The sequence below is a fragment of the Xiphophorus maculatus genome, chromosome 16, assembly GCF_002775205.1.
Source record: "Xiphophorus maculatus strain JP 163 A chromosome 16, X_maculatus-5.0-male, whole genome shotgun sequence".
Classification (NCBI taxonomy): Eukaryota; Metazoa; Chordata; class Actinopteri; order Cyprinodontiformes; family Poeciliidae; genus Xiphophorus; species Xiphophorus maculatus.
The window spans coordinates 16,801,188-16,923,648 of NC_036458.1; the positions used below are offsets into that span (position 1 = coordinate 16,801,188).

At 37.3% G+C, this 122,461-nt stretch overlaps 2 protein-coding genes across 2 annotated transcripts; one reads left to right on the forward strand and one right to left on the reverse strand.

Moving 5' to 3' along the window:
• Nucleotides 1–10,097: 10,097 nt before the first annotated feature.
• LOC102226673 (alpha-1,6-mannosylglycoprotein 6-beta-N-acetylglucosaminyltransferase B-like) lies at nucleotides 10,098–80,203 on the reverse strand. The gene is made up of 18 exons (XM_005807043.3): nucleotides 80,136–80,203; nucleotides 77,297–77,409; nucleotides 61,768–61,912; nucleotides 58,966–59,075; nucleotides 54,262–54,335; nucleotides 51,994–52,161; nucleotides 50,556–50,720; nucleotides 44,804–44,973; nucleotides 31,240–31,371; nucleotides 28,573–28,706; nucleotides 27,674–27,804; nucleotides 26,112–26,117; nucleotides 23,911–24,066; nucleotides 23,602–23,748; nucleotides 19,891–20,007; nucleotides 17,370–17,444; nucleotides 11,335–11,597; nucleotides 10,098–10,792 (listed from the first exon to the last, which is right to left on the reverse strand). Exons 1-18 carry the CDS (start codon nucleotides 80,201–80,203, stop codon nucleotides 10,594–10,596), a joined length of 2,373 nt encoding a protein of 790 aa, XP_005807100.2. The 3' UTR covers nucleotides 10,098–10,593.
• Nucleotides 80,204–90,660: 10,457 nt separating this feature from the next.
• Nucleotides 90,661–94,063, forward strand: LOC111611575. Its single transcript, XM_023348529.1, has 4 exons — nucleotides 90,661–90,820; nucleotides 90,908–90,995; nucleotides 92,535–92,861; nucleotides 92,932–94,063. Exons 1-4 carry the CDS (start codon nucleotides 90,806–90,808, stop codon nucleotides 93,261–93,263), a joined length of 762 nt encoding a protein of 253 aa, XP_023204297.1. The 5' UTR covers nucleotides 90,661–90,805; the 3' UTR covers nucleotides 93,264–94,063.
• The last annotated feature ends 28,398 nt before the right edge of the window (nucleotides 94,064–122,461 follow it).

Below are 122,461 nucleotides of genomic sequence, written 5' to 3' on the forward strand. Positions count from 1 at the left end.
CTGCCTTGTCCCTCCTGTTTTTCTTTCATTTTTTATGTTTTTCAGTTTCTGACATGAAAATGGAGAAAACTAAATAATGGTTTGTGAAAATGGTGATGTATGTATGTATTTTAATATTTACTTGTTTTGTTTAGACCAGTTGTGTCATCTACTGTGTTGTCTGTTTACATTTCATACAAGAGTAACAAAATGGGATCATGATACTGCTTGATGAATGAAGCAAGGCTTATTTTTATTGAATAATGCTCTAGAGGAAACCATAGGGCTGCGCTTTGTGGGTTTAGGCAATAAAATAGAGCTCACAAGGTAAACAACAATAAAACATAGTTGAGATTCCCTCATATTAATATGGGGCTTTGCTGCCTTTTCTGCTGAAAGTAATAATAAAATTACAAAGATTATAAAATTGGATTTGCAACTTTCTTATTTCATCAAGTCTCAGAAAGCTATTGTGTCAGTCTAGAGATCACAGAGAAATTGTTCAACACTGGACAGAAACAGATTGAGAACCTACATCACTGTGGAAAGGTTTAAATCCTCTCAAATTGATTTTAGTATTCCTTTCATATTTTGCTTCCACATATCCAGTTGTTATTGTATTGATGATGGTCTTCATCAACAATCCTACAGAACCTGCAGAAGTTCTTCTAAAGATTTTTTTTTCCTGTCCTTGACTACATCAGTCACAACAAAATTTGCACCAAAATCAGAAACATGCACACGTGGAAGACAAACAAAGTAATTTCAGACTACAAGTAATATTATATTTGTGTATTATTTGCAAAATAAAGGGGGAATAAGCTATGTTTTTCCTTTTAAGTTTTCCTTCTGGGGCCAGACAAGAGCTGGTCCTTTTTTGTTTGTGTCTTTTTCCTACTCTTCCCCAAAAGTTCAAAGCAGATGGTTATTTATACTGAGACTGGCTCTTCTGTTAGTGTCTTGCTGTTAAACAGAAGATGTTTTTTTATGCTGCCACATGTTTGCTCAGCTTAAGGGATTGCTGCAAAGTCAAAATTCAGTGCAAATGACTGACTTACTTAAGTAGACAATTTTTACTAATTGACATTGTGTGATTAAATTTGATCCTTGTGGATGTAGACAAGGAGTAAGACAGTTTTCACTAGTGGCACCAGACTCTGTGTTTTGATTATTTCTGCTAATATAATTTCAGAAATCTGTTTTTTTCCTTTTACTTGGAGTAATTTATTTCACCCTAGCTATTTCACTTTTACTGCAAAGCACATATTTCTTAAAAAGAGACAACTCTAATGTTGGAAAATCTATCCTTATTGAACAAAAAAGAGAAAACTATAACAACATGAAGAATTATGGTTTGAAAGACACTGTTAGCTGCTACTTTCTATTAGTGGTAATCTATGTTGATGTAACCCAAAGTACATGTTGAATTACAACTGGATTAAAGTGATTATAATTGGATATTGAGCCTATTACAATATATTGTAATGGACAGATAACAAATATTGTGTATGTACTATATGAATACAGTTGATTTCACTATCAAACATGACTTAAGTTGTGTTAAGAAGTAGAACCATGCCAGGCTAAAACCTGAACAGAACCTGAAAGATTCCTCATCCATTGGCTCATCATCAACTGAATGCCAAGTTGTCAACCAAAAGCTTTTTTGGTGTCACATTGTTGGAACTAAAATACCATATAAGTTTGTCAAAAGGTGTTATGTTAAGTATTTTGGGTTTCGTTCTTCTCTTTTTAAAGGCTGCTGTACTTAATAAATAGTCTAAAATCAGTTGATTATTGACTGGATTGCTGGTGTTTTATGTTTGACTGTTATATAGGTCAGAGTTTGTTAATTCAGTTACTGAATTTACTGTACCTATATGGCTATATATTTACTTAAAAAACAAAATCAATTCAAAAGTTGTTTGGTGTTAGACTAATGGAGTGAAAATAGCAGCAACTCTGAAAGAAAAGCTTCAAAGACACTTGAAATCCTAATAGCTATCAATTAAGACAACTTTAAGTCATTAAAGGAACGTCACTTTGAAGTAAAAATATAAAGAAATAAGTAATGACTCAAGACTTTTGAACAGTATTGGGACTGGAAATACACCAGCGCTCATTGTTACAGAGAGACAACTTTTTACTGTGCTAAGAGTTCTTATAAGGTAATATTAAACTACAAGATAAAATGTTTACAATACCCCAAACATTTTACTATGACTGAAGTCAATACTGACAGAAAGTGCTGCATTTGTTTTTTTACATTTAACAACACATATATTATACACTGTACAAACTGTTCTATTTATTGCAAGTGGCCGTTTTTAATAATGTGTGGGTTAAATATCAAGCAATGTTTGAGTTTGTAGAGCTTTGACAGCATGCAGTGATGTATAGTATATATATTTTTTAAATATGTGTCACTTTGATCGCCATCACACTGGAAATCCCACAAAATATCCTGGTATTATTTCAATCAATTATGCATTCTCTTTTTTTTCCCCTTTATCGTTGAATCATATTTGTAAGACATATTCTTTGACACATTTACAAAAGATAACACTAAGACCCGAACAGCCTACCTTAACTTCATGATGCATTCTAATTAAACTGCAGATTAGCATAACTCCAACATAAAAAAGCGAATTTGTTTTATTATTCCGTTCTTCCTAAATAGCATCGTGGGTCGGCGCAGCATGTGCATTGATGACTAATTTTCAAACATGTTTCAGCATTCCCTGCATTTAATCTCTATAATATGCAGACCTGGCAGTATGTTGTGACCAATGTGTAATGATGACAGAAAATTTGGCTAATTAGTGCATTCCTAATGTACAGAACTTTTTAAGTAAAGATGAGTGACTCAGGACTCTGAGACACTGAGAAAAAGTCTATTCATCTGTTCAGGATCAATCATCCTGATATGCGTCTGCAGTGGCCTTTCGTATTCAAATGAAGAAAACAGTGCCGCTGTACCGTCTAGACAGAAATTATTCAGACTATTAAAGGAGGATGTTTCATTTTAAAATAGCGGCATTGTCCTTTCCCTTTCGATACTTTACAATACATTTTACAAAATAAATAAGGATTAACTTAAGGCAGTAAAATTTATGAACACATCTGGTCCCTGAAGTCAAATGTCCATTCATTTAGTCCTGCCTATTTAGAATAGCTGTATGTTCATCTGTGGCAAAAATATTTCGGGTGATTTTCTTAATTTTGATGGCTGAGTGGAAATAAAAAAAACAAAAAACAAAACAGAACTTGTATATATTATCAAATTAATGTCAATAATACACTGAAAAGGCATGAAGATATGCTTGGACAAGTTTAAAAGCTTAACTCCAACCCTTGTGCTGCACGTTTCCCATCCATCTTCATTTAGTTCCCCAGCTGCCGCCCACAGTCACAAGTACCCACAAAGGGTTAACTGCCTCTTTAATATTTATACACCTCCATATTCAGCTATCACCGAGCAGGTTATTGCATAAGACACGGACATGCATACAGTATCATCATTTATCATTCATCTTCTGTACCAACACCTAGCAAGCGGATTGTGCTGGAAAAAGATTTACTGCTGTGTTAATTTTAGCTACAGAGCATTCACTTCATCAGCTGTCAGAGGTGATATTAAAACCTACTTCCCCTCCTTTCTGTCGAGCTGCCTGCCACGTGTTGCAAGGCCTAACTCCGAGTCATAAAGTGACGTGTAATTAAACCGTAATAAATCAGCCGACAGATGTGTCCATCAGTGCACGGGGTGGGAGCTGTACCCACCTAAAACGGTATCGATTTGGACCAAAGGAAGAGATTGTAGCAGCAGGACATGACAGTAACATGACATCCTGATTAATACATCCAAGCATCCAGTACCTCATCCAAACACCCTGCTGTGTTTCGATGTCACTCTTGTTTCACAAGAAATAACAGAAATTACTAAGTCATTGCAAAGATCTAAGTTGTTTGTTTTTAATTATTCTGTGAACCTATGAGATGAAACTTTGTAAATCAACTGACAGCAAATAACAGTATAATGGTGACCAAACAGTGGCATTTTTGCTCTTTCTTAATATTGCACCATTTTGGAAGAGCATGTCCGTTCTCACTGAGCACATCTTCAATGTAATAGCATGAAAGTCTTCACAAAAGGCAAAACTGGATTGAAATAGTTAGTTTATCATTAGCTCAACTAAACCTGCAATCATTCTTTGTTAGAATATTGAACAATTTTTTGCTAGTCAAAGTAAGCACACTGATTGGCTTCACTAAAATAGCCATAAAATGAATCCCCAAAGAAGTTTGGACTGTTGTTTACAATGCTGAGTCTGTGGATTTTGTGTGCTTTTAATGCCTTACATGGGGTTAGATTAAATACACAACAGGGATAAACATTTACCAATAATTTTCAAAACAACAAAGTCCATCTCAATCGATTAAAATTCACATACAGTTTACGATTTGGACCAATTGTGTGGGAAAGTTTAACGGATCATAAAATATGTTGGTCCTTTAGAATCAGTTTGCAAACATAAAGAGGATTTTCTTTAGAAAAAAAATAAAGTCTAATAACTTGCGAGATTCTTGCTGTAGCTTTGTTTCCCTGATTTGGAAAGATAAAAGGAAAATAAGGGAGAAAATTCTAAAGCTTCAGTGTTGCACATGAATTAATGCCAGCAGAACTAAAATCATCCAGCACACAGTTCTTAGTCACAGAGAAAATCCCAGAAACAGCCATTGCACCAGGGGAATTGATTAAGCAAGTGTTAAATCATTTATCCAACACCATCATATCATTATACTTAGATTCACATCTGAAGGCTCTCATGCAGAAAGAACATCTTTAATCAAGGATAAACATCTTAATGATTTACCACACAGGATGTGCTCTTTGGCACCGATTCTGTTGATGCTCAGAGGCCATCTTCAGTGACAGGATTTCTAAGAAGGAAGTTGTACAAAGCTGATTTAAAAATCCATTTGAACTTTACAGTAGCTGTCCATCCATGGATTAACATCCTATGCTGTTTACTCTAAGCTAAATGATTCTACAGGACTACGGTTGAAATGAGCTAATCTGTTCAAAAGCTTGTGGCAAACACACAAATAAAAACTTAGCACTAGTTACAGTAGATGGTTTACGATCTATACTGAGAAGTGAGGGGTTATTTTTGTTGTTATTCCAGTATCAAACCATTTCATACACATTCCAGAGAAAACTTTTTTATTGAAAACTTGGTGACCATTGTTTCTGGTACACCCATAAATCTGAAGCACAACTTTCAGAAAAGATCAGTGGTTCCTGAAACAGTTGAAAATTGAAAGGGTATAAGATAGCACCAATTTGATGGTTTGAAGCATCACAAAAAATATTTGGAGAGCTACCAGCTTGTATAAGGTTCTCCTCCTATCATAGGACCAGCCCAACTCCGTCTCACCTTTTCAATCACTTCCTATTTCAGCTTGACAGACCAATCGGACAGCAGTGTCACCAGGAGCATACCGTCTAAAAGCAATGTGGACATCTGTTTTAAACCTTTTCCTCTTTCCTCCTCTCAGCCTGTTTTAACTGAAGGAACGCACGACTCGAGGTAAGCAGTAAGAAATAATTTCAAATCTGTCCCCTCTGAAAGACAGTCTGGTTGCTTCTTTTCCAGCACAGTCTGTGGCACGATGATTCATGTATGTCCAGTAAGCCTACAGCACATTTCTATGGATACAGAAACAAAATTGCCTTCGGTATTGTATGCTGTCTTCTGCCTTGACGTCCAGGGCTACAGCAACCCACTGGCATTTTATACCAAACAAGAGTTTGAAATGGCAGCTAAAAATGACATTAGAGAACCCTCTTGACTTGACATTGTAGTCTGAATTGTCACTGCAGACATGAATAGCTGAAGAAATAACGAGAAATTTGTCAAATGGAAAATGTTTCAATTTACTGCGGTGGGGGTCGAGGTTCCCTGCTGAATGTGTCGGTCTGAATAGAAATGGAAATGCAAAAATCTGTGAGTATGTAAGTTTCTGTGAATACGTAGAAGAACTTGGGCTCAGGCTGGGATTTTGAATATTGGCAAACTTATTAGGATATTTTCAATTGCTGAAATAATCCATTTCAACTTCATGTGTGAGTTTAAAAAATGAAATACTTGCTAATCGTAATAATTACAAAAAGGTAAAGTTACTTAGTTGTTAAATTGTTCTCTTTGTTAATCATGTTAGCAGGTAGTTTATGATCTTGTGGATAAATCAAAACAGCAGCTCTACAAACTAAACTCTGTGAGTTAGCAGAAACAGGAGAGGTTGTCTAATCTTTCAAATATGGTTAAAAAAAACACACACACATTCAAGTAGAAACGTAGCCATAGCTTCGTATATTCCTAGCATGGCAATGTAACAATCTTTTCAGATACTGATAATAACTTCATAGAGCCTCTTTAAAAAAATTGAGAACATCTTGTAGGCAATGAAGCAAAGTTTTTTTAAAAAACACATTCTACAGATCTGCAGCTTACTGATCCAATGTCTCCGTTTCAACTATTCATCAGTCTGTCTATTGTCTGCACCTGCTTACCCATGCAGGGTTGCTTGAGGGCAGCTGGTTCCTATTTGCCACAGTCAGAGAGAAAGAGGTGGGCTATAGAGTCTGGACAGGTTGCCAGTCTACCACAATGCAGGTTACAACTACACTAAGAGAAAAAAATTATTTATTTTAATTTTTGATTTTTCTTGGGGTTTTAAAAAGAACACCAAACACTTAAAGATCCTGAAGATTAGCATAGCTAGTTTTCATCCACAGTATGTGAGGTTTAGCATTTCTTGGGAAAGATTGTGTAGTACTTCTAGGTACTTTTATTATTGGCCGCGGGTATAGAGCGAAAGTAAGTGCTTCAAATATTTTGTGTGGCAGGATCTTGGTTACAGGCAGACCGTAAAATACAATGGCATATTTCTGTGTGCCATTCTGGATATCATACAAAACAGAATGATGTCTGTTCTTATAGCAGTGCAGAAACAGGTTGTCTTAACACTTAACAACTTATGTGTTAACAATTTCGCTTAACAATCAATTTAACTTAACTAACTTTAAGTTAAATTAGACTTACCTAACCTAAAGAAAAAAAAGTAAAAGTAAAATAACCATTAAAACATTTATTCAGCGGAAGATTTTAAAATTATAGATGGTTCCACTTAAAAGCATCCTTTTTTGAGTGAAAGGTGCACAAAATGTGAAAAGGAAGTTTGAAAACTATGAAAGAGAGTATCAAGTAAGCCTTAATTATATGATGGATCTGAGTCAAGTCACTCTTTATCCAAGTTGTCCATGTGTATCCATGTTCTCTAAATTATTTCATTTTGTATGTAAACAAACCATATCCAACCCTTGAACTTTTTCCCGAGTTGTTGAGATGTACTTTTACAGAAAGCCAAAATTCTTTGGAGTCTCAAAACCAGATTTTCTTTCAGAGACTGTGAGAAAATTACAGAAAAATACTTGAAGTCATCAGTTGCCAAAGTGTACAGGAAACCTCACATTAGCTCCTAAATAAAATCTGGTACCAAAAAAAAACAAAAACAGCAAAAGTATGGCACTGGGGAGAAATCAGAAGAAACCAACACAGTGCTTGTTTTGATTGAAATCTAAAGCAGTTCTGAGGAGCCAATCAAAAAAAGTTGGACAAACAAAACTGAAAAATAAACACCATAAAAAGTGCAGTGTTGTGTGATTGCATTGAACTTCAGGTGATTTGTCTGTGTTAAACCGGACACACACTCTTATTGCACAGTTACAGGCCGTTTTATGACAGGCCGATTATACTCAGTCGCACGCTGACAACTGCAGCCCCTCCCTGTGAATGTCTGAGGCTCCCATTACAGGTGCTGCCATTATAGGTGCTGCAGAGAGAGAATAGTGCTCCAGTAGTCAAAAGTGCCCATCTATCATCTTCAGGTATTTCACATAACTGCACAACCAATGAAATAGGTGGAAAAGAACAGAAAGATCCAAAACGTTGAGGAGATCCACATGAAACCACATATGATTTTTTTAAACCATGTTAGGCATTTTCTGTGAAAAAAAACAACAAAACTCCTTTGATAAAAAAAAAAAGTTAAAATGAAGCATAATAGACAAATTATCAGAGTAATTTTGAACAGTTTGTGAATTTTCCTAATTAAAATAAGTCCTGGGCATGTGCAGCTCTTTGCTTTAAACAAATAATGTCCACAGAGGACTGAGTTCAAAACTAGTTTTACAAAACAAACATCAATCTATCAGTCATTCATGCTGTATCTACCAGCCTACTAGTCTTTCTCTCTTCACTGCATTTTTTCCCTCAAAACTGAGATAAACTTTACAGGTGGAATACGGTATTGTGGTTATTCCTATTTAAAATTTTAAGACCCAGACCTTTATGTATGTATGTATATATATATATATATCCTCCCCCATATCCTCACCTTTAAATATTCAAAGCCTCTCTACTGACTGCTGCCACACACATGCGTTTTTCTGCAATTGGTTTCTGAGGATCAAGAGAAAATTTAATATTAGCTTAGAGATTATAAACTAGCGAGGAGAAATGGGCATATTGTGAAATGGCCCTTACCATCAGTCAAAGAGACACTTGCACTGTCATTAAAGAGAAAATAACTGACAAATTCCAGCTCTGTCTTCGAGTGTGTCTCATTAAAATCCTCTTATCTTACTGAATGGTTTCAGCGTTAGTGGAGCAGCAGCGTACATGATAATGACTTCTGTGACACTGCAGCCATTCTTGGCATATTATATTGCCTATTTGAAAAGTGATTTAAATAGTTTTAAGAATTAAACTTTTAATAGTTTCATGAGCCCCACATGGATGAGGCAAAAACGAATAGCTGGAACACAAAGTGACAGGCAAGACAATTAACCTTGGTGCACATTGTTTAACTAAAAGGTAAAACTTTTTAAGTTGCCCTTAAATCACCTATCACTCTACAAAAACACACTTAATCTTAGCGTCCTCTTCACCAGACTGTCATTCAACAAGAGAGTCTTTAAAGGCTTCTTCAGAGCCGCTGGAATACTGACTGCTACAGAAGATCCTTTCTGCTCAGAGCCATCAGCATCTACAACTCCTCTGTGAAGAAAATTGTGTAATATCAATTACAACATTTCATTTCCAACTTGGATTAATAAACTATTTTTGAGTTTAGGTTGAATTAAACCAAGAATATTTTAAAAATCAGCATCTACTGGATGACTTGAGGTGATTCAGAAAATAAGTGAAAATCAGTATTCTTTCTGTACCGGCAAATAGTTTTGAAATCTTGACATCTCTCCGACAACTAGCATGTCAAGAAAACATTGTGAATTTTCAATTAGAGAAATATAATTTTAAACCTTACAGTAAATGTGCCTTGTGAAGAAACACACCTTATAATTTTAGGCAGATTATTATTACTGTATCTCCAAAACTGACCAATAAGAAAATGATATTTAACAAATAAATGCTGTGATACAGTTATACTACCTAATCATGGGTAGCAGGGCTGATTTGCCTCACTCCACCAGGATGGTAAGCCACAAAAAGTCATTGCTAAAGAAGGTGGCTGTTGAAACTGCTGTCTGCAAGCATATTAACAGAAAATTGAGTGGAAGGAAAAATGTGTTGTAGCTGGAGCAACAACACTGATGAAAACATTGTGGTTGGCAGGCTCTGACGGAGCCCTTCATTGTTTGTGTTGTCGCCACTTTTGATTTATGATTTTCAAAATGTCTAGCATAGATGCACAGGTGAAAACTAAGGTGACATTAAATGATGCAAGTACTTCCTCTTGAGCCAGCTCCCACTGTCCGGAAACCTACGCAAAATCTTTGAAGCGCTCTAAGTTATGTTGGGAGTTCCCCATCATCATGGCTGTTAGGCATCAAATTGTTAGTTAAAGCTTCTGCTGCTGATGTCGATCAGACTGCAGCTCCTCACCATCAACAACTTAGACATTCAGATTTTGAAGGCAGCCAATGACGGCCTTCTTATATGTGCTTGTTGGGTAGCAGGAGCACTCAGTGTTAATGATTTATTATAATGCAGTGTTTTTAAAAACATATAAAATTAGCAACAAATTTGCCTCTTTTGTTTTATTAAACAACACTTACTGTATATTTACAAATATATTTCCACATTACATGTAAAATAGTACATCTCTAAGTGATAAATGTCTTTGGGTGCATCTTTACACATATCCATTCCCCACAACGACACAGCGAGGTTTCACATAAATGCACATTTACGACATTTCTTCAAAACAAAAGAAAAGTAGACATTGATTGCTGATGATTTCTCTACGAAGTCATTTATGCAATTACAGATAATGTTTGTTTAATGGTGGCTGAGGTCGTACTTTAACGAGGTGAAACTTCAAAACTTCAGCGTTATATTCAAAAATACAATCATGCAATTCCCTGAGAGGTTGATAAAACTCTTAGCAGCAAATCCAAGGACAGCGGCAAGTGAGTAAGTTGCTATATATGCAGCACAGCTCCTTCACCTCAAAATTTCCTTGTTTAAGGGTTTCTTCTTGGATACAAAAAAACAAAAGAACTCCCTACGACGGGCCATTCTTTGGTCATAAGCAGTCCCTGCACAATGCCACCTGTCCTTTCCGATAGTCCCTGCAGGGGCAAAGGCGTTGGTATTTGGGACTAGAGCCAGCACAGCTGAACAACAGTGGATCCTGCTGCAGGCTGCATTCAGCGTGCTCTGCAGAGAAGGCAGGGAAGAGGTGGTTCATCTCGGATTCCACTCCTTCACACTGGCGATCCAACCTGGGCACCGAAGTTAAAAAATGAATGGAAATCCTTTAATATGTTTGACATCATTGCTGGCACAAACGCCTTAAGAGATCCATGATTATTTGACATGCATATTTATTATTCATGCTACAGTGCTGCCTTTAGACGCTCGTAGGGAGAAAGGAAAACCTAACCAGTCAAACTGAGCCGAGAGGTTTTTCCCTTTTTTTTTTTTGCTTGATTTTAAAACTAGGCATCCAAATGAGGCACGAAACCCTTTGAGGAGGATTGTAGTCAGTAAAATGTATTGTTTTCAGATCTAGATCTGTGGCACGCAGTTTTGAAATGGGTCCAATAACACATTTAAGCTTGCAGTAATGGGGCAGATCATGCTTTAAACATTAAGTGAACTTTTCCATTTCTGTATCAGCTGCCTCGTTATTGCATGCTGCATCTGGGTGAAGTTATATGTTCACAGCATGTCCTTGGATGCCCAGTGCTGTAAAAAGTAACTTAATTTAATAAAGTCTTTTTCACTAACTATCCAAATGAAAAAGAAAAGAAAAAACTCTTACGCGCTAAATGCTTCTTTGATGTTAATAAAACGATGCAAGGCAGGTTCACAGATGAGTCCTTCACTCTGGCATGCTTCCACACACGACTGGCCTTGCAGCGATGTCAAAAGTCGAAGTGCAGTAAGAGGAGGCCATGATGGAAAGGAGCTGGTGTTGGCGGCCCAAGTTAGCATTCTGGAGTTTGGCAAAGGCAGAAAGGGACCTGACAGCGAAGCCCAAGATGTGTTCACAGGAGGAAATGGAATCTCAGGCGAGCAAAAGTCCTGCAAAGGTAAAAAAATGACAAACTAGATACTGAAGATTTGAGTGGCTCTCTGTCGAACACATTATATATTGTAGATTGTTCATATCACTACGTATTGTTTTTCCATGTTTTGTCGCAGTGCAATGACAAACTTTAAAATATCTTCTTGAAATTTTATGAAAAGAACCAACTGTTCTGAAAGAATGGTTTTCAAAGTGTTTTTCTAAAAAAATCAAAATACTGTCCCGTAAACTGACATTCAGGCCTATTTACTCTGATAGCCACAAATAAAATTGCTGACAACTAATTGCCTTTATCCCTCCTCAGTCAATACTTTTTTTGAAAAATCTTTCCTTACATTACTGAAGTACTTTGGGACATGTCTCTTCAAAGTTTGCACAGAGAGACGCTGAGATTTTTGGTTGTTCCTGTTTGGAAAATAGCTTAAGCTCTTTTAGATTTGATGTAGAACTTGTCTGAACATCAGTTGTTTCCAGGCACATAGTGCCATTATATAGCACAAACAAGTAACTATGGTTCCTGTATCTGAGGCCTTAGAATTGGCTTCTGACTCTTTAATAACCACCTACTCTTTTTAACACCCCTTTCAGGAAGTCATCATAACAATGCTTCTTCATCCCGCCCACTGGTGGCGTTTACTACTCAGTGAAGGCCTTTTTTAAATCCAAATAATGTATGTTTGATGAGAGAATGATATAACATGACAAAAAAGTCAAAAAAGTAGAATTTATCTTAGACTTTCCATAGATTTTCAAATGGATTTAGGTCAGGACTTTGACAGAACCATTCTAATATGATGCTACTATACAGTATACAAGCTAAGCTAAGCTGTTCTATTGCAGATATTATATATGTGCTTGAGCCCACAGCCTGATGCTGCCACTATGGCAAGGACTGTTTATGTGCTCTGCTAGCTTTACACCATACATGGTGTAATAAGTTGGCCTACTGTTTGGCGAGTGGTGGTTTTTCTGATTAAAGTGGCCATGTCTCGCTAGGTTTGAAGTTGTGTCACACTCTCTTCATTTTTAGGATGAACATTTGTAAGATGTTAAATCAAGATGTTCATGTCGTTTTCTAACCTGATGCAGATGGGTAAAAATGAGCTTCTCATACAACTTTTTTCATTCAACCCTGCACCAAAATAATAATTAAATTCTGTATGATTTCCTAATAGTTGTGTTTTATTTGTAATTACAGTTAATGCCCTGCTTTAAATGGTATCAAAGCAAAAAGTACTAATTGTATCCGACACGTTCCCGTAAACCTCAGCCAATTTGCATGGATGCAAAAATGTCTCCAAAAAACAAATAAGATGTTGAGGCAGAACTCGGTTGCGGTGAGTCATCAGATTACATTTCCCCCTCCAGCTGGGCCTATTAATAAAACCAAGGTAATAACATTTCTCTGACATGTCCCTCTGGCCTCTGGACCCGTTTATTAAACAAGCTCCCCATGCCCACAGGCAATAACCAAGCTTCCAATCTCCCAATCTCTGCTGCACCTTCTCTCCTAAACACAGGCGACATCTTTGATCCCTCTTCTCTCATACACACATGAAAAAGTAAAAGGTTGGGAAAGGGTACCAACCTCAAAATGTCATTTCTACATGCAAGATATGTATGTGCTTTCAATTATGCTTTCATTTTTTTTATACTTCTAGATATAAAGCTTTGATTGTTTTCACAAGCTTTGAAGTCTTAAAGTAATAATTTTCCGTTTTCAAGGTTACTCTTCTGAAAGATAAGTACAAAGACTTAAATCGGGAAACATTAACCACTTGTTAGTTATGTATTCAGACATTAGTACTGGGATACCACAAAGCTTTGTCCACAGTTCCAAACTATTTCTATGCAAATGAGAGAAATATGGATTCAAAGAGTTTCACTTCCTTCCAAGGATCACGGCCTTCTTTTCTGGTTTAAATATTTAACATATGTTGATTCTATCATCACCTACTGGAAGTGAAGGGTATAACAGTGGTTCTGATTGCAACCACAGAGTCAAAGCCAGACAAAAGAAACCAGTTAACACTTCAGCTGCAGTGGTAAAATATTACCAAACAGCGAAACCATGTAGCTCAATTTATAGAAAACCTTTAAATGTATAAGATATCATTAACACACTAGATACATTCATCACTGAATGAATGAACTTTATGGATAAATGGATCTAATAATAATGCTTCTGGAGTTGTACAAATTCACTATTGTCTTCATTATTAAATTCACTGTGCCTGATTTTATGTAACTTTATTCAATTTATAAAGTGACATTTAATTAATCAGAGCAACACAAAAGACAATCAGGCACAAAACAAGCACAATGTCCCCTCTCAGTCCTGCCCGAGTTAATTTATTATTATTCAGACAATTGGAAAATAGTGCATTACCTTAAATGTCAGATTTAGCATAAAAAAGCTCCAATGTCTTTAAGATGTCCCTGTTTCAATGTAGGCATGACTGAGATGCCATAGGAACATGCAGTACGATGGTAACAGTGGGTCTGCAACTCTGCCAGCTGAGAGCGAGTTAACAAGGATGACAGGTTCAGGGAAGGTAAAAGATGTCTGGATTATGATAAGTTGAGCCTAAAAACAGGAAAAATCCAAACATGGAAAAGATAAAGTTAAAGAAGTTAAACGAACACGGATGAGAGTCTGATTGGTAGTCTGCACCAGGGGGGGTCATGCTTTCAGTCGGTCATGGTCAGTAAGCAGGCGTATTTTTGACACAGGGGGATGTGACAATGCCTGACAAAGGCTAAGATATATTTTTTAACCAGGCACAGCAAAACACTTTCTAAACAACAACAGCTTGATATGGCTGGAAGAGATCAATGTCTACAATGCAAGATGTGTGTAGATGTTAGGGGTTTTATAATGAATACCAATAGACAAAAGAAGCAGAACACAGAGATACACCTTGTTCTAATAGCTGATTTTTGAATGAAAATGAAAAAAAAAGTAAATGTTCAGGCAGTGTTTTTTTTCTCTGTCATAATAAAGTTTTAAGAGAACATTGTGGGAACTGACAATGCATATATTACTTAAAGCAAAAAAACTTAAAAGAAAGCAACAGGCGACACAGGAAGAGAGAAGGAAAAGTGAGAACCTCTTCATTACAAAGAAATATAGATTAGCAAACCAGTGGACATATGCCTGCATAAAAAGAGAAAGAACTGTGCAGATGTAAAAATACACAATTAATGACTTATTCTTCAAAATATTTCTCAGAGCACATGCTGTAATAAAATAACTCCTCACACAAACAGACTAAACATTACCCACTATCAACGACACGTTTTTCAGCACAATGGGATGCATCAAACAAAGGAAGGATCTAAATATTCTGACCCCCCAGCATCTATTCAAGGTTGATCCAAAAATAATAAAGGATGAAGATGACCTTGGAGGTATTAGAGATAAGAAAGTTAAATGGCAAAGGGACCGAATTGTAGAATGCAACTTGAAGTTTCTACAGAGCAGTTTAGACTACAACAAAGCAAGTCATTTTTCATCTTACAAACAAAACCAAGAAAATATCAATAAAGATCCACTGAGAACATAAGAACATACACTCATTTTGTGTGTCCCTAGCTCTTTGTTGAATAGGAAGACATCACTAATTTGCATATCAAATGTTAAAATTTGAGTCATTGCATAGTGGACCACTGCAGTTCATGAACAGAATCAATAATGTCAACTATAATGGTTTATCAACATCAATAATTTGAGTTTTCATGTTTTTTATATTTTATTCTTTCTTCTAACATTATTTACAACAATTTCCTCCAAATGACTGTGTTTTAGAGGAGGACCTCATCTGCAGACAGCAGGGGTACAGGTGAAAACCTGTGAATGCAGGAACACAGCACAACCCAGATGAGATTATCCAATAAGTCACAGCCGAATGAACCAGGCTCTGAACATTTTTTGAAAGGTCAAAGCGGTGGAAAGTAAGGAAGTACAGCAAGTTGGGCAACAGAGCAGCAGCTAAGACGATTCGAATGTTTTGTTAGAAACCACAGCAGTAACAGTATTGTACATGTCCTGGTAAAAAGACAGATACTGGAAATGGGAAGGTTTATCTGATCACTGAGATATAATAAATCCTCTGACTACTATGTTTTTTTTTCCTTGTTTAACATTTAGACTCATCTTGAAATGATTATTACAGTGTGTTGCTGTGTAATTGGCAGAATGTAAGCAGAAGACCAAATCAATTTCACTTTACCTGTTTTAATCAGATTTAATTGGGCAGATGATGTGATTATCAAAATGAATCAGATGTAAACACCACAGGCTCATAAATAATACATTGTTAAAAAATGCTAGTCATTTTAAAGTAACAGTTCCTAAATTTAATGTTAAATGTAGGTTGCAACAGGAATAAATTCTACACAGATAACTAAACAGAGGCATTTACTTCCAGTTTAGTCTCATCATATTCGACATTCTAAATATTCACATGTTTTTATCAACAAACAACATGAACAAATAAACAATAACAACTCAATTTTATCCATTTTTTTCTTACTGAAGGTGTCACTTTATAACCATCTTTTATACTTTAAAGTGAAAACCTAGGTTTACGTTTGTGGTTTGCAATAAAGAGAAACATTTATTGCAGACAAACAGCTATCAGTTGCAAAATTTGTTATTAGATTGATTGAAAAATGTTAAGAATTACCCTTAGTGGCAGTCTCAATGGAAATTAAACTAGCTTGACAAGTGTTGTTAAACTTAGTGCCCAGAAAAGTCCACAATTTTTTTTTGTTATATTGTAAATCTGATCATTTTTTTCTTGTAGAATATTATTTATGAAGAAAGGAAAAAGAAGATTTTTTTCTATTCAACCCTGAAAGGCAAGCGAGAGAGAGAGAAAGAGAGAGAGAGGATGAGAGAGAGAAAAAAACATTTTACAAGCATGTTGGTGCTGTGCACTTGCAACTACATTTTAATTATTTAATTGCATTTATTGTTTTTAGCTATTTTAAAACATCTTTTCATCTTAGGAACAAGAGGAAGTGGTATCTGGATTCTAGCCTTTGATTTTCCTTTTCATCTTTCAAGGCTAATGGTTTGTCTTCAATGCGTTATGAGGTGGAAAGAAGTATAACAAAACCAACCAAACAGAAACACGTACCTTTCAAAAACTGTCTCTATTTTTTTAATTTAATTACAAGTCTGGTGAAACAGTTGGTAAATGTTAAATTTCCTTAGATACAGAAGGAAAGAAGCTATTTTAAAAGTGTACCTAATACATATTTCTTGGATTATGTGCACAATAACTAATATTAAAACTGACTCAAAGCCTTTCATGTTTTTGGCTTTCAACTTTAGTCTGGTAGTGTAATTTCCATGTATCTATTGGTCTTTTTAAGGCCATCAGAGCAGCTCCCTCTGCCAGGACGTAATATATATGGCAATATATCAGTTTTCATATAAAAGCACGGGAAAGAGTGGCCATCTTCAACCTCTGCCAAAGCTTAATATCACAAAGAGAGTATTGACAGAACATGAATCTGAATCAATGTCAAGTTTATAGGGGGTTTCCTGCATTCTCTACCTTCTTTCAAAGCACCGTTAAATCTGTTCTGGCAAGATTGCAAAACTTTACGGGTAAACAGGGATGCAAACAGACAAGCCTGTGACAGTAAAAAGCGAAAACGTTCATCTTGCTATCGACTTGTTGGTGCAATCACGACACCCCCCCCCCCCCCCCCCCCCGCCAAAACAGCAGGCTGTTGATGCGAGTTCAAATACCCACCTGATTCTGAATGTAGGCATGAACCCTTTCAAGCATTCCCTCGCAAGTGTACTCGTAGGGCAGGAATGGCTCCACCTGCAGACAAAGAAGAAACAGAGGAAGTCAGTGTCTGAATGTGTAGAGCCGAGCCGCTGTAATTACAGGAACCGAGCATCTGATAGTTAATCCTAGCTGACATATTCATTAGCGTAATTGTAGAAGACTTATATCATGCCACAAGCTTCACATAAAAATCAATGACCTAATACATCAAAGGTGGCAGCCTTGAAAATTTATTTAATTATTATTTTTGGCAATGACTACGTCAATATATCATACAATGGACTGAGCTGACAGCAGACCAAAAGGTCATGGAGCAGCACAGATGGGGTTTTAGTGTAATCTGGGTCCTGCTGGAGCGGCTATCATGGGGCACTTTGGAAACCTGTCACTTGCCTTCTGTGGTTTCATGACAGAAAATGGTTTGAAATTCCCTGAGAAGAGCTGATCAATAGCACTTAATCCTATTTTCTAGTATTTGATGCAAATGGAGACCACAGGAAGAAAAGACGCACTTGAGTTACCACCTTTTGAAGCTGATAAACTCTAGGATAAACTCTATTTTGAAAGGAGCTCTTGTGGTGGTTCCTCTCTTTGATGTCGTACTCACTGTTTACCATCAGACCACCAATGTATTTCTCCATTTAAATTGGTTCATTCTAGTACTCTGTTGCTCTTAGCCACGTCTTATTACATTATTTTATCCGAGTTAAATGAAATGGAGCAGGCACTTCATCAGCTGTTGTGCAATGCAATTTGCCTTTTGGGCATCTTGTTATAATGGAATGAGAGAAAAACAAATCATGCAGGGTGATTTGAATTTCTGCGGCGAGAACGCACAGAGACATGTACAGTAGAGGAAATGTTAATCTGACCTACTTTTGATGTGGCAGGTTTACTCTGTGTGCAACTTTTGTAGCAGTTTATTTTTTATGAAGAGATGTAGAAAATTCATAAATCTAGAAAAAAAATGCTTTCCCCCCCAAAAAAGGCCATTTTCAGTGACAGTGTGTTGATCTACTACAAGATGTGGAGGAAAATACCAACACAACCGTCAGACCTCACAGAAAAGATGGTGCTTTAATTGCATGTTTGCTGTTTTTTCTCCAATTTTATTGCTGATCATTATAACCAAACACCTGAATATCAGTTCCTTCAGACCAAAGGACAGGTCTCAAAAAGTTACAGCTTTCTATCTGAATGCACTTGCTGTTACAGTGTGTTGTTTTTATGTCAGTTATGGAGTAACATCTTCAACAACTCCGAGTGGCCTTTCAGTACATGCTAGTGCAGGAATTGTTCCTTTGTAGACAAAACTTTCTTTGCAGCTTGAACCGTGTCCTTCGCTTTTATTGTGGAGTTGATACCAAATTTTTGAGTCTAGCAAATGAGCGTGAACGGTTAGATGTTCAACACTGAAAATACAGTTTAATATTGAATTAAATGTTTGTATTTAATGTTTGGATGTTAAATTACATTTGCAAAGTAAACCTAGCCTTGCATCCTGCAAGCAGGTAACACAAACCACCCGTCATCACATCAATTACCACGTCCGCACAAATGAAAAATGTCACCAAGTAGACCAGTTGCTTGGCAACAGAGGCTGTGGGAACTTCTCCCGTTGCGGCTAGTCAATAAACAGTCCAACACAAGGCCCCTAGAGAAATATGAAAGTTTGGCTTTTGCTGGACAGATAACAAGATGTGATGTGTTGATGAGCCAGCTTTAAAAGTCAGATTTTGTGGTTGAGCCAGGAAACGTTTTTCTTGGATTGTTGATTTAAGATGAAACTGACCAGCTGCTTGCAAACATTCATACTGAGCAAATAAAAAAAAAAATCAAATCGGATTTTTCTTTGATTTTGTGTGAATTAATCACTCCAAGCTCGATCCCTTTCTGCTCTGCCATTAGTCATCTTGCATGTTGAACGTCGCATTTTCTTCCCCTTGGATCAGCACTTCAAGTTTCTAACAGGGCAACGACTTGTACTTTGTTTTGCCTCTATCAGCAGGAAACACCTGGTTGGTAGAAGTGCAGATGCATCTCTGCACCACGAGAGGTTTGGCAGTGACTCTGGGTTGTTCTGGTGACAGATTGAGAACAGCGTGATTGATTCATTCGATGCAATGCAAACAACGCTTGCTGCCTGTGGGGCTGGCCTCCAGAATGCTGCTGTGTAAAACCAGGTGTGGGCACAGTTTACCAGCAGAGCCACTCAATATCTCAGGCAATTAGAGGCAAAGTGAGCTGAGAGGAAGCCAGCTAAGCAATTCTGCTGTAATGTCAGATGCCAAGATTAAGAGCTTTATTAACGGCTGCAGGGTTTAAAAAGTGGGTCAACGCAAGCTGAAGGAGCTCATTATAACCTCACCTATGTGTAATATGCAGCCGTGTGCACCTTTGCTTAACGGTGATAGTACAAAAAGCTTTATTTTGATGGATAAGTCAAGGTTTGGGTAGAAAACAGAAGCAATTAACATACATTGATCTTCATGATCTCACGGATTGTGGTGTCAAACACTTCAGAGTGGTTGAAGTCGATGGTGATGACATGTGGCCTGCCGATATACTCCTCTGCGTAGGGATGCTGCGAGGACACCTAGGAGAGAAATAAATGGGGATTTATTTTTGTTTTAAGTCACAACTGCAGTTTAATTAAAGCTAAAACAAAACGTTCTCTGTGGATTTTTATATTTACATTTTGTCTTAATAGATCCCCAGATTTCAGTGTGTTTTATTGGGATTTTGTGTGATATCCCAAAACAACAAAGTGCAAGAAAAAGTATACATGATAATATATATAGCAAATAAATTATCATTTTGTGTTCCTTTCCCATATGTCAATTTGTTCAGTCCTACAATTACAGCAAACATGTTTTAAGGGTATGTTTCTGCCACTTTTTCACATCTAGAGGACAGATTTTCTTTTCTGTTTACTTTTTGCAAAATAGCTTAATTTCAGTCGAGCTTTACGGCTAGCGTTTATAAACCTCAATTTCAAAGTCTTGCTAAAGATTTTCCAGTATGAGACCGGACTTTGGCTTGCCAAATCTAACACATAAGTATTCTTTGAAGTCTTTGTCTACTGTCTGTACCTTTTATTGTCCTGTTTTTACAAGTTGTACGTCATCTAACAGGTTTCTTTCCAGGATTGCAATGCATTTAGCTTCATATATCTTCCCATCAACTCTGAACAGTACTCCTGCCTCTGCAGTCTCTCCACAGTATGATAGTCACCACCATATATTAAGGGAATTGTGTCCTGGCGCTGATGATCAGTTAGTTTTCTGTCACACATATATGTTCTTTGTGTACCCCATATGGTAAAAAGGACTTCTGACAAAACAAAATTCAACAATATTTTGTTTTCTTGCCACTTTTGTATGAAAGACAGATTTGTGGAAATGCATGATTAGTAGTTGTACTGTCTATGTTATTAATTAGGTGAGTTTTCAAGCAATTAGAAACTGTCTAAAGGAGATGAAATACAAAAACAAATCTCTCAGAATGGTATACAGAAAAATGTTCAGACCTGTTCTTTCCCTTTCCAATTGCCTTCTACTTTCACATAAATCCCCAGCTGAGTAAATTGAGTTATGATGTTGTAACCTCGTGAAATGTGAAGTAGACCAAGAGGTATGAATATTTTTGCATATGTAAATAAACAGGTATGGTAAGTAAGTGCACCATTTTTCTGTTATCATGCTTCTCATGCATCTCATGTATCAGGATTTCCCTTTTGGCAGTTTGCTACTCTGGAGCACGACTGTGGGACTTAACACGATGCCAAGGAAAATAAACAGTAATTATTGTAGAAAAAGAAAAAACTCCTGCTGCCCATTAACCTGGAAAAGTGATTTGTAAGACTTTTTTAAAAATTAATCTGGAGTTCAGTGAGTGGAAAAAAACACTCAAGTTAGCTGCAAATGGTCCTCACACTGAATATCCCAACAAATTCCCCTCCAAGGTCAGACTTTGTGAAGCTGAACAATAATGTCCGTGGGTGAGACCAGGATTTTTTTTTTTTTTTTTTAACAGAGATACGTGTGGGAGTTTCGATCAAATGTGCCCCTGTAAAATCTGACAAGGGATTACCATTTAACTCAGCCTTTTGAATGTATTGCACTTTTCCCCCCTGTTTTTATTTACAAATTCAAACAACGGCTAGCGATATAAACATAAGCAGCAGCAAGACCTAAATTGTACATGGTAGATGCATATTGTTGTAGGATAGTGTATATGCATTCATTGCTCTACACACAATTATTGCACATGGAGTTTGATACTGAAATTCATCTGTCGTTTAATGATAAGTTAGAATATGTGAACAAGCTCACCAGTTTACAGGAAATAAAGCTCATAGATTATAAGTGAGTCTAAATGTGGGAGAGTTTAAATTATGGATACCTTCCCTCGCAAAATATGCTAATTTTCTGATATAAAAGTATATTTTTAAAAAAAAAGTTGTTTTCTGTAGAGGGGACATCACATTTGAAAGTCCAAATCCAAATTCAGCACAGTGCATTCCAAGAGGACTATGTGACCTAGCTGCATACAAATTGTGATGCAGATTGTACAGGCTACAAAGGCTACTACAGTTCATAAGGTTGTCTTTTGGTGCAGCTGAAGAAGAGGCGTAGATAGTTGGAGGATGGGGAGACAGGAGGAGCTGGAAGAACTGTCAAGGAAACGCAAGAGGAGAAAGAAGAAATGATATCCCTGACATGTGAATAAAGTGGCCCACAGTTGCACGCATCACTTTGCACTTAGGCTTTGTGCTGGAAGAGCATTGCTTTTTAAACATAAAAAAAGTTATTAGCTAAAGTGCAAACTGCAGATATATATTTCTGATAAAAGATTATAACCCACAGAGGCGTTTCTTCTTATTTACTTTACATTGAATAGTAAGCCATTGTTAAGGCGAAGATGAGTTAGTAAAGAAGGTCAATGTGACATTTTATATCGCACAATTCTTGCAGCAGGCTGTGTCTTTATGATGAAAAACGATGTGATTTACGTGATGGGGGGGCTTGTGCCCCAGAAGGGCTCTATTTCTAGCAATGCTCCCACCCTAGAGCGACATCTCAGAGTCTACAGGCCCCAGTTAGCATGATAAATGTTAAAGTTCAAAAGTCTGAGAAATTATAGAACATGATTCTCAAAAAGTGTTTCCTGATATTTCCAGATGATGGATTTGAGAGAGCGGGTGTATAACAGTATCCTCAACTCCAGCTTTAGCACGCATTACCCCAGCAGCTAATGACAGGTGAATGAATGGGCTCCTTAAGGTGCTTTAACAAGGCAGGAGGTCTTCAAAAGCACCGGTACATTTTTTTCTAGTTGGAGATCTGCTGTAGGATTCTACATAATCTGTAAAGTGTTTACTTCCACTGGAGCTGAAGTGCATTCAATTGACTGCTGGAGACAGATGAGAGAGGTAGGCAACAGGCACAGGCATTTCATGACTGAAGACAACATCGAGTGGTACAAAAATACACGACTGAGATTGAGGATAAAATAATTGAGGTGTGACAGTTGTGGCTCAAGGGATGGCGAGGAGCTAGGCGAGGTGCATGAGAAGAACTTTTTCCTGAACTGAACCCAATAGAAAAAATATATTCAGTTTAGTCCCGGCTTCCACTGATCAAATCCTCTTTTTCTTCCTCCTTGAGCACACATCTGTAATAAGGCTCTGCTCCTCTTGTTTGTTTTTGCATATCCCCACAGACTTTCTTTAGCTTCCTGTGATCATCTCCTCATGGACTTTTAAATTTTTTTCCCCCACTGAAAAATGGGTTTAAACACAGATCAAATAAAGACCAAACTCTGACCTCCCTTGCTTAGAGCAGGTCATGCAGAGGGGCCGAATGTGTCCCTGACATTTACAAAACAGATTCAATATTTTAGTTACTGCTGCCAACATAAAATGGACAGAGATGTGGCTCCAACCTTTGAACATGAAATGAAGAAATTTAACTTTCTGTCACCTTGCTTTTTTTTCCTGTTACTCAGGGTATTGTTCATTTTTTTGTGAAACTTACTAACTGAAATGAGAAGTGTGAATAAAGCTAACATCAAAACCAGGAAATAGTTGTTTTTTAAATTATGTTTTGCTGTGTAAAACTCTGGAATTGAAAGAGACCGAATTTACTTTTTATTGTTGCAGTAGAAAGAATATACAACATGCACCTACCTTTCTGGAGGTAGGCTTGCCTCTGAAGAACTCGTGATTGAGAGAGCTGTGAGGTGGATTAAACTTAGGTTGCAGAAAAATGCAGCCATTGGCTATGGCTTCCAGAGGAGCGGGCCCTTCATATGGGAAGCCGAACCCGATGAATAGCTTCCAAGGAAAGCGACAAACAAAAGATTTCCTGTGAATACATCAGGCTGCTCACATCCAGGCAATTTGATAAGGCAAGTCCACACATTCACAACTACAAGCAAGGCAAGCCATTTTAAGGAATAAACTGAGCTGATACAACTATCAGTAGTTCACCCTCACCTTTGCTTTTCTAAGGAGCTGCTGTAGCTCCTGCTGAGGCAGCAGGCCATGATTCTTGACAAAGGCAGGAACCTCTGGGGGGCGCTGCGTCTCATAGTACACTGTGCCATGGATCTCCATGTAGCGATGCAGGATTGTCAGGAAATTTTCCTTACCCTCAAAGGTAGAGAATAAAGAGATCGACTCTGTCAGTTACTGCTAGGATGCGTGAGTGAATTTGAAAGTCTTATAAGTCTTATAGCATAATTAGCTACATTCTCAGTATTGCTTTAGCTTTAAAAAGCCCAAAGACAGATTTGTCTTAATTTAGGAGGAGATTTTTTTTTTCTTTCCCACAAAATTTTGCCGACTGGTGAAACTTTGAATTTGTAGGGAACCTTGTTGCAACGCAATGCATCTAATACCAAACTTTACATTACATAGCTTTATGTTGGTCCCACTTGGCAGTAAAAAAATGTCAAAACAATAATGGATGTTTGAATTTTTCCTTTCTGTAAAAAAAACAACAAAAAAACAGAAACTGCAAATATTAATTCCTTTGTACAGTATTTAGTAGTGGGTAAATAATTTCATTTGCAGCAGTGTTTTATTTAAGGTTCCCGTCAAAGACATTGAACTTATCTGAAATCCATAAAACCTTTAATAAACCAAATGTTTAATTAACATAAGACTTCAATGAAGACATAGGTACAATCTCATAACGTCAGCCATATTGATTAACTTCAAAGGGTATTGTGTTTCTTTGAGCTGGTTGCTCTAGCTCAAGTCTTTTTTTAAAGCAGATTTAAGAATGTGCCTTTTGCTATGGCGACTTATGAACAGTAAATTAGTTCTTTTGCAGCAATGTCTGCACTGTGACTATGAATGAGCTGGATGAATACTAGAACCACAAGCAGTCACTTGAAAAGGGCAATGGAGGAAAAACCCTGAAGTTGTTGATGAACTAAATGAGGACCAGAAGCAGATCTAATCATCTGTTCAAACACTGTGGTGTTGGTGACTAACTCAGTGTTTGTGGAGTTTGTCAAAAAGATTCTTTAGCAATATTTAGCATTGTATTATTATGTGGGTGAGCTTAGTTGAACCATTTTACTGGAAAAAAAATGTTTTTGTTGAAAGGCTGCAAATTATTTAATAAGCTTTGTCTCAGAGGCTTGAATCATTTATGCAGGCCACTGAAGTATTTCCACATTTTTATGCATAAGAAGAGCATAAAAACAAAAATACAGTTTATTTTCTTGCTCTATTTCCTCATCCTAAGAAGCATGCAGCAGTCACCATGGGCACGGATGTCACATTTATTATGGAGTTTTATTGATGCATTTGAATTGTTCTTTTCCCAGTGAGTGATAATCATGCAGCTAACAACTGCAATTATTCAAAAAACAATAATTGGCTACACAAGTATGAATTTGTGATAGATGTTCAATAAGAAGAAGAATTCAGCCGCTCTGCTTTAAAGCCTCCCATTTAATCTCAAGTCAACAGACAATTGAGACACAATTGAGTGTTTCAGTGTGATAATGATCCCAAACACACATCACAACTGGTTCTGGAATGGACTAAGCAGTTTAACATCGAGCTTTTGGAATGGCCACAACATACCCTATTAAAAATAAGTGAATTAAGCTTAAAGGCAGGATCCATGGCAACCTGATTAAAGAGATTTAATGTTCTTGGAAAGAAGAAGTGGATAAAAAAAAGCCCTGATTATACCAAACTCTTAACCATTTCCTCAAAATCTGAAAACTCTCCGCTTCATGAGGTGGGACATTTATCCAGATACATGTATTTGTATGGATACATAATCATTGAGTGATTTTTCCCCCCATTGTGAAATAATAATAATAATAATAATAATAATAATAATAATAATAATAATAATAATAATAATAATAATAGTAATAATAAAAAATCATAATATATGCTCAATGAAATATGTCCAATTCTTGCTTTTTTGCAGTAACTGAATATATGGTAATATCACCATAAAGAAGAACAAGTACATAGTTAAAAGCCTAAAATGAATATGACATTTATTCCCACCATCAATAAATGACCAGAACTAAAATCTTGTTTACAAACTTTGACTTACATTCATGGTTTTGCCCATTTAAGTTTTTTCCTGTCGTATCTGTAAGTTACACTCTGGGTTTGACTTTCAGCATTTGGAGGATCAATAACCAAGCTGCAGTACTTACTTGAAGCTACGCAGGTCCATCAATGATGCATCCAGCGTGGCACAGGAAGAGAAGTACAAATTGAAAACAGGAAAAAAAGAGAAGTGAACAAAAAAAAGAGAAATTAGGAGAAAAAAATGAAATATTCAGCATTCATCCCTGTGTAGTCATCAACAAACCTTAGATATCTAACGTGGCTCTAAAAACTGAGGTGGAGCAAGGTAATCTCAGAGAGAAGTGTTTAACACTGCACACCCTCATATTCACCAATATTACACTGCTGCTCAAACTGCTCTGAGGTAGAAGGAAGTCTTTGGCAGTGTAGGAACAAAGCTGCAGCTGGTTTCAAGCAAAAAAAAAAAAGAAAAAGAAAAAAAACAAACCCTGAGGGAGGCAGCAGAGCACTTCGAAGTTACAGCAAGAGTGAGAAACCCTAAGTTTGGAGCGAGGGTTTACTCTAAACAAGTGCAAGTGTTCTGCTAGCATCACACTTCAGATGATTCTTGGAGGAGGAACATGCTTGCAGGGGATGCAGGGAAGGCAAAGTCTTGTGGGTGTTTCACAGGTACATGAATCAAATCCTGCAAACACTGTTTATCACAAACAACACACCTATTAGAACTGTGCTACAATGACTTCACCATGGGAAACGCACAGTCTCTTGCAAAATTTGTTTCCTTTTTCATATAATCACATTTTACAACCATTAACCTTTTATCTGATGGACCAACACAAAGTAGAACATGACTGTGAAGCAAGGAAAATAATACGTAGTTGTAAATATTTTTAAAACTCTGTGCATTTGTATTTAACACTCTATAAGTCAATACTTTTACTACGATTATAGCAGCCGGTCGTTTGGTTTTACCTCTAGCTTTGCATATCCCTGTTCCCATTTTCTTTGCATAACAGCTCAAGCTCATATGAAAACATACATTTTCAAGTCTTGCTATATATTTTCAAATGTCTTTAGATCTGGGCTTTGCCTGGGCAATTTCAGCACATGAGTGTGCTTTGATCTAAACGCTTCCTGAACTTTTATTTCAGTCTCAATTGAAGCATTTAGCAGGTTTTCTTCCAAAATTGCAGTGTAGGTAGCACTTTCCTTTCTCCTATCAACTCCACCCTTGCCGCTAAGCAAAAAATCACACCCACAATATGCTTCCACCATTCCGTTTTCCATCACTCTGATTTATTTATTTATAGATGCTGAAAATATTCATTTAGGCCTCATCTGACCAGAGCACCTTCTCATATGTGCTTCCTGGTCTGTGAGTTTCCCCTGGAAGCAATTGCATAGGAGTTTATTTTGGGTATTCAGATTTAAGAGGTCTGAATACAAATGCACACCACACTTTTCAGATTTTCACCACTAAGCCAATCTGAGAACCTTGTATTACTTTCATTCCACTTCATAATTGTGCGCAACTTTTTGTTGCTAAAAGTGGAGCAACAAAAGTGCGGTTTTAACCTGACAAAAGGTCGACAAGGTCAAACTTGTTGACCTTTTGTCTCACTGTAAGTACTGCGTGTTAAAATTCATAAAAATTGCTAACGTTTCCAAAAGTTGGCGTCATGCTTACCTTCCACATGCTAGCGTCTTTGCCGTACACAACGGCCATGTTGTTGACTTTGTTCCTCTGAATAAGCATCCTCTCGGTCTCATTCAGCTCTTCTGCCACAAACCCCATAAAAGAGTTGTCTGGCGTGTGGGCTGCCAAGGACAAACACAGTAATTGCTAATACATGGCTCCAAACACATTTTATGTCCAAGTAAATACAGATGTTCTCATGATTTAGCATGAAATAAAAGACACAGCACCAAGGTTTCATAGAGCAGAAGGTCATTATATCTTTTGATTAGTTTTATTGAATAATACGAAAGCGGAGGAGCACAACGATTGTTTACTTGCAGGCTTCCAGGAGCCGTTTTATGTCTCCATGTTCTGAAATTCAGCAGATCGAGGCTTCAATCTGTCACAGATTGTAGGCTTCAGACAAGTAAACAACCCTAAATTATAGCAAACGGCAAAGAAGTCAAAATGAAATTTCTCAGACAATCTCGCCGATAACTATAATTTGGAAAGGGGGTTGCAGCTTGTGGTCCCTGGATTAATTGGAGACCACCTGAAGTTTTATATCCCAGAAGTTTCACTGGATCTATCAGGGGTGTGCATGTGTTTGGTGTTGTTCCTGTGTGATTGCGGCCAGAAGAAGTATGCTAGGCATCTGTGCAGGCCCAGCTGTTCTGACTGAACTCTCTGCCTGGTGGTCCAAAGCTTGAACTGTGACGGCCTGAGGCGGTTTACACTCACACAATCTGCTCTACACACAGCAACACAAACATCTGTTCACTTCTACTCATCTGAACAACTTTTTTTGATTTCTGATCTTCAGTAAAAGAAATTAAAGCAGATATTTACTGACAACCTATATGAAGCTTCTGCAGCGGCCGCGAGAGATGAAATTAGCTTGAACATACGGAACATGGTCATGTACTGCTGCCCGTGGAGGTTCCAGTAGCCCCAGTTGGTCCTGTAGCCGTGAAGAGTGGCATACTCCTCATGGTTGTAAGCAGGCTCTGTGCCGAAGGTGTCAATCACTCGGATGTGGCATCTGAGATTTAAGAAAGAAAGAAAGTTCTGTCGTTTACTGAAATTGGTTCCACAAATGAGCCACTGAAAGGTAATTTTTTGAAGGCATTTTTTCCCCCAAATACAATAATGATCCACGTTTCCTCAGAAGAGGTCAAATTCATTAGAAATCTGTGTGTAGTATAAGACCAAAGGAAGGATTGTTCCTTTCAACACAGCAGCACAAAAGGTGGTTATTTTTCAAAAGACAGAACTTTGGATAATCCGTTAGGTTTCTGTAGACCTGTTAACTCTCTATCCGTGAAAATCATTTGATGAAGAAGGTTTAAATCAACAGGTGACCTAATCTGTGAAGATTTATCACAGCTCCGTTCATGGACAGCTAAGCTAGGCTGGTTTACCACCTAACCTCAGGTTGGAGTTTACTACAAGCAGTGGAGAATTTAGTAGCTGTAGTTAATGTAAAATTTAAGTACTTGCTAGTTACTTTAATGGCAGCAGCATCATTTTATGCAGGCAGTGGGGAATGGAGGACACACTTTTTCACACACTCAATTTTCTCTATTATTGTTCCTGAAATTATTTGACCATTTTTGTGTATTTTATCTTAGTTTTCTTTTCAGAAATAGCTTCACAAGCAAAAATTGAAGTCCATAGTAGAAGTAAAACACTTGCATGTCGTTTCAACATTTCAAAAGAATAAAAAACTGTTGCAAATGTTATTCTTGAAACAACATTTCAGTGATTGAAATGTTGTTTCTCCTTGAAAATGAAGGAAAACAAATATCTTTGACGAGAAGAATTGGCTAACGTTTACATGTGTGGATCCGCAGCCTCTGTTCTACTGAACAGCTTTTAGAGGCTTGATGCTCAAAGACTGACCGTGTGAACGTAATCTTTTTAAAATGTGGCATAAGCAACCAACCTAAATCAAGGTTCTGCACGCTACGGTTCTGGAACCAGATTTAGCTCCTCTACTGTATTTCTATATAGCGTAAGCCACTTTAAGAAACTCTAATATGGTTTATATTCAAGTTCATGCATTATGTATGTAGAATATTCACAGCAGAATAATATGAGTGAAAGACACACATGTAACTTTACAGAGGACAACATATAACTAAGTTAATTTAAGCATTTATTTCGGATGGAAGTCACCCTACCACCAAATCTGAACCAAAAATCTATATTTTCAGCATGTTGTATTGGAATTAGCAGTTCATCTTTGTAACCACAAAAACTAATAGATCACACAAATTTTTTTTTGCAGCCCTAATTTATTGCTTGCAGGAGATACAGTGCAAATAATCTGTGGAATAAATAGCTTGTACACAAATGCAACAAGAGGGAATACAGCAGATGTAAAAAGGAAGGAGAAAAAAGGCTGGGTTACAAATCCAAGACAATGATGTATTTGCTGAATGGCTTCAATTTAGCACAAGAAGTAGGAAAATGTTTGTGTGGCCCATTATTTCTCTGCTGCTCGACAGTAAGTCTTAAACCTTTTGAAAGTCTTTTTATTTCCCCCGCTCTTAAAATGGGCATTACATTTGCAAGAAAAAATTCTGGATTGTCTATGAATAACTTGCCATTGGCATCTCTAAGGATAGAGCTTGCTCCCTAAGAGTGACTGCAGGGGGTTTCTACAGGTTGCAGAACCTCTTCATGTTTCCAACAACAAGCCATTTTTCTTTTCAGGAAAAGAAGGTGCTGCGTAATACTGCGAGAAAAGCTGCTCGGCATTGGTTGAGAGCATTCGGTAAGTTTTTTGATCCACAAATGCATTTTCCTTACAAAGGTGGCACAATTCAAAGGGGAATACTATGTATGAGATTCAAAACTGTTTTTACAATGAAGCACTTCAGGCAACTTAAAGAGAACTAGCAAACTTATTTCAATATATTTAGGTAGTTAGCTATGAAGATACATTGATTTTAACCTGGCTAAACTGTAGTTACAAGTTCTTGTTAAACATGACCCGGCACAACAATTCCCTCAGTTATGGTTTAGTGTCTCTGTGGTCAGAATGGTGTTACAAAGCTTTCTCAGGTCAGCACAAATGTAACTGCAATGTAACAGATTGGTGTTGTGCTGATACTCTCTTGAGCTAAATTATTTTATTACTGGATAAATAAGCAAACGAGCTTCCATCTGTTTTTCCTTCATTTTTGCAGTGAGTTATGCTTAAGAGTATTCTAATAAGTAATGAATCTGACTGCTACTTTGGCATACAAATAGTAGACATCGATAAATGTGATTAACTTACTGCATATAGCGTATGTGCTGTGGTAAGTAAAATAGGTATAATTTGTCTGTACCACATTCTCCAACCCAGTTACAGCTTGGGTCATTGTGTTCTCTCATTGATCCAAATATTAGCACGTTGTCTGGTTTTAACAGTCCCCTGAATATAGATGGTTCCTTAGTTTTGATACTTTTACCTAAAAATACATCACTCAAGCAATTGGAGACCAAAATGAAGTTGATTGACAAGCAAGTGAGACAGTTTCTTTAAAGAGCGCGCAGAAAAGCAGAGGGAAAAAAAGTGGACTGACTTGTGCTTCCTGAGAGAAAGACCCATGTGCTGCTTCATCTGCTGCAGTCCGTGGTAGTCTGTGTAGATGAGGTCAAAGGGTAAAGGTCCCGTGAGGGGGCAGCTTCCTCTTCCAGGTGGGACCCCCAGAAACCTGTACAGAGGTCAGATGTGGTGTAAGTGTCACGAAGTTAAACAGTGCATGGCCTTTTGGAGAATATCTGCTTTTTACGCCCGGATCTTCAATCTACCGAAAATGTTTTTTAGCTTGTATCTTCAGCAAAAAGAAAGTGTTGAAAAATATGCTTATTAAAATAATCTCTTCCAAGCTTCAAATGGTAAAGCTAAGGGACTATCAGGCAGTAATGAGGGATTAGCAGAGTATCTAATAGGCGGACAGGAATACCCACGATGGATGAAATCAAACCAAGCAGAGCCCGTCAAACGATTCAAAATACCGGGGAACAATTTCTTTCAAAGAGGGGTCTCCTGGTTTTTTATGCAACGTTTCACATTTGCACACAAAATGCATGGATTAAGTAAACCTCGTGCTCATGTTTTCTGAGTGAAGTTTGCACAATCAAAGGAAAAACAGTTTTCCAGAATAGTTTTTGCAGAATCTGCTAAATGCTGGCTTTAGATGTGGTAAGATTGCTCTTCTTCTGGTCTATGCTAATTAGTCTTTATATGCAAATGTATGTACATATTTGCATACGTCTGCTATATCACACTGCTTAGCACATTCTGTTCCTGTTTTCTAAAAGAAACCTCAAACAGTCCAACAAAAGGCTTTGATTTTTCTTTCTTTTAAACAGCAACACCAGTGAACAGAAATTTGCTTGTATTGCAACAGAGAGTATTTGGGAGAGCAGAAAACCAGAGGTAAGACTGATAAGAACATGCAGTCAAAAGGACACCTCATAAAATATTCAGTTATTTCTCTGGAAGAGAAAGCTAATTGATTGTAGCTAAGCAATAATTAATCTCGTCTTGATCATTCAGGAAACAAAAAGAGAACAATGAACAAGACTAATTTTTTCTAGAAAAGTTAGGACACCATACAGTCTGGTAGTTAGTCATGCTCATTTTATTTGAATTAACTTCATTGAGAGTTTATTTGTATCCTCTACTCTCTGATATCAGTCAATGTAAAATCAAATGGAAATTTTTATATTGTTTTGAATTTAATTTGATTTTTTTTTTTTTTTTAAACTTGGTGTATATGACATCATTTCACTACACATAAAACCGTTTTTATTTCTGGCTTGCTGACTGGATGGTTGTTTGATTGGACACATTTCAACTACAAATATAGCTCCAAACATTTTGATTCAGTAACAAAGTAGAAAAGACAGCATCAAGTCCAAGAAAAAGAATATAAACCCACACTAAACAATGCATTAAGCCTTAATTCATAAAAATGCTGAGTTAAAATAAATAGAAGTCATCAGCAGAAATTAACACTATACTATGATATATATATATTAGCAAAATAGTTATGCACAGCTTCATAGCTTTCCCATTCACATGACGGGTAACTTGTGCTTTGTACGCCATCTATTGAGATACTGACAAATGATTTGCTTCGAGTTGTAATTTTCCCCAGAAGGGTCTAGTTCTCAGAAAACTGCTTCATTACAGCAAACAAAAGCACTAAGGGAATTTTAGAATGTTCCAAAGAAAAAATATATACATATATTTATTTATATGAATGAATTCAAGACACACAGCTCCGTGTGGGTCCTGATCCTCATTCAGAATGTGGATGTTTGGTTTCACTGCTTTATGCCGAAGATAAAAAACTGAACACAAACCCTTACTCTGTCTTCCAAAATCAAATTATATCAGTCTTATCTTCATTTGGTTGAAGGAGGCATAACACAATTGTTTACCTTTTGAGATTATGTTTGTTAAGCAACAGATGGGAATGAATCCGAGTGTCTGAGCTGCACAGTTCTGATAAGAAAACCTGGAGTGCCAGTTCAGACAGACATGTTTTATAAAAAAAAATAACTAAAAATTGTTCCGTCTGCTTTACTTACTGTGAAAAAAAAAATATTAATGAATGTGTTTTACAACACATTTAATATGAATGTGTTGGCAAACGACATGTCAAAATTTACCAAAAATGCTTTAAAGAGTGACCCAAACCTAAAATGTCTTCATATGATTTACATGTTTTTTTTCCCCCCTGGGAACAAAATGGTTTTCCAAATTATTAGTGATCCAAATCTGTTTCTATTGAATTATAAGGCAGCGATTCAGGTGAAACATGCATTTCTATTAGAAATACTTCTGTGCATATTGGCAAGGCTTTGAAGGACTTAAAAATGGAAAAACTCCGCAGGGAGACAAGAGAAGACCCTAAAACGCATTAATGTGTGCCATCACAGTTTTTCAGAAATTTAATAACCGATACTGACAGCATATCCTCTCCCTATCAAGTGCCATCTGATTTGCATAATGACTGTTCCTCAGAGCTCCAAGCATTGCAGTCCAACAACGCACAGACTGCTAGACTTCCCGTCGTTATCCAGTTCAATATCATGTATTGAACTGAATGTAAAACTCAACAAATTGATTTTGCAGATCTGTCAGTGGCGAACACTGAGGAGGATGAGGGGAGTGAACACTGCACACCAACACACATGCATGGCGAGGCCGGCTGTTTGTAACAGAAACACAGTGAGGGAGTCTTTAAATAGGACACTCAGTGCTAGTCAGAAGGCTACATGCACTCATCATCAGCATGAATGTTGTCCATTTGGAGGTTTTATTTATTTAAACTGTTCTTTTGCCAAGACAACACACCTCTGCTAGGATTCAAAAAATAATAATAAAGAACTGAATTGAGGGCATACGTTTAAATTTGTTGCGGATTTTTTTGTTTCTGGATTTGTTGTGGTAATTTTAAGAATGTTTACTCGAACAGAGACAACTTCTAAGGACTTCCATTAGGGTTGATGTTGTTGAGTAACTTAAAGTTATCCTCCTTCTGTGAAGTGCAAGAGCAGTTTCTCTGTGTGCTTAGGATCATTTCTTTCTTTGGAACATCCACATGGGTTTGGGTTTCAGTCATCTCACCCAGATGAAAAAAAAGTGGTTATAATAAACAATCCAGAAACTACTGTGACTTAAGTCCATCATAAAACCTAAAATGGGAGATAGATTGTCACCGTTCACAGCGAAACAAATTTAAGAGCACCTTCAAAACAGATTTTCAAGCAAAGAAAAGCTTTACTTGATACCAGTCAGTTGAAAACCTCTAAATAAACCACAGTCAGACCAAAGAGTGCATGATGTGCAATAATCAGTAAGTGTAAAAGAAACCCAGAATACATTTTAAGCACCTAATGGCCTCTCTGTATAGTCTAATAAATATTCATGACACTGAACATCAATGTTGCAGAGATCAGAACTGCAAGGAGAAAGCCTCCGCTCTACCAGAAGGGATATATATATATATATATATATATATATATATATATATATATATATATATATATATATATATATATATATATAAAGCAAAAGTCACAACAGTGCAATGAAATGCGTTTTCTGCTTAAGTTAATGTAAATTCCATCTAATTTTTATAGCTTTATTTATTCTGATATAAAATCTGTGGATTTTTTTTCTGTTAATGATTATAGTTCTTTGTAACTGGAACAGATTATAGGTGAAATAAAAGTTTAAGTATGTCTTTGTTATTTATTAATGCCTTTAAAATCTTCAAAACTAGAGAATTTAGCTTGATTTAACTTCAAAAAGTGAGAAATAAAAGTGTGTTTGTCTTTTTATTCACTGTACATAAACATTCGACTGTATGTAAATATTTTAATAATCACACAATGTAACCCAAGAAATTAAATATGGTGTCATTTTTCTTGTTTTTAAAAATGGCCTAAGTTTAACTTTGAAAATGAGTGTTACATTCTGATATATGAAACATCCGTATGTTATAATCTAACAGATTAATTTGGGATTAATCAACCCAATCATTTCTTTTGTATCCAAAAATGTTACTTTCATAATTAAACTCACAAAAAAGTTAAAGAAAACATTGAAAGTATCCAGATGAAAGTGATGGGGAAGTGAAGTAGTCCATCAATACTGTAGAAGACCTATTCTGCACATTGATTCGATGTTTAGAAAGTTTTTGTCCAACTCCCTTTGTTTGCATTTTTGTAGTTCTGAGACAGATTTATGACCTTTAACTCTTCAGAAATCTGGCTCAAAAACAATCCAATACAATGATATAAACACCTGCAAACCAAGAGGCTATTGATCCGTCCTTGGACGGTAAACACATCTAGTCAGCACTGTGGCCTTCTGGAAACTGACACATCAGTCAGTTCTCTTACAGTAGGTGGGATAATGAGCAAATCATAAGCCAACCGCAGCTTAACTGTTGGAGGATATGCACCCGAGGTAAATCAGTGCTTACACAAACAGAAAAACTTTTAGACCGAGTCGTGTGTTTGCCCTTTTTTGACAGAATCTGTGACTGAATAAGCCTTTAAACTAAACAAGTTCACAAGGACATAAACTTCTATGCTTCGCACAAAAGTTAAAAACATTTAGTGTATGGCATTTGGTTGAAAGATGGAAATGCTTAGTTTTTTTTGGAGTGTGGCGTTGTGAATAGTCACCACCTGGTAATTAAAGCTCAATAGGTTTTACTAAAGGAATAATAGAAAATGGAGGCAGTCGCGTTTATCTCATGATCAGATTGTGTCCAAAAGTGAAGAATACGAGACCAATGCACAAAAGTGTGATAATTGTGTGATAGTTTTAGGTTGCATGAATAAAATGTTTGGGAGATATTATGTTATGAAGGTGTGTTGGGCTGACAGTGATAGTGCAATTTTGAATGCCGTCATTAAAAACTCTTTGAAAACTGATGTTGGTTATGAAAACAAACAGTATCTTTAAAGCTCCTTAATTAAGGACTTAGTTCACACAACTGTAGGTACGAATTCAAGACACTCCTGTATAATTCACTTCCTGTCGCTTAGTGGGCAATAATCATGCGCAACACACCAGAGTTGCTGGAGTTTTGAATCAAGCCGTGTGCCTGCTTTAATAGTTTCACGCTGACGTGAATTTGTGTGTGAGCACATGTATTACAGTGACTCAGAGAAGAACTTGCCCCTGCACTTCACAGATCCACTGAAGCCGTCGCCGTTCTAGGGTTAATTGGATATATGCAAATTTGGAGAAACTTTGAGAGAAGAGAGCGGTGGGATTAAAACGAATTAAGGATACAGGAGTCCGCTCATGCACACGTACAGTACAGAGGCAACAACAACAAAATCTCTTTATCCCTCAGAAATATTCACCGGGCAAAACACATCAGATTAAAGGATAAGAATGGACTTATTTTTTATCTTTTTATCATTGCCAACAAATCCTGTAAAAAGACCAAAATCGCTAATGGATTTATCACTAAGTACTGAAATGTAAAGTTTGATGGAGATAGCTTTCCATGCGGCTTATACCAACAAAAGCACCAGTAATCATGAAACAGATTTAATCATCAATATGTCAATAAAAGTATTTAGAAATATTGCATATATCTACAGCTATATCAACTTTACATATGTAAAACTTACATGAATAAAATCAAGAAACATTAACTAGTACAATGAATTATCTGTTTCTGTTTACTTCTTAGTGTGAAACTGGAGATGAGTTTTCAGGCAGAAAAAGAAAGGAATTTCTAGAAAAAAATAGTAATTTTGCCAAATTCAGCTCATTTCTCTAGCATAAGCTGCTAAATCCCAGATAGAAATGTAATTAAAACAAAAGGCAGCTGTTTGAAAAATAAAAATAGATTATAATACACAAGTGGCTTGTTAGCAAAGTTTGTGCAGACTTAAGTTAATCAAATTGACTAGTTTCTTCTGTGGCTTCTATTTCTGTGCTTAATAGTGAAAATAAGAAAAAAAAATAGTATAAGGTGTTTTACAAAATTTCAGGATCTGCATATTTCGCACATGTAAAACTTCAGGTCTACCTAAAACTTATCAAGGTTTTACCAAGAGAGAGGGAAATGATCTCTGAAAGCAGAAGTGACAGCGCGCGTAGCGCGTAGCTTTAGCTCACTCGTCAACCACCGCTGGGCACAATTTCACAGCTGGCCTAACCCTACCCAACTACAGAGAATCGGTGTGATGAAAGAGACGGAGAGAGAGAGCCGCAGAAACAAACGAGGAAATGCGCTGCACGGTGGCACGTGATGACTTCTTAATGGAGGGGCATGCATGTCCAACAGGGAAGGGAATTGACTGGCACATCAGTGGGACAGGAGCATAGAGAGGGTTGTGGGGCAGCTGGAAGGAGGGCCCTCACTGTGAGAGGGATGACACAGGCCACAAGGAGGGCTGTCAGGGAGTGTGAGCCGGGCCTGGCACTCAAAAGAGAGAGCTGGAGTCAGGAAGATTATAGGCGGAGGGAAAAACTCAGATGTTCTTGCTACCGTTATCGCAAATATGAACTTTTTTTCTTGAAAATTATATTAAGACGTGAAAAAGCTGTGTGTGCAATTACATCTTTACAAGCAACATATAGTGGTTTTTAAAACTCATTAGAAATAAAATGCTCGTCTTATCCTCTTGTTATACAGTTTAGATGAGTTTTTTGTTTAAAAAAAGCTTCTTCTTGCTTAAGCTATTGTATGAAAATGGTGTTTTGCATTTTTGCCTTAATGGGAATTTTGGCATCCACTCCTTTTGCAGCCAATAACATTTTTTTGTTTTCACAAACAGATGACATGCAATTTGGAGTGCTGCTGTTGCTCGACAATTCAGTTGTTCCCGCATAATAAAACAGCTCTCATGCCCAGTAAAAGGTTTTAACATTTTGCCACCATTTTCCAGGCAGATAATCCTGGAAAATACGTAATTTTGGTCTCTACTTTTAGACTCTGATTTGTACATCACCTAGGCTATTCTAAAATATAAATACATATTTTGTTTTCAATCTAAAGCATTCCATTTTAGCAACTTTTCCTGCTGGAAGTTGAACCTCTGCCACAAACCTTAAAGTATCTCACAACTTCTAAAAAGGTTTTCTTCCTGTGTTTTTGCTTCGTTCAGCTTACCAACTCAGACCAGCTTCCCTACACAGGTCTGCAGTTTTATCATGCATTTTCCATTTTCAGGTGGCAGATTAAACGGTGTTCCATTAGATTTTAAAAGCCAGGGATAATATGTCACAACTTAACACTGCTTTAATTGTATCCTGTTATCTCCCTAGTTGTTTGAGATGGTTTTCACCAAAAAAGCTGGTTTTATACATCAAACACAAGTGGATTATTTATTATTTAGGTGACATTTGAAGGGGCTAGCCACATTTTTTTTTTATTATGGTATTAAATAAGAGGGGGGCTCAATACCAATGTCCCACTATTCATACATTTGTGGATGTATAGTGGCAAAATCTGAAAACGTTCAAAGGAAATAAATACCTTTGTGAGGTATTGTAACATCAGAACAATATTGGATGTGTAATGCCTAATATTAGTCAGGGAAGGTTTGTATTTTAAAAATAAATACTAGATAACAACAAAGATATAAATAGTGCAGTTATATTTCAGAATAGAAGAACTCCACAGTAACCAAATGTAACTAAGAAACATCATAAATTCAAAAAGGAATCCAAAATTCTCTTCGCTGCTCACTGTGACAATCGAACCAAATATTTTTAACAAGGCCGCCGTTCTACTTTTCATCTCGAACCATAGAAACATCAATCAAAAGGCTGCGGGTTACAAGTGCATCAGCTCTTATAGGGAAGCACAACCTGAGACTAGAAGTGTAAAAGGGATCGTTGAAAGGGCCCAAAGGGAAAAACGGTTGTACAAATCACAATGGCTTTGCATGCCTGCCATTGCCTTCAGTGTTCAAGGCGAGGCGACAGAAAATTTCAGCTACACTCGATCCTCGATCTGACTAGTTTCAAATAATTTCCTCTGGACTGTGATGGCAAGATTGAGGCCCATCTTACCTGCCGGTTGAGTTGCGGCGCACCGTGGAGACCCCCACGAGACGCAAATCTGACAGAAGTCTGCAAACGGCTCACGTAAGTCAGATTCCCACTCTGCATGCAAAACCCAGAGCACATGAGAGGAGGGTGATGCGAAGCAACAACAACATGTCAAAATAAATTTCAGGCTCAGGAAAAAAAAAAAAAAAAGAAAGAAAAAAAAAGGGGAATCTGAGTGGAGTGTGGAGTCATACTGCGAGAGAAGTGGCAGCAACTTTCGCTGCAGTGGAGGACAGCGAGTGTGTGTGGAAAAGAATGGAAATGTTTTTTTCTTCAGATTATTTATGGATGACAGCACTATTGCGTGAATCTGTGTGCTTACAACACTTCTCCGGTTTCCCCCATAGAAATCCACGAAGCTATGCAGCAGCTGTCTCCCTGCTCTTTTTCATTTCCCTCCTCCAGTTATTCACTCTTGAGGCGCCGTCTTGCCACGCTCTGTTGCAGGCTAATTACCTGCGCCGCTCAGAAAAGAAGATGAGGAGCAGATTCCCGAGCGGAAGTGACAGGTGTCTTTGTCCCTCTGTAAACAGCCGTTACCCCCCCGGCCGCCCTCCACTCCGGACTCCTGAGTGTGCCACGAGTGTCGGCGTAAATGACGAATCTTTTCAAGGCCACTTCATTCTTGACATCAATTCCAATAAATCCAGAATGGGAACCAAAAGTGTACTTACTGTCTTTGTCTGCTGCCACCGCTTTACTCGTAAATTGCCATTCTCCTCATGACTCAACGTCTTGCAAGAGAGGCCTGAGTATGAAACGGCTACATTTTTTAAACAGACACCGAAGCTTTGTTTCTAAATTTAACGCTACAACCTGCAACTAGGGAACACCTACAGTGCCTTGCGAAAGTATTTGGCCCCCTTGAACTTTTCAACCTTTTGCCACTTTGCAACGTTAATACAGGAACATTCTGGAAGAACACTTGTTGGGGTCTGCAAAAGACCCGAGAATTGGAGGGAGATTTATCTTCCAACAAGACAATGATCCCAAACATAAAAGCAAAATCTACAATGGAATGATTCACAAATAAACGTATCCAGGTGTTAGAATGGCCAAGTCAAAGTCCAGACCTGTATCCAATCGAGAATCTGTGGAAAGAGCTGAAAACACAAGCGCTCTCCATCCAAGCTCACTGAGCTCGAGCTGGTTTGCAACGAAGAATGGGCAAGAATTTCAGTCTCTTGATGTGGAAAACTGATAGAGACATATCCTAAGTGACTAGCAGCTGTAATTGCAGCAAATGGTGGCGCTTCAAAGTATTAAAGCAAGGGGGCTGGGTAATATTACACAACCCACTTTGCAGTTTTTTTATTTGTTAAAAAAACTTTAAAATAGTCAATAAATTTTGTTCCACCTCATGATTGTGTCCCACAATTGATTCTTTACAAAATAATTTTAAAAAATTAGCTCTTTATGTTTGAAGCCTGAAAAGAGGCAAAAGGTTGAAAAGTTCAACGGGGCCAAATACTTTCGCAAGGCACTGTACCAGGAGTGCTGTGAGCGATGGCTAAAGTAATGGTCCGGAAGTACGGAAAGTAAAATTTTACGATAGAATAAAAAACACACTGCTATAAAAAAGTATTCCATACAGATTTCCTGTATTTTTTTTGTCAAACTTAAATGTTTTTGATAAACAAACTAAGTCAAATATCAGATAAAGATAACCTGAGTAAATACAAAAAGCACATTCCAAATTATGGTTTAATTAATCATGGAACAAAGTTGTCAATGTTATCGATGGTTAAATTAGAATTAACGGTGATTAACTGCATGAACTTGACTTTTTTTTTTTTTTCCGTTATGCACATCAAGGCCGTATTACTGTAGAATCAAGAAAACAGAACTTGTCACACACTACAAAGTAGGCTAGAAGATCTGAGAATGCGACACATTTTTCTGCGATCTATAAATGATTAATGAAAAATAAGATGAAAAAATAATAATTAGAGACATATTAGTAAGAAAAAAGTTGGAGCCATTTCATAGAGTTTTCTTGTCTGAGAAAATACAGTGAGAGCCATTATCCACAAAGCACTGAAAAGCACATTGTACCAATTAACACAAGATTTATTTAGTGGCAACCGCAGCTCAAAATAGAGTAGCAGTAAACACCTGAATCCAAATGGCTGCCCGATGATTTGCCAGATCATTTTTACCACCATTAGCAGTCACTTAAATAAGTTTATGCAACTCTAAAATCTGATTTCTTCCCCTTTACATATTGTTTTGTTCCAGCAATGAATCAATGAATAATTCATTTATAAAAACTTTTCACAGACACATCCACAAAGTGCTGTACGAGATACAAAGTACATAAAAATCTAAACCACAGTCCAAAAGAGCATGAAGACAGGAGGAGACAAGCTAATAAAGCTAAAGATTAATATTAAGAACATGAAATCAAAGCAGATAAGTGTTCATGCTAGTATAATGCTTGCCAAATGCCTGGACAAATACAAGTGATATTTAAAAGAAACTAGTGATTCAACCAAATGCATCTGCAGAGACATGTTGTTCCACCCCCTGAGGTCACAACCTGAAAAACTTGATATCCTTTAATTTTCAGCTTTGTATGGGGAATGACTAATATGTAGAAAATGAAAAGAGAGAAAACTGAATGTTTAGTCAGAGGATGAGACAGAAATTCTTGTGCCAAGCCATTCACCGCTTTAACTCCAAAAACTACTATTTTAAAATGAACGCTGAACATCACAGGAAGCCAGGCTAATGCATATAAAACAGCTACATGAGAATATTTTAATAACCAGCATTTTGCGGCATTTTCGATGACTTGCACATACCTTAGTTGTGCCTTTTGTAATGACATTAAACAAATCCATAAATAAATTGTTTCTACTTCACCGGATGGAGCAAAATGTTTGAGTTTCAGGACAAGATGGTGAGATGGAGTTAAGAATCCAGTATTAGGTTGGAATCAAAACACTGGACTTAGTAGATGTACAGAATAACGCATGTGTGGCTAATGTAAGAACATTAGTCAGATGAGGACAGTATCACTTTTTCTGTTTTACTAGGAGATGAATGTGAGCCAGACTTATCAAAGTTGATATGCTAACAAACTTCAGTGGTTTAAAAGAAAAAACTGTACATCATAAGTGTAAAATCTAAACAAAACAGACACAGTCATGTTGAATAAATTGGGATATATGTTCCGAGTAGGCTTAAACCTTTTAGGAGGGATGAGACATACCTTTAGCTCACATTTGTGTATTATTTGCTTTTAAATATTTTAATCTTATAAGATATTAAATCTCATGTTTTTAATAGCTGATAGCAGAAAGTCAGCAGTCGCAGTTGCAATGAAGTGAAGTGGCACAAGCAGAGAGCATTGTACTGAGTCAAATCTGGTAGTAGGAGAGTGATGATCTAGTGCAGGTTTACTGCTTGAGGACTTGCACAGCTTGCTGTAAATGATCAAGCAGTGAGTTCTGGTCAGCAACCAGCGAATCCTGAAGGAGAGAGACCGGCAATGAGCTCTCTGTCTTCACCTCCATAAATACGGAGGTTTTGGGGTGGCCAAGTTAAAGTCTGGATTTAAATCTGAATGAGACGATGTGATTCAATGTCACACAAGTAACTCTCCAATATTGGTGAATTAAGACTAGTTATCTAGAATGCAAAGAAAATTGTGCAAATATTCCTCCACTGGAATTTAAAAAACACTATTTTGTAGCAGGTGGCGGGTTCTTCTTCACACAGGAAGAATCGTGCTAGCTGAGATTTTTTTTTCTTAATTATCTTATTATATTTCATAATCTGAAATATTAATACTTAATGTTACAAAAAAAATGGAAGAAAACTGTAAAATAGAAAACATATTTTAACGATTTAACGACAGGCATTTTTTCCAAAAGTCTCCAGTACGACAGCTGGGCGGCTCTTCGTCCTTGAAGCTGTAGATGGTTTTCCCACTGTCTCATAACCTGCCAAACCTTAGAAAGTTTTTTAGCTTTTTTTCCCAAAAAAACTACATGTGGATTGCTGCACAGCCAGCAAACAAACTCTTTTCACAGAAATAACAATTGCCTCTCAAGATGCGCAGATAACCGATTTGTCCTAGCAGGAAACCAAAGAGAAAGACACCAGACAAAGACACCTCTAAGCGGATACGCCTCAGTGGCTGAACGTTGCCAATCAGAGGCAATTACTGCCTGTTATGCAGCGCAACAGCTCGACGCGACTGTAAATAAATTCCCAGCATGGACAATCTGTTTATGAGAAAGGCTGCTGCCCTTATCAATGGTTCTGTCTACCTCAGCAGCCTGTCCAGTGATATTAAGCTCCTTTTCAAAGCTTGAGCGGAAAGGCGAAGGGTTGAAAATGTAAATAGACACAAGCCTTGAGGGGATTCTGTGGGAGCACAACCCACATAACGATCTGTCAATTTAATAGCATGTCGGAGAGTAAGAGTAGAGATGGAGAGAAATGTTTTCTTCCCTTGCTCATTAATAGCCGCAGAAATTAGATTTATAGTTGTTTGGCGTCGGTCATTAACTGGTTGGAAATAAATAGGCACGTGTGTGCTGGGTTGTACTTTTGATCCAGAGGGGTGGTCAGGGCCTGTTAAAAAAAAAAAAAAGATCATTTTCTATTAGTTACCGCCATTTGTTAGATTTGCTCAAAGGATGAATGTTTCATTTGTCTCTGAGTACAATCCAATATTGGCTTGAATGTTATCCTGCCACACCTTCGCAAAAAAACACTAACAATGAAGTATTTCTGCCTGTGCACACACAAAAAAGGAGGCAGTTAAAATAAGTCCTAGCCTTCAAACTTGTTTGATTTTCTAAAAAAAAAAAAAAAAAAAATCAGCTGCTGCTTTTCCCAACAGAGACAGAGAGTTGGGGTTCAATACACCGCGACACCAATTAGGGGATAAATAATGGCGCGGCCAGCAGACGCTTTTCCCGCAGAGTCTTCCCGACCTCGCTGGTCTCCCTGGAACCAGCCGATCAGAGCAGCTTTTCTTCACGGCACTGAAATTTAAGATCGGAGGGCGGCACTAACTCATCAATGCCCGCGTTTCCTGGCCACAGCATTGGCTGAAGTGCTCAATAACCAGGACACATTACTAGGTCTAGTCATCCAAGGCAGCACCAAGACATCTTTTTCACCTCCCACAGTGTGACAGGAAAATAGCCATTTTTTAATATATATATATATATATATATATATATATATTAAGCCCAATTCTGCTAATCTGACTTCAGCGAAGGCGAGAATATCCACCGGCATTACTGTATTTGTAATGACTAGGAGCAGGCGCGTTTTCTCTCAGAGGTCAGTTGGCTGCAACAGGAAGGAGGCGCAGGAGAGAAGCCTTTAGGCTTTAACAGCTTTCTGTAGAGGGAGAATTTAACAAGCTCTGCAGCCCAAATAATAATAAAAAACAAACTGTGTGCAAGGTAGAGATCTGCAGCTTGCCCCTTAAGAAAGAGTGAAAACCGTCGATGACTCTACCTTTTAAAACAGAGCAATTTCACAATAAATATGACGGTAATGATTGAGCTTACCCGTGCAGCTCTTTGAGAGAAACCGAGATCTTGACATCATGTCCAAGCACGTGGAGAGCGGTGAGAATGTCAGCCCATTGCACCATCTCACCCAGAGGACCGCCCTTCAGTACCTTGGGACTGAAAACGTCTCCAGACTCCTCGGTCAGAAAGCCCACATGGACTAAAATCTGAAGAAAAAAAAAAAAAGATACTAAAATTTTAGTTTGTGCAGATCACATTTCCTTATTTTTACAGGTCCAAACAACGTTTTAGTGAATTTCTGAGGTAAAATATTACTACATTTGATTGACAGAGGAATATATACTGTACATGGATGGACAAATTCTAATAATACAAATATTATTTAATGCCACATTTTCTTCTCAGTTATCCATACCTGGAAAATATGTTAATCAAATTGAAGAGTTTTCTTGATTTCCATTTTGCAGGACAGAAAAAAAAAACATCCTCATCCTCTCAGTTTCACAGTTTATTTTCTTTATTTACTGACACTGGAATAGATTAGGGTCTAACAGAATTAAGAAATCAAACACGACTCACTGGTCACGTTTTAATTTAATTGTTACTAAGAGTAGTGGAAAAAAAGCAGACGGATGATTTTTTTTCTACTCCAACTCCAAGAAAACACAATCTGAAATAAAAATTGACCCGTGGAGTGCTAATTTCTTCACACAGTGATACATGAGTAGTTTAATTGCTGATGGGGAAGGATGCAATTTCCTGCCTGTTAAATATTTAATGAAATTACACTTTTCAACAGATGTTAGCACATTTTTTTTACTCCGGCCACACATTTGTCTCAGAAAAAACTTTAGTAAACAGTCGCAGGGAATGTTCTCTTTCAGTTTGGATATTAAGCTCAATAAATTTTGAAAATCTCTCAGCATTAGTCACTGCCACAACAGTGCAAAACACAAACAGGGAAAAATAAAATGTGGCCGCTCTATGAACCGGTATTTCATCATCCAAAGTGATATTTGCCAATTTTATTTCTCCAGTCGTCGGCAAGAACAGCATCCTCTACATTTTTTAGGCTTCAAACACTTTTATGTAGTCCCACAAACACACCTGGACATATTTAACAAACTGTCTAAGCAATATGAACTTTAGCTCTTTAGATTTTTCTTAAATTATCCCAATGAATTCATAAAATTTTATGTTAATAAAAGATTTATATTGATAATTATTTCTGTCGAATGATTTATGTAAAGGGATAATCTTCAAAGATCAGCTATAGAAAACTTCAAAGTCTAGTTCTGTGCCAATAAAGTATGAATTGTTGAAGATTAATTACACCAGGAGTGATAACTACTGAAGAGGTTAGTGGTAGGGGCAAAATGTTGGGTGAGTAGTTTAGGTTACATAAACTTGGCAAGGTTTTATGGAAATCCTCCTCGTTGTGTGTAGTGGTAAGATTGACTTGGCTCCTTGTGCCGTCTTGTTTGGCTCAGTTCCAGTTGTTTAACGCTTTTGAATTACTGTTCTGATCATAAAAGCGCAAAGTCTAAGCAAGTAGCGGTCTTCGTGAGGTCACTTGTTGACTCATGAAGGTCAACACAAATCTGTCTTACCTGAATGTCTTGATCGTGTCTCCCCATTTTTAAGAGCAGCAATCTGATTTGAAAGGAAACGGGTCTTTTTGCCAAATCATATGGATACATTGGGAGGGAGGAAGTCATTTATTACTGAAGTTAAACTATCTGTTGAAGGAAATATTTTTTTTTTTTTCACTGTTTGACATACATCCAACAAAGGAAGCTTGCCTGATTAAAGACACCCAAGGTTTCCCCCAGAAAACTTTTAAAGCCCATTGTTTTACGGCGCTTGGAAGTCATTCATCCGGCCACGCCCCGTTGTGACAGGAAATTTTAAAATATCACTTGATAATTATGTGTGATTGGAAGATTAACATCGCAACAACAACTATATAGTCTTAAAAATGCAAACATTTAAAAAGAAACTTAAATAAATAAGCAATGCTAAGCCTGGTGGGGGCACAAGTAAATACACTGGGGGAAACCCTGATCCCAACTGTGAAACATGGGGTTGAAAGCATCATGTTGTTGGAGTATTTTGCTTTATGTTGGACTGGTGTTTTTTACTCTGTGCATGGTATCATGAGGAAAAAACATTATGTGGAAATTCTAAAGAAACACCCGAGTTGCGGCACCAATCACCAGATTTCATACCTTATATAAATATCTGCTTTCCAATCATGTTCTGTCAAGTAAGTTTAATATTTCAACATGCTAAAAAGGAAGTTGGTGCAAAAACTAATCTATGTGTTGCTGTTATAATTTTAACAATAAATAACTATTGACATCTTACCTCAGATCCAGTCTAACCAATACAATACAAAAAAGTGTGAAAGTTTTTATTCAGAATTTAAAAGATTATGTTCTCAAGTTCTGCTATTTTAAACATCTATCAATGCACACAGAAAGCAAAGTGATTTATGGTAAGAGGAAGCTAATAATGACAGATAAAGTGTGTGTCCATGTTGGACTGGTGTAGTTCACAGTGTAGATGGTATCAGTGTAGATATATGTAGTGTAGATCTTGGTATAAACATGGCTGTGATGTTTACGGCCATGTTTATGATATGTTTAATGAGCTGCAGCTGACCAGAAAAAACAAGTCACTAAAGCTGCAAGCAGATCTAAGTGCAGCACATTTTCAAGGTTAACATTTGTTTTGATTGTATGCTATAAAACTTAAAGTCAAAGCATTTCCAAGTGCTTGACTGGAGATAAAGGAGTTTCCAGGGAGTCCAATAAGACTCAAAGATGGATGTCCGTCTTAGTTATGCGAGTCGTTTCGCTCATTATAAAGTGAACCTGGCATCAATGAGAAACCAAGGAAAAATGTCTTCCTTTAGTACTTCTGCTTTTGGAAAACATCATAGAACAAATAATGAACATTTTGTCAGCGTAGACCAAGGAAAGTGATTTGTTCTTCCAGACATCAGCCTCTCACAGCAGGAATATGATCACTTATAATCAAGTCAAGTCATATGACTCAGCAGAGAGAGTAAGCAGTAAATACGGGCTGCTTGGTGAAGTACTTGCTGTCCAGATCCTAACAGGAGCAAACCGGAGCATAAAGATGATAAACAGACGGACAGACAGGGCTGAAATGTTCTGTAAAACATCTCTCCACCACACAAATCTATTAATTTCTGTTCCTGTTGCAAAGCTCAGTGTCGGAGCAATGGAGGCAAAGTCTGCAAGGTTCTGCCGATTGACGGTTACCACTTCTGTCTAACATACCATTACAGCAAACAAAGCTGACTCTCTCATAGGGGGAATATGACACTTTTCACAGCAACACACCCAAACCCAGACTGGCAAAATGCTACGAGAACAATAAAAACGCAACCACAGCACTTTAACCCTTTAGGACCTAAGTTTCAAATGTTCTCCTGGATATTTTTGCTTATTTTTGTTGTACGTTGTTCTTTAAATGTCCTGTGAATAAATATATTTGGCCATTTATCCATAACAACTGGAACAACATCTAGCAAGTTATTTTCGCCATTTACGTCTATTAAACTAATGCCCCTCAGATTAATTTCACTCCCTGTTAGGGCCGGGGTGAAATTACCGTAATAACCCAATATTGGCAGAAAAGCATAACGTCTCCCCTCTTAGAAACCGTTGGAAATTTTCAGGTAGCACAAAGTGCAGCGGAATTACAGCACTGCAAATTTGGCTGGATCGTCGGCGCGTACAGTCTGGAAGAGTTCATGTGTTGAGTTACTCATCAACTTGAACATCAGAATATCACGCCTATTTTTAGAAAAACAAAAATATCTTAGAAATATTTCTGAAATATGCCTTGTAAATATCTCAAAACCTTGCCATTAGATTGTCTAATCAGGCGCTTTAACAGTGTAGCTCTGGGGGTAAATTTTTACACAGGGTTGATTGCTTAAGACAATTTCAATCAGGCTAAAGTTTAAACACAAACACGAGGAAAATGTACGATGTCACGGCCCCTTTTTTTCAGACAAGCATGCCTCCAGGCGAGGCTTTCTCAGAAACTCGGTGGAAATTTCCCTGTAAATGTCAGCGGTGAAAGCGTGCTGAAGTCGATGAAAGTCTGCAAGAGGCTCCTGTCTGTCATTATCTTTTTACGCCTTTAACTCAGCATTGTGTGATTCACTCCAGGCGGCCATAGATAAGAGAGGAAAATATTAGTCCAAGAAAATGTCATACTGTTCGGGGAACTCAGGAGCAGGGCTAAAGGGCATTAAAGGACTGTCTCGTACATGTCTCATCCAAAAACGTGTAATGAGAGAAACTTTTGTTCTCCTCTGTTGAATCACCAAACAGATTTCAAGAGTTATAAGAAAACTAAAGAAAAGAAAGTGAGAAATCTGGCAACAAAGCGAGAACAAATCATTTCTTGTCAATTCATATATGAAAATAAAAAAATGAAAATATTTTTGTTTCTTTGAAAGATATTTATGAAGTGCCGTTTACTTTCAGAGGCAGAAGATCGAAAGCATTTGGTAGGGGAGCAGCACCACTATCACTCTACACACAAAAATATAACAATGGTAGTTGTGTGAGGGATCAGTGTGAATAAAACCAGGCTAATATAAAGTAATGAATAATTGTGAAGTGGACAAGAAAGAGCATGTGTTTATTGCTATTTTTTCTTTTTCTTTTAATAAATAAAAGTCTTAAAAGTTTGCGGCATGTATTTGCATTCAACCTCAAAATCTAATCCAGGACTTTTACTGTGCCACTATCATAGAAAAATACTTTAATTTAGACTATCCCAGTGTAGCTCTGACTGTATGTTGAAAGTCGTCATCGTACAGGAAGGTAAAAACCTACACCTCAGTGTGAAATCTTTTGCACCCTCCAGCAGGTTGTTTTCCTTGACCTCCCTGCTTTTATCCATGCAATCTTCCCATTATTAACTGAACAAAGAACATCACCTCAGCATGCTGCCATCACCATGGGGATGATCTGTTTTCATCATGATGTCCAGTGTTAGCTTTCTACTAAACATAGAAGTGTTTACAAAAACATATCAGACATCAATGAACATGTCCAAGAAAGAACGAAAAAAACTGGTTCAAACAGGTTTTAGTTAGACGAGTCAGTGGGGTTAAATATGAATGCAAGCCACACTTTTCAAATATTTATGTAAAAATAAAGACTTATTGTCTTGTATTGTCCCTCTATTTGACAGTAGTGCACTATTTTGTGTTCATCTATTACATAAAATTTAAATAAAAGACATTAATGTTTCGGTATGTAATGTAGCAGTATAAACAAATAATAATAAAACCGTATTAATGCAGGGCACAGCATGCGCCACAGCAAACAATTCTTTAGTTATTTGTCTGCACAGCAGTTGGTTTAGTGGTTTCTCCTCAGAGAAAGGTCATCTGGAAATCTCTGCGCATCTCCAAAGGTCATCCTTATCTTTCTCATATAAATGGAGCAAAAAAATAAGCCCAGATTTTCCTAACAGGAGCGAGACCACAGCAGATGTGCATGCAACCATTATCAAATTGGCTCCTAGGAAAACCCCTCATATGAATTCACAAAGTCTTCCACCTGAGCCACCTTGAAAAGAATTTCACACTTTGATCCGATAGTGTCTGCAAAAAAATAAATAAATAAATAAATAAACCTCTGTTGGCGTGTGTGTGTGTGTGTGTGTGTGTGTGTGTGTGTGTGTGTGGGTGTGTGTGTGTGTGTGTGTGTGTGTGAGAAAGCCCCCCGTTTACCCTTTTCTGCTCTCTCCAGAGGCTGCGGAGTTTCTCATCCAGCCGCCGGGCAGCGGAGGCCCACTGCGCCGACAGCCTGCGTATGCGTCTCCTCATGAAGCTCAGGGACTCTTTTCCGGTTCCCACCTGCTCCAGCAGACTGCCAATGTCGGACTGGAAAACAGCCTGTGGATGAAGGAGCGAGAGGAACAATGTGAACGCAGAGACACTCCTATAAAAAGTTGGTGTGTAAAATTAAAGACGTCCATCTGTGTAAAGCCTTAAAACTATAGGCCCAAAGCAGAACAGAACGGACGCGGAAAGGTAGAAGAAAAGTGACAGGATGAGTCTGTTCTCTTTGAGAGAGATATTTTCTTTTATTGGAGGTGGTTAAAACTCCAGCAGTGCAGACAGCATGTCAAATTGTGTTACGTGTTTGTACCCTGGGGCAAGGCTTTTCCAGCTGGAAGCCTGAGGAATCCCAGGTTTTACCTCATAAATAGCCTGTCCACATTTCCCCCTTTGTGTCAGTCCTGCATCACAGCACAGGAAAAAACATTTCCTCTAATAGGTGCCAAAAACGCATTCTCCATTAGAAAGTGTAAATTCTTGCAAAGGGATTGTACGCTGCCGTCACAGATGTTTTTCCATCACTCCCAAGAGCGCCCTGTGTACAGCTCAGTAAGATGTGGAACACCTTAAGGAAAGCCTTTGGGGTTTATCCCTGAGGAATCAGGCCAGCAATTAGAGCAGAAAGCGGAGCTTCAAGGGGAATTAACATCAGTTCCCATCATGGCAGCTGCACGTAACTGTGAGGGGAAAAACAAGGAGGAGGAGATGGAGGAGAGAGCTGGGGAGGCCCTGGCGGAGTGACAGTGTCAGGTCAGTGCATCGTGTTGTTGATGCAGAAAATACAGTAATTAAATGAGTCAGAAAATCAGTTGATGGTGAAAACTGGAGGTGACAGCCAGGTATCTGTGAGGAAAAACAATTGTGTTCATGCACTGTCTAGTGTCAGATTAAACAAATCATCCTGTGGCATATTGTGAATCTTTTTTAAGTTTTCACACATTTTGAAAAGATTTCAAAAATACAATTCACATTCGGTGAATACAAAGTAACATGTGTTACCTCGGTAGAGACATCTGCCTGCAGTTTCCTATCCACCAACAGATTGTTTTTTCTTTTATAATTCAATTCCTTTTCCATGGATCTCCTTCTAATTTGCTCGGAAACAAACTGCTAACGTGCTTTAGCTCAGCTGTGAAGCCAGATTTCATGTAAAGAGGTAGCAACTGTTAATATGTACTTTCCAGAGACTGAACAAATGTGTTTGCATTAGCAGGCGAATGCTTCCACTTTAATGACACTGTTGGTTTGTTTGTTTCTCCCGTTCAGCCAGCTGTCTTATTGCAGAAATAAAACTAATGACCTAGATGTTTATTTGGGTTTTTTGTACCCGTCTTTTGGGAAGAGGCTTCAGAGTAGGTGTAGCAGTTTGGTTCCTCCAGGGCAGCGGGGGACAGAACCACTCCACCTCGCTTAAGTAGATCAGGAAGGAGCAGTCGGAGCCGTCGACGCCGTAAAACGCGTAGCAGGGATCCGAGGTCCAACGAGCACGCATCCACTGGAAAGAGACGATATTTATTTGGATGTAAACTAAATATGTGCTAAATATGCGTCACAGTAAATGTAAAAAATCATCGGAAAAGTCCATTTGTTCCTGTTATTCAGTTAAAAAAGTGACATAATCCAAGCATTTATTTCTGTTAATTACCAAAAACAATTAAGCTGGTGTGTTATGATATGGCCTAAACACTTAAAGTCTACTGACTTCATAGTATGGATACAGCAGTATCCAAGCACTTTAGCAGAAAGTTGAGTGGAAGTAAAACTGAGGTGTACAAAAAACTGTCTTCAGAGAAAAAACTGTCTTCAGAGAACTGTGAAATAGCCCCTTAAAACTGGTCCGAAGACTAAAGGAAATTTTGATTTTCATTTGGAAATCCATCTATCCATCCATTTTCTAACACCCCTCCCAACTTGTCCCCAGTGGGATTGGGAGGGGTGCTGGTGCCTATCTCCAACTAACGTTCCGGGCAAGAGGCAGGGTTCACCCTGGACAGATCGCCAGTTTGTCGCAGGGCAACACAGAGACAGACGGGCCAAACAACCATTCACACACACACCTAGAGAGAATTTAGAGAGCGACCAATTAACTTGACAGTCATGTTTTTGGACTGTGGGAGGAAGCCAGAAAACCCAGAGAGAACCCACGCATGCACAGGGAGAACATGCAAACTTCGTGCAGAAAGACCCTGGGCCAGGAATCGAACCCAGGACCTTCTTGCTGCAAAGCAACAGTGCTACCAACTGCGCCACTGTGCAGCCCGCACATTTGGAAATCAAGTTCCTGTAATGTAGAGAAGTGTGGAGAGGCACAGAATCGAAGTTTTCCTCAGTCAGTGGTGACTTTGATAGTCGTATTATCCACTGGTGTTGACTAACTGTGCTTCATCAAGTCCAAAAAAGTACAACACTCTACCTGGCATGACCACCACTGAACTTAACTGCCCAGGAAAAACTTAGCCAGAGCTAAACTTCATAGAGAATCTATGCGTGATTGTCAAGAAGCAGCTGCAAGACATCAGAGACAACAACACAGATGATCAAAGGTTTGCTGCTAAAGCATCGTAGGCCAACTCAACAACTCAGCAGTGCCAGAGGCTGAAGGTCTCCATCCCACACTGCACTGATGCAGTAATTTATGCAAAATAAGTGCCAAGCAAGTATTGATTGCATACACTCTCCAGTACACAGAGGTACCTTCCAGCAGGCCTACATTTCTGTGTGCAATTTTTTTACAGGTCTAATATAAAATATTCTAAAAAAAAAATGCATTTGGGTTTTTTATTAGATGGAAGTCATAACCATTTTAATTAACAGACAGATATCTGAACTATCTTTATATTCCATGTTTCCATATCTGCAGTTGAACTACTGAAATAATTAAACTTTTCAATAAAACTCTTGATTTATTGCAATGCAATAAATGTTAACTTTTATAATAATTCAACATCTTATCCTAAGCAAACAGGGTAAGATTTCAAATACACAGATATGTCTAAAAGAAATATTTACTAAGGTATCCTATAGCTGAGTATGTTTGCCCCTGACATAGTGTTCCTCTTCTGCAGTGTTTCTATTTCATCATCTGAAATACGTGTAGTGCAGAAATACACAGCAGTCTCTTGGACACTCTTCAAAATGGGGAAGAGGCAAGACAACAGCCCTTTCAGTAAGGCAGAAAATTACTACAATAAAGTAGCTGTTAATCTAAACCTGGCCAAATTCAAAGCCAGAGCTACAAATAAAACTTAAATAAAAAAAAAAAGTAGAACTCTTACAAACAAGGCTGAAAAATACTAATGTTTTCCAGTGTGACTGTTACTACTATAAAAGATGTAATTTATGTCTTTTTATGTGTCTTTATCAGCTGCTAATAAACGTCGAGGACGTTGAATGATAAGTTAACAATATGTCTGTCTATGAAGCTTTATTTTCTTTCCTTTTCTTGGTGTCAAAAAGACTTGTCAAACATGTCAGTTCTGCAGTATCGTTAAGCATTCGGCCATTTTTAAGAATTTATGTTGCAGCAAGGTGAGTCGGTATGGGTCCAGTGCTTGCTGTGGGAAATGTTGCAGGTGAGCAAAATATGAAGGCTTACATCCATCTTGCTGGTGCAGTCTGGATAATGGGGATCCTTGGGAGTTTCACAGGATCCAAAGACTCCATCTTTACCTGTAAAGATAGGAACATAAACATGCAGATTTCAGGATTTTCCATGCTTCACTGATTTAATGATATTTAAAAATTAGAATTAGGGAAACCCAACTTTATTGTGTAGTTCATTCGTTTTTAATAGGGTTAACTCCATGGGCATTTCAAAACCTTTTGGTTTGCCTGCTTTATCAACACCATTATCAATTCTGATGTGGGGCTGAGATAAATGTCCTGTTGAGTCCGCCAAAGATACTTTGTGATTCTGGCCAAATAGCTCAATTTGTATCCCCACTGACCATAAAAACTTCTAACCACAAGGTATTTGCCCATGTGTCTTTCCAATTTCATCACAACTGAGGACAAGGAGCTTGAAATTGCTTCAGGTTCTTTCTTATATTTTCACATAGATGTTTTTTGACACATCGAGTGTGCTGATTTCACTCGATGTACTTTTTTTTTTTTTTTACATCAAATCACCACATCACCACAAATTAATTCAAATTATTGAAATTCAATAAAATTGCAATGTTTCAAATCCCCACTGTATTAACTTCAGGGCATTTTTTCACTAAAGTTAACTCCACTCAATCCAAGACTAATAAAATAAAAGTCTGTTGTGATTCAATTTACTGTCCTTTCAATGCAGATCAGTGTAATCTCCACAGCTTCATTCAGTGTTATTGTATTGAAGCTCTTTTCCTCAGCATGCATAGTGAGAACTTCTTTTAATTGTAAAACCTCAAGTATGAAAACTCAACAAGCATGAAACTCAAGGAAGATTGATCATCTCTGCTGTGAGACAGCGGCTTTAATGTCGGCCAGAAAAAAAAGGCTGAATTTTGCCTCAATAAACTATGTATGTACAGTTTGTATGAATTTGCAGCATGAAATCTAAAGGGTTGAATCAGGGTCACCCAAGTCACTAAGATAAAGTCTTTGTTATGCTCATCAATATTGTCAACCTTAACCTAGTTGTTGGTGAAGTCTATCAGAATCTTTTCCACTGGAACTGATTTATTTGAAACTGACATTTTCAAATGTTCATGCAAAAACTAAGATTTAGACGACGCTTCTTCGCCACAGGTTTTATGATGAGTGGCATTTCAGGTCGTGTCAAGACAGGATGGTGACCAAGAAATGGAAATGCTGTTTTGACAACTGCGTTGATGTGCAAATGTAACGATAAAAAAAGTCGTCTTATTTGGAGGAATTTTCTGCTGTCACTTTCCTGGCAGCAATAAGGACTCACTCTATGAGTTTCTGCTTGACTCCAAATACACTAATTAACCAAGGTGGAGGTTTGTCTCTCTTGTTTAGTGTTTTACAATGACGGCAAATACAGAGCAATAAAAGTTTCCAGATTTTATGTTTCAGCATCATAGTAAAATGAATTTACACTTTGATTTGTTTTCTCATAAATACAGAGAATATTACCTTACAACACAACAGCAAATCTGTACTCAAACCTGTTTTTTTCATATTTTATCTTCTGATGTGAAGATATTTTTTAGGTTCTACGTACACTTTTGTCATTTTTCTTGATTTCTTTTTCTTTCTCAACTTAGACTGTTTTTTATATATTCATATTTCTCACCAAGCCAACAAGCCTGTAGGTTACTGCAGCAGTAAAACACAGTTTAAGTTTGCTATTACAACATCAAAATGCTAGAAACCTGTTTTTGAGGCAATAGTCACTCATTAGTTTGGGATTGTTGCCCCAAATTTTAAAGTTTTTTTTTTTTTTGTCATCACAATATTTTTCTTTAAGTGTCCTAAGAGTCTTTTAGTCAATTCCCTGCCGGCTACTATGCTTTCAGTTCAAATTAATTCCTGTCTGGTTGATCTTCTTTAAATGATATATTTTTTATTCAAGCTAGTTAATGCTGTAATTGCACATAATGCACATCAAGCCAATAAAAGACTTTTGTGTTCACACTTTAAAAAAAATCTAAATAAAACAAGATGGAGTTTCTGTACATAAAGTGATAAGATATAAAAAGTGAATTGAGGAATGAACTGTAGTGGAGCAAGTGCCTTTGTGAAATATTGGTGAGAGTACAGACTAGTGTGCAGCTTCTTCAGCTTAGCTGTGGAATTCATTTAAACAATAAAGCTGCAGAAACAAAGATTGATTGAGATGGGATAAATCGTGTTCAGCTTTTAGACTCCTAGCAAGAACCTGAACAGTGATATAGAGGAATATAGGTCAAGGGTCCCTACAGAGCTTTGTCTGGAAGTCTGTATCAAGATTCACAGCACACATAAGTTGACTGACATTATATAGAGTTATATTAGTTTACAGTGGCTTGCAAAAGCATTAAAATCTAATGAAACTTTTAATTTTTCACATTTTATTCACAAAAGTCAATGTAAGCTACTTGGACTTCAAGGGGTAGACCAACATTTAATGTGTATTTGTGGGAATTAAAGCGTTGCAAGAACTTTGAACTGAATTGTTGCTTATTTGTGCCGTGTTTTGAAAACAGGTTCTACAAATATACATGTTAAAAGTGGGGCATGCATTTGTATTCAGCCTCAAGAGCCAATCATTTATTGAATCACTTTCCTTTGCAACTAAAGCTGCAAGTTTTTGGTGTGGGGTGTCGGTATCCCTGATGATCCGCCAGAGCGCCACTAAATCCATTATCATCAAATGGAAAGAACATCGTAACACAACAAAACAGACCCACCAAAACATTCACATCGGGCGAGGAGGGCATTAATCAGAGAGACAGCACAGAGACCAAAGGTAACCCTGAAGGTGCTTTTGGTCAAATGAGACCAAAATCAAACCCTTCAGCCAATAAGAAAACTACTCTGTCTGGCACAAAATCAACACCCCTCATCACCCTAAAAACACCAGCAGGGACTGGGACACTGGTTTGAATTGAGGGGAGGATGGATTGTGCCAAATTCACAGATATTTTTGAGCAAAACCTGTTAAAGTCTGTCAGTCATCTGAGACTGTGAGGGTCACTTTCTAACAGGACAACGACCCAGAACTTACTGCTGTAGCAACACCCAGGTGGTTTAAGGGAAAACATGTAAATACATTGGACTGGCCTAGTCAAAGCTCAGACCTAAATCCAATTCAGAACCTGTGGTCAAACTGGTAGATTACTGTTCACCAGCGGAAACCACTTCAAACTTTGAGGAGTTGGAGCAGTTTTGCTTTGAGGAGTTTGAACTTTGTGTCATTTTGTTACATTTGTTGTTTGCTTAAACAGAAAATTAAGCAGTTTAAGCAAAGTTGTGAGCACGTTCTGTAAATTAAATGATACAAACCCTTTAAAAATCATTTTATTTCCAGATTGTGATATGACAAGATAAAAAAATGCCAAGAGGGGTGAATACTTTTGCAATCCACTGTACGTGATCACAGCACACTTTTCAAAATAGAATACAATTTTATACAAAAGAAAAATAAATCCTCAAAAAGACATACAGTACGTTTGTGAGAATTTTGCATTAATATTGAAAGATCCAGAGTATTACACACTCTTTTAAAACTCCTCATCTGGAATAAGATTATTTCCAAGAATCATTTACCTTTAGAGGTAAAAAAAAAAGAAGCTTGCAGCTTAATCACAGAAATAATTTAAGGTAAATTCAGGTGGCAACTTCCTGCTTTTGGTATCAATAAATGCATCATCAGCCATGAGGGAAAGCTGAGATAATTTGGAGAATTATTTCAGATAAGCAGCTCCTTTCCAGATTGACCAAGTATGTCCAAATACACATTGTTATTTTCTATACATAGTTCACATTAGAGTGAATCAACAAAATAAAATAAAATAAACTCCTCTCTTCTTTCCTGCCTCCTTATTCCTCTCTTCACATCTTCTTTCCCTACTTCTGTTGATGACTAAATCTATCCTTCCTCCCTCTCCCTGCCTTAACCCCTCGGCTCCTCTCCCCGATTTTTCTTTTCTTGAAGCTCAGCACGAGTACATCTAATTAAGAAGCGGCTGCGGCTCTTCCTTCGGCTTCTTCCGAAGCCTTAAAACGGCGCAATCACAGACAAATACTTGCCAGTCAGTCCATCTGACTAGCACGATAATGACAGATTTCTCGTCACAAAAACTGGCACTTCGTTTCTTTGTCAAAAAAACACAGCCAGGTTCACCCTCTGTTTTGTTTTAATGGCATCAGACACACAGAGAGAAATTATCTGACACTTCTTAATAACTCTGTGTGTTAAATTGTGCAGGGTGAGGATACAAAGGGGGGAATTAAATCATGAATTCAATCACGCTGTCTGATTTCTATTTTATGCACTATAAAGTAGCGGGGAACGAGAGCTATTAATGAAAGTGACATAACCCAGACCTGATTAACAAGATGGCTGTTCATCTTTGGGATCTGAAGGTGCTGCAGAAGGCAGTTTACTGTGCGATATGGCAGCAACATTGCTGCGTGAATAGAAGATGTTCAGTAAATAATGACCATCGTAGATGGTATAATCAACCGGCACATACCCCGAGTATTCAAGCGCTCAAGTGAGATCGCTTAGCCTTAAAGCGCAGGCCCAGATTCAGAGTGGTTGTGCTGCCGACTGACAGGTGTGTTTATCAGACGGGTCGTAGCTGTGTTTGATATTCTCTCTGTGTCCTCTGTATGTGCACCCATGCGTGTTTTAAAACTGTACCTCGGCTGTTGGCCACGCTGCGCTGCAGGATCTGCTCCACCCGCAGCGCCATGTCGGACATGTTCTGGGCTATGGCCTGGATCCGCTCCACCAGCCCCATCGGCTGAATCCTGATCGATGCGGTCACACATGGACACACAAAAGCACACGCGGAATTAAAAATTACACACACTTTCTTTACAGTCCGCTCTTGAAGTAAAGCCTACGGGGTCCATCCGTGTCCGGGTGTTTCGGTTCTGAAGGGGCAAAATAAATGAGGAAATGTCGACTATGAAGAACTTGACGCTTGAAATGTGGATCACTTGTTAATTTAGATAGTCGGGTAAATCGGAATTTTTAATTAGTTTCTTTGGAGGGAATGCGTCTGAAGACAATATGTTGCAAGCAAATATTAATTAATTTGACCTGACCACTGCAGCCTGAAATCTGCTGGCATATTAATCAGGAAGTGATTAATTAAGCCGAGAGCACAAACAGAACAGGTTTGGGTTTGAAATGTGACTCATGCTGCTGCCTTATACTCCAACCTCAGATCATAATCTGTAACATCTTTAAAGGCACAATGCAGAAAAAACTAAACGTTGTTAAGGGCTGACTTTTTTTTTTTTTATCAATAATGAACGCCAAATTGGTATTTTATTTTATTTTTGTTTTAGCTAATTAAAAATAGAAATATGAGGATTTCATTCCGCCTGTAAGTCAATGGGTAGGAGCAAGATAGATTTTTAGCAGATAACAGGAAACAAGGGTTAAGGGAAACTAAATGTAAATCCTTTCTATGTTTTTATGCCAACAGCCTTTTTTTTATGGAAACATGTTGCATTTTGGAAATGTTGGTAAACCATTGGAAGTCAAGATACAGATCTAGATTATCTTAGAAAACTCACTGCTTTGGAGCAACAGTAAAGTCAGAGAGGATGGAGCGAGTATGAGGCAGCAGCCACAGCTCTTTTATAAAAGCTAAGCTGGGAGGAGCAGAAATTCAGCTGGTCAGCTATGTGTAAACTCAAACTAATGGAATAATTTAACAATAAATCAGGTGTGGAAATAAACAGTTTTATTTGTGTTCTGCTGCTGCTGAATCATGACAATTAACACGACAAATTTTGTTTTTTCCACTTACTCTTAAGGGCCTAAGCCAAGCAAAATAAATAAGTAAATGAAAAGACTTGAAATTAACTTGCTTCTTTTCCACTCTGTTGGTCGTTTGCTGTAGAAACGAACAAATATATTTCTTACAGTCAAAAATACTCAACAGAAAACTGACTAGTCAAGTTTTACTTATCACTCATTTTTGCTGTTTGCTCACATTTTGGGGAAAAAAATGCACATTTACGTTTATGTATAATAATGAATAGGAATCCAGCTGCTATTTAATGCATAACTGCACAATCCCAAAGCACAAGTGTTATTCATACACCGTCTGGACATCAAGCCGAAGCAAAACTTCTTTTTTTATAATCAACTAACTTGATATTGCAACAGGTCAGCACAGGTTAATGACCAGCTATATAACTGTGGAACTGAACAGCCAGGCAGTCATCCATTGGAGATCACGTCTGTCCAACAGGGTAGCTTTTGGAGAGCAGAGGAGAATCTTAATTAGTTTTTTTAAAAAGTGAGCAAAGTTTTCTCATCTCTAATCTAACGGATTAAACTGACTCTGTGCCATAAACGATGATTTATTTTCCCCACCAAAGGTATTTGGCCTTTGTCACTGTAACATTTCCAGTTTAGTCCCTGAGAGGCCAATTAAACTGTAAGATGTATGTGGCTGAGAGGATATCTGCAGGGCAAACTGCAAAGAAAATTATACAGTGGGTGTAAAAATCATTGTGGAGAGAGAAGTACTTTAAAAAAAAAAAAAAAAAGCAGAGGTTGAGGTCAGGTGAGGTAATGCCATTTTTCAGTCCACACTCAGCAGCAGTTACCACACCTGAAACTGCCATATCAGTTACTATAATATCTCTTTGTACATTATTTGTTGTGTTAATGTGTCAGGAGGGTCATGATGGTTCATTTCATGCCTGTGAAGAACAAGGTGAAAGTCTTCAGAGGAGAAATTAATCACTGAAGTGGAGGGGGGGAAAAAAGCAACATAAGAAGAAACAAGAAAAAACTGCAAAGTGAAAATAAATGTCAGTTGTAACCTCTTAGGGATGTGAGGAAGTAAAAAAATAACTGTGAAAACTGCAGCTACACATGATGCTTTCATCTCTGTACATACTAGTGTTTGCATGACTGCATTAGCTAGGAGTTACAGGAAGGTAAACGGATGTAGAAGTTTAAAATCCTCCTGATCCATTGCTTCAAACATTTATTAATTAATTGTGTTTATTGCTTTTGGCATTGTGGAAACTCTTTTACCAGACAGCAAATGAAGTGACTCTGTTTTACAGTTCTTAGTATTGATGATGCTGAGGATGTTGCTTTAATATTGGTTATTTATAACCAACCGGATCAAAGTTGCTTCAGCAAAGAGTCAGATGGTGCTTGTGCTTTTCCAGACTGTCAATATTTTATGAAGACATTAAGGTGCAAATATATGATTGGAAATTATGCAATATTTTGTAAACAAGGAAGGGCGTTAGTTCTGCATCTATTCACAGCATCCACCTCTGATAAAGTGTCTTACTATTACTAACAGGCCAACTAAGTTTGCCTTTTGATTCGACTTTAAACATATTTGTTTTCACGTTTAAAAGACGTTTGGATATCTTCAGTTTCACTGTAAGTTGTAAAGTAAATGCCCCCTATTTCACTATTGCCAACGGCAGCGTGTGTGTCTGTGTTGTACTTCACCTGTCCAAGGCCAAGCTGAGTTCATCCAGCCTGTGGGTGTCAGTGGCGTTCCCCAACTTTGACAACGCATCCATCCTTTTCATAATCATCTCCAGCATGTCGCTGATTTTCCTCAAAACCCCTCGAGATTCCTGGCCACTGAGAACTGAAACAAGATGCAATAAAATGGAAAAATGTTCACAATTAATACAGAAAGCAATTCAAAATGATGATAAAAACAAACACACACACACAAAACAGAACAATGGGTCAATTATTTGGTATATGAAAGTCATACATTGCACACACATTTTTCACAAGTCAGCTCAATTTAGTTTATTTGTGTGCAATGGCACTTTATTTTGAAATACACAAGTATAATTCAAATTCAGTTTAAATGACAGCAGTACATTTAGTCTACGTTCAATATGATCTAGATACAATGCAAAGCCATGAAATTAATTTTAGGATACGATAAAAAGCCAAGTTGTGAGAAGTTATCTAAAGAGGTAAAAACACCAGGGAGCATTAATTTTTCACTTTGATCCCACGTCCTGAGAAAGTGAACGAAACAGCGGAAAGCAGTTTAACAGGATGAAATCTCCACCAGAACCAGGCTCTGCAAGAGCCTCCATCTGCCTCAAAGCCGCCACAGGTTGGGAGGACATAAAATCTGAAAACCACAGATATTACTGGTAACTGTATCTGGTAATCGATCTACATGGAGCCATACATTGACATAAACCCTAAATGTGAAAAGGCAGCCATCACGGTATACTCCAGCTTTTATGCCTATTGCAGTATATAACTAAGGCACTGATCACTCAAGCAAGATTGATCAAAAACTAAAGTATAAGCCAAACGTAAAAAGTTTAATGTCTGCCTCTGATTGAAACTGGAAGCTGGATTCACAAAAGTCGAGCCTTGTGATTGAAGAACCTGCCTTGGAGCTTAGTCATTAAGAGCTGCATATGCAAGAAGAAGAATGTTATACTCTATTCTGAATTTAACAGAAATGCAATAAGGAGAAAAAGTTTTAAATAAATAAATCTTAGCAGAAGGTCTATTGTTGAGATTTAATCATATTATGAAAATAAAGGTCTAAGAAATATTAGTCCGTCCTACAAGTTCTAAATATATACATCCGCATACAGGAAGCATTAACAACACTTAACTTTATGCCCATTTTATGTGACAAATTGTTAAATATGCCTCTTTCCTAAAATTGTACACACAAATACCCATTATAACAATTTGAACATAAAAAAAGACAAAGATTGTATCAATTTAAATTTAAGCAACCAAATATACCAAGGGGAGATGAGAGGTCAAATATTCTAACTAGAATGATACTAAAAGGTTGTTGACTAAATTTTCTGTTTTGTAACTTAAGTGACATTTTTCTAGTTTATACAATGGTCTGTCTTTTTATTTTAACTTCTAGTTCAAGTTTTCGCCCATTAAAAATGTTTTAGACACTAAAATTGTTGCATGTCTTGCTATGGCACGGAAGACTCACTGAAAGCCCAAAATTAACCTGACATTTCTACTTATTATTTTGATTTGATTATTCAAATTTTAATATATCTTTTGTTCCCAAACCACAACAAAAACAAGTCCACATTTTAAATAAATCATTTTCAGGCGTTAATTTGCCACGGTTTACATTTATAAAGTCCATTTTTCAATTATCCGTCTCCCTCGTTACCAAACCAAGCAAAACGCTGGGAGCGGATGTGCCAGCATAACAAACGAATCTGGAAATGATTCTGACAATAAGAGATATTCCATCCTCTCTGTCCCAAATTAATAATGACCAGGCTGGAGGTAAACCTACAGTAAACACTCTCTCCATAAACAAGCCCGGAGGCACAAATAATAACATCAAAGCCGTTCCTTTCACTGCATCATTAGTGAGTCAAGGTTCTGACCCTATTTTCTTCTGTTCACTGAGCTCATTGCGGCGCTGAGCACAATTAAAGACGCATCTGATTCTGTTGTTGCTACGACAGAGAGCAATACAAGATATACACAGATACACAGATATAAAAGAAAACAGGAAAGATTAGCAACAGGTGGGACAAATTATCTGAAACATTTTGGAAGTAATCTGATAAAGTCTAAACTAAAAGTGAAAGACTCTGAGGTTTAATGGTCTCTGGAAATAAGTTTGAATATTTTTCATCAAATTGATTTAATTGAAAAAGATTTAATTAGCTTATATGCTACCATTAACCAGCTATTAATTTTCAGATTTAGGCTACTAGCTAATTAAAATACAGAACGTCCCGTATTTGACGGTCAAATTTTGTGACACATTTTTAACTCAATACGTTGGCAAAGAGTCAGGAAAAAACACAAAACTTAAGATGGTTATTCCAAAACACACAAAGATTGCTTAAATTAATCTTTCTTTAAAATCTCAGCTGTTTGAGGCTGGAACTGTTCTGCTTTGTAACGAGGGAGAAGAATACAATGCAATGTTTTCAATACCGCTCATTTAAATCAGATACATGAGCATTTATCTAATGCATAAAATAAAACATAGTCCCTATGGAAATAAAATAAAACATTATGGTGCATTATTCATACCAGTCTGAACTATTTCTCTTCCTTTTATGTTAATCAAATATGAGAAAGCAACATTTTTAACACCGAGTGGGTGAATTTTTAATAGATTGATAACACAATGGTGGAAATTCAGATAGTTTGCATGTTTCTAAAACTGTGACAAAAATGTGAAAATACTTTTGTTAAAACCTTTGCTCACATCAGATTTCACATCAATCCATCTTTTCATACCTACGTTTCACAGCTACACATTGATATTTTATCCATTTCTATTTCAATTTCACTCCTGTAAACAAGCCACTTCATATCCATGGGGAATAGAATGCTCAAATGTAATTAATTGTGTAATATTTACCGAAAATTTGGTGGTGTAAGCCATTTTCATTTATTTTGATCTAGGTGTGCTAAATAGTAATGAAATTGCTTAAAACATGACCTCTATGTATCTAAGAGGGCGTTTGTTGGTCTTGTTTATTGTATTGGTTATATGGTAGGTATAGCTGTAAAAAACACAATAAAAATATTGTTGGAAAAAAAAAAACATGACCTCTGATTAAACCAAAAACAGGTAGCAAAAGTAGTGAGTGGTCAACAAAAATACAGAGAAACTGTTGGCGCTGCCAGGATCTCGACAATACATAATGCAATATGTGGGACTTGAGTAAACCTCTGGTCTGAGATTTTGAGGAGAAAAAAAAACAGAAACAAATAACAGCCTCATATTGTTTCTAAAAACAGAGTGAATACGAAGCCCAACTTTTGAACGCTCCCTCATCAATTGCATTAGGTTGCAGAAACTGCAGTGTCTGCAGACTCACTTTCTTTGTCAGACCTCGTTTATCATCGGCCGAGCAAAAGTCACCTTTCTCCGGAAAGCAGAAATTGTATTAAATCACCAGTAAATAAAATCAGGAGAGAAAGAGAGAGAGAGAAACACGCCTCTCTGCGATAGAAATGTGTGTGTTTGAGAGTTTTAATAAAGGCGGTGAGCTCAGTATCATGACGGATATTTACAAAGAATATTGCAATGATCTTAGGACGCTCGAATATTCCACGGATTTTCTTGGACTTGTTTTGCCTGTGTCTTCTTTTAAAGCTCTGTTGTATGTGGCGGCTTCAGTGTTTTAAATTATTCAGCAGTTGACAACAAATCTTCATTCCATGGCCAGAGAGAAAGCCTAAACGTATTCAGTTATAAACAAAAAAACAACAGAAAAAAAAACACATTTAGCAGAATGAAGATTTGAGGGGAAAGAAGGAGACCATTTCAAAATGAGAGAGGAAAAAATATTTTATTCTCAGACGTTCTTAGCCAACATTCTTGATATCAAATTATATAAACAACCTTTACACCAAAATTTACAAAATTAAATGTAAGAAAATCTTCTTGTGGACAATTTGAAATCCACGAGTTCAGCAAGCCCAAATTAGGAGCCAACACAAAGTACAGCTTTAGAACAAAGCATTATATATGCTGTACTCCACAAAAGTATCTATAAACTTTTGCACATTTTGTGATGTTAGCACAGCAAATTCCATAGGATTTCTAGAGGACGATTCTGTGATGCACCAAAGCAAATTTGTGTACATTATGTGGTAATGGGAAGAGAATGATATAAAGTAAACAGTCAAAAATTAACAACAATATTTAGCTTGTCATAAGAGAAAAAAACAAATGGTTCATTTTTCAAAGATTTTTTTCAGCATGTTCTTTATTAATTTGGAAACGCCACTGTTTCAAGCTAAATACTTAATTAGCAAGCAAACTAAATATTTAGTTTACAAACTAAATATTTAGTTTACAAACTAAATATTTAGTTTGTAAACTAAATATTTAGGTCATAGTGGTGGTTAAAATCAGTAAAGTCTTTCTGAAAGCCCGTTACCAATTGCACAACCCACCACTGTAAATCACACTGTGCAACACACACTGTAGGACCAAACCTGTTATAATCTTCCATCGTCATGTTTGGCTTCTCTCTGGATATGAAAATCAACCAATAGTTTTAAAATCTTGCTGTGTGAGCCAGGCATAACGTTTAGAAAAAAGCGCAACTCAAAGAGTAGCTTTACTGGACCCATACTTTTTACTTTTACTGGAGTCATTTTATTTTGAAGTAAAGAAACTCCTACTTGAAAACAATTTCAATATTCATTTCTTCCTATTTTGATGTTACGTGAAGTGCGTTTCTATTTTATTATTTGAAAATAGCTGAAATTTCACAATAGCTTATATTTTTGCTTGTTCGTTTACAAAATTTCTTTAAAAAAAAATAAATCAGAGAATACCAGCAGCTTCTTAACACCTAAAAGGGCGATGTGTATGCTTCCAATGAACAGTTTATCAGATCCTTCTTTATGTCAGCTGTCCCAAGATAATGAGAATATTCTCTTCTTTTATCAGTGATTTGAAGCTGATGCTGAGAGATTATCACATAAAACCATCCCCGTGTCGTCCCTCATTTCTCCGGTTAATAAGTTGATTTAGGAGACACTAATCTCCCCTAACGATTCAATTTCTGAAGTACTGCAGCTTAGTCAATATTACAAATATATTTCAGTTAGATAACCATCTGTACATTAACTGGTATTCTCAACAAGTCATCCAGCTGACATTAAAACTGTAATTTTCTTCTGATTTCAGTCACGTTTATCAATATTCGTTTTTATCCCTCTCAAGCATCCAGTTCCTTCACTGCTGTATTTATTTTTACTCAAACATTTGTTCCCTATTAGGCTTTCAGGCTTGTCCTTCGGGCATTTCTATAAACCTTTCAGCTGAGTCTACAAAGTGTTCCCATGTCTGGGGACTTTTAATGAGTCAGATCCAATCCAAACCAAGAGTGGCGCCTGTAAAAGATGGCTCTGTTTACGTTTTCTTCATGCTTCTCACAACCTAATTCAAGATCGGTATAACAATTTTTGTTTTAAAAACTTTTAAATTCAGTGATTTTTTTTCCCCCCACTATTGAAATATGCAAAGAGTCAGAAACTGAAAGTATTTTATATTGAGGGCAAATTAAAGACAACTTAAGTTCTGGTTGCAATCAGTGGCAAGCATTAAATGCTGAGTACATGCAACTAAAAAAATGTGGTGAATTTCTAATGCTGTAAAGAAAAATTAAAATAAATAAAAACAGAACAACTTTGACCAATGTTGTTATTTAGCTGAATTAATCAACAGCAGCAAAAACAATGTCTCTATATTGTACAGATATCAAATTGTGATTATGTTTGGCTTACAGGGCTTTTTCATTCGTTTAAAGTCTAGCTTTCATATCTTATCATGGCAGAAAAAGGATAGGTGGAAACTAGACCTATTGATAGTGCATCATCTTTTTGGTGCCACTGAATCTTCATTGAAAATCTTTATTAAGAAAAAAAACAAAGAAAAAGAAACAAGTTTGCCCATAAAGTGGGAAAGATTTATAAAATACAGTATTTGAAGAGAGTAGTTGTCTCTACCTCGGGTTCTTAAATGAAGAGTCATTTTATACCTAGTGTCTGGTAGACCTGGTGTGATTGTTCAATTCGCATTCCCATATTTGGCTTTTGAATGACAGATTCCCCTCCATGCCAGAGGTGGCGCTGAGAATCCCAATAATCCCGTCTAGTTCTTAATTAAAAATGAATTTGTCATTTTCTTCTCCTCTACTTCTGCTACTAATTCTAAGCAAATCAGAGATTTTTTTAAAGATTTTTTAAGAGTACTGTAAAATGCTACTACTTTATTGTACTCAGTTTTCACAAGAATAAGGTTGAAAAGTTTATTTCCCTGTAAGCTCTAACACCGCTCTTTCTCCAATGATGTTTACTTTGCTTGTGTCACACACAGTGCCCTCCTTTAAACTGCAACAGTGTGAATTTACATTCACACCTCCCCGGATGGAGCCAGACTTTCTGAGCAGGCAAGCCAGAGTTCAGTGCAACAGAGCTGGTGTGAATGCAACCTAAATCAATAACCACTTTCTCAAAATCCTTCTCCTGCATTGCTTTTCTCTGATATTTCAGCTGCTGCCGAGACATATTTCTTCCTAGTGTCTTAGCTAAAAAACAAACAGGTTGTGTTATATGGCATCTCTATTTCGACTTCTCTTTAAACTACCCCATATTTATCAGTAGTTAGAGGGAACTCTATCATATTTTTGATTTTAGTGGCTTGTAGTGGCATACCCGATGGTTATCTCAGAACATCATTTTGACATCCATGATAAGTCAGACATGTTGAAAAGTGAGACTTTCAGCTGCTTCCATTTACCGTCACTTCGTGCTGCACCATATAAAATAGGAAATTCTGGTCACACAGTTGGGAGGAGAAAAATGGTACCCAAAGTGATGAATTACAAGTAAACTGGCCTTACCTAAGTCTGATTTTAGATAAATTAATATACTATGTGCTGTATTAAAAAAAGATTTAAAATCGACTATTGTCACTTGTAGACAACACTTGTTTTTCTTTTGACATTAAGAGCCTTTATCTGGTTGTGTGATTCAAAGGTTTGATTTAAATGTCTGAAACAAAACATAAATAAAATATGTTTCTTTGAAAATTGTCAAAGGCTTGGCTGAAAATAAGTGGAAAAAGTAAAGCGCAGACAGAGTCTTTGAAAGACCTTCAGAGAGCCTTCAGAACTATTGATCAAGAGAACATCAAGATTGCAAGAAAGTATTTCTTTTTCCTCCAAGAAGCCAGACTCCGAAATCAGAGATGGCGAGAGACTTTTGCACAGTAATGTTGCAACATAGACATGCCTTTCAAGTTGATTGCTGCTGTATAGTATATCTCGTTGCATTAATATTTAACAGTTCATTCTACAGCTTCTCATTAACGCTGCTTAAAGCTGAATAAATCCTGTCAAGCCTGATGTGGACTCAGGCTGGCTATATTTCTGAGATGTGGCCAGTTCTCTGCACGTCATGTCAGCAATAGATAGCAAAAAAAAAACATTTCTTTCTGCACAGAAATTTGATTAAAAAAAAAGACCTTGAATTGTCCTCCCTGACAATTCAAGTTTTCATTGCAGAGACCAGATTGGGCCTGAGTAACTCATCTCTTTGGCACGTGTAAGAGATATTTAATGGATCTAGAGGCTGTGGAAGCAGAAAACGTATCCTGTAAACGGCTCAAACTTCTTGTTACACCTGACAGAATGGGAAAGTAGGAATCACCTGCACAGTTTTTATACAGGTTTCTCTCTTGCAACAGTGCCTATATAAATAGTATTCACCTCTTGGATTTTTCACCCTTTTTTATTGCTTTAAAAATCATGTCTGACTGACAAAAGAATAAAAATAAAAATCATGGTCAGCATAATGTCTCTTTTTGACAAATAAATCCTTTGTCGTCAAACTGAAAACTAGTTTCTTACAAATAAATAAACACACTTGACACAAAAAAAAAAACTCAGTTTTTGTCTCATCAGACCAAAGAACTTTATTCCACTTAACAAAACTCCAGTTTTGACTGCAACAATTGTATGCAGAGTCTCTTCCATCTCCACTGCTGAAGCTTGCAACTCCTTCGGCGTAGTCATGGTGACTTGGTGGCCTCGCTCACTAATCTCCTTTTTGCACAGTCTCTCGGTTTGTGAGGCTGACATGACCCAGGCAGATTAACACATGTGCCACATTCCCTCCATTTATTGGTTATGGATTTCACTGGATTCCTGCGAATGTTCAGCGGCTTAGAAATATTTGTTTGCATCCAACCAATGACTTAAACCTTTTAAAAACTTTTCTCTGATTTGCTTGGAGCGTTCTCTTGCCTTCACACTGGTACCCAGGACTATTTGCAAATAGTTATTTGCACCAATTGGCTGGACCTCTGTTGAATTAGGTCAGTGACTTTATGTGGGTTGGATAGTTATGCAATCGCTTATTTCACCCTTAAAGTTTTTACTTAATTGTCTCTATTTTGAAGAAAACAGTTTTGAGTTTGATATTAACAATATTTGTTTTTTTTTTTTTTTTTGTCATCACCACCACATTTTGTTGATCATGATTTGTAGAATCAAAATGGGGCAAAACATCCAAGGGGGAAAATACTTTTTATAGGCACTGCATGTTGCATTTTGGCTTAGTTAACCACTGAAGGAAACACAGCAGAGCAGAAATATCTGCCGTGTTTTACAGCACAAACACTAAACAGTTTGCTACATGTAAACTCTGATCTGAGTTTACTGCAAAATGTTCATTTTGCAGTGTCAACTGTAAAGTGTGTGCAGTTTTCTGTCCAGGATACTGGAAGTTGGTCTGACCACTGGTCAGTAACTTGCCTGTGACACATTTTGGTTTGTTTCTGTTTAAATATAATATTGATTAGTTATTTGATGTAAGAGGGACATTTTAGTCTTTAGGGTAATTTTGTACACATACTGAAAATTTTAAGAGTTTTAAGAGTAAGAATTTTAAGAGTAATTTCCTCAAAGATTTCTTTTGTTTTCATCTTTTGATTTTTTTTTCAGACTAAACACTTTTTACATGATTAAGACAATCCAAGTAAACAGAAAAGTGGGGTTTTTGAAATTATTTAATTCGGTAAAAGGAGAAAAAGTTGTCAAAGACTAACTTACAAAAATTAATTGCTCTCCTAAACCTACTAATAGTTGTTTTTTTCACCCTTGACAGCAACAACTGCTTACTTATTTTCTAATGTCAGTGATTTTTAAAATACAGTAGCCTTAAACACAACTAAAGCTCAAAAGATACTTTTGCAGTTCAAAACCATAAGATTGTCTTAAATCACACTCATAGTAACTAGCTAAAAGCAATTCCCATAATGACTCTTCTCTGGTTTCTTTACATTAAATGAAAGCCAAATGTTTAAGAAGTGTCTCTTCTTCAGTGTTGAAATGTGGAATAAGAGATCTATTGTAAATCTGGGACAAAATCTCAGTTTGTGAGATGAGAAAGAAGAGACAAAAATGCTGTGCAAAAAGAGCAACACTTTGTTACGCCATCTTAGCAGGAGATTGCATTTATGAGATGTGTCACCAAGACAACCAATATGTGTCATAACTATGTGAAAAAGAACTGCTGGGAAAATATATATATCATTTCTAACTATAGACAAATGTGTTGTTGACATCCATCCAAAAAAAACGACTAAAATTTTATCCTAATTACATAATGTTTCATATAGATAAAAATCAAGCTTTTCTAAGCAGATCCAAGTTTTCTTATTTAGATGAGGCTTGTTCTGCAAATTTTGATTTTTACCAATTCTGATTTATTTCATTCTAAGGGATATAAAACAGAGAGAAAAGTGCTGCAGGTTCTTTGATAGAGCCGTTTTAGTTCCAACAGAAAAGTAATGAATTTCAAGGTAACACAAATGTATGCCTAAAAGCCCAGCCAAGTTCAAAGTGCAACAAGGCAGTTCAACGTGCTTCACATCACAAAAACATCATACAGCCACCAATTACAAACGCTAAAGTCAGGCTTACACTCTACTTGAAAAATAACAAACCTTCTCCTATTTTTGATAATCACCATAAGAAACAACTGTTTCCTATTTCCCTACTTAAAAGTTCTTTGAAACAAACTTTTGATACATCATGTTTGTTCTAATGTGAAAGCATAAAAACAAGTGCAAAACCTGCACCTTGCAGGGTCACTTGTCTGACCCATTGGAAACATCTGAAAAATATCACTGCAAAAATCCAGAAGAATGAGATTCACTCCTCCATAAAATACATCTGAACACCTAAAGAATAATAATTATCTTCACCACAGGTCATCTACGAAAGATTCTTTTAAATATTTTATGTCATGTAGCCATTTCAAATGGACCTCATATTTTATAATATCTCTGCTTCATAGAAAGTTGCTAAATCCTCTACCAGGGATGACACATTTAAGTTTTAATAGAGTACAGTTTTACCAACTTTGTCAAAAAAAGGGCTTTTAAAAATGTATCCATCAAATATTAGATAATTGTGATACATTATTCAACTAAGATGAAATAAAATATTTTACATGTTCCCTGCTTTTTAAATTTAATGTGCCGAAAACCACTGACAAATACCAAAGCCCGAACACAGTTGGTCACAGTCCAAAAGAGGCAATTACATTACTTTAGCTAATTTGTAGAAAGTCCTAATCAATGCAGCCATGCTTAATTTTCTATCACTTCCCTGTGGCCAAAACAAATTAACCGATACAACATCCACACATGAAACAACACCAACATTAACAAATAGCACAAACACAACCGCTAAGTTTTATCTGCGGTTGACAAATATCTCTTTTTGTCTAAAACACTAACAGAAATTTGGGCATGACGAACGACCGATGTAATAAATTATAAGGTTCTGAATGCAACAACTCAATAAATAAAAGAGATGTCAGCAGATGAATCCAGTCAAGTCTTATCTGTGCCACATAATCCCTATTTGTTCCATCAGGTGATTGCAGGTTGAACAACGTGTGCATTATATCGTCTTTTATTTACTCAAGCGCCTGGTCTGCTCCCTTTCAATGTGGGTCAAGGAAGCTTGTACAGTTCTTTACTTCCTTTCCACTGGTTGATGAGGTCAGTTTATCTTACTTATTCATGACATCTTTACTAATCAATTTATTTTTTATTTATTTAAGTAAAGCAGACATGTGGAAAACCCACAGACAACAAACTCTTTAGTATGACTATTATGATGAAATAAACTGATCGGATGAATCCCACTGCTTCCTTTTCTCATTTGTTAGTATAAAAACTTGTTAATTTGAGTGCTAACAAACAGCTGCCGTACATTTCCATCTGACCAGGATCAAATTAAAGATTTTGTACGCCATTTTCTCACCACATGCGACTGTCAGCCATCGCTCCCGGAAATCTTGTTACATGCAGATTTATTCTCCATCCCCGCTTCCCGCATTCGGCTTACAGGAAGTAGACTGAGATCAATGTTGTAAGGTGGAAAAATAAAAAGTCTGATTGCACAACCTAACCTCCCAAGGCTTTATGTACAATTCGCTTAGAGGTCAATTCAACAGAGCTGACTCGAATGTAACTTTGCGGAAAGACTGTGGCAAGGCAGGAATTCAGAAGATATCCACCTCTGCAGAGAGGAGCAGCACTCTGCAGCAAATTTTTACTGCACTTGAAAAAACCCAGGTAATGGAGCTTAGAGCCAGGGACTGAGAGCACAATAACACCTTTTAGTCGTGCTTTGAACAGCGTGAAGCATTCTGAGCCTATTTTATTCTTCTCTTTATAGTTAAGCTGCATTGAAATGTGGTCAAAGGACAGAGTCTATGAAGGTGGTCTTCAAAGAGCTTATTAGAAAGCTCCAGTGCACTTCTGGAACCTTTAAGATATCCTAGATCAAACGTCCTTGTGAGTCATGTTCCCCTCTCTAGCAGAAAAAGTCTTTCTCTGTCCCCCGCTTCTTACACTTCTTCAACACATCATTAGTTTCCTGTGCCTTCCTTCAAAGGAAAATAATGAAGGTGATGAATGCCTCCAAAATCTTGATGGAGGTTTGGATCCAAGCGATTGGGCTGTGCAATGTCATAAAGAAAAACAAAAGACAAAAAAACTGGAATGTTCTGCTCACTTTTCCACTTTCCTCAATCAGTAAAATCACAGGCGATCTCTGATTCTTTCTTTTCCCTCCCAGAACAACACAGAAAAAAAAAGAAACTGTCAGCGCACAGGAACTTCTAAAAGCTCTTATGAAAACTTCACGCTTTTAGCATGAACGTTATGTCATCAGACAACACTGGCACTGATGTATCCTGCAGCACTTCACAGCTTTCAGCAGCAAAGCCGAGCCGGCTTCAGTGGAGCGCCATCAAAGTGCTGCTCCACTGAACGACACGTTTCATCTCGTTCATTACAGCGGCTTTAATGCTACTAATCCTCAGCTACAAACATGCTCATGTAGACAAACACCCACACGGAGGGTGAGCATTTCCATAGCAAACCTCGCTCAGGTTAGCATCGCGGCGGTGCTTAATGAGCTTCAGGCAGGATGCCTTCCCCTGACTGCAGGCTACGAGTGGTTAATTAATCAGACAGCTCTTCCGTCTAACACCCCACTTCTTTCCCCCAACGCCTCCTCTCTCCATTCACCCTACAGCAGCGTATAAATAGGTGAGACCTTTTAAATTGCCTCCCGTGATGACACCTGATGCACTTCGCAACATTTCATTGCTGCCAGCACCTCTGTTCTAGAGCTGCACGGTTTTCTGCTGAGGTTGGGCTTTAAACAAGGAGCTAAAAAATTATATCTTTAAATACCACAGCGACTATCCCCGTCACCAGATCGCCATTTTAAGTCGCACTTTGCATCTTTTACTGTCACGAAAACACAGCAGCATGACATGATGGGAAATCTAGTCTGAACATATGGGGATGCAAGATTTTACCCCCAAAAATTTTTTTAAGAAGTACACTTAGACAGAAAACAAACTTTATTTTTCTGTTGTGAACTTCTGGGCCACAATACAGTGTGAACCTGTCAATTTAAGAATCAGGATTGTAATGGATTATCTCTGATGATCTGTGAGACCTGGTGGATGCCAGAGGTGGGCAGTAGCAAAGAAAATTCACTGTAGTAATTAACTGGAAAGAAAATTACTTTCCTGTAATTTCACGGGAAAGTACAGTTTTTGAGAATCTGTACTTAAATATGTGCACAAACTTGGTGAATACATCTGGTACCTTCCCATTTTTCACTGGAACAGCCAGTCTCAGTAGAAATCATTCACTGGGCAATGTTTCTGACATCTTACTCGTAATGATGACATTGTGAGAAATATATACTGTACATGTATATATACAAAAACAACAGCCCTACAATTCAGCAACAGCCAAAGCATTGCAGAAAAGTAGACTATGTCATAAACTGCACCGTGAATGAGTCTTCCTCAGAATTTTGAAGGTGCATTTGTGTCTAGTTAGCTGATCAATCAGAAGACCCACAACTGGTCCAATAGGCTTTCCACAGAAGCTTCCACACAGCCAATTGTCTATGTGTGTTGCTAAATTCAAACATGCACAAAGAAAGGCTGTCCCACATCTTCCAAGGCCACAGCGTTGTGTTTTAAAGGAGCTGTAATTTAGGAAAATCCAATCCAAATTTAAACAGTCCACGTAGTCACATAGACATACTGTACATGCTCTTTCTCTTGATTTTCACAAATAGAATAAAGGTTTCATAAAACTCAAACTTTAAAGAATCTCCAACAAGCGTAAAATCTTCTGGTTTACACTTGAACAGCCTTATCAGAGGATCAAACAGTTGAGGCTCATTAAAACCCTGTGAAATAATCCTTTACTTGCATCCCAAATGAAAACAAATGTGTCCTCTTGCTTCTTTAGCCAGTAAAATTTTGCCGTTTGTGTTATTCTCACAAATTATTTGTATCTTTTTGATTCTGTTTTTTTTTTTTTCCTAAGTCAAGTACCCCAATTTCTTTCCACACATTCCACACAATTGAATGCAGAGGTATCATTCAATTAAAAGCAACCCTTCTTCAAAACAGAGTGCAGACACCCGGGCTGGCGGGCAGCCCGTATTAGTCGACTTTGTCAACAACACAGCAGGGCAACAACTCCACTTCTTCTCTTCTTTAAAAACAAATAAGCGAATCAAGCGAGGATGTCGCACGCAGCCATATCATGGTCATCAAAAGCCAGCAGCGGTCCTGAGCACAAACGGCATCATTGAGTAGGTCTGTGGTAATCACTGCCTCCTCATTTACACATAAATAAACTGACAACAGTGCAACAAGCTGCCAACAACTGCTGTCCTTGGATGAGTGATGTTGGATAGAGCCGGTGCACAGTCTCTCTCTCTCACCAGCTGGGATCCGTTACACAGATTGACCCATAGTGTCACTATTGTGTCGAGCAGCGATAAAAAGGCAGGAGACAACAGTCCAAGAACCAACAGTGACTCCACTAAGTGGCACAAGCTCCACCAGTTTGTATGCAGAGGTACAAAGCGTAAACGTGAAAAAAGTGCTAAGAAAGCCGGGTTTCTCTCAGGGACGGGTTGTCAACAACTCCAATTTCTCTTTGTTGAGATTTGTTGATCTCTGAGAGGGCAGGAGAATCTATTTCCGTATTACTTTATAACCGCAGCTGACAGTCAGAAATATGCAGCTTTCAAGGAAAAATGTGCTCCACTTTTATCACAATGGCTTCCAGAGCTATAATTTAGGTCTATAATTATAAATATTACTATCTCAACTCCTCACTGGGAGACTAATTTTGAAGACAACTCATGACTGTATGACTGAACGGACAGCATGTTGTTTTGTTTAGTTTTGGCCGATTACACTCATAGACCTTTTTCTTCCAAGATCCTTCCAAGATACCTGAACTTATATGAACTCATCTATACTCCTGAAGAAATGTATCACCACAGCATTATCCTACCATCACTAAAATGCACAGTGCATATGGTCAATTCACAAAGTATAGTGTTAGTTTTTTAGATCTCTGCAGCTCCTCCAAAGTCCCCCAACTCCCCCCCCCCCCCGCCCCCCCCCCCGAGACTCCTGGTTGCTTCTTTAGCTTATAATCTCTACATCTCAAATTTCAAAATTAGATGACTTCGACAGGCTTTTCAGATGTTTATTTATGAAACGTAAAAAAATATACATCTTTCACTTCATTCTGTAACATAGACACCCAATAAAATATATTAAAGGTCTCAAGGCATCCAGTCTTCAGCTGCAAGTGTTGCAGACAAAATTATTCCAAATGGGTAAGAGCACGGTCACGACATGAAAGCGAGAAAAAAAAAAAAAAAGATAAAAGGTTTGATGAGGAAAGGAAAAGGCCTCTCAGGGCAATGTGCCCCCACGGTGCCCCCCTGATGGGAAAAGTGAACAGGTCTGTCAGTCGGCTGGCAGCAATCAAGGCAGCTCCACGGATCTGTCAGCGTGTTTCCAGCCTGCTCATTACCGGCCCAAGACACAGCTCGGCCGGAGCCACCGGGCTACCAGGCTGCACTGATGTGTGACTTACCTTCAGCTCGCGTGGTGAACGGGGAGTCTCCGAGCCGCTTTGCCGAGAACTGGCCCCCGAGAGAGGTCATTAGAAAGCACAGGCTGAAGAAGCCGACCCCGACTACAAAGATCCTGCAGGAAACAGGCAAGAAGGCTGATCAATTTACAAAACGAGCGATTTACAAGGTAAGAGCGGGAGAAGGAAAAACAACAAAAATGGGGGCAGGTGAAAAGCTCAAGTGGAGCATGGAGTAAAATATCTGGCGTGTGTGTGTGTGGATTTACAAAGCATGGACAAATTTCTCAAGCTTCATATTGTACCGACCAAAGCAGCAAGGAAGCATTGTGTACTCGCCTGGCTGTGTCATTTGATATGAACCATTATGTGGACAGATTTCCAGCATCACACTGCGCTCAGTGGGCGACAGCACAAAATAAAAACATTCATCTAGAGACGGATGTGTGCTGTGTTTTACAGAAAGCGGCAAACATTTGCCTACTTCTCGCGCGCTTTGGAGTAATTTTCCAAAAACTGACTCGCTGGATTGCTCCGACGAATGTCATGCTGGGAAAAGGTTTGGAAGCAATTCTTTCATGCGGCAAAGCTGCAGGATGGATTGTCACACTTTTTCCTTTTGTTTTTCTTCACATGGCAGAAACCTCACCCAAGAGAGGGTACAGTCAGCCAGGCAGAGCATAACTAATATCTGCATTGAAATGCTGAAAAACTCACACACGAGCGCTCACATCAGTGATTAAAGATGCATCTGGGTGGACCTTCCACTGAACCCAAGAATTTGACGTTTGTTCGAATTAAATCAGATGCAATGAGCTGGTCAAAAGTTTACACACATCTGTCCTAATAATGAATCAAATACTCTTATCAGGCTTTTTAATGCCGCTGCTCTCCTTTTAAAGAGTGGTTAGACTGCAAAACAAGCAACTTCAAGTAATTTTGATAATGGGAATTAGGTGCGATGGGTTTCTTATCCAGCCAGACTCAAACATATACAAACTAACAGCTGGATTAATTCTTCTCTCTTGTGAAATTACTGTAAACCTGCATGCTTTCTGTAGCCTTCAACATGCGTCTGCCTGGATATTTGGCCAGAGCTAATTCAAGTTGATTGGTTTAAATTGGATTAGATTTGACTTTTAAGCATAGTTCATTAATTTTCAATGGGGTTAAAGTCAGGTCCAAATTCAGAATCTTCAAATTTTGCCAACTTTATCCATTTCAAAACTGGTTTATATCAAACTGATTCTTACCCAAAATGTCCTTGTCAAGTCAGAGGAAATTACTAAGACGTCTCAAGTCTATTATAAACTGGAGCATGGTGGAACATCAGCATAGAGAGCTTAATGTCATCTGAAACTTTTGAGGATGGTGCCAACTGAAAAACACAGCTGCTCCGAAACAGACGTCACTGAGTTTGACTGGGAGTTCCACCTGCCTACATAAACAAGCAGAACGCCTTCTGGAGAAAAGTTCTAGATTGAGATATGTGGCCACAATAATAAGAAAAATAATTGGACAAGTCCAGGTGAGGCTTTCAAACTAAAGAACACCGTCAAGCATGGTGGTGGTGGCGTCATGCTTGGGGGCTGTTCTTTGTGCAATGTGAAGAAAGTGCCTACCAATGGTTCCAAATTAATTCCTTCTTAAACTAACAGGAAGATGTTTGAAACTTTGACAAAATTAAGCGTTCAATTGGAATAAAGATCTCAAGCACGCATCTTTTTAAAAAACAAAAAAATAAAGCAAGGTAACATTAAGAATCTGGAAGGGAAGAATGATCAAACATTAAACCAGAACAATGTCAGGACCTCATTGTTGGTTACAAAAAGCTTGTGTTTTCTCTGTAATTTATTGTTTTAAGTAGTGGGGAAAGATTTATGGATTTCAGTCTGCAAGTATAAGTTTGGCCCTGCCTGCATAAGTGAAAATCCAGAATGAAGTGTTCACATAACTCTTGTTTTTAAGATCCACTGAACATCTTCCTTGTGTCTTACCAGCTGTCAAGTACAATGTTTTAAACAAATCATTACAAGCCAAAATATAACATTTGATTAATATAAAAGCTTAGTATTATGTGAGCTACCGATTTCTTCTGAAATCCATGGCATTGTGGTTTTAATGTCTCTCCTTTTGGACAGAAAAAATAAAAACATACAGAAAATTGAAAAGTTGAATTCCCACCGGAATCGTCCCTGGATTGTTCAATATGCAAAGCTGCAAGCCACAAAGTTTGGGACATCTTGTTGAGCTCAGTGGTTTTAATGATGTGTCTGCTTGTTTGGCTCTCACTCATTCCCCATGCAGTAGCAGGGAGAGTGAAAGACTCTGGAGCTGAGTAAGCAAATCTTAATTGTGGAGCAGGCTGTGCCCTGTCGTCCCAATTAATCCAAATGGTCTGAACTTGCAAGATTTGCTCCACTGAAACGAATAAATCATCACTAATTTAAAATGCACCGTGCAGCGCACCAACATCATGCCTTGCAGATTCTGCTCAGATATGCACTGACAAGTGATTCCTTTTAATTTTGAGAAATCATATGCAATTTGTGTTGCATTTACAGTTTATTGTCATGATCATGCTACAAAACACAGCAATCATTTTATATAGTTAATACATATCCCAGACCTCCTCTTTAATTAGCCCAGAAAAAAATGCGTGAATATTTTCATTATTTTTGTTTTTAAAACTGTTCAACAACAACAACAAAACGCAAAAATCTCTTAAAGTTTAATTTCACTGAAATCCGTCTGATCTGACCAGCTTAGTTAACGTCTAGCAATGATTTTTGCTGCTAGTTTGGTTTTGACCCGCAAAAACTCGAACAGAGCGCGATCTCACCTGAACGGTTTGAAAGTGACAGGGCATCTCCTCGCCATCGTGGAAAGCTCGCCGACGCTTGCAGTCATTTTCCACCCGTGAGGACAGCGTCGGGTCCGACTGACATCCCGCTCATCCGCACTTCAAGTCGCGTCAAAAAGCATGAGTTCCCCGCCGCGCTCGTTGCGAATCTGCGGAGAGCGCGTTCAACACTTCCTGCCTCACCCCGCAGGGGGGGACGCGGCGGTCCGCCGCCCGTACGTACGTACCGTAACTTCAGCTGAGATTCCTGCGGCTTCCTCCAGCAGACGGCAGGGTAGACTGCTGAAAATATTCGGGGATAGTCCTTTAATGGGCTGCGAGTCAAATTCCCTGGTGAATAAAGCGGCTCGGAGCGCAGTGAGGGCAGGCTGCGGAGTTCAGTGGATCCTCAGAGTGGATGGAGCCCCGACTTTTACTGTCTTTGTAAGAGCACAGCTGCGGTTCGTTTACCGACAGCGCCACCTAACGATCAGCGCTGGCGACCAAAGACCATCACTTCTCATAACGAGCACAAGTTTCCCAACTAGCGTCACACAGACGGACATTTTAAAACAGCAAGATACTTTTCCCCCAGCAACAAAACACGTTTTGATACTTTACAAGTATCGCGCCTGCTCTCGCAAACAACCCATTTTGGTAAACAAATACATAAATGAAGAAGAAGTTCAATATTGACATAAGATTTATGAGGACGAAAACTTTCTAACTAACTCTACAAAACAAAACGGTAACAGGACATTGTAACAAATATGGTGGATGCATGGATGGATGATTAGCCTTGCACTACAGAGCCTTCATGTTGTGAAATGTTTCAAGGATTCCTCCAGGAAAAATGTTATTTACAAAGTTTAAAAATGCAAAGAGTGGAGAAAGATATCATTGACTAATACCAGTTCACTTTTTTAACAAGACACTTGAGCAATGTTAAGTGGAGTTTGCTGTCATTCCCAGATCCAAATTCTAACTTCATGTTATCAATAGAAAATAACATAAAAACCCACCAGCACTTGCTTCTGATTCACTGCTGTCTGTTTTAGTAAGTACTGGAGGCTCTTGAAATGTTTGTTTTCCCTACTGCAATTCTCTTTTGAAAAGTTTTTGAAGAAGCAAATATGTATGTGGGTGTGTCCCTGATCATGTTGGGTGTTGGTGTAACACCAGCATTAATTTCTTTGTGTTGACTTTACCAGCAACTACAATAACATTTTCAGAGTACTGCTAAAGGCAACGCAGGTACCACTTGTATTTCAGTATAACCAGGAGTATAAAACAACCCCATATTCTTTAAAGAAAGACAAAGCAATGATCAGACCAGAATAAAACATCTAAGCAGAAAAAGAAAGCTTCAAAGAACTTAAAATTCATTCTAAAAAAAACAGTTGAATCAAGTCTATTGTTCTTCAAGGCTTGAACTGACTGTGTTGTTTTATATCGCTGCATCCAGGAAACTACTTCCTCAGATACGATCTTATCAATCACTGGAAGCAGGGCAAAAAAAAAAAAAAAAAAAACTGTGCTAAGGAAGACTAACCGCAGTATAATGGCTTTACAATTGCCTACACAACTGAATGAATCATATTGAAGCTCTGTAATTGCTGCTTCAGTTATCGGTATATCAAGACAAAGTGCCCACAGAGTCATCTTTTATGTAACAGCGTGGAACAAAGTCCTGTTGCGAGTGGCCTTTAAGGAGAGGCGAATGCAATGTTACCCTGTGAGGCACTTCCACTAACCGGAAAAACATGATTAAAAAGGTTTTAAATGAAACTGCTGCACTGCAGGGACATCAGCTGGACGCTTTGTTTGGATGGCCTTGTAATGGACAGAAATGGTGGAACGCACTCAAATGTTGAATTGAATGTCCTTTCGATGAAAAGGAGATTAGTGCTCACTGGATGTCCCCACAACACGATGCTGTGGTGAGTGCTGTTTTATTGAGCAAAGTCCCACAAGATGCTGGCCACTAGAATGACTCAGGAAAAGAAAACACAGACCACAGCAACAGAGATAGGGACTGAAAGAGATCATCACTCTACGTGGAAAACATTGTTCTTTGACAAAAATGGTGCTTTTACATGTAAAATGTTGGTTTCTGCATAAGAAAGTATTAGATATCTGTCAGTATTTTTAATTCTTCAGCAATAAATTTTACCTCTTCAACAGTCTTCCTAGTTTTTTTTTGTTTTTGTCTGTATTGCAAATTAGGTGTGATTAAACTTTCAGAGACATTTCAGCACCGTGGATAGCTCCAAGTTAAAAAACAGAATGTAGCTCAGCAGCGACACTTAGTGGCAGACAAATGACATTCAGTATTGGAGTACAAAAAAAATGCCCCGTTTTTGTTCCTTTGTTTCTTTGTTTTTGTGGATGTTCCATTTTAATCCTAGAAGCATTAAAAAGTATAACAACAGTTTAACAACCTCCATGGATGCAATTTAACATATTTCTAAATAGAAACGCCAAAATAATTGTACAGCCATAATGTCGTGGTTTATTCTCACAAGGATCTTGGAATAAAGATGTAAAGAACAAAAAAGAAATATAGATTTTAAACAAAAAAAAATGTAGTATGTCATTGAAAGTTGTGTAATATTTGCTTATAAATAAAGAAATAAAGAAAACAGCTCCACTTAACCACTCATCATGCTCACTCATCTGCATTAATTGAATGAATTTTGCTAAAAAAAAAAAAAAATCCTTGTTTCTCACTACAGTGCTTAAACGTGTGTATGTTGGGATGAAGGGTAGACACAATGAAGTCGAAAGAGAAAACAACCCCTATGATAATCCTGAAGAGCTAAATAAAACATTGGCACAATAACAAGAGAGCAGCAGAATCTTTCTTCACCATGGAAACAGCTTTTTGCTGTGCTGGGTCCTGACTCACTTATATGAAAGCATAACTTTCTACTTGATAGGTACTCTTGAAATGACCTAATAGAAATGTGGAGTTATTGTTTTAATTCTAGAATAGTCGTAATCTGCAAAGAGGCACACGGTCATTAATAATGTAACTTAATATTTTACAGTAGTGATAATGTTATTCACTTTATCTTACCCTATTGTAAAGTGACGATGTGACTTTGTTGAGAACAGATTTTCATTTAGGGATCTTAAAACTTCAAGATGTGAATTTAGCGGCGGCAGAAACTGTCTCAGAAGAATTCCCAAATGAAAGAAGAGATCTCTTAATGTTTGAAATATCTTTTTTATAATAAAAGAAAATCTAAAGAACAGAAAACATCATGCTGTGAAATAATTTTAAAAAAGCCCCTGGCCTTTAGTCGAGTAAGTAAAAACAAGAATAGAAGGAAATCTAAGCCATGTTTATTAAAAATGATTCCAGAAACCTGATGATTATCACCATCTTTTCCACCAATCCTCTGGGAGAACTTTGGAAAGTCTTAAAAACACTCAGGTTAATTCCTCACGTTTTGCATAAATAAAAATATCTGATCTGGATAAATTAACCTGTGCAAAGAATCAGTGTTGTATAAAGTACTGAAATCTCAGAGTCAAGTAAAAGTACAAGTACCTCTCCAAAATATGACTTTGGTAAAAGTCGAAGTCACTGACTGAAATGTTACTTGAGTAAAAGTCTTAAAGTATCTGAAACTTCTTGTACTTAAGTATGGAAATTACTGTAAAAATGGATGTACTCAAGTAATGTAATGAAAAGTACAAGTAAAAAGTAAAACAAAGCAAATGCAGTTTGAATGACTTTTTTTATATTTTGGTAAACTTGTCAAATACACTTAAAATAATGTACCCAACCAAGTGCAGGCAAAATTAAACCTGCTAATAGATATACCTGCAGGCATCATTTAGTTAAGAAAATTAGGTGCTTTACCTATAGCACAAGGTTAACTTAACCTGCTTTACAACTGAACCAGCTTCTTAGTATACCCTCCAGGACAGAAAATACAAAGTTTTTGTAAGCCTTAAGTTTTCCCTTCAAGTAAGGTCAGTGCTGAAAATGAGAAAAATAAATAGTACAGAAAATGCGGCCAACATGAAGAAAAAGAGCTGTTACGATTACTCTACTTCACAAATCAGTGAATCAGTCAATGCTACAGTCAGTAGGTGGTGCACACAACTGGTCATTATGCAAAAGAAAAAAAGAATTGGGAGGGAAATGCAGCTTATTGGCATCTGTAAACCTGGTTTTGAACTTGCATGCCTTTCCTATATTCGTTAAATTTAGTCTAAATTGCTATCGCTATGGCTTCTGTCCCCCCTTGAACAGAGGAGTCTAGGTAGCCTGCTACAGTCAACATTAGGCCTAAGCTAAATACGCCACGTGTGGAACTGAAACAATGCCAAACAAAGTTCATTTATGGTCAACGTTTCACAATACAGTAGTGTCTAGTGACCAAGCTATAGTTACTGAAACAGGAGGATTATAACCATTTCATAAGACGTTACCTCGATGTGTTTCTTCAAGTTGGACGGGGAGTTTTTGTAAGATAGAATTTCCATGTGACTGCTACTGATTGCGAGACTTGCTTTGTGTTTAATGGGAGAAGCGAAACAGGTGTATCCTAATTAAAAGTAAAGAAATCAAGAAATGGCAAAAAATGTGGAATGAAGATAAGAAAGGAAGAAGATTATATGAAGTACAAAAGTCAGTTCAAATTCGAAGCATTAATGAAAGAAACAGAAGAGAAGAAATAATAATTAGTAGATTAAGAGTAGGTCATACCTACTTAAATGACATGCTTTATACAATAGGGAGGAAAAATAATGATAAATGTGAGAGATGTGGAGAGAAAGAAAATGTAGAACACATATTGATGAACTGTAAGTCAAATGAACTCGAAAGGGAAGAATTAAAGAGAATAGTTAGAAATATAGGGCATGAATGGAATCTTAAAGGTATATTAGGAAATGAAGGAAACATAACAGATATTCACAAATTAAGGAAAGCATTGTTTATTTATCTTAAGAATACAAAATTAAAAAGTAGAATTTAATAGATATGAAGTAATGCTTCTACACACTCATGTACAGTAGGTGGCGGTATGCACCTTAAAGTTGCTTGTGATCCGCCATAATAGAAAAGAAGAAGAAGAAGAAGTATCCTATTGGTGGTGATGAACAAGCCCAGGCAAGCAGGCTACGGACTTTGTTCGGTAGCCTGCTTGCTACTTGCTAATCAGTAGGTGGGGTCAAAACACTTCGTTTCTCTCTCTCGCTTTTTTGTAACGAGTAACTAAACCACACATTGAAAATGTATCGGAGTAAAAGTACGCAATTAAGTTCGGAAATATAGTGAAGTAAAAGTGAAAGTCATCAAAAATTTTCATACTCCAGGAAAGTATGAAGTACTCCAAAATATACTTAAGTAAAGTAGTGAAGTATTTTTACTTCGTTACTATACAACACTGCAAAGAATACATAAAATATCTTCACTGCCCTTGAGTGTTTTCCTTGAGGGAATACTTTTTGTAGCTTCTTAAGCAGCTTACCTTTGTTTTGTTTTTTTTTGGGGGGGGGGAGGTTCAAAAAGAAATCTCTAAAATATTCATCACTGAATCTTCCTTGACTGTTATCAGAGCCATCAGTCAAAATGGGTTTATTGAACACATGTCTGAGGAGAGAACTTTAAACCTTTTAAATAAAAGAGAAAATAATATAAACATCTGATGGCTGTGTAACCAAAGACACCACCTACTGCAGAATTATATTTTGTAGATTCACTTTTGATTCTCCCTCTTTTTGTGGCTGTGTGTCTTTCTCTACTGGAGCCATTATTTGTTGTCGTACAGAAATCATTTACCAGGCTTCTGTGTCTATTTTCATGACTGAAAAACAAACAGTTCATGGAAAATGTAGTGCCTTGTAACATTTTGAAGTCAAAGAAACAAAAAGCATTTGTTTATAGACCAAAACAAAAGAGTTGTTGGAGTGTTGAAGTATGAAGGAAGAAAAATGTTAGATATTTTTTCTACCCCCGCACCCCTAAAACAAAACAAAGAACACCCAAAAAAAAGGGAAAAAATGTGAAATATTGATTCATAACCAAACAGTGCTCCAAACCTCTCTACAACTTCCCCCCCAGATCTGTTTGTGGTGTTCATTGGTCTTTATGATGCTGTACGTTCTCTACTAAACCCACAACGTCTGTGCACAACAATTGCTTTTATACCAGATTATATTCATATTGAACCGCCCACCGCAGGCAGACTATGTTCTAAAAGTAACATTTTGAACTGGAAGCTCTGAAATTTATCAGGGAGCTGAATATAAATGAATGGCAGGTTTCTCAGATTTTAATTTATGAAAACGGAGGTCCAAGAGTTCTCCTCGTGCCATAACTATTGAAAAGCAATAATAAAAAAAAAACCCTGTATGACCAACCACAAAGAGACTATCAATCACTCAGATGATGGTCTAACAGAGGTTTGGTCAGGAGTAGTTTTTTTATTGAGTGGCAGCTGCAGGTTAGAACAGCCTGTCAAACTTTCGTAACAACTCAGTAAAAGAGGAGAGTCTTGCATTTGACTTGGTGTTTATAATATGTACACTTCCCGTTCAAGTCAGTAAATCGCAAGTGTGTCAGCTGTCAAGGTTTTGCAGATTCCCTTTGTTAGTGGTTCTGAAAGCATGCAGTGAAAAAAAAAGTCTATACATCAAACTGTGAAGATTTTCAGTGAAAATCCCAAAGAACTGGGTAATTGTATCAGAATGTTCTTATTATATTGTCTACTTGCAGGCTGAGGTTTTTGAATGTTCCACCTGTCATGGCTGGAAGACTGAGTAAGACGCAGAGATATTTCATAAGTTTCTCCCTCACATCAAGTAGTTAGCTAAAAAACAATAAAGAAAGAAGGAAAATACTTTTTAAAATCTTTTTTTCATTAGCTAAAAAAAGACTTCAAGAAGCCACTTCTTGAAAATCTTGGCTTTTTATGGAGCTGGGATCTATTTGACAATCTTTTTACAATGTCTAAACTCTTTCTACCATGAAGCCTTTCTGTTCATCATAAACTGACTTAAATTTATATGTTCACATTGAATGACCGACTTTGTGAAAATCCCCAATTCTAAGTTTATTCTCAACACTGTCACTGTCTTTGTCTGGGATTTTCTGGTGAAATATCAAATACTGTGCTGTCTTACCTTTACTTTTGCCGCTGTGTTTAAAATGAGCAGCTGGTTTATTGCAGCACTATGCCACCTAATTGCACACTTAAAAAAGTGTCATTTGTTGGGTCACGATTGTTTATATTGCATATGCTAAGAGGTGAAAGCTACAAAATCAGCTGGATTTTTGGTGTTAACTCCCTCAGTGAGACAGTTTACTAAATTTAGACATTGTACATTCTTGGAAATCTACATGTAAATGTTTTGATTGAACTCTGAGCATCATTGGACACCTATTAGTTTTTAAATGTTTCTTAAAATCCTGGTTTGTAAAGTGATCACGTTCATGTGTGCTCTTCCTCTTCTATCCACCAGGTGTCCTCAGTGTGCACTTCACACAGTATGACATGATGTAATCCGCTTTGTTGTTTTCTATGCTCTGTGATCCGTCTTTACCATCCCCGCCGGGGTCCATCATTATTCTTCCGCTCCCAGTTGATGACTAACCTGTACTTGATTGTTTTGCCTAACCTCCCGTTGTCTACCCGATCTTCCAGTAACTGTTACTTTGAGTGTTTTTCATTCCCCCGAGTTTTCTCCAAGATAACTTTTATGTTAAACTGTTTTTTTTGTTGTGTACAAGTAAAAAAAAAAAAAAAAAAAACAATGCTTCATTAAATTCTTTACTTGGTCTTCTTCTTCCACACTCCAATCAGTGATGAAAACTCACAATAAGGGAACTGTTTTTTAGCAGCCTAGGGGGGTTGCTACAGCTGCCTTTTGCCTGTTTCGGCATGTTCACGGATCTGTTCCTGCAGAGTCTTTGAACATGTGGCAGATAGTGTCAAAGTTTTTTGTGAAAGGCTGACTTTGTAATTGAATGTTTTTATTTCTGCAGGATGAGGCATGTTTATTTCTACAGAGGCATTCTAGTACACAACTGAAGTTAAATGATTTTATTAGGGACTCAGAATAGACATTAAATACCATTAAATGATTGATCTCACCACTAAAAGCAGATCATGGATTGGATTCTGCAGAGAGTTATGCAGATTTCTAGCAGACAAATCCATTGCTTTTGGGCTCAAATACTAATGAACTAAAGACTGCTGTCAAAGCCACATGGGCTTCCATCACATCCCAGCAGAACCCAATCCACGCCACGCTGCACTGATGCAGAAATTCCTGCAGAAGGAAGTCCAAGTATTGAGGGAAATGAAAAAAAGCCTAACATTTCTATGTAAAGTTTCCTGTGTTTTTTTTTTAAGTAAACTGAGAAACTAAGTTTTGGATAATCGTCAAAATTACAAGAAATAAAGGGTTGACATGCTTCGGCGTATGTAAAAGGCATAGATATAATATATGAGTTTCACATTCTGAACTGAATGACAAAAAAATGGCAAACCCTTTCATGGTAATGTCATTTTTCGGGGATGTATCTCTTTGCTTTTTCTTCCACTTCAAAATTAAGTGCTGCTTTCTGTTAGTCTATCTGTCACACTGCCACTAACTTATCCATAAACTTTGAGGCTTGTGGTTTTAATGTGAAAAATTTGAAAAAAATAAAATAAAAGTCAAGGTCTAGGAAAATATATGAAAACGTGAGGTACAATAAAGCTGCAACAGAAATTGCAGGATGACCACATGCATAAAGTGTCACAAATTTTCCTGGGCCAAATGTAGCAACAATGCCGACACAGACTTTGAAATAGACTGACAGGCAGACAGTGTGGGAGAGAAACAACTGAGAAAAAAGGCAGAAAGATGATGAAGAGATAAACCTGGAATTGGGAGAATATTTTTCTTTATTCTTCTCTCTCTTCTTTTCTTTTCTGTCCTTTGCTTTCTTTCTTCTCCTCTCTTCTTTAATCCTGTCAGCAACTTTATATGCTATCTTCAGTCTTTTTTTATAAATAGCACACATTTGTATTTTAATATAATTTGTATAAATATGTATTTCCAGGACAATGTGCAAATCTGTTCAAACTCAGTATTTTGAACAGATTTTTAAATAGCGGTTTCGTATTTTTGTTCTGGTTTACTTGTATCCTGCAGTACTTTTTATTTTCACATTGCACCGACATGCCGGGCCAGGCTGTGACAGCTTATAAAACGTACAAAAGATTTCACAATGCAACTTGATGATCTACAAAGACAAGTTGGCAAACGACAATAAAGTCTTTGGGAGTAAATGAGAGTCAAACCTGCCAAGGGTTTGTGAAAAATGTCCAACTAATCTCAAACAGTTAAGCTGCATCGCTCATTTTTGTGCTTCTTCTGGCAGAGACAAGTGTTTTTAAGAAACCAAGAGAGAAAACAAAACAGATTTATTTAGGAGTAATTTTCATTAAATGACTCTAAAAATATAAATCTTCCAAAACAACAAATTTTGGGGATTTTGGTTGGAAATTATTTTGACCAATGCACTCGTAATCAAATCTTTTTTTCTCAATTAAAATATTACTCATGGTGCAATGTAAAGTTATGTCAAGTGGCACATTTTACACATTTAATCTAGTCAAATTACGGGTGACAGTTTTTAAGGTGTGCCTTCATCAGCTTTGCTTGCAATGCTTTGTCACAAAATAGTTTAAACACAGACTGGATGGTGAGCATTTACATTTAAAGTTTTGCTGGGATTGTCAAATGAATTTAGATCTGACAGTAAATATGCTTCCAGTTGTGATGGCATGTTTGGTATCGTTCTGCTGGAAGGGAAAACTTCCCCTCAGTCTTGAGTAATATGCAAGTTTTCCTCCAGGATAGTTGTTTATTTAGCTCCATCAAGATTCCTTTATGTCATGTCTTGCCCCTCTGTGTTCATTTGCCTCTTTTTATTTACCCTCCCTCCGTTTATCTGCTCAGGTTCTGGCCTAGCAGCTCTGCCTTCTTCACATTTGGTTTTTATGTCAATTGTCCAGCTTCCCAAATTATGTAGTAGGGAAGTGAAATATTTCAAATCCCAATACAATTAGCTGAATTCAAAGGTTTTGACATGACAAAACATAAAGTTGTTCAAGGTATGGAAATACTTTTGCAATATAAAGAAAAAATCTACGTTTGATTGAAGAGCAAGTTGATATTCATATTTTTCAAAAATGTTTTTAACTTGGCTTCAGTTCACATTAGACACACGATATCATAATATAGCAAGTAACACCAACCCTATTTTATTTTAAACACAACAATCTGTTGCAAAAAACAAACAAACTGTAAAATACGTAGAACTGCACAAAATGTGTCATTGACTATTGTGTAACTACGTTAGAAAATGATAAATAATCGTAAAAAACTAGTTGCTAGATGATCTATGGATCTCAGCAGAAGCATTTCGTGAAGTGCTAGTGTTTCATTCAGCTGAAACAAATCCTCCGTCTCATTGTGTTTGCCTGCGCTCATCCATTCCAGGGCAGGTCTGCTCATGTTCAGTCATTAACTCGATAGTACACCACCTAGACTAAAAGTTTCTTTTAAAACTACAAAGTGGTTGATCCTGGGCTCCTCCTCTCGAGCTTTGGTACCTTTAGTCAGGCTGAGTTATTCATAACAAAAACTGATGAATTATGAAACGCGCCACGGTAAGTACCAACAACTTTGTTCTGTTTCAGATCCAGTTGTTGTTGCTTCTTTTAACGTGATAAATGTTGATCTGAATGCGATTGAAGGCAATGAGACCCTCCCATGCTGCATGGACTCGTCTTGGTTTTGTCTGGGTTTCTATTTTCTGGTTCACCTTAGCGGTCAGCATTTCTGGTGAGTAGATGTTTTTTTCTTCTTCTTAATAAAAGCATGCGGAAATGGCATGTTCACTTCTCATGAGTATGAGAAACTCTGACACATATTAGACATGGAAAATATATGCAACTGTGTTAGTTATGTGATTTTTGTGATTGAACATCTCGAAACAGAAAAAAAAAAAATCATGCATGTTCAATGTATTAAATCATTTACCCTGTGCTTTTTCTTGTAGGTTTTACAATTTGCATTTTGAGTAATTATAAAAATCTTAACATCAACCTGCTTGGAGGCAAACTACAACAAGATTGCAACATTAGATCTACATGTCGATTGTGGTGAATGTGTTTTCACCCTCAGAACCCGTTTACACACCCATTCAATACATCAGCCAGCACTTTTCCTGTCATCTTAAAGACAGGAAATCATCAAACAGATATGTTTGCGGATTCCTGAATTAAGCTGAGTCCGTCAATGAGGACAAGTTCCAACAAGAATTCATTACATCACTATGGGCTGACTGGATCATAAGTTTTCACTGTGGATGGTTTTGAATGAACAGCAAAATGCTGTGGAAAAATAAAAAGTGTCTAACTGCATTGTGACAAATCAAGTAAACAAATAATATTTTTTTAATTTGTTTTTTTTTATTAATATTTTGATTGGAAACTCCACTGACTTATCAGATCTTATCTTGAGATAACTGCAAATTCGAAAAAAAATTGTTAAGGATTTAGGGCACGGTGGTGGCGAGGTATGGACAAAAGCCTCTGTCCTCTACGAGGCCATCACAGATTTTAGTCCCAAATTTCTTCCCCCTCCCTCACAACTCATTTTCCTGTCCACTCACTGTCAAATAAAAGCCACCAGAGCCAAGAAAATTCTTTTAAAAAAACTCCAAAAAAGTCAAAGATTTAAGCAATTGTTGCTTCGTAAACCTTGAAACTGACTTCACCGTCACTCATGTGAAACAGATAAAAGTTAATTGTAGGGTAATCCAAAGACGATGTGTGGATAAATTGGGAGTTGGAGACTACAGATGGAAATTAACACTTAAATCTGTAACTTGATCCAGTGCATGTTTCCTCTTGTGGTTATTGTATTCTTGTATATTGTGTCCCTGTTTTAAATAAAACAAATCGTAAATAAATAAGTATAAAAATAAATAAGTAATAGCAAACTTTTGAACTAAATGCTACATTGCGGATGTTCACAAGAAGATGTAGCTTGGGAAGCAGAAATACCCAGGTGCAATGCTAATTGACATGTTGGCAAGTTTTGCACAGTAGACAATTTTATCTTCATTGGCACTGATTGCCTGTGCCCCAAAGATTTGACAAAAGGATGACATTATCTTAGACATTGTCTTCTGCAGTACTGTTTAAACTGTTTCAGCTGTGTGTATTAAATGCATATTAAAGTATATTTGTTGTTTGCACTATTGAAATAGGCATAAGTCGGTCTCACGTGTCGGCGGATTTTAGTTCTTAGGAAGTTGCTGCGGTCCGTACATTTTCAGACATGCAGTCTAACCTTGATTTTTCTGTCTTTAAACAGTGAGTCAGTGTAAGCAGCTGGACACCGAAGCAAATGTGAATAGGACCTGTGGTGAAAATGTGACCCTGAATTGCAGTGCCAGCGTAGCAATGCTGAAGGGTTCAAAGGTCATCAAATTTGACTGGCAACACAAAAATACAACACTGTGCCAGTACATGAACAATACATCTACCAGCAAGATTCAGTGCAACTTCACAAACACAACATCTGAACTCACTCTCTCTCTGACCATCCTCGACATAATCCCGTCCGATGAAGGAGTCTACCACTGCAAACTGCACTCACTAGGTGCACACGCGAATGGGCAGACCCATCTGAGTGTTGGAGGTTAGTCAGTTTAAAACTACTGGTTCTGTTGTTGTATTTTGATCTTTCTGAATGTCATTTCTCTTCACAGACTGCTTTGGAAAGCCTGGCAAGGATATACCCCCTGACCAATGCTCCTTTGATGAAGTTTACCCCATTGCTGACATCCACTGGTTCCAGGGAGATGTAAACCTTACAGATGGCACCGAAACGAAACAAAGTGTTGACGACAAAGGCTATTTCACTGTCCAGAGTAGAGCTCCCACGGAGAAAGGGACCCAGAAACTGCCTTATAACTGCTCACTGTGGATGCCTTCTCGCAACACGTACATCTCCAGCCGCCTGGTTTCATCAGGGAGCGCAGCCCAACTCCAGTGGATCTGCATTATTATGGGGATCTTGATGAAGATTATTATCATGTAAAAATGCAGGCCCTTTGACTATTGATTGAGATTTTTAAAAATTACCTACTAATTGAGATAAACAGTTCCTAATGCTTGGGGATTTATGGTTGTGTGCATGTAAGAGTGCTTTTCTTTTGGGATTTTGGTGTGAATAGTGGGAGCAAACAGCTACTTATTTGATTTATTCATTTGTTTTCTGAAAGCAAAGTAGAAATCTCATATAAACAAAACTAAAAAGAAAGAATTATATATCTAAGACTTGCTCAAAAAGTAGTCACGCTTCAAACTTTAAATTACAACACTTCTATTTGTAACATGGCTTTCCACTGGGTGGCGCTACTGCATTATTGTTCTGTACTATAAGAATTACTACTTTCAGGTAGCTTTCAGTTTCTTGTGGTGGTATTTTATATATGTTTACCATGTGTGAAAAAATATTTCCAAACACTGTACATTGCTGTGAAAAAGTATCAACTCCCCTCTCATTTGTACTAAAAAGTTGTGTTTTTCCTCAGGTTTACAACATTCTTTGTCTCCCATTTGGTCTAAATTCAAATTTGTCTCTGCCTCTCATTTCTTAGTGTAAAAGAGTCATTGTGAAGACCAGAAGTTAGACAGGCTTTGGCAGTGAAAAACACTCCCATTCAAGAGGCAATCTAGACCTTTTTCAAGTAAAGGTCAGGCTCAAGTCTCTGTAATATTCAGCTGGGGATCAGTTGCTGTGGTAACAATAATAATAATCTGACTGCGAAAAGTCCAAGACAAAATGAAACACGTACTGTGGACGATTTCATGCAATTAAAAATGTTGTTCTCGTCCCTTATGAGCCGTGGAACTTCATTCATTTGCATTGTTTTCAGCAAACACAGTTTGTTAGCTCGCTCTCAGAGCAGGGGTCACAGGTCGATGGGGAAAATCCAGAAAAATCTGAGGAAAAGAGGCGAGTCTACTGATGAGTAAATTATTACAAAAAACACAAACATTTAATGTTCTTCATGTATGTTCAGAAAGCAGGAAACTTTTACATCTTCAAATGTTGTTTATTCATTTACAAGTTGGTAAAATAATATTAGTATCTGTGTTTTGATAATAAGATATTTATTGAAGTTTAGGGGTAAAAGTAACTTCATCCATGTTAACTTAAATGTAAATGTAACACTAATGAGATGGTCTTTAGCAAAGTGGGGACACTTCGACTTTTGTAGAGGCTCAGGAGAAGATCAAATTTTCCAACTAAGTCTGAGCTGCTACACCAAGTGTTATTGTTTCAAATATATTGCAAACAGCTAATGTTTCTGCTATGGAATGGAACATTTCCTACAGACACCATTTTCTTTTACTTTCTTATCTATATCTCTTTGGGTTCTTTCAATTTTAATATTTTTGTGATTATTGTTGAACATTTCGCAGTAGAGATTCTAAAATAATTTAACAAGCATTTGTAAGAAATGTCGTTATAGAGTATTGAAGCTATACGCCTCGAAAAGTAAGAAGAATTTGTCCAATTATTTCGTTGTTTTAACTGTAGTTTGTGTGGCAATGCATCTTGTGATGTCGGAAAGCTTGTTTGTTTCCCTTTAAACGGTACCACATTTGTAAGGAAAATGGATTTTCAGGTTGTAAACAAAAAAGCAAACACGCGTTAAACCATAAAGTTAAGAAATAAAAATGAAAACATACACTTATGCAACCCTGCAATTATTTTTATATAACAATAGGTGTCAAACTGGGTTAGGCTGTCACTTATGCAGCATGTAGGAGGCAGCAGCAGCAATGAAAACGAAAACCATTTCTAGCCAAACATCGTAACCCACTGTGCATATAGTCCAGGAGTCCTGCAACGACTCAAACCATTATAAAAATACTGAAATAAATGACATTCCTTCCTTAGAGAAACATCATAAAGTTCAGATTTTTCTTTTGGTTTGGATAACAAGCGTAGCTTTTAGTGAAACCCAAAATCTTTCTTTTATTTCTGATATAAACTATTTCCTCAGAACAACCACTAATTATTGTAATGCTTCTTCCTCTTGTTATTAGAAATATTCTCCTAAATGTTTGTACTGATTGTAACCATTTGCAACTTTCGCTATGCAACATTTAATGAGTATATCATGGTATTTTGATTTACTGTGGTTAGATTATGAAATTCCATTTAAAATGTTGAGTTTTTTTGAAAACGACTGAAATCTGCTTTTAGCTTCACTGCGCATTGACCAGCAGTTAGCGCTTAATCCATTTTCGTCGAAATGGAGACGCCAGAACGAATCGCAACTGTAGGCAAGTTACCGAACGGTCACAAGCTACTTCCAAAAAAAAAAAAAAGTAAATGATATTATATCTAGAGCTGTTCAGGGAAAATTAAGTGTGATAGCAGACAATTTCTGACATCTTTCTGCCCAGGCTAGCAATCAGTTGTGGGTGGAATAATAGCTTCTGTAATAAACAGGTCAGCAAATTAGAGAGCCAAACACTAATGCTTACAATTAAACTTATACTACATTTTTAAAACTATTTTAAAAAGCACCATTTTCAGCCTTAGAGTCAACTACAGTAAAAGCCAGATGTTCGCAGTCCTCTGTGGTTCATTCCTCTGTTGATTCCAGGTGAATTGGTCCACCAGTAACTGACTGCGTTACTATCCATTATCTCGCTGCATTACACAGTTAAACAAGGCCTAGCATCATGTGCCTTGAAACCCAAACATAGACACCAGCCAGGACACCTTTTTAAAGAGGTTCAGCGCACTCGAAGGCTTGAACATTTCTGCCCTGGTGACTGATTGCTGTGTGTGAACAGGTTCAGAGATCCAACGTAAGCGCTGTAGTGTTAACAGCAGGAAGCAGCCAACCATTGTACAGACTGTACAGACAACGGTAATATTTTTGTTATTTGTGCAGTAAATACAAGAAACAATATATATTTAATATTGGCAACAAAGGACCAGCAGCATTCCTTTTGTTGTAACAGCACTGATCCAAAGTTCACCAAGGTTGTATGGTGCCTTAAGTGACTTTCAGAGTTTAACAAAGCTTTGAGGACTGCTTGAGGCATGATGTACTTATGGGGCCCACCAAACAACAGATCAGAGGATGTTTATCTTGTTGGGTAGAATTCGCTCTGGGACATCTAAACATATTCTTTTAAATTTTTATGCAATGATTTCTTGCCATTTTCAAGGGTACTTGTTTTTCAACCTTGAACACAAAGATAGCTTGGAGTCTATACTGTTAATGAGTGGGCAACTAAGGTCACTTCAAATGAGGAGGCACCGTGCTTTATAAAATATCTATAAAATCCATATTATGTAATTCTGTCCACAATAAAAGAAATGTATATAATTTACAACAAGACAGAAAAACAAAACTATGCAACTTGTGTATCACTATTTTCAGCTCCAAATAAAATCAAGCCGTTTATTTGAACTCGTCTTCAGTTGACTACCTTTTAAAAGAAACATCTTTATGCTGATGGAGCTTGTCACAAAGCTGGTTATTTTCTCTTTTTTTTTTTTTTTTTTAGCTCAGGCTACATGTAACAATAGACAAGAATTTATTATAACAACCTCACCATATGAGTCTTTATGCCCACCCCTTTTGTTAACAGAAATATTGTGTACAACATTTCCAAAACCATAATAAGTATAAAAAAGTGCCATAAGAGATGCACTTTTATTAAATCCGATAAACAAAACAGAACTGGAGCAAAGTCAAATACTGCAGCAAAAATCATAAAGACTATATAATTCAGAGACGTTCATTTTCTCTTTTCTGTGAACCAAGCTCAAAGGTATTTGTGCTTGCAGCTCATTGTTATGAAATGAAAGTCCTGACTGTGTGAACTGAGGCAATTTAAACTTTGGATTTTCTAAGAGGCGTCTTGGGTCCTGATTGAAGCGTTGCTTTAAGTAGAGCAAGCTGTGACTGACCTTCGTCTCTGCTCTTAAAGCTATGCGCACTTTGAAATGGTCTGTTTATTTAAAAAAAACACACACACACGCATGCTGAGCGACTCAACTAGTGCTGATAGGATCTGTTGCATGGTTACTGCCCTTGATACCTTCGTATACATGTTGCCTCAATGCTGAAACAAAACAGCCATTTTGCAGGCATCTGATTCATTGAGACACTCAGACCACTCAGTTCTGACTCAAGTAATGGTTCACCGTTTTATTTAGAACATAATAAAACATTTAGAATATGCTGTAATCATTAGTTTTATGTCAGTAAATAAATTTATAATAGAGGAATCTACCATGGCTGGTATGTTTGTTTTATTTTTATAGCATCTGTCAGCATTTTATTCTTAAAGGCAGAACTAAATTCTACTAACTAAAACAGGGGTCTCAAACTCCAGTCCTCAAGGGCCGCAGTCCTGCAACTTTTAGATGTGCCTTTGCTGCACCACACCTGAACAGAATAATTAGGTCATTAAGGCTCTGGAAAACTGATCTACACAAGGAGGAGGTCATTAAGTCATTTCATTCCAGTGTTTTGTACCTGTGGCACATCTAAAAACTGCAGGACTGCGGCCCTCGAGGCCTGGAGTTTGAGACCCCTGAAATAAAAGAAATCATTTAGAGGCAAATCACATAAACTAAAACCTTCGCCCAAATCAATACATTTATATACAGTATATATTTTTTTTTATATAAAAAAAAATATTTTTTTTATTTTTATTTTTTTTTTATGTAAAACTTGAAATTCTGTTCACTCATCATTCTACAATAAAGTAAGATGATACAGAGTACATTTTAGGACAACCTCTGGTATCAGGAAAACTTCATCACATGTTAAAACAAACGGCCTGAGACGTCAAATCATAGACAAAAAGCCATCAGACCTCTCATTAAACAGCATCAGAATAAAAAATATCTTAACAAAACTGGCATCAGAAGCAAAAGCGTCAGAATGTTCTTTTGGAGACCTTTTGCTTGTGAAGCCGTTTTTGCCTTTGAGAACTTTGATTCTGAGATATTTTCGTTTGAAGCCTGTTTTCTTAGGATTTTTTTATTCTGATGCCATTTAGTCAGAGATTTGATTTTTTTTAATCTGTGGTCTGACCTCTGAGGCTGTCAGTTCTAATGTGTGATGATGCTTTCCTGAGACCTGTCCTAAAAGGTACACCATACCTAGCAAATTCACTGTGGATTGACAATATCGACACAGATTGTGGAAACTTCATCCTGGACCTCAACCAACTTGGATCGTGTGCCAAGCTTTTCACTCGTCTCTCTGATTTGCTTTATAATCTCTTCAAGGCTGTTTCCTGGGCTGTGCGCCTTTTTTCCTTCTACTAACCTCTGCATAAGTAAGCTTCATTATATAAACATTCTTCAGTAATATTTTGTGACTGATCTTTCTTCTTTACTGTCAGTGATTGACTGCTGGACAACTGTCAAGTCGACAGTATTCCCAGTTCTAAAGCATAGCATTTCCAACTCAGTTGCAAAGAAAATTAATATTACAAGGCTATTCATGCAGTTGACAGACTTGTAAACTTTAATTTACGCACATGGCTCAGAGTTATTTTTGGTCTTGCTTCCAAGCCTCGGGATTTAATTTAATTTCAATTATTTGCAGCAGGAAAATCTAAGTTCCAACTCCACTAAACTCTGTCTCGATAATTAAAACTGACACTGAGCGTGAGTATATGCTCTAAATTCATTAGAATGACATGAAACCTTTCAGTGTGCTGTTTGGTAATTATGCTTCAGAATAAATTTATATTTATTACTTTCACTTATTAGAAAATATATGTTATAAACGAGTAAAGCGCTGCTTCGGGAACGAGGGCGTCATGCAGAGTGTATCTTTAACGTGAATAAAACTTAAGGTAATAAAACGGGACTAGTAGGTAAATGGCCTGGGTTGGCAAATATAGCAACACATTCTGCTGAGAAAACACACATAATTCTCAGGTAGCTGGTTGTTATTATTAGCACTAAATGTACCAACCAAATGGGTCACCACACATCGACGCAGCAAAAAGAATCCATCTTGAACAGCAGAGCCCAAAATCCAGACGCTGAGTGTCAACTTTTCAGACGCAAAGACAGCACGCACTGAGTACGCCTCGTTCTCGTTGTGGCAGCCAGTCATCACATTCTAACACCGCCGTGGGATCAGCAGCTCCACACTGCATCATAGGAACAGGAACGTAAATATCATCTTGTGCTAAGATTTTGTTCTGAAATTATAGGATCTCTAAAAAAAGGTTTGCAATGCAGGAAATGAAAAAAAAAATTAGACCTGAAACACATTAACAAAACTAAATACATTTCCTTTACAGTTTACAAGGTAATGGGCAAGAAAAAAAAAACTAAAAAAAACTACAGACTGTAGGTAGATCTACACTAGATCAGTCTTTAGGGGTAATTTGCCTGAGAAATGTTCTCAGTCCTTGTAACTGATCTATGCTTGCTCTCAAAGCGGAATAGGAAATCTGCAGGCGGACCAAGTTATTCTTCAAACTGCCTTGCACAAAAAACTAATTTAAACCTCTGAGTTGTGTGTTGTGTAAACATACTGTTAAGAAAAAATGATTATTTTTGGTGCTTAATACAGTTAATCTTACGACATGTGTAAAGGTATAGCCAACACTCTTATTTGGAACAGTTTTCTGTTGAGCATGTGGGAGCTGAAATAGCAGACATTCAAACAAGCAGGGCCCTTTGCCTCCCCCACACACAAAGCAATAAAATTTACATTCCGATGGGGCAGAAGAGACTTTTTGGCGCCCGTATCAGACAGAGATGAACACGAAGTGGTCCGCCCTTTTACTTAGACAAAAACCAGACACCTTTGCCATAATGAGGGGAGTTTCCAAGTTTTTCTGAGTCCCTACGGAGTTTCTAATAGGTCAAAGAACGGAACGCCTTGACTGCATATATTAAATTCAAGAAACACCTACTCAGTATAAAAATTCCAGGTCAGCGCAGAGAGAGAGAGAGAGAGAGAGACAGCGGCTGCTATTTTTGCTTTTTTTGTCTGTGTTTTATGTTTGTTTGTCTTCCCCTTGTGTGTTTTTATTTTTATTTTTATGAGAAAATGCATATCTCTGTTCCTCTGCAGCTTTGTTGTCGATTGCTTTGTATGAGATTAAACTCTGTGATCTGTGACGTCAACACGCTTTGTTGTTGTTTCGTTTTAGCAGCACGCCGTCGCTGCACGTCGCCCACGGAGAACGTCACTCGCCAAGGACTCGGGAGAGAAAAGAGGAAAGAGCCAAAACGTTTTATCCAAAGCTAGCATTAAATTACCTCTTTTTTTAACAATACACAGCGAGAAAATTGACTTAAGTCAAGACTTAAGCCGTAGAGTAAGTATTGTACATATCAAAACCAATTTGTAGAGGAACTCATCCTAACAGGGAAAACATAGGAAGTGTTTAAAAAAATATCTGACTACGGAACCGGTGCTCATCTTCTACGATCCAACTAAAAAAATAAAACTATCTACAGATGCCTCAAAAGATGGGCTTGGAGCAGTTCTTCTTCAGGCTGAGAATGAACAATGGAAGCCAGTGGCTTATGCGTCCAGAGCCATGACCAAAGCTGAATGCAGATATGCTCAAATATAAAAAGAATGCTTGGGGCTGGCTTATGGACTAGAACGGTTTCATAACTATGTGTATGGTCTGCCATCTTTTGTAGTTGAAACAGATCACCGACCCTTGGTTGCCATCATAAAAAACATCTAAACGAGATGTCACCAAGGATTCAGAGGCTTATGATGAAGATGCAGAGGTATGAATTTACATTGATCTACACTCCAGGGAAACATCTGATTCTTGCTGATGCTCTGTAGCAGAGAATGGCAGAAGTTTACAGAACAGTATGATTTTAAGCATGTAACATCAAGTCCACATTATGCACAGTCGAATGGAAAAGCGGAGAAAGGTGTTCATATTCTTAAGCAACTTCTGAAGAAAGCTGCAGATAGTAACTCTGATCCGTATTTAGCTTTATTAAGCTACAGATCATCGCCGTTGCAATGTGGGTTTTCACCTGCTGAACTTTTGATGAATCAGAAGATTCGTACAACTCTGCCAAGTTATGACAGTAATGAACAAGGTGCAAAGAAATCGTCAAAGTTGGAGTACAGGTTACGAAAGCAGAAAGTAAAACAAAAGTCATATTATGACAGATCAGCTAAGATTCTACCCACATTGTCATACAAGGACCCCGTAAGGATTCAGGATGATGAGGGATGGAATACTAAGGCAACTATTCTGCAGGAAGTAGCTCCACGTTCATTTGAAGTGAAAACTGAAGATGGACAGGTTTTGAGACGAAATCGTCGCAGTTTGTTGAAAATTCCATTAGAGCCTGTTGATGAGTCGAATGAAGATTCTAAGGACTCTCAGATTATTCCTATAACTGAAACACATTGCAACATGGACAGTATTAGGGATGATCCACCTGTGTTAAGAAGATCTACCAGAGTGGTGAAAAAACCTGATAGACTGAACTTGTAAAAAAAAAAAAAAAAAGGGGGGAAAAGTTGAAATGTCTAAGTTGAAATGTCTGTATTTTGTAATTCAGTGTTATATCTGTCTCATACAATGTATGTTATTCTTTGAACTTTCTTTTGTAACATTCTTACTTTAAAGAAAGGAGGATGTGATGATTGAATGAATTATACTTATGCCCACTAGGTGGCGATCATGAGTTCATGTGAATGCATAAATGTAAAGAATAGAACAACAGAGTGAGAGAGTCTTGGGTGACACACCTGTAAGAAACCTGTGTGAGCAGACGCCTGATAAGAGACTTTAATAGAAGTGTCTGAGCAATACAAGACGCCTGGTCATTATCAAACACGAATATAACAAACGGCAGAACTGATACAACTTCTACACCTTGAAGCCGGCCTGCTACACAGTCTTACGTTAGCTATTCAGATCAATATGCAATGTGTCTGTATCTGACATACACTAAAGATTTTATTTTAGCAGAAAAAGCTTTGGACTAAACTGTTACTCGTGTTAGCCACGTTAGCACCAAGTACAGCTAGTCGATCAACCATCGCTGTGTTCAGAGAAGCTGATTAATAATCGAGAAATAAATATCAAGCCTGGAAACTTGATATCGTAACGGACTGAATGTTATGTTTTTAACGTAATCGTTGCTCGTCTTGCTGGGCGAAGGCGGTTGCCACGGTAACAGGTGTGCTTAAACTACAGAGAGAGAGAGAGAGTAAAAAGGTAGGAGTGGTTTTGAGTTGATCACCTGTTCGGGTTATTTTACCTTTGTTTACCTTTGTTGTGGCGCATTACAGTCGCTGTAGTTTCTAAACTTTGGACTAATTACCTCGTTCGTTTGTGAGTTTACGTCATTCACAACAAACATCAAATAGAACAAATATATTTCATAAAATTTTAACAAACAAATGGCTTCTACCGCGGTAATTATGCGAAATTAAATTAATTATATCCCAACTTCAGAAGATTTGCCTTTACCTTTACAGAGCTCTTTGGTTCCTCCTATCAGTCTGTAGCTTCTCATATTGACGTCATCAAACCAAATTTCAGATCTACCATAACTGACTGACACCTGCTGGCTTCAGGTTTGCAACCAGCATGTGACTGAGAAACCAGTAACCTCCTCCCAGATGATGACATGAACTTGTTAGTTCCTCTGTCCATTGTAGTTGATATATTGTGAAAATATCAGTCTCCTCTTCCTTCTGCGTTCAGCCAGAGCAGACAGGACACAGTGAGCTTGATTAGAGGACAGAGATTCACACTGTGACACGATGCCTTTTGAGCCAATGATCCTGCATAAACTGTCTGGATTTTTTTGCATCTGTTGGTGCATCTTATTACATCTGAGGACAAATGTTATATTCATAAGATGATTCTTTAAACTAAGTAAACTTCCTAATTAAATACTAAATACGCTGCAAATCTCCAAAACGCTGATCATTTATTGACTGTTTTTTCATCAAAAACTGATATTGGGCTACAAGATTCAAGTTTTAATTGGTGTTTTCCATGAAGTTGTAATTAATGAGACCAAATACATGAGTATATATAAACATAAATATATATGTGTGAAAAATTAAAATTTTATTAGTCATGTAGTCAGGAAAACTTCTGTTGCCTTGTTTTTGCACAGGACCTGTTTGACATGTTGTATACTGTTCCCCTTTCTGCTTTGAGATGATCTCTCTCTTAATTTACATTTTATGTAAATCAGTGATGACAGTGATACAACAATAAATATCTTGAAGTAAGCTTTGTGCTGCTTGTCTTTTTTTCTTTTATACGTCACACCAGAAGCAGAACAAATGTTTTTCTGATACGGTTAGAAATTCCACAAATCACAATTTCAGCTAAAACTCAAAACAAACCACACCAGCGTTCTCTGGCATCGGCAATTAAGTGGTTTTCAGTCAGTTAACTAGAAATAAAATCCGTTATGAAACAGCTGAGGTTTAAGTATTTATTTACGCTTTGCTTCATACACCGGGTCTAGACCCTGGGCTACTGAGAAATGATTGTCTAATAGAGGTGTGAACTTCAACTTTCAAAGAATTAGATTACAATACCAAATTGCTAGCGTTTGGCCGTGACGTATAAATTCTGTCAGCTCAATCATGAAGGAATCATGAAGGTTAATGGTAAATGCAAACCATCCAAAATAGAAATGCCAAGCCAAATGGCATCTTTACCAGGAATAAAATGTCTTGAACATTCTTCTTGGTCCGACTTTAATTTCTCAATGCTAGGAGAAGTGGCCAACATAGACTGCAAGACTTTGTTCACTGCGGAGTCAGTGAACAAAACTACAAGCAGATTATAACACTAAAGGAGCCCAGAAAAGCGATATCATCGTTCACAACTTCTCCTTCTGCTCGCCGATTGGCCTGGTTGAAATCCTACTGGAGAAACTGAGGTCAGTGGGAGAAATCTCAGACAGAGTACTGAAGGGAGATGAGAATCAAGCTGAATTGCATGGAAAGGCATTTGCACAGCTAGTCTTTCACATCGGGTTGAAGGTTTAACAGGTCCAGAAAGAAACCACAGACATCCCTCCCAGGCCAGACTTGACACATAGACCGTCTTCATCAGTTCATTTTAAATCCTGCATCGTATTCAAAAACAATCAAATTATTATTAATAATAATGTCACCAAAAGCTGCTAATGCTGGTCATCTGGTGGAGACATAAGCGAGAAGCTGCTATTCTTTTAAAAACAGATATAAACATTTGTTTACCAGTTTTAATTGTTAAAATACACAAAAAACCACCAGACTCATAACCAGTTTACAGGAGAGCATAGAAATGGACTCATTTATCTCCTTCCCGGCTATCAGCAATGTGGGCTGCTGTTGGTGTCAAGCTCTCAATTACACAGAAAAAGCTGGAAGACATTACATTCTGTCTATTACTTACATTTCCGCACCATACAGAACAAATGTGTTGGAGTGGATTGTTTACAACCCATCAAATATGGAGCGGCAGCATCATTTCTTTGGGATCATTCTTCATGCAGAACTGATCTGACCGTTTCCATAGCAACGTTCAGAAGCAAGACATTCCCCCAGAACTACAGTGAGCTCATTGTAGCTATGACGACATCTATGACACAGATCTATGTCATAGATCAAAGAATATCTGAGGTTATGAATGCGTCCATCTCAAAACATCAGGTATTTTACAAATAGCACTTTGACAGCATTTCAACCCCTCGCTCTCTTTTGCAAAGATTGTAATATGGAGAAACTTTTAACAGCCGCCGTCTTTTTTCCGTTGTCTTTTGGTGCCGGGTATTTAGTAACGACTGGTGTGAGAAAACTTGTGACCACACTATTTCCTGGTGTCACATTTGATTGTAGCAGCTCTCAAGATGAGAACGTGGATTACTCTGACTACCTGTTCAATACTTTCGGGGCTCGGAAGCAAACGTCACTGGATAGAGAAGACTCGCAGCACAATGAGTCTTCAGATGATGATGATACTCAAGAAGAGACTTCCCCGGCTGGGGAAGTTTGCTGTGAAGCAAAAATTACTTCAGAGGTTGAGCCCAAAGACACCAAAGACTCAACCTCTCACTTGCCCTTAGAAGTTGAATCCGTAGACCCAACCTCTGACCCAACCTCTGACCCAACCTCTGACCCAACCTCTGGCCCAACCTCGGATCTGTCAGCGACATTAAACAAAGAGACCCAAGAAGAGAAATCTGTCATATTGGACAAATACCCCCCCAAACTTCCCAAAGCTCCCAGGATCCGAGAACCCATCCTACCTGGCTGCGACGTCTGCAACGCAGAACGAAGACGTCGTGAAGAAAGGAAGAAACGTTCGCTCGGACGTGAAACAAAAAAACCGTGTTGCATCACATTTTGAATGCCTCTGAGACGCATCTAAAATTATGAGGTGGTGAGCCTATGATTCGGATTTTACACCAAATAGAAAAGATAACAGATTCAAGTTATGGATCTCAAAGGGCTTAACTACTATTGAGGAGGAAATTTATTAGGTTAGCTTAAATCTTGGAAAAAGCATGGCTCTCTTTTCCTCCTGTTAGCCCGGGTCCCGAGCGGATGTCGTCACGGCTGGCAATAAGACGGCGAGGCGCGATGACATCACAGGGATACAGAGTTTAATTCAATAGAAAACACCGTATGAATTTAACAAGAAACTTCAGAGTACACAGAAGTACATTCTTTACCTGAGACAAAAGAATTAAAAGGAAAAAGAAAAACAAAGGCGCCTTTGGAGACAGCTGATGCTTAAAAGCAAAACAGGGCAGTTGTCTGAATTCTTATTATTGAGCATTCCCTTTTCTAGTGAAGGCGTTTCTCTTTGTTAATATATGCAAATAGGGCGTACCTCTGTTTTGACCAACCAAGAGCTACCTTGGAAAAAAAACTTAAACCTTCCCCTGAGTTTTAATGACAAATATCAAGAGTCATTTTAGTTATTAAAGTTATAAGTTATTTTCACAAAACCTATCTTGCTCCTCTGCAGTCAGCTTCTCCAAAGATTTGAATCTTTACCTTATCACAAACAATAATGAGATAGAAGTCTTTTTTCAACCTGTAAAACATAACATTCAAACCATTCCCTTTTGATTCCGATATTGTCATAGTTAGTACATTTTCAAATACATTCCATTTACTAGATTAGTACTTGTAGCTTGGGTAATATACTTTAATCTAACACACTATTGCTATTAATATTAAGAAGGTGTATCAGAAATTAAACCTAATTGTTTCCAAGATTCCTAAGTTGTGATCAACTCCAGATGCAACTCTGAGCTCCTGGGAAACCCCCAACCTCTGACCTGTGAGCCGGGGAAGATATTCTTTATGGCCTACTAATTTAAAGCCTTTCAAGAGCATAGTGTTTTATGGCTGCTCTAAGTTACAACCTTGCCAGGAGAATGTTTATCTCTGAACTCCTACCTTGCATCAGCTTGTCCAAATAGGAATGTTGATCTACTTAAACGCACATGGCATTAGCTTAACTATATTAAACAATCAAAATAGCCATATTTCCTTAACACTACCTATTATTCATTTGTCCACAAAGGGATATTTCAGAGTTTTGAAACCTTGCTTTGATCATGGACTGGAAAAAGATGATTTTTTTAGGTACCTGCAGGTGAGACATTATTTTAATAGAAATTTTAAAGAAGTGTTGAGAAAAAATGATTCCAGTTTCATGGAGGTATTTCTAACATTAATTAAACCCAGATCAGACAGCAGAATTATCTCTAAGTTATACAATGTCATACAGCTATCTAAACATGAGAATACAGAATACATAAAGAGGAAATGGGAAAAGGAAATTAAGGTAATAATCTCACAAGAAGGCTGGGAAGAAATGTGTCAACTGCAGTGGGTCTCGACTGGATCAAACACATGGCGGGAGTTTTGTTGGAAAAACATTGCATGATTTTTTGTTACACCCATTCAGAGACGATATCAAAATAACGGGGACGCCTGCTGGAGACTTTACCAGTCTAAAGGAGCCAACCACTTCCATGTTTTTTTGAGACTGCCAACTAATAAAACCATATTGGGAAGAGTTCCACAAACATATTGAAAATATATTCAATGTAAAAATTTAATTCAAATGTGAAACGTTGTACTTGGGCAACCTAGAGTTGGACACATGGACCAACCAAGACAAAAAACTTCTGGCTATACTACTGGCAGCCAGTAAGAAAGCCATCACAAGGAAATGGCTAAAACCAGACCCACCCACTATCGACGAATGGATTGAAATTGTTGATCAGATTTATGTTATGGGAAAGATTTCTTTTTCCCTCCAAGTTGAAAGAGGAAAGTTTTATAAGATCTGGACCAATTGGACTGAGTATGTAAAACCAATTAGATCTGACTTCATTTGATTGTTCTTGAGAACTATGTGCTCTGCCCTTGTATGTTCTTGTGTTCTTTTTATTGCTTGAGATTATGCAATCCCCGTTATTGTTCAATTCTGTTCATTTTTGTTATTGTTCACAACTAAATTTAGTAATAGTCTGTAAAAGAAAATACCAGAAAGGCAGTATGGACAAAATCACTTGGATTCTCCGGTTGTATACTCATGTACAATCTCAGATGGGTAAAGCTGTAATTAACGAATGTGATGGAAATCTCTCTTTCTAAATAAAAAAATAATTACAAAAAGAATTGCACAAAAATCCGTGAGGGACGCCGGAGTCCCTGCTCGAAATTCTGTGAACGAGGTGTACGGAGCCTCGTGCCAGAAGCCCATTAAAATGCTGTCTACATCGTTTTAAACTGTGTGATTGTGAGTGGGAATAAAAATAGCAATAGGTATTTTGTTCCATATAACACAGAAGGGGTGTAACAGGTAAACCTTTTATGGATGCAAACTCGACTAAAAACCCACCTGTTTAGGATTGTATTTGAAACGTAATCAATTACAAATTTATTGATGGAACCTGACTTAATGTCCTATTTTGATTGTTGATTCTATGTTGCATTGTGTTTCTGTGTTTGATATGATGTAAAGCACTTTGAAATGCCTTGCTGCTGAAATGTGCTATACAAATAAAATTTGATTGATTGACTGATTGATTAATGGGTTCTCTCTGGGTGCTCCGGCTTCCTCCCACAGTACAAAAAGATTTTGTTCACACTAGATAATAAATGGATGTTTTTTTAATAATAATAAAAGTAATATTAATATTGCCACACAAAAAAACAGAATATGCAGTCCATTACAGTTTTATGTTTCTATTGCTTGATGTTTATTTAAGATTATTAATAAGTGATCAATGTGGTAGATTAGCTATTGCTCTACTGATGATCTGTCAGTGTTGCTGTTTAACTCGCCTTTTTTATTTTCTATTCAGGGTCTGCATCCTTTTTTTTTTACTTTTAAAAACATTTTTGTATTGCATTAAAATGTCAATACAATATGGAAGCCTGTTTCCACCACTCTGTTAAAAAATAAATAAATAAATTATCTCAAAATAATGAGATAATATCTCAAAATAATGAGATACTAAATAATAATGTATAATAAGATACACAATATAAGATATGTTACTATTTTGTAGATATAATACTATATAATACTATTTTGTATAAAATACAAAATAGTATTTTATTTTGAGATATCTCATTATTTTAAGCGTCAATCTCAAAATAATAAGAATTTTTATTTTTTTTTAACAGAGTGGTGGAAACGGGCTTCCATACATTTCTGCCACTCTGTTAAAAAAAAAAAATAATAATAATCTCATTATAATGAGATAGTATCTGAAAATAATGAGATATTTTGAGATATCTCATTATTTTAAGCGTCAATTTCAAAATAATGACATAGTATCTGAGATATGAGATAGGATCTCATTATTATGAGATTATTTATTTATTTTTAAAGATTAGACCTGGGAATCCTCTCTGGCTGACTTCAGAGCAGGGTTTTAACAGATAAGACAGCGTAAATCGGAGCTGGATTATTTTACTTCTCCAGTTTTTGTTTGCTACAAAAGAGAGTAATGTGCTCGCTAACCTGATTGTTTTTAAGGGTCTAGTGTAGAAACTTTAGTAGGTTTTCAGGTGAAACAAAATAATACCAAGCAATTGCAGTAACTGGCACCAGTGATGAGAAGCTTTTCCACTTTTGACAAATTCATGATTGAGATTTTTTTGAAGTCGCTAGAAAATATTGCTTTCCAGCACAAAATAAAACAGTAATTCAATAAATACCCAACATTTGCCTAAACAAATACGGGAATACATTCAGTAGCTGAGTCGTTTTAAAACTAATCTAGTGGCCTACTGCCAGCTGGGCTGTATACTGACACCAACACCAATCAATTCTATTGGATTTTTACTTTGTGGAAATTACCTTTGAATAAACACGGAGCCCCTGATCAGTCGCAGATTATATTTATTGAAAGCGATCTGTGCGACGACGCTGGCACCTCTTGTGCAAACACCACTGACAGCGCAGGGCTGGGGGCAATTAAGTGGTTTTCAGTCAGTTAACTAGAAATAAAATCCGTTATGAAACAGCTGAGGTTTAAGTATTTATTTACGCTTTGCTTCATACACCGGGTCTAGACCCTGGGCTACTGAGAAATGATTGTCTAATAGAGGTGTGAACTTCAAGTTTCAAAGAATTAGATTACAATACCAAATTGCTAGCGTTTGGCCGTGACGTATAAAATGTGCCAGCTCAATCATGAAGTAATCATGAAGCTTAATGGTAAATGCAAACCATCCAAAATAGAAATGCCAAGCCAAATGGCATCTTTACCAGGAATAAAATGTCTTGAACATTCTTCTTGGTCCGACTTTAATTTCTCAATGCTAGGAGAAGTGGCCAACATAGACTGCAAGATTTTGTTCACTGCGGAGTCAGTGAACAAAACTACAAGCAGATTATAACACTAAAGGAGCCCAGAAAATCGATATCATCGTTCACAACTTCTCCTTCTGTTCGCCGATTGGCCTGGTTGAAATCCTACTGGAGAAACCGAGGTCAGTGGGAGAAATCTCAGACAGAGTACTGAAGGGAGATGAGAATCAAGCTGAATTGCGTGGAAAGGGATTTGCACAGCTAGTCTTTCACATCGGGTTGAAGGTTTAACAGGTCCAGAAAGTGTAGTAGGTTGAGGAAAAAAGGTTAAAAAAAATCAATAAATAAACAGAAAATACACCCCCTATTTTTCTATCGGAGTTGGTCTTGTCTTTTGTCTTTGTTTCTTTCCTGTGTGTGTAGACGTGTTTGTTGTGTGCGTGTGTCTTCTTGCCAGTGGGGGCGGTCTCGCGCCGCCGTGGGTCTAGCGAGGAGAACGAGTTTCCTGGCTCTGGGCATGCGCGGCTCAGAATAAACGAGCTCTGCCAGAGTAACATTGTTTCAACTCGCTTCCTCTGTGATCCACAGGTAAGATAGAAGGCCACTCTCATAAGCCATGTAAAATGATCTGTACATATATAAAGATTAATTTCGGAGTTTATTGTATAACTTACATGTATAATTTGCAAAGTTTTGTATTGCCGTTGATCTGTGTCGGCGTGTAGCTTGCTTTTTGTTGTTGGAGCCTTGGGGATTTTTAAATTTATTTATATCACTTGATCGGTCAGTATTGTTTGGGTAGCATTATAATATTTTTGTTTCTTATAACAGTGTATTTATTTGTGGTGGGCTTGATCTCTTTTGTGGCCGCTGTAACAGTTACAACTGACAAACGTTAAAAAAACAGTTGTAACTGACAAACGTTAAAAAAACAGTTGTAACTGACAAACGTTAAAAAAACAGTTGTAACTGACAAACGTTGGTGTTTACTGTGTGTTGTAGATGGAATGTTTTGTTCAGTTGGGTTATGTTAATTTAGGATTAGATTTTCTTAATTTCTTTTGCTATTATGTTATTTTATTTGAGGATTTTATTTTATTTTATTTCTTTGTGGAAACTCCGGATGTTGTTGACTGCATTTGAATTGTATTGTGGTTGTGTTTGTTTAATTGAAAATGCGCGGCTCAGAATAAACGAGCTCTGCCAGAGTAACATTGTTTCAACTCGCTTCCTCTGTGATCCACAGAAATTGGTTGCAAAAGATTCATGTGCCTTTGCACCGCTTGATACTGGCTCAGATTCCCCTAGGTCTGGTGCCAGTAACATCTATCACATCGGGTTGAAGGTTTAACAGGTCCAGAAAGGAACCACAAACATCCCTCCCAGGCCAGACTTGACACATAGACCATCTTCATCAGTTCATTTTAAATCCTGCATCGTATTCAAAAACAATCTAATTATTATTAATAATAATGTCACCAAAAGCAGCTAATGCTGGTCATCTGATGGAGACATAAGAGAGAAGCTGCTATTCTTTTAAAAACAGATATAAACATTTGTTTACCTGTTTTAATAGTTAAAATACACAAAAAACCACCAGACTCATAACCAGTTTACAGGAGAGCATAGAAATGGACTCATTTATCTCCTTCCCGGCTATCAGCAATGTGGGCTGCTGTTGGTGTCAAGCTCTCAATTACACAGAAAAAGCTGGAAGACATTACATTCTGTCTATTACTTACATTTCCGCACCATACAGAACAAATGTGTTGGAGTGGATTGTTTACAACCCATCAAATATGGAGCGGCAGCATCATTTCTTTGGGATCGTTCTTAATTCTATATTTATGCTAACGTGTAAAATGATTAAACCAAAATTATTTCTTTGTAGCTCTTCTTCAAGCGGGCAAAATTTCTTGTCACATTTTACAACAGCAGCAGCAGCAAACGTCTGTAAGTTACATTTAATTTTACTTTCAAGATATTTTTAAGTCAAGTATGATTCAAAATTTTAAACCTGATAGAATGATAAAAAAAAACCTACTTAAATGAATGGTTTTAATATACTATTGTCAAACTAAACTTAATATTTAACTATTAAAATCCCTGTTTTAATCCCCAGCCTCCTGAAATATACACTTGCAAAGGGTTAATAGTTTGAGTCATGCAGAACTGATCTGACCGTTTCCATAGCAACGTTCAGAAGCAAGACATTCCCCCAGAACTACAGTGAGCTCATTGTAGCTATGACGACATCTATGACACAGATCTATGTCATAGATCAAAGAATATCTGAGGTTATGAATGCGTCCATCTCAAAACATCAGGTATTTTACAAATAGCACTTTGACAGCATTTCAACCCCTCGCTCTCTTTTGCAAAGATTGTAATATGGAGAAACTTTTAACAGCCGCCGTCTTTTTTCCGTTGTCTTTTGGCGCTGGGTATTTAGTAACGACTGGTGTGAGAAAATTTGTGACCACACTATTTCCTGGTGTCACATTTGATTGTAGCAGCTATGAAGACGAGAACGTGGATTACTCCGACTACCTGTTCAACACTTTCGGGACTCGGAAGCAAACGTCACTGGATAGAGAAGACTCGCAGCACGATGAGTCTTCAGATGATGATACTGAAAAAGAAACTTCCCCGGCTGGGGAAGTTTGCTCTGAAGCAAAAATGACTTCAGAGGTTGAGCCCAAAGACACCAAAGACTCAACCTCTCACTTGCCCTTAGAAGTTGAGTCCGTAGACCCAACCTCCGACCCAACTGCTGACCCAACCTCTGGCCAAACCTCTGACCCAACCTCTGGCCCAACCTCAGACCTGTCAGCGACATTAAACAAAGAGACCCAGGAAGAGAAATCTGTCGTATTGGACAAATACCCCCCCAAACTTCCCAAAGCTCCCAGGATCCGAGAACCCATCCTACCTGGCTGCGACGTCTGCAACGCAGAACGGAGACGTCGTGAAGAAAGGAAGAAACGTTCGCTCGGACGTAAAACAAAAAAAAAGTGCTGCATCATATTTTGAATGCCTCTGAGACGCATCTAAAATTATGAGGTGGTGAGCCTATAATTCGGATTTTACACCAAATAGAAATGATAACAGATTCAATTTATGGATCTCAAAAGGCTTAACTACCTATTATTAATTTGTCCACAAAGGGATATTTCAGAGCTTTGAAACCTTACAGAAGGATCATGGACTGGAAAAAGATGATTTTTTTAGGTACCTGCAGGTGAGACATTATTTTAATAGAAATTTTAAAGAAGTGTTGAGAAAAAAATGATTCCAGTTTCATGGAGGTACTTCTAACACTAATTAAACCCAGATCAGACAGCAGAATTATCTCTAAGTTATACAATGTCATACAGCTATCAAAACATGAGAATACAGAATACATAAAGAGGAAACGGGGAAAGGAAATTAAGGTAATAATCTCACAAGAAGGCTGGGAAGAAATATGTCAACTGCAGTGGGTCTCGACTGGATCAAACACATGGCGGGAGTTTTGTTGGAAAAACATTGCATGATTTTTTGTTACACCCATTCAGAGACGATATCAAAATAACGGGGACGCCTGCTGGAGACTTTGCCAGTCTAAAGGAGCCAACCACTTCCATGTTTTTTGAGACTGCCAAGTAATAAAACCATATTGGGAAGAGTTCCACAAACATATTGAAAATATATTCAATGTAAAAATTTAATTCAAATGTGAAACGTTGTACTTGCGCAACCTAGAGTTGGACACATGGACCAACCAAGACAAAAAACTTCTGACTATACTACTGGCAGCCAGTAAGAAAGCCATCACAAGGAAATGGCTAAAACCAGACCCACCCACTATCGACGAATGGATTGAAATTGTTGATCAGATTTATGTTATGGGAAAGAAAGGCAGTATGGACAAAATCACTTGGATTCTCCGGTTGTATACTCATGTACAATCTCAGATGGGTAAAGCTGTAATTAACGAATGTGATGGGAATCTCTCTTTCTAAATAAAAAAATAATTACAAAAAGAATTGCACAAAAATCCGTGAGGGACGGCGGAGTCCCTGCTCGAAATTCTGTGAACGAGGTGTACGGAGCCTCGTGCCAGAAGCCCATTAAAATGCTGTCTACATCGTTTTAAACTGTGTGATTGTGAGTGGGAATAAAAATAGCAATAGGTATTTTGTTCCATATAACACAGTAGGTGTGTAACAGGTAAACCTTTTATGGATGCAAACTCGACTAAAAACCCACCTGTTTAGGATTGTATTTGAAACGTAATCAATTACAAATTTATTGATTGAACCTGACTTAATGTCCTATTTTGATTGTTGATTCTATGTTGCATTGTGTTTCTGTGTTTGATATGATGTAAAGCACTTTGAAATGCCTTGCTGCTGAAATGTGCTATACAAATAAAATTTGATTGATTGACTGATTGATTAATGGGTTCTCTCCGGGTGCTCCGGCTTCCTCCCACAGTACAAAAAGATTTTGTTCACACTAGATAATAAATGGATGTTTTTTTAATAATAATAAAAGTAATATTAATATTGCCACACAAAAAAACAGAATATGCAGTCCATTACAGTTTTATGTTTTTATTGCTTGATGTTTATTTAAGATTATTAATAAGTGATCAATGTGGTAGATTAGCTATTGCTCTACTGATGATCTGTCAGAGTTGCTGTTTAACTCGCCTTTTTTATTTTTTATTCAGGGTCTGCATCCTTTTTTTTTTTTTTACTTTTAAAAACATTTTTGTATTGCATTAAAATGTCAATACAATATGGAAGCCTGTTTCCACCACTCTGTTAAAAAATAAATAAATAAATAATCTCAAAATAATGAGCTAATATCTCAAAATAATGAGATACTAAATAATAAGATATTTTACTATTTTGTAGATATAATACTATATAATACTATTTTGTATAAAATACAAAATAGTATTTTATTTTGAGATATCATCTCAAAATAATGAGATATTTTGAGATATCTCATTATTTTAAGCGTCAACCTCAAAATAATAAGATAATTTATTTATTTTTTTTAACAGAGTGGTGGAAACGGGCTTCCATACATTTCTGCCACTCTGTTAAAAAAAAATAAAATAAATAATCTCATTATAATGAGATTATTCATCTCATTACAATGAGATAAATAATCTAAAACGTATGGAAGCCCGTTTCCACCACTCTGTTAAAAAAATAAAAAATAAATAATCTCATTATAATGAGATAGTATCTGAAAATAATGAGATATTTTGAGATATCTCATTATTTTAAGCGTCAATCTCAAAATAATGACATAGTATCTGAGATATGAGATAGTATCTCATTATTATGAGATTATTTATTTATTTATTTTTAAATAAATAAATGGCAGAAACGGGCTTCCATAGAGTTTGTGAAAACTTTTGCAAGGCGTTTCGTGAGTTCACAGAACTGACGATGTAGTGTATTGCTGTTTGGGTACGAAAAGAAATATTCAGACAGACAATTAATAAGGAAATCTCTGTGCTTCAGTCTCGCTTTTATTGCTTCAGTTTTCCCCAATATTCCCTCAGTCACCTCTACGCAATGATTAGACCTGGGAATCCTCTCTGACTGACTTCAGAGCAGGGTTTTAACAGATTAGACAGCGTAAATCGGAGCTGGATTATTTTACTTCTCCAGTTTTTGTTTGCTACAAAAGAGAGTAATGTGCTCGCTAACCTGATTGTTTTTAAGGGTCTAGTGTAGAAACTTTAGTAGGTTTTCAGGTGAAACAAAATAATACCAAGCAATTGCAGTAACTGGCACCAGTGATGAGAAGCTTTTCCACTTTTGACAAATTCACGATTGAGATTTTTTTGAAGTCGCTAGAAAATATTGCTTTCCAGCACAAAATAAAACAGTAATTCAATAAATGCCCAACATTTGCCTAAACAAACACGGGAATACATTCAGTAGCTGAGTTGTTTTAAAACTAATCTAGTGGCCTACTGCCAGCTGGGCTGTATACTGACACCAACACCAATCAATTCTATTGGATTTTTACTTTGTGGAAATTACCTTTGAATAAACATGGAGCCCCTGATCAGTCGCAGATTATATTTAATGAAAGCTATCTGTGCGACGACGCTGGCACCTCTTGTGCAAACACCACTGACAGCGCAGGGCTGGGGGCAATTAAGTGCTTTTCAGTCAGTGCCCTAGAAATAAAATCCGTTATGAAACAGCTGAGGTTTAAATCAAGGTAGTATGGAGGAGAGCACGTCCTTTTAAGATAGATATATAAAGGTTTCAAACTGTGAGCAGTTTTCAGTTACTCCAGACTCTTAGTTTTTATGTCTTAGTCCAAAAACTGTAGAATTAATTGAGGTACCAGTTCAGAACAATTTAACCTGCCTGGAGCATCAATTGACTCCTGAATATTTTCACAAGTAAAAACTTTGTATCTATGGTTTTTGTTTTCTGGTGGAAATCTTCACTATTGATTACATTTTACATCTGCCTGTGGTTCCATTAAAAAATAACCAGTGAATGTATCAAGAATAGCATAAAACTAAACATAAGCAAAGATTAGAAATTTAGATTCAAAATCAGCTTCTGAATATAGCAAATTTACTCCTAGCAGATTAACTAAGATTATTTTATTCAAATAAAATGTCTGTGAAATGAAATGAGACAAATATCATACAAAAGATTATAAAACAATTTGAAAAGTTATTGTTCTCTTGTATTGATATTTCAGAAAAATGTAAAATGATGTGTAATGCCCAGCGCACACTACACGATCTTAGAGCTGTCGGCCGATTGTCGGCCCATTTTCAATACCTGAGAGATCACACATTAGCCCACAGAAATCCTAGGTATAACGGTTCGATCGGTTCAATCGTGCCGTGTGATGTCCAACAATGGGCACAAAATAATGGCTACAAGTTCAGTTAACTAATTTTAAAACCAGGCATTAATAAATGCTTTACTACAATCTGCCTGCAATGCATGTGGCTAGTGTCAGCGTAAAGTCCTGACTGAATGAAAATCATTATAACCTATTTATGTCAAGTTAACGAAGAACAGCTGAAAAGTTAGCGGGTTTATCAACTGCAGTAGCAATTTTGCTCAAACTCCTCACTTTGTCATTTCTATATTCTTTGCATGAAATGTTGAATAAACATTAATGTTGTTTCCACATTTCATCTCCTATGGACCTTACGAGAGGGGCCGCTTTTCATTGGCTGATGCCCATTCTACGTGGTCACGTGCGTGGACGTCTCACAAACACACGCTTCCTGTTAGCTAAGTACAGCATAAAGGCAGAACTGATACAACTTCTACACCTTGAAGCCTGTCTGCTACACAGTCTTACGTTAGCTATTCAGATCAATATGCAATGTGTCTGTATCTGACATACACTAAAGATTTTATTTTAGCAGAAAAAGCTTTGGACTAAACTGTTACTCGTGTTAGCCACGTTAGCACCAAGTACAGCTAGTCAATCAACCATCGCTGTGTTCAGGGAAGCGCTGATTAATAATCGAGAAATAAATATCAAGCCTGGAAACTTGATATCGTAACGGACTGAATGTTATGTTTTTAACGTAATCGTTGCTCGTCTTGCGGGGCGCTGGCGGTTGCCACGGTAACAGGTGTGCTTAAACTACAGAGAGAGAGAGAGTAAAAAGGTAGGAGTGGTTTTGAGTTGATCACCTGTTCGGGTTATTTTACCTTTGTTTACCTTTGTTGTGGCGCATTACAGCCGCTGTAGTTTCCAAACGTTGGACTAATTACCTCGTTCGTTTGTGAGTTTACGTCATTCACAACAAACATCAAATAGAACAAATATATTTCATAAAATTTTAACAAACAAATGGCTTCTACCGCAATAATTAAGTGAAATTAAATTAATTATATCCCAACTTCAGAAGATTTGCCTTTACCTTTCCAGAGCTCTTTGGTTCCTCCTATCAGTCTGTAGCTTCTCATATTGACGTCATCAAACCAAATTTCAGATCTACCATAACTGACTGACACCTGCTGGCTTCAGGTTTGCAACCAGCATGTGACTGAGAAACCAGTAACCTCCTCCCAGATGATGACATGAACTTGTTAGTTCCTCTGTCCATTGTAGCTGATATATTGTGAAAATATCAGTCTCCTCTTCCTTCTGCGTTCAGCCAGAGCAGACAGGACACAGTGAGCTTGATTAGAGGACAGAGATTCACACTGTGACACGATGCCTTTTGAGCCAATGATCCTGCATAAACTGTCTGGATTTTTTTGCATCTGTTGGTGCATCTTATTACATCTGAGGACAAATGTTATATTCATAAGATGATTCTTTAAACTAAGTAAACTTCCTAATTAAATACTAAATACGCTGCAAATCTCCAAAACGCTGATCATTTATTGACTGTTTTTTCATCAAAAACTGATATTGGGCTACAAGATTCAAGTTTTAATTGGTGTTTTCCATGAAGTTGTGATTAATGAGACCAAATACATGAGTATATATAAACATAAATATATATATGTGTGAAATATTTACATTTTATTAGTCATGTAGTCAGGAAAACTTCTGTTACCTTGTTTTTGCACTGGACCTGTTTGATGTGTTGTATACTGTTCCCCTTTCTGCTTTGAGATGATCTCTGTCTTAATTTACATTTTATGTAAATCAGTGATGACAGTGATACAACAATAAATATCTTGAAGTAAGCTTTGTGCTGCTTGTCTCTTTTTCTTTTATACGTCACACCAGAAGCAGAACAAATGTTTTTCTGATACGGTTAGAAATTCCACAAATCACAATTTCAGCTAAAACTCAAAACAAACCACACCAGCGTTCTCTGGCATCGGTTTCTACTGTCTGACGGCCGCAGTTACCATCGTTGCTGAATGTTTTTGTTGTTCACAGGTTGTCCTGAGGGTCACTGACAAAGACGCATCTATGCACACATACTTAAGATCAATTTCTATCTGTTGTGTCCCACTAGCCTGGAAAAACCCAGCTTCTTGATTTACGCTTTGCTTCATACACCGGGTCTAGACCCTGGCTACTGAGAAATGATTGTCTAATAGAGGTGTGAACTTCAAGTTTCAAAGAATTAGATTACAATACCAAATTGCTAGCGTTTGGCCGTGACGTATAAATTGTGCCAGCTCAATCATGAAGGAATCATGAAGCTTAATGGTAAATGCAAACCATCCAAAATAGAAATGCCAAGCCAAATGGCATCTTTACCAGGAATAAAATGTCTTGAACATTCTTCTTGGTCCGACTTTAATTTTTCAATACTAGGAGAAGTGGCCAACATAGACTGCAAGACTTTGTTCACTGCGGAGTCAGTGAACAAAACTACAAGCAGATTATAACACTAAAAGAGCCCAGAAAATCGATATCATCGTTCACAACTTCTCCTTCTGTTCGCCGATTGGCCTGGTTGAAATCCTACTGGAGAAACCGAGGTCAGTGGGAGAAATCTCAGACAGAGTACTGAAGGGAGATGAGAATCAAGCTGAATTGCATGGAAAGGCATTTGCACAGCTAGTCTTTCACATCGGGTTGAAGGTTTAACAGGTCCAGAAAGGAACCACAGACATCCCTCCCAGGCCAGACTTGACACATAGACCGTCTTCATCAGTTCATTTTAAATCCTGCATCGTATTCAAACACAATCTAATTATTATTAATAATAATGTCACCAAAAGCTGCTAATGCTGGTCATCTGATGGAGACATAAGCGAGAAGCTGCTATTCTTTTAAAAACAGATATAAACATTTGTTTACCAGTTTCAATTGTTAAAATACACAAAAAACCACCAGACTCATAACCAGTTTACAGGAGAGCATAGAAATGGACTCATTTATCTCCTTCCCGGCTATCAGCAATGTGGGCTGCTGTTGGTGTCAAGCTCTCAATTACACAGAAAAAGCTGGAAGACATTACATTCTGTCTATTACTTACATTTCCACACCATACAGAACAAATGTGTTGGAGTGGATTGTTTACAACCCATCAAATATGGAGCGGCAGCATCATTTCTTTGGGATCGTTCTTAATTCTATATTTATGCTAACGTGTAAAATGATTAAACCAAAATTATTTCTTTGTAGCTCTTCTTCAAGCGGGCAAAATTTCTTGTCACATTTTACAACAGCAGCAGCAGCAAACGTCTGTAAGTTACATTTAATTTTACTTTCAAGATATTTTTAAGTCAAGTATGATTCAAAATTTTAAACCTGATAGAATGATAAAAAAAAAACCTACTTAAATGAATGGTTTTAATATACTATTGTCAAACTAAACTTAATATTTAACTATTAAAATCCCTGTTTTAATCCCCAGCCTCCTGAAATATACACTTGCAAAGGGTTAATAGTTTGAGTCATGCAGAACTGATCTGACCGTTTCCATAGCAACGTTCAGAAGCAAGACATTCCCCCAGAACTACAGTGAGCTCATTGTAGCTATGACGACATCTATGACACAGATCTATGTCATAGATCAAAGAATATCTGAGGTTATGAATGCGTCCATCTCAAAACATCAGGTATTTTACAAATAGCACTTTGACAGCATTTCAACCCCTCGCTCTCTTTTGCAAAGATTGTAATATGGAGAAACTTTTAACAGCCGCCGTCTTTTTTCCGTTGTCTTTTGGCGCTGGGTATTTAGTAACGACTGGTGTGAGAAAAGACTCAACCTCTGGCCCAACCTCAGACCTGTCAGCGACATTAAACAAAGAGACCCAGGAAGAGAAATCTGTGATATTGGACAAATACCCCCCCAAACTTCCCAAAGCTCCCAGGATCCGAGAACCCATCCTACCTGGCTGCGACGTCTGCAACGCAGAACGGAGACGTCGTGAAGAAAGGAAGAAACGTTCGCTCGGACGTGAAACAAAAAAAAAGTGCTGCATCATATTTTGAATGCCTCTGAGACGCATCTAAAATTATGAGGTGGTGAGCCTATAATTCGGATTTTACACCAAATAGAAATGATAACAGATTCAAGTTATGGATCTCAAAGGGCTTAACTACCTATTATTAATTTGTCCACAAAGGGTTATTTCAGAGTTTTGAAACCTTACAGAAGGATCATGGACTGGAAAAAGATGATTTTTTTAGGTACCTGCAGGTGAGACATTATTTTAATAGAAATTTTAAAGAAGTGTTGAGAAAAAATGATTCCAGTTTCATGGAGGTATTTCTAACATTAATTAAACCCAGATCAGACAGCAGAATTATCTCTAAGTTATACAATGTCATACAGCTATCAAAACATGAGAATACAGAATACATAAAGAGGAAATGGGGAAAGGAAATTAAGGTAATAATCTCACAAGAAGATGGGAAGAAATGTGTCAACTGCAGTGGGTCTCGACTGGATCAAACACATGGCGGGAGTTTTGTTGGAAAAACATTGCATGATTTTTTGTTACACCCATTCAGAGACGATATCAAAATAACGGGGACGCCTGCTGGAGACTACCAGTCTAAAGGAGCCAACCACTTCCATGTTTTTTGAGACTGCCAAGTAATAAAACCATATTGGGAAGAGTTCCACAAACATATTGAAAATATATTCAATGTAAAAATTTAATTCAAATGTGAAACGTTGTACTTGGGCAACCTACAGTTGGACACATGGACCAACCAAGACAAAAAACTTCTGGCTATACTACTGGCAGCCAGTAAGAAAGCCATCACAAGGAAATGGCTAAAACCAGACCCACCCACTATCGACGAATGGATTGAAATTGTTGATCAGATTTATGTTATGGGAAAGATTTCTTTTTCCCTCCAAGTTGAAAGAGGAAAGTTTTATAAGATCTGGACCAATTGGACTGAGTATGTAAAACCAACTAGATCTGACTTCATTTGATTGTTCTTGAGAACTATGTGCTCTGCCCTTGTATGTTCTTGTGTTCTTTTTATTGCTTGAGATGGTGCAATCCCCGTTATTGTTCAATTCTGTTCATTTTTGTTATTGTTCACAACTAAATTTAGTAATAGTCTGTAAAAGAAAATACCAGAAAGGCAGTATGGACAAAATCACTTGGATTCTCCGGTTGTATAGTCATGTACAATCTCAGATGGGTAAAGCTGTAATTAACGAATGTGATGGGAATCTCTCTTTCTAAATAAAAAAAATAATTACAAAAAGAATTGCACAAAAATCCGTGAGGGACGGCGGAGTCCCTGCTCGAAATTCTGTGAACGAGGTGTACGGAGCCTCGTGCCAGAAGCCCATTAAATATAATTGCATTTGTGCCCTCCAGAGCTACAATTTATTGAAATTCGGTTATCTGCTTCCTCTGTGGGGTTTTCAGCAAATTCAAAGGGTTTGAATCACAGGCACACTAACGGGAGGAAAAACAGCTTGTGGGGGTTTTAAACTGTAACTCTTCCTTCATCTTTTTCTTTTAAGTACTT

What these genes read in the sequence shown, in the direction of transcription:
- LOC102226673 (XM_005807043.3), bottom strand. Translation starts at nt 80,203, where the DNA reads ATGACTGCAAGCGTCGGCGAGCTTTCCACGATGGCGAGGAGATGCCCT. An exon ending in GTTCACCACGCGAGCTGAAG is followed by an intron (nt 61,913 to 77,296) that starts GTAAGTCACACA and finishes ATCTTGTTTCAG; the next exon opens with TTCTCAGTGGCCAGGAATCT. An exon ending in CTCAGCTTGGCCTTGGACAG is followed by an intron (nt 59,076 to 61,767) that starts GTGAAGTACAAC and finishes CGCATCGATCAG; the next exon opens with GATTCAGCCGATGGGGCTGG.
- LOC111611575 (XM_023348529.1), top strand. An exon ending in CTTAGCGGTCAGCATTTCTG is followed by an intron (nt 90,996 to 92,534) that starts GTGAGTAGATGT and finishes GTCTTTAAACAG; the next exon opens with TGAGTCAGTGTAAGCAGCTG. An exon ending in GACCCATCTGAGTGTTGGAG is followed by an intron (nt 92,862 to 92,931) that starts GTTAGTCAGTTT and finishes TTCTCTTCACAG; the next exon opens with ACTGCTTTGGAAAGCCTGGC.